Genomic DNA, 144,179 nt, shown 5'->3' on the forward strand with positions numbered 1-144,179 from the left:
CACCATTATTCTGTTAATCAGAATACCATTTTACTTGTAGTAAATTTAGACAAGAATATAAACTAAATACATATAAATGTAACTATATGTTTAAAGTGAAATGTAAAATGCGCATTAATATACTTTTAGTACTGAGCAAAGAGTTTGACAAACTTGTTATTCCAACTGTTGCAGTAGGAGGACAGACAGCATCACTAAGGCATTTAAACTTGGGATTCCATCGCAACGTCTCCTCTAATAAACATGTCACTTGCTTTGTTTGTCTTTTGCCTTTTTTATTTCTGACTGTTAAACTGACTGTGCATAATAGAGTTGTGTATATTTGATTTAACTATTGATGTAAATAATAAAGGACACTTTGTTGATTAAGTTCTGTATATTTGAAATTGTCTGTGTATCTGTTTTTAGCCAATTCGGAGTGGTGGCTCTGAGGATAGGGATCTGCACTGGCAATCGGAAGGTTGCCGGTATAAATGCCACTAGGGACTCTGCTCTGTTGGGCTCTTGAGCAAGGCCCTTAACCTGCACTTGCTGAGCGCTTTGAGCAGTGAGAAAAGCATTATATAAATGCAAAGAATTATTATTATAATTCATGCCATCTGCATTTTTTCTTTAATTTTTATAACCGCATTGTACAGTTTTATTACTTTTTTGAACATTACAAGCAAACATCTCTATCCCCATTACAATGTTCTTTTATTTATATATAATATATAGAAGTGGACATGCTTCAGTATATTCCCCGATCAGTCTGTTTGTTAGAATGCACAAAGAAGATTAATTTATCTTTCAGTTCAACTGATCCATCATTTATTGTTAATTGTAAGTATTTCTTGAAATGGTTGTACAATTTATTCTGAATAATTGCTAATAAAATTTTGTTTTTGGTAGTGACAATACTGAGTGTTTTAATTTGTGCCGGCCCAATCAACTCATGTATTAACACAACTAGAATTGACAGATTTGAGAAGAGCTTCCTCTTGTATCAACGCAGTCTACAAATGGCACGCTGGACTTGCCGGTAATCCCACAGGATAAAACAGCTTGGAAACTGAGCATCCTGATCAAGACTTTGCTGTTTACTTACAAACATAGTCTACAACAATAAGGGTCTTACTTATCATTATTTAGGAGTCACATTTTCAATAAAACTTGCATTGTGTTTAACTGAAAATGCAGCTTTTATATATAGGAACAAAATTAAAGGAAAAGGATTGTATACTCCTGATAAATGGAGAGTCAAAACCTTTGAAGCTCAGTATTCTAAAACCATAAATCACAGCTAGAACCTTGTTATTCTAAGGTCTTGACATTAAGTGTGTGTCTGTGTTTATGTGTGTGTGTGTATATATATATATATATATATATATATATATATATATATATATATATATATATATATATACTGTATATATATATATATATATATATATACTACGGGGCTTTGCCCCCTGCTCGCTTCGCTCGACAACCCCCGTATTTGGTTTTCTGGATACACACTTTTAAGATTGATGCTATTTCATTAGTTTCACTTTTATTTCAGAACTTCTGTAAAAACAATATTTGTAATCTTGCGAGTCCCAATATGCTGTATCTTTTTAATGAGGTCAGCATAGGTTTCTCTGTTTGGAATTTCAGCATAGACAAAACGATCTACATCATCAGCAGTTAATAATTTTTTTTACAAAGTAAAAAAATAAGTAGAGTTCTGCATTGGACTCCTGTCTGTAAAGTCGTGCTATTTTTCTCTCACAGTTCCAAAAGTACATGGGGTTACCAAGGTGATACCCCAGCTTTTGTCTAGGTTTTTGTACAAGGGCTAGACAGAACATTTTTGACTCCTGGGGTAAATTTAGGTTTTTAAATAAGCAGACAGATAAATATATATACATTAACAAAGTAACCACTAAATGCATGTGTGGTAAACTCCGTTTTTGAAATTCTCAAGATTCTTTATTTGTCACATGCATAGTTATACAGGACAACATGCAGTGAAATGCATCCTGATAGTTAAATGAGGCAGTTTGTTTGTTTGCGCTACTGTGATCTTTACTTTTTTAAATTTTCTAATTTTCCTACTTTCATATCCTTTAATGTGTATAGCGCCAACTTTTTTTTTTTTTTTTTTTTTGAGCCTTTCTAATTTCACTGGTTTCATAGTCTCTATCCTGCTCTGCATATGTTTAGCGCCAACGTTTGTAAACATCTTTATGAAGTTCTACTTTGTCTTTTACTCACTGTCATTTAATTCTGAGCCGGATGGATTGGACGTGCTTTTTTTTCAATTCCACTTGTTCCGGGCTGATAATTACTTTCCTTGTTTTCTCAATTTGCACCTCAATTATTCTTTTTTGCTCTTTTTTCTGTCCAACGCATTTGAGTCTCTTTTCTCCGCGCTGCTTTCTTCTTCGCTTATATGTTGACATTTAATTTATAACGTACTGTCCTTATACGCTTTATATGCGCTGAGAGCCCTGGATCTGTGTGTGCTCAAATCCTTCACAAGACTGAATGTTTTGCTGCCTATTGTCCTATTTGATAGATTATAAGTAGGGTGTGTCTTTGGTCTCGCGGGTCTTTAAAATGTCTCCCGAGAAGATCACGTATCGTAGACTTGCTTTTTGCTTTCCAGGACAGGATTTCTTTTTATAATAGATAATATATAAACTGCTCAAAAAATGTAAAGGAACATTTTGAAAACACATGAGATCTCAATGGGAAAAAATCCTGCTGGATATCTCTGCTGCTATGTACTGATATGGTAATGTGTTAGGAATGAAAGGATGGAAATTAAAATAATCAACCTACAGAGAGAGGGCTGAATTCAAAAACAACCTGAAAATCAAAGGGAAAAAATGATGCGTCAGGTACGCAGGCAAGTCCATTTTGCTGAAATTTCATTGCAGCAACTCCAATTCATACTCTGTTTTTATGGTCCCCACGTACTATTCATGCCTGACAACGTCCTAATGGTCCTAGGGGATCTCCTCCCAGATCTGGACCAGGGCATCACTGAGCTCCTGGACAGTCTGAGGTGTCAGATGGACCGAAACATAATGTGACACCCAGAGGTGTTCTATTGGATTGAGGTCAGGTGAGTGAGCGTGGGGGCCAGTCAATGGTATCAATTCCTTCATCCACTTGCCACATGAGGCCGGGCATTGTCGTGCACCAGGAGGAACCAGCATAGGGTCTGACAATGGGTCCAAGGATTTCATCCCGATACCCAATGGCAGTCACGGTGCTGTTGTCTAGCCTGTAGAGGTCTGTGAGTCCCTCCATGGATATGCCTCCCCAGACCATCACTGACCCACCACCAGACTGGTCATGCTGAACAATGTCACAGGCAGCATAACGTTCTCCACGGCTTCTCCAGACCCTTTCACGTCTGTCACATGTGCTCTGGGTGAACCTGCTCTCATCTGTGAAAAGCACAGGGCGCCCACCAGTGGTGGACCTGACAATTCTGGCATTCTATGGCAAATGCCAATCAAGCTCCACGGTGCCCACTAGAGGACATTGGGCCCTCAGGCCACCCTCATGAAATCTGTTTCTGATTATTTGGTCAGAGACATTCACACCAGTGGCCTGCTGGAGGTCATTTTGTAGGCTTTGGCAGTACTCATCCTTTTCCTCCTGGCTCAAAGGAGCAGATACCGGTGGGTCCTGCTGATGGGTTAAGGACCTTCTATGAGGGACCCTTTCCAGCTCTCCTAGAGAAACTGCCTGTCTCCTGGAATCTCCTCCATGCCCTTGAGACTGTGCTGGGAGACACAGCAACCCTTCTGGCAATGTCACATATTGATGTGCCTGCCATCCTGGAAAAGTTGGACTACCTGTGCCAGCTCTGTAGAGTCCAGGCATGGCCTCATGCTACCAGTAGTGACACTGACTGTTGCCAAATGCAAAACAACTGACAAAACACATGAGGATGGAAAAATGCCAGTGGCCTCCCTCCACCTGTTAAACCATTCATTCCTGTTATGGGGGTCATCTCATTGTTGCTACTCTAGTGCGCCAAAGCAGCTGAAACTGATTAACAAGCCCCTCTGCTACTTCACTGACCAGATCAATAGCCCAGAAGTTTCATTGACTTGATACTATACTGTTATTTAAAAGGGTTCCTTTAATTTTTGTTGAGCAGTATATATATATTTTGTGAATTTCAAATCCTTGGGATTACTAAAGTATCTATCTATCTATCTATCTATCTATCTATCTATCTATCTATCTATCTATCTATCTATCTATCTACTGTATATATATATATATATATATATATATATAATATATATATATATATATATATATATATATATATATATATATATATATATATATATATAATAATTCATTACATTTATATAGCGCTTTTCTCAGTACTCAAAGCGCTATCCACACAGGGAGGAACCGGGGAGCGAACCCACAATCTTCCACAGTCTCCTTACTGCAAAGCAGCAGCACTACCACTTTCTAGCTCTTCCGGGAGAATCCCAAGGCGTTCCCAGGCCAGCCGAGAGACATAGTCCCTCCAGCGTGTCACATACCAGATACAACCACTAATTTCAAACTAATTACAATGAATGCAAAGGAGAAACAAAAAAACAAAGAAAAAACAACTGCAGAAAAAAAGACAAAAAAAACACAAAAGATTCAACCCCACACACAAGAAAGAGAAAAAGTAGAGAGACTCATTGAAAATGCAAAAACCAAAACAAAAAAAACCCTCAATACTTTTTTTAAGAAATAAAGGAACAGCTGATGACAATAAATAGTCAATTATAAGCCTAGCATGCTCACTATAAAATACGCTGGACCTTACTCTGTGATTCAGTAGCCTGTCGAGATTGAGAACTTGGAAAATCTACAGCTATAACTAAATATACTTTATCTTTTCTAATTTTTAACACTACAGATACACCTATGTAATTTTTATGTAGGCAGTGGACAAAGACTAGTTAAATGAGACCAGCAGACTTCTGCCACTGTCTGAAGCCAGTGTACAGTAGCCTTATATCATGCAACACTAAGTCAACAAGGTTGTGAATTCAGCAGGAATCTGACACTATTTGCTACAAGGTGTTAGTTCCAGTCATGCCGCCTTCGTGAACACAGAGAGTGCTGTCTGGAGGCGGAAGCTGCTGTCACTGATGCTTTTTCAGTCTAGAGATTACAAAGCCCTTTGAAAAAGGTTTCTTCATTTTTATGGTCATACAATGCAGTATGCTCCGTTTCTTTACATTACAAAGAGCAAGTAAACGTTAGTAGTACTGATGTTTTGCGATATTGTACATAAACTTTCTAAAAGAAGGAGGAGATCCTGATCTTGGCAAGAAAGAGTTATGTTCCACTATACAGACTTCTCATTACAAACCTCATATGCTTTGATTGGTCCACCATGAATCTTTACCTCTTATTCAGTACTCAATATGGACCCCTTCTTTTGTAAGCATAAAGAACTCAGCTTAGGTCAAGACTGGCTGGCCATATTGTTAATGGTGTATTGATGTGGCTGACAGATGGGGGAATGAGGAGATGAGAAATGGTTAACAAGGTGGCTGAGTCACAAAAGAAAGTGGGTGAGGGTGTGGTTCTAAAAGGAAACAGAACTCAATGCAGCAAGAAAACACAGATAAAGCTGCATTCACTATATCAGAGTACAAGGGGCAGGAATATGCTAATAAACAAGATACAAGAGCTGAAGAAAGCATCCAGAGTTAGGTTGAATAACTGGCAGATCTGTAAAATGGCTTCAGGAGATTGCCACCTAATTTTAGATGCTATGAAACCAGTGGCCACATAGATAATGGGCGTAACAACAGAAAAAGAAGCCTGCAGGAAGCAGTGGCAGTGCCAGAATTTCATAATAGGGACTGCCTAAATTTATTACAAGTGGGCCTACTATTACTGTTATTATTGTTAAATACATTGCTTGTTAAGAGTGGAGCAGTGGTAGTGCTGCTGCCTCGCAGTAAGGAATCCTGGGTTAGCTTCCCGGGTCCTCTCTGCGTGGATTTTGCATGTTCTCCCTGTGTCTGCATGGGTTTCCTCCAGGTGCTCTGGTTTCCTCCCACAGTCCAAAGACATGCAGGTTAGGTGTATTGGCGATCCTAAATTGTCCCTAGTGTGTGCTTGGTGTATGGGTGTGTGTGTGTGTGTGCCCTGCTGTGGGCTGGTGTCCTGCCCGGGGTTTGTTCCTGCCTTGCGCCCTGTGCTGGCTGGGATTGGCTCCAGCAGATGCCCGTGACCCTGTGTTAGGATATAGCGGGTTGGATAATGACTAACTGACATTGCCTGTTCATTTAAAAAAACAGTTATTTAAAAACACTTATAAGTAGTAGTAATAAATATGAAATATCAGCCTATCACAGGGCACAAATGCCCACACAATATCTGTTAGAATTTTGACCAGTAATATTATATAACAGCAAACAGATTTTGGCAACTGTAATGGCATTCCTTCTAATTTGTGTATATGGATATGAAAGGAGACAATTGGGGGAATAACAAAAGTGGAAGACTTAGCTGAGAAAGTACGGGAGTGCAGGCTGAAGTGGTATGGACATCTGCTGAGCAGGGACAATGAACGTATGGGCAAAAGATTGCAGGGAATGGATGTCCAGGGGAAGAGAAAGTGAAGAAGGCCAAAGCGGAGGTGGATAGATAAGTAAAAGAAGATCTGAAGGAAGAGGGTCTGACTGAGGAGGAGGTGCAGGGCCGAGCTGTTTGGAGAATGTTGATCAAGCACATTGACCCCACATAGAAGTTGGAAACATAAAGAGGAACAACAAGACAAAGAGCTGTCCCATGTCTTTTACTTGACTCCTGTTTGGAAGTGCACTTCGCATGTGTGTTTCAGTCTCTGAATTTACAAGAGTTGCTGTCCTCTGTTAGGTTGTCACCAAATTGCCAAAATTACATCTTTCAATATCCTGTATTTCAGCTGTATTAATGAGCCACAAAGCTGCATGTCTTATAAACACTGACTGACATGTCACATGTGTTTTTTAAATGGCGGCTTTCTCTTTGAGCTGCTCCTGGTGAAGCACCTGGGCAACAGCTGCTGTCTGCACATTCTTTTTACTCTGAGTAAGTGCAGCTCGTCATTCATTCAGTGTTTTCAGAAGTCTCCTGATGGCCTTCCTCACTTGTCTTCTTCTTGCCCGATCACTCAGTTTTTGTGTCAAGCCTTCTCCATAATGAATTACAGCTGTGTCAGAACTCTTTCCATTTCTTCATGAATGATTTAACTGGACTCCAAGGGATATTTTCTTGTCTCTATCCCCTGAGTTGTTCTTTTCAATAGTCTTTTCATTGAGTTGCTTGGAGTTTTCTTTTGTCTTCAGCACACCATACTGACTCAATACAAGTTGAACCTTCCATCTAAGGTGCATTTAGATTACAATCAATTAAAACTGCAGGCAGGTCATTCCCATTGAAGTAATTGTTTGATTTTTAAACACCATTTGTCTGTAGCAGTGATGATTTAAGGGATGAATACTTATGTCATTAATAATTTTGTGTTTTAAATTCGTGACTAATTTAGAACAATTTGCTGAGAACTGTTTTTAGTTTGGCTAGGGATTGGCTCCAGCAGACCCCCGTGACCCTGTAGTTAGGATATAGCAGGTTGGATAATGGATGGATAGATGTTTTCAGTTTGATATTACAGAGTCTTTTTCTGTTAATCAGGGTTAAAAAAAGCCAAATTAAATCAATTATGATTAACTGAGTGTGGCATCAGCATTATTGACAATCCTGAATATTGGTCTTCTACTTATAAATGGTTAAAATTATACTGTTCCCCCATTTCCCTGGTATTCTCTGCTCTTCATAGATCATTGGCATTAAATTCCACAACACATCTGCTTCCTCTTCCCCTAAACTCTTCCACACTTCTGTTGGTATTTCATCCAATCATGTTGCCTTTCAATGCTTCACTCTTTTTAATGCTTCCTTCACGTCCTCCTTCCTTATTCTTGGTACTAGCCCTTCACTTGGGACTCCATCCCCAAATGGATTTTCTTCATTCAGCTGCTTTTCAAAGTATTCCCTTATTTCTTTTCTTGATCCTATCGTGCTCACTAAAGATCATTAAAATTTGGAAAATGGTTAGAAGGTTTAAGGAAGGGACCTCATTAGGGAAGGAGCAGTTTGATTTTATGCCAGGGAGAGGAACAACTGATGCATTCTTTGCATTGAGACAGCTCATAGAAAAGCTTCAAGATAAAACAGAAAGGTTTGCATATGGTGTTTATTGATTAAGAGAAGGTTTATAATAGAGTACCACATCAAGACATCTGGAAGTGTATGAGAGAGAAAGAAGCACCACAGGAATATGTAAGAAACTTCCACCTGAAGTGGTTTTCTGTTCCTGAGAGACTCTGCATTCCATCATTTTGGTTTAACTACAGTATGTTCATTTGTTTATTGTTGAAAATTGTTTGTTAGGTTGCACAAAATGCAGAATACTAGAATTCACCAGTCTGTCATCTCCAGTCATCTGACCATAACTCCTGCACTCTGCTTTCTGTTGGCTGTGAACTAGCACATTTTCCACAGAGGTACCTGAGAACCCTTTTCTACAGAGTATGTGAGGATTGTCTAGGATATGTATGAGGGAGTGAAGGCTTGGATTAAAAGCAGTATTGGGGTAACTGACAAGATTCCAGTTAGAGTACGTCTGCACCAGGGATCTTCTTTAAGTCCTTACCAGTGTTTCTCAGCCTTTTTGATGTCATGATCCACTTTTCCCTATATAAGTATCTTTGCAAAACTGTCTTTGATAGGGTCACCTCTAGCTAATCAATTGCAACCATCAGAGTATGGAGAGTCCTGATTGGTAAATCAAGTGTGATTGTCAGAACTGGATAGGGATCAGACCCACTTCACAACCTACTTGTGATGCACTGCAACCCACTACTAACAGACAATACTAACTCGCAACCAACCAGCGGCACATTTGTGTTGTGACACAGTGGTTGAAAAACACTGTTCTTCCCACTTTGATCTGGTTAGGGATATGTTGAGTCATCAGGAAAAAAAACAATCCCCCTTGTGCATGCTTTTTGCTGATGACATTGTGTCGTGTAGCACCAAAAGGGATGAAGTAGAGTGGAAATTGGAAGAATGGAGAAGAATTACAGAAGACAGAATATCGAAGATGAATAGGAAAAAGAAAGAATACATGAGGATTAATTGTGATCAGGATTCAGAGGTTAGCCTGCAGGGAGAATGGATAAGTTTAAAAAGAAAAGAGTGGATAAGTTTAAATGCCTAGGATAGGTGGCAGCCCAAGACGGAGAATTAGATGCAGAGATAACCCACAGAGTGTGGTGTGGTTGAACCAATTGGAATAAGGAATGAGGAGTATTGTGTGCTCAAAGAATTAAGGCAAAGGTTAAATGTAAGGTTTTTAAGACTGTGGTAAGACCATGAATGATGTTTGAAGCTAAGACATGGGTAGTAAAGGTAGCACAGGAGAAAAAGTTGGATGTGGCAGAAATGAGAATTTTTAGCTATATGTGTGAATTACAAAAAAAGGACAGAACAAAAAACGAGACAATCAAGAAAGTACATAAAAGAAGGTTGAAGTAGTATGGAAATGTAATGAGGAGGGACAATAAATATGAGGGAATGGGAGTACAGGGGAAGAGAAAGTGAGAGAGGCTGAAGCGGTGGATGGATAAATGAAAAGAAAGTTTGAAGGTAAAGGGTAGGAGGTGCAGAACAGAGCTGTATAGTGAAGGCTGTTAAAGCACATCAATCTATATACGTATATACCATACATAGAACAGTATGTCTGCCGGTGAAGGGAAGCAGGCCACTCATTCACATACACAAAGCTCAGTCTATTTGTATGCTACATACAGCAGGCTTTCTCACACACATGCACAGATTGACGCTGACAAAGGTATCTGGATTTGAAGAGCAGCTGGCCTTTTCGATCATTGACATAAATAAAGGCAGTGTGGACCTGTAGATAACAAGCAGCAAGCTTTTCATTCACATACACATAGTGCACTAGCAAACCTTTTTTCTCACATAAAGAGAGACATCTGAGGTGGACATCTCGTTTACATAAATACCCAGAGTGATCAGTGCAGTGGACTGGTAGATTAAGCACTTACTGATGAATTGGAGCCAGCTACCTTGAGTGACGGCAACTATTCAAGAGATTAATGGAAACACTTTTCACTGCTGCAACCACTGTGATGACCTGATGAAGCAGCAATAGGATGGAGAAAATGCAGCTTGCATTTGAACGGATGATATGTTATAGATACTGTATATGTCTGAAAGGGAATGGATATAAAGGCTGTCAATGGGATACATATCTAAATTGACCAAACCCACTGCTTTATTGATATGGGTCTCCTCACATGAAAGTGTCAAGATTTTCAGGTAACCTGCTATCACTAGTTATCTGCTCAGTACGCACAATGATATATCAAAGGGAAGGCGTTAGGCCAATAGAGCCTAGTTTCAAACTAGTTAGGCCTTTTCAGCCTCATCTATAGCAATAGGTTTGTTACTAGTGACAGAAAATCACCTACACTGAAACCTCCATCTCAGCACTCTTTAATCCAATTCATAGTTACTGGGGTCAGCACCTCCCTAATGAATACAAAGTTGTAAACGATCCCAGTCATAGTATCAGTCTGTCACAGGGACACACACACTAGGTTAATTTTGTTTGCCAATTAATGAAACCTGTATAAATTTTGAATTGTGGAAGGTATACCCATGCAGATAAAGAGAGGACATGCAAATTCCACACAACAAGAAAGCATGCGACTCAAACTCAGAATACAGGATATAACCACTATGCAACCTTAATGTCCATTAGTAATAAAGCACTTTCTTTATCATTTGTAAAGACTACAGTGCCTCTAATAAAGCTTAGCTGGCTTATCCACCAGTGAAACCTATTTTTGTGTTGAGCATGGTTCCTCCTGTTCTCTCTTTGTACTTGCTGGCACAGTCCTGCCTTGTCTGGAGCTGGGCACTGAACACTGATTTAGACTTTTATTGGCAGGCAAACCTTCATACATTTGTTTAATCTTTTTAAGTGATATCACCCTACATGAGTAGCTTAACAGAACATAGGCTGACAAAATTCTCCTAGATGATAACACTTGACAGCTAGCAGTGGCAATGACCTCACTCTACTGAGACACAAATTGCATTTCTGGAATGCCAGCTAACCATTTGCAAGGTGACGCTTTATGCTTGTTTCCTAAGAACAATGCCAGTCACTGTCGATGGCCAGACCTGTGCTGCCCCATGAATAGGTACCTCTGTTTTAAGAGTTCACATTTAACAAGAAATAAAGGACAATTTTGTTAAAAAAGAACCTGAACAATCGCTCAAAGTCTAAATGTAAATGTCTAAAAGTCTGATTCAATGTTGTTAAAGGTTTCAAATACTTTAATAGGAAATGTACATTATGTTACATGTATCAGTCCTTGATCACACATGCATGTTGCACATGAAAACAAAAATTTGCTTCACTCTGTACACATGACACTATGGACCCTATAAACCTATAATCCAGTTCTGGGTCATGGGGAGCCAGAGCCTATCCTGGTAGAATTGGTTCCAAGGCAAAAACCAATGAGGAATGAGGCATCTGCCTGTCACAGGGCACACTCATACATAGGGGACCAGTTTAGAGAATTCAGTTAACTTTACCCAATGGGGCCTGTAGGGAGCATACCATCACCCCAAACTCAAGACACAACAAAAGGTTTAATGCCAGGCTAGGTCAACTGTGCAACATGCATTTTCCCAACACTACTGATGTACTAAAAACAAGAATACAAAATGACTGATTTTGCAGTTGGTATTAGTTTTGTAATGAAAACTGGTTGGGATTACCCTGGGAGTTGTTCTTGTAGCTACATGTTTTGTATACTTGCATCAAGGGATGTAATTAAATTATAGGATTTAAAATAGAGGCTCCATCATGAATGTGTTTAGTAAAACAAGTTATTGTATTAAGATATCTGATATTGTCATCATTTTCACAAAACATGGGTTAGTAATTCATTTATTTCCAAACACATAGGTCACTTGCCTCCTTTTACAATGACATATAATCAAGTTTGTCCTTTTCTTCCATTTTAACCACTCTTGGGCTAATGCATTTCAAACAGAATAATGAAGTGCCCCTCAAACCCCATGGATTTTAGCCATCACTCTAGTTTTGCATAAACAGATGAAAGTTTGTCCTTGTGAACTCCTGATGTATGGTGTCCAGCAGCGTGTCTGAATCTTGTGGGCTTTCCTGAATGACCCTCTGCCTTGGAGTGAAACACTGCTCTGGTGTGTAGGTGAACGAAAAGTTACTGGAATAGATCAGTCCGTCATTCCGGATTAAGGACAGTGGGACATTGATGGGATGCCGAACCCATCTCCACTCACCACTAAACACAGAGATGTCAGGTACAACACACAGGAGTGACCTTGAGCTCCTGTGTTTAAGAAAAAATAGAAATAAAATGGAAAGTGAATCAAGGCAGGCTTGCTTACCTGATGTCAAAATGAAACTCCTGTATATATAACAACTTAAAAGTTAAAAGAACCTCTTTTCCCAACTTGATTATTCAGTAAGTGCCTGTTATTAGATTATTTATATTTTCCTTAACTTAATCTTATTAACACCATTATCCAACAGTAGCAGAAGACACCAAATTGTGAAATATAGCAATGCCCCTTCTTCATTGAACCTGTTTAATGAAGTTCAGAGAGTACAGCCTGCCCTGGAGGAATCTGTATGAGGACAGTAAGTAGCTGTGCTTCACTCCAGACTCAGGGCTTGTACTGTTTGTGATGAAAAATTCCCATAGATACTGGGGAAATTTGCACAACCCACTTAGACAGCTACCAGACTGCTATCTGAAACCAGGACTCTGCAGCTGTCATTCAGTAATGCTGACCTTTACATTACCATGATAAAAACAGCAGCTTTGCTTTTTGAATTCCATTTGAACCATCATTCTTCCCAGCAGCTCCTTTTTGAAAAGATCAACAAATCAAGATAGAGAAACAGATGTGGCTGTTTGACCAAAGCTCCTGGCTTGAAGCTCCAAAGTGCCCTGGCTACTTCCTAAACTTTACCAAAACTAATATTGAATCATACTATACCTGTACATGGTCTCTGCTTCAACATCTCCAAAACAAATCTTCAGGTTTGGGCTGAAATTTTCACCCTGAAATTCCAACATTGCCACGTCACCACCTCCATTAAGCTTTATTCAGAAACAGAGGAAAGGGTCACATTAATAATGAATTGGAAGTAGAGAAAAGAAAATAAGCTTTATTTTGAAATTCTGCAAAAAGACCTGCATCTCCATCCTATATTTTACATCACAAAAATGATAAAATTAGATCTAATTTTTCCTTTACCAAAGATTTGAAGTTGTAAGTTGTCTTAATTACTTATTGTCTCAGGCGGTACTGTCGTAAATTGTGTCATCTTCCCATTCTTCCACAGTTACAAAAGGATACTAAGTGAAGGCATTAAAGTGGTCCAGCCACTATAAATTCTGGGAGACCTAGAAAGGCAAAGTCTATTTGTGGACTGAGTGCACTGCAGGACAGATGAAGCGACCACCTTGTGAGGGCCGTTTGACAGCTGCCAAAAGGCTACTTGTGGTTATATGTTCAAAAAATTTTGTTTTATACACCAATGAGACCCTAGTTTTGTTTACTGTTATGAAAAAAATATTTTTTTTTATTTATTTTTTTTAATTTTATTGATTTTATTGTAATCATTCCATACAAATAGATCAATTTTTACAAAAAATAGGATTGAAAACAAATCAACCCCTACCCCTGAAAAAGAGAGCATGGCCAATGGAGTAAAACTTAAAGCTAGTAAAAATAAATAAATTGATGAGTTTAATGGGAGGATAAAGATAAATGGAGAAGAAAAAGAAACGGGAAGAGAATCTGCTTCCTCGGTGCTTTAAGAACTTATTCTAAAATATTATTGATTAGATCCTGCCAGGTTTTGAAAAAGTTCTGCACAAATCCTCTAAGTGAGAATTTGATTTTTTCCAATTTCAAATAATATAAAACATCAGTTACCCACTGACTTAAAAGAGGAGAGTTAGGATTCTTCCAGTTTAGCAAAATAAGTCTGTGTGCCAATAGTGTAGTAAAGGCAATCACAGTTTGTTTGTCCTTCTCCAGATTGGAAGAACACCAAACACAGCTGTTAGTGGATTAGGAGGGATTGTGACACCAAGGCTGTCTGAAAGGCACTTAAAAATTCTAGTCTAGAATGATATTAATTTGGTGCAGGCCCAAAACATGTGACCCAGTGAGGCTGGAGTTTGATAGCGTTCACAGGTTCGCTGGTTGGATCTTGCCCTGGAAACATTTTGGACATTTTTAAGCAAGACAGATGTGCTCGATATATAATTTTGAGTTGAATAATTGTATGCTTTGAACATATGGAGCTCGAGTGAATTCTCTGCATTGCTACCTTCCACTCCTGTTCTGATATGTTGAGTGAGAGATACTTTTCCCATTGCCCTCTTGGATCTTTGAAAGGGAAGGACTGTAAAATAATTTTATATATTGCAGTAATGCTGTCTGAGTCCTCGAAACTGAGTAATATTTTTTCCAGCATAGGGGAACGTGGGAGATGAGGAAAATCGAGCAGGTTCTGTTTAACAAAGTTTCTAATTTGAAGATAGTGAAAGAAATGTGTTGCTGGAAAGTTACATTTGGAATGTAATTGTTCATAGGATGCAAAGATTTTGTCTATATAAAGATCTCTAAGTAATTAATCCCAAATGTTTTCCAGATATTAAAAACTGCATATGTTTGCGAGGGTTGAAAAAGGTGTTTCTCATGCAGAGGTGCCACAGATAAAAGATTCTGCATCTTAAAATAAAATAGAGTCGTACTTGCAAGATTTAATCATAGGCAAGAAATTATTATCTATAAAGAAATAATCAATTCCTGAGTAGCAATGATGCACTGGTGAGTAGAAGGAATATGTTCTTGAGTTTGTATTTAGAAACCACCAGGGGTCTGATAGGTTGTGGTCAGTAAAAACTATGTAATTGTCTTTTCAGTGTTAGATGTCATCCCCCCTGTGACAGGAGACCTATCTAAGAGTGAATTTAAAACACAATTAAAGTCCCCAACCATTATAATTTTATGAGTGTTCACATTGGGAATGGATGTGAATACATTTTGCATGAATTTCCTATCATTGACATTGGGTGCATAAACATTTATCAAAATCACTTTACAGTTAAATAAGTTGCCCATGACAATCACATATCTCCCTTCAGGATCAGATACTACATCTGATGCTACAAATGAGACTGTTCTATGTATAAGATTTCCCACACCTGTAGTTTTCTTTGTAAAACTGGAATGGAACATTTGGCCAGTCCAGTCTTTTTGCAGCCGGAACTGATCCTTGCACAGTAAGTGGGTCTCCTGCATAAATACTATTTTAGCGTTTAGACCTGTTAGGTGAGAGAATACTTTCTTTCTCTTTAATTCGTGATTCAGGCCTTTAACATTCCAGCTCACAAAGTTAACTGTCCCATCATGGAGACATTGATTCTGAATTTTTGATGTCATTTTGTAGTTTTAAATGGAAGTGAAAAAGCTTTAACCTTAATTACCAATTTTCCCATGATTTATTGCCATGCAGCCTATTGTTACATTGGTAATTATAATTATAAGGATTAAAAGGATACATTAGATATAGCTTGCTCTCTTTCTCTCCCCCCATCCCCCCATTTTGCCCCCCCCCCCATGAGGCTGGACCTCACTTCACAAAGTCCCAGTCCTCTGACATACCTTGAGACAAAGCACATCCAAAACAAAACAAGTCCCCCCCCAGCGGCCTTTGAGGATTAAAAAGTATAGATATCTATTGCCGATAAAGTCTAAATACTATATGCATAAAATATAATCTTCAACAGTCTTGAAATATTAAGATAGTAAACCCAGGGAATGGTGTTAAAAAGTGGCCCTGGATAAGCATAGTAAACCCTAATGCAATAATAACAATACCAATAAATCAAGGGTATGATGTTAAACAGTCGCCTTTAGAGTTGTTAAAAAAAAAAAATCTTTAATTTCTTCCACACATACGCCTATAATTGTAATTAAAACATAAACAGAAAGTGACTAAGATGAAAAAAGGATGTTTAATTATGGTACCCGTATCATTACAAGCGGATCAGACAGCAGGTAATATCTTCTTGCCATGCCATGACAGGACTGCGACTCACTATTGTATTTCAAAAAAGTGTCGGGATCAGCTTTCTTAACTCCTTTTCTGCTTCTTTCATGGTGAAGAAGATGTAATATTTGTCTTGAATATCCACTTTCAGTTTGGCAGGATACAAGAGGCTGTATCTAATATCGGCTTTCTGTTACCGCTGTTTAATGTTGTAAAAAGCAGCATGTTTAGCAGCTGTTGAGGGTGAGAAATCAGGGAAAATATGAATGTGGTTATTTTCAAATATAATCTCTTGTTTCTGTCTAAGAAGTGACATTACATTAAGCTTAAATTGTAATCTCTCGAAGCGAACAATTAGAGTCCTAGTTTTAGAGGTATTTGATCCATGTATGCGATAAGCTGCCTCTATCTCAGTATCTGATTTAAAGTCCTCTCCAATTTTAGAAAATAGTTCATCTACGAGTTTCACTGGGTTTGGTCTTTCACGATTCTCAGGTAGACTTTCGATTCTAATATTATTCCTTCTACATCCATTTTCCAGAGCCGCAAGTCTGTCTCTGAGTTTTTTGCATTCGGAATTCGCAGCTGTAGCTTTTCCATCGGTGGTAGATGCCAAATGTTCAGCTGTTTCAATTTGAGTCGTGAATATTTGCTTAACCTGCGGTGGGTTGGCACCCTGCTCAGGATTGGTTCCTGCCTTGTGCCATATGTTGGCTGGGATTGGCTCCAGCAGACCCCCGTGACCCTGTGTTCAGATTCAGCGGGTTGGAAAATGGATGGATGGATGGATGGATATTTGCTTAACGTCTTCCAGCTGATCAGCAAGTTCTCTCAGTTTGGATGTATTTTCCTGAATGTGTTCCTGAATTTTCCCTAGCACACCTTTAAAGGCTGCATCAAAGCGATTATATATATGTTTTTCCAGGTCTGTATTATCCTGCAGCAGCTCTTGCAGTTCCAGCCGCAGCTTCTCGTTTGTCTTTTCGCTTTCTTTCTTTGTATTTTTCTGAATATCTTTCTTGACCTCATTTATGGTCATGGCCGTGGCCACTGTTGCGATCATTACCTTCAGTTTGGACAGATCGTTTTGGCTTTTGTGCTCCGCGGGTGAGGTGGCAATCCCCATTACAGCCGTTGCTTCCGGCTTGCGAGGAGTAGATGAAAGCGTGGACTGTAAGACCAGTTTCAAGTGATCGTCTGGAATCGGCGAGCTATCATGACCTGCATCACTTGCACCTTCGCTCCCATTTTCACTCTCGACTGGAGATGACCCAGTGGAGCGGGGTCCTGGGAAGTCTGTGCTTTCGCCTGCCTGTTCCAGGTCAGTCTCTGAAAGGCCATACCTTGCACTTGGACTTGATGCCTGTCTAGACTTGGATGTAGCTTTAGGTTTCTTTTCCGTTTCTTTCTGATCCCTTTTCCTGTTACTCATGTTTATATACTGTAGTAGAAACTTCTCGGGTTGGGTAAATACAGGATACCTCGGGATAATAAGAAATAAGAGAAAAAATGAAGCCGCTGCTAATTGAGCTCCACTTCAGACGTCCATTTCCCATAACGCACGAGACCAGCTCTCCTGTTATAATAAAATTAAATGAGACAACCCAACATTTCTTCTGTCTGCAGTGATTCCCTCGATGATGACAGATTTCATATAAACATCAAGCAGAGGGTTGGCCACAGTAGGTTTTAACTACCTGTTCATTTACCACTAAAAAAATAAAAATCTCATAAAAATGAGATTAATTAGTCTTTCTTTTCAAATCTTTGCACATTGTTTCCTTGCTGGCACTTACTCAGTTCTGTCAATGGACAATAATTGGTCAACACACTTTTGAGTAAAGAGAGATAGATCAATCTGCTGTTCAATGACAGCATATTGGTAAAGTACTAACATTTGTTACATGTCTGCTTATGGGACACTTTTTTTTTTTTAAATTTTATTTATTAATTTTATTGTAATCATTCCATACAAATAGATCAATTTATAACAAAAAAAAAAGAAAAATTGAAGACAAATCAAACCCCACCCCTGAGAAGGAGAGCTTAGCCAAAGGAGAATTGCTTAGGGCTTTTTAATAAGGCAACAATAAATAATAGAAAGGTAGAAATATATATAGGTATATAAAAAATTTAGAAGGAAAATAAATGCGGTAATAGTTATTTCTCTTATTCTAAAATAATATTGATTAGATCCTGCCAGGTTTTGAAAAAGTTCTGTACAGATCCTCGAACTAAGAATTTGATTTTTTCCAATTTCAAATAATATAAAACATCGGTTTCCCACTGACTTATCAGAGAAGAGTTAGGATTCTTCCAATTTAACAAAATAAGTCTGCGTGCCAAAAGTGTAGTGAATGCAGTCACCGTTTGCTTGTCCTTCTCCACTTTAAGTCTGTCTGGAAGAACACCAAACACAGGCTGTTAATGGGTTAGGAGGGATTGTGACCCCAAGGCTGTCTGAAAGGCACTTAAAAATTTTGGTCCAAAATGATGTTAGCTTGGTGCAGGCCCAAAACATGTGACCCAGTGAGGCAGGAACTTGGTTGCAGCGTTCGCAGGTTGGATCGTGCCCTGGAAACATTTTGGACAGTTTTAAGCGAGACAGATGAGCTCGATATATAATTTTTAGTTGAATAATTCTATGCTTTGCGCATATGGAGCTCGAGTGAATTCTCTGTTCTTCCATTCCATTTCTGATATATTGATTAAGAGATCTTCTTCCCAAAGTCCTCTTGGGTCTTTGAAATGGAAGGAGTCTAATAAGATTTTATATAAGGGGGAAATGGTGTTTAATTCCTCGAAACTGAGCAGTATTTTTTCCAGCATGGTGGAGGGTACGAGGTGAGGAAAATCGGGCAATTTCTGTTTAACAAAATTTCTAATTTGAAGATAATGAAAGAAATGTGTAGCTGGGAGGTTGAATTTGGAACGTAATTGTTCAAAAGATGCAAATATGTTGTCTATATAAAGATCTCTGAGCAATTTAATACCAAAACTTTTCAAGGTATTAAAAACTGGATGTGTTTGCGAGGGTTGAAAGAGGTGGTTCTCTTGCAGAGGTGCCACGGATAAAAGATTTTCCATCTTAAAATGCTTTCTAAGTTGGTTCCATATTCTGAGTGAGTAAAGTACAATTGGGTTATTAGTATATTTGCGATAACTTGCATTTATTGGAGCGCAGAGCAGGGAGTATAAAGAAGTACTACAGGATTTTACTTCTATTGCGGACCAAGCCTGTGTATGTTCAGTTATTTGTGTCCAGGTTTTTATGGCTTGTATGTTTGCTGCCCAGTAATAAAACTGAAAATTAGGTAAAGCCATGCCACCTTCTGCCTGAGGTCTTTGTAGAGTAGCTCTTTGGATACGTGGGTGTTTTGAGTTCCAAATGAATGAGGTTATTGTTGAATCTAATTGCTTAAAAAACGATTTATTGATATATATTGGAATGTTTTGAAATAAAAAAAGAAGTTTAGGAAGGATATTCATCTTAACAACGTCAATTTTTCCAGCTAGAGTGAGATGAAGGGTTGACCATCTATGCAAGTCTTGCTTAATTTTTTCCATACAGACGGCAAAATTTTGTTGATAAAGAGCTTTATGTTTACTTGTGATATTTACCCCAAGGTATTTAAATTGATCTGCTATGGTAAAAGGTAGGGTGTCCAATCTAATATTATATGCTTGTGAATTCACTGGAAAGAGTAAACTTTTATTCAGATTAATTCTGAGACCGGATATCTTTTGAAATTCTGTTAGTGCTGTTAGAACTGCAGGCACAGTGTTTTCTGGGTCTAATATATACAAAACCATATCATCTGCATATAGAGAAATTTTATGTTCCAGTCCTTCTCTGACAATCCCCTTTATCTGATATGGGACACATTAAAGGCTTAAAGGAGTTTAACCTGAATTTTAATTTGATTATAAATAATTTGATTATAAATAATTAAATTAATGGAATAACTTGGCTGTTTGGGGACATCCTTGTGCTTTAAAAATTTCATAAAATTAATCTGTCAGTGTTACAATGAAGGTTTCACATTTAAACTGCAATTGGACACCATACAAAATATTTCTAAAGAAAAATGTTATTGAATCTTGTCAGCCCGAGGTTGATTACTAAACCTTTTATGCTCAACCAAACCGTAATGCTGTAGACTTGATGAAGTAACAAATGCTGTCAAAAGTGGCCATCCACAGTGAAACATAAAATCAATATGCAATGAACCCAGGTGTCAGCAGACCTCTTACTTTGCTTGGGATATGAAGTAAATACAGTATACCTCATGGGATATGAATGATGCAGTTTGTAGTCATTTGTCATTCTGATCTATTATTGGAAATTGCAACATGGATTTTAATTTTGACTATTGAAACGTTAATTTGACCATGATGAAATTGAGTTTTTTTTGCCATGGGCGCAGCCAGTGGCGTAGCTAGGGGCGGGCGGATGGGGCGGTCCACCCCAGGCGGCACATTTTTGGGGGCAGCATTATTGGCCAAAAGGCTCAGAACACTTCATGTGTAAGCAGCATGGTTCGGAAAAATATCACTCATGAATGAAAAAAAGTCAAATTCTCTGATTTTCATCCACAAATGTTTCAAAAATCATTTTCAGACGGTCCTTCTGTGACGGCATCAGACACAGCAGTTGAAATTTATGAGGCAATAACAAAAATAAACAGAAACATTACACCGATAATAGTTTCTAGGAAGATAAACAACTAATTCACAATGTATAATTTCATTTCGTTATCAATCCGAATGCGTTCTTGCTCATCCCCACCTATCACTTGTACACCATACCGGTTCTGGTTTTTGCAGTGTAATTATATTAAACTAATAATCATAACACAGCTTATCAGTGCGTCTGTACTATATTCTTGTCTACTTGATGCTTATAAATAATTATATGTGAAAAAAATATTGCCGTTTCTCTATATATATTAATAAATCTATGCAAAATGTATCTTAATGTTTCTCAATATGTCATTTTAATTTTCTATTTAAATAAGTCAACATATTCAGATACGTTGGAGGGCAGTAAAATGAAGCCCTGCCCCGAGTGGCGCGAACTCAAGCTATGCCACTGGGCGCAGCTGTGTTGTGTTCATTCTAATGGGCGTAGACATATTTTTTATGGATATGACATCTGTTATGTCTTATCCAATGCTGGAAATGGCAAGAACAAAAAAAAAACTGACCAGAAAATTAAGATACAAAATGTTTCCAAAGAAAGAGCTCAGGCATTTCCCAGGAGGTCAAAAAAGTGCCATCGCAAAATTCACTGCAATATCCAATATCTTTGGATTAACAGAAAGTCTGTGACACTGACCTTTAAACTGTTGCTGTGATGACATCACACATTTTGACTTCTGGTTGTCACACAATAGTTACTTTGGTTTGTTGCTAACAAAAAAACACCTCTGGAACACAAAATGGTAATGCTCGCTATACTGAAAATGATGGTTGTTGTAATTAATGCAGTTTATCTATGTTTTTTGAATTATTTATTGTTGTTTTAACTTTGTAGATTCTGCTTTGAAGATGTTTAAATTGATTTTCAAAAATTTCGTTGTTTTAAGTGATGTGATAGGAGCCATCATGTGACCGCAATTGTCGCAGGACATGATGTTATAAGTATGGTTACAGTCCCATCAAGCTTCATTCCTCAGTTGGATAAAATTCTTTAAAACAATTCTAGTGATCGTTAGTTCTCATACAAGAAGACACTAGTGTCAGTTTCCATTTTGGTTTTGGAACTTCTTTCTGTCTTTGTTGTTTGGTGTACCTGATTATTTCAGCACTGACCCAGTTGCTCTCTTAAGCTCACATAATCTTATTACAATGGGGTGTGAATTATAAAAATACAATGTTAAAAAATAATGACACTTCTAAATGAATACATATTCTCAAAATAAATACAAATTAAAAAAACAAAACATAAATCACTACAATTATGACCGTTTTGCTTTAGTATTTTTGGCTTGCACTAGTTTTGTGCTTTGACTCTGATAATTGGATTGCTTTGCTTCCATTGGCTTTCTGAAGTCTGCCTGTGCCTTGACAATTACACTGGCAACATCTTTTTGTGTTGTCATTTCCCTTGTGCTCTTCATCCCGCTGAACAGCTTTACCTGGCAGGCATTCACAACGGACACTGCTGTCTCCTAAGATGTACATTACACCAAGATCATGCTGGGCAGACATCTGTGGCTTCTGTTGTGTTTTATTTTAATTGCGTTCTTTTCCTGTCTTAGTTTTTTTAGTAAAATTGTATTTGAGATAAATTATATGTGTTCAATATTTAAACAGAATTATTATACTAATTAAAAATTTTGTGTTTAGTTGTGCAGTGTTCTGTATTCATCCTTTTTTAGCCTTTTGGCATGCAGTTTGTGCCTTTATTGGTACTGAAGTTGGCAAACCAAGGTTTTAGATCTTTTAGACTTGTTCAGAGATGTCAAAGAGTCATTGTTGTTTCCTTTTAAACATGGTACTACCTAATTAAATAATTAAATGTACTATATTTAAAGTAATTATTGAGCCGAAGATTTTCAAGACATTTGTTTATCCTTTTGCCTTCCATCAATTTGATACCACTTTGAACTTCTTCACCAATTTGTTATAAACAACTAGATGATGCTCAAAGTGTCTGAAAGAATTTTCATAAAATATCAGTGGAGCTGTACTTTTCAGATGTGTAATATTTCATGTAATATTTCATGGTGGGCATGACAATATTTGTCAGTGCGTGACACTGGCATCATGAGAACAGTCATTTTCATCAGCTTTTATGACTCTAATACAGGTTACCATATAAGTCTCATTCTCATGTTCATATGTTTTTCAAATTAGAAATAAATGAAATAAATAAGTGAAATAAATTCAGGAAATATAAGGGTTCATTGTCATTCATTTACTAAGATTCTCTTTATCTATTATAAACCTTTGTATAATAATATTCAAAATGAACCAGAGGAGAAAACGCAGGAGTATGAGGGTATATATAAAAAGCTTTATCAATAGATAGATAGTAAGAACAGACAAAAAAGGCACTGTAAAATAGAGAGATCATATATTTGATAGAAAGAATAATATATAACAATATTGAATCTGTGACTGTATGAACCAATATGAAATGTACTATACAACAGATAGACAGATAGATAAACACTATTATACACAATAACATTTTTTACTTTAGCAAAAAGGAATGTGTGTTACAAAAATAGAATGAGAGACATACTGCACAGAAAGGTTATGATTTTCCTTATCCCTACATTTATATGCATACACTACATTTCAGTACTGTATAGCTCACCTCCAAGTTACTGATGACTGGGATTGGAGTCACTAAACTCTGGACACATGACAGGCTTTCACTGAAGGTGTATTCCACTGTCTCAGTGCCAATGATTGTCCAACAGGAGCCATCATTAAGAAGTTCTCTGCTGGGGTCCTTCTGACAAAGAGATGCCTGCAAAATTTAAGTCTTTGGTCACATTTCTATAACATATTCTATTTCTCAGAAGTGTTGCCCAGTCAGATATCCAAATCATCACTATTTCCAGAAAGCAAAAATCAGGGTAACTGGCATAGAACTATTTCATAACTAATTCATTCTTTCTTCTTTTATTCTAATGTCTAATGTGAAGTTATTGGTTTAATTTAGATATGTTAAACTTGTCTTGTTTGAATGTGAGGATTTTGACAGTGGCATTGATTTATCTTTTGCCCATACTCAGTTGCAATAGGGCTTCCAAAGAGCTTAAATTCCTCAAAGCTTGAAAACCTCTCTAGGCTGTTTTGTGTTGTTCTTAATATTTTATCATTAACACAGTGTAATTCATGAGCACTTATGGGACACATTCAGGGTTCCAATAAGGTAAACAGTACTGCTTCTTACCAAGAGGGAGCGCAATTGCTAATGACTTCTTCCCTTTTCCACTGCAGTTCTGATGAGTGCTCAGAAGGACTGTGACTGAGATCAATTCCCTCTCTTCTCCTGAAGTCCCACCTCTTCTGCGAGCTACACTTTATAAACCGACCAACCATCAGAGAAGGTTGTTCATTCTTGGACCAAAGACAAGGCTCCTATTTTGTGCACTACACAAGCTTGATATTGTGTGCCAAGCAGCTGAGGCAGATCAGTCCCTTGATTATTGATTTCACTAGTAACTTTTTGCTTTTCTGTCAGTTAAAAGGGGTTTCATGAGTTACCCCAAATATTTTTTTTTGTTTCATTTGTGTTATGACAGTTTATTAACATACAGAGGGCAGATAGGTCCCTAACCAAAGCTCTCTCTTAAAAATGGACAGAGTTATAGGCAAATTTTATTTGTGAAAAAACATGTACAATTTTAAGAAAATTTTCTTATAATACACTCAGTCAAAGTTTTATTTTTCTGGACAGCTGTTTAAAAAATAGCCCAAGTGGGCATAAAACCAATTCAAACCAGTAACAATGGCCTTTACTACACAATTCACAGAACTGGATAAAACAGAAAGAATGGGCCTTACTTTTTACCTTACTATACAATATCTCCTCTCATGGAGAACCTTGAAATCAAAGGCAAGCAAGGGATCCACTAGCAATAAATGACACAGAGAGTTACAAATAGTGTAGGTTAGGAGATGCTGGTCATCTGTGCAAGAGAGCATCATGGATAAAGCATATTTTATGCAGAGGCTTATTCTTGATTTGTTACTAAAAAATTAACAACTTTAAGTTAATAGTTAATTGGTTAATTGGTTAATTGGTTACATGACTCAACAAAGATTATTGCTTGGTGGTTTTAGGGTTAAAAGTACTTTATCATGCTGATTTCAGAAACATATTCAGAATTTCTCTACAATCCATAGTTTTTGAATTATGTCTTTTTTAGTCTGTATATTTAATATATAAACACATATTAAAGTGTAGGGTTTTTTTTAAGTTAAATCCAGGATTAAAATATTTTTAATGCTGTTTGTGAACATTTTATAACTTTCAAGAACAGCATGAAATTATTCTCTTGTGCCACAGTTTGCAGACTGTAACCAGTTTGAACATTTTGAGACAAAAAACTGATCCCTGTCTGATGCACAGATCTATGCCAGTTAGTGATCAGATGTCAAAGTGTAAACACTTATGTAATGTATTTTTGTTTCTCACATGTGCTGTTCTTTGGTTTAGCATATCTTTATAGTAGTTTTTAAACAGCTAGCAGCACAATGCCTAGAAACCGTTTGAATAATCCTAGCTCTTTGTGCTACATTTATGGTGAGTCAATATTTATAATTCATAAACATGGTTTCCCTCTGCTCCAATGCCTCCATCACAGGCTACGTTAGTAATAGAGACGAGTTGGAGTACAGGATGCTTGTAGGGGAATTTGTCTTGTGTTGCAGGGAGAATGATTTTTAGCACGACGAGAGAAGTCTCAAAATCAAATGGAATGTTCAAGCAAATTATAGAAAAAAACCTGATCTAAATCTGTTAAATAGTTCTCTCATTAGCTAGCTAAGTGGAGGTAAGATACACGCCCCGAGGCTGGTGCGTGAGTGAGGAGGTCCCCACCCGCCTCCCCTCAGCCCGCAGCCACTGTCTCAGATTAGTGGGAATATATCATTCCTCCAAGCAAATTATGATACATAGCGCAATGAGAGGAGTTGCAAAATCAACCAGAATGTTGAAGCAAATTATAGAAAAAAACCTGATCAAAATCCTTTAAGTAGTTCTCTCGTGAAAAGTAGACAGACATACAGACAGACAGACAGACAGGCGTTGGATTTTATATACAGGATGAGTCAAAATTATGTTAACATTTGAATGGCGGAAACAATTTATTCACAAAACATACTTCATATGTTCAAGATGATTTGCAGGAATATCTCAACCTGTTTGCCATCATGTTCAACACATGTACCATATGTGGCACATAAATTGTCCACAAAAATGTATATGAGCATATACATAGCAGTACCATTAGTGTTAACATAATTTTGACTCACCCTGTATATAGAGATGTAAATATATGTTTATTGTAAAGTTTAATCATGTGTCACGTAAAATCCATGTCTGACAAGAAAAGCCTGCTCAAACATTGAACTCAGTAAGAAACATATTAAGACACACCTATAGTTAGGTCCATAAATATTTGGACAGAGACTACTTTTTTCTAATTTTGGTTCTGTACATTACCACAATGAATTTTAAATGAAACAACTTTCAGCTTTAATTCAGTGGGGTGAACAAAACGATTGCATAAAAATGTGAGGCAACTAAAGCATTTTTTTAACACAATCCCTTCATTTCAGAGGCTCAAAAGTTATTGGACAATTGACTCAAAGGCTATTTCATGGGCAGATGTGGGCAAGTCCGTCATTATGTCATTATCCATTAAGCAGATAAAAGGCCTGGAGTTGATTTGAGGTTTGGTGCTTACATGTGGAAGATTTTGCTGTGAACAGACAACATGCGGTCAAAGGAGCTCTCCATGCCAGTGAAAGAAGCCATCCTTAAGCTGCGAAAATAGAAAAAACCCATCTGAGAAATTTCTACAATATTACAAGTGGCAAAATCTACAGTTTGGTACATCCTGAGAAAGAAAGCAAGCACTGGTGAACTCAACAACACAAAAAGAAATGGACGTCCACGGAAGACAACAGTGGTGAATGAGCGCAGAATCATTTCCATGGTGAAGAGAAACCCCTTCACAACAGCCAACCAAGTGAACACCATTCTCCAGGGGGTAGGCATATCGATATCCAAGTCTACCATAAAGAGAAGAATGCATGAAAGTAAATACAGAGGGTGCACTGCAAGGTGCAAGCCACTCATAAGCCTCAAGAATAGAAAGGCTAGATTGGACTTTGCTAAAGAACATCTAAAAAAGCCAGCACAGTTCTGGAAAAACATTCTTTGGACAGATGAAACCAAGATCAACCTCTGCCAGAATGATGGCAAGAAAAAAGTATGGAGAAGGCGTGGAACAGCTCATTATCCAAAGCATACCACTTCATCTGTAAAACACGGTGGAGGCAGTGTGATGGCTTGGGCATGCATGGCTGCCAGTGGCACTGGGACACTAGTGTTTATTGATGATGTGACACAGGACAGAAGCAGCCGAATTAATTCTGAGGTGTTCAGGGACATACTGTCTGGTCAAATCCAGCTAAATGCAGTCAAGTTGATTGGGTGGCGTTTCATGATATAGATGGACAATGACCCAAAACGTTCAGCCAAAGCAACCCAGGAGTTTATTAAAGCAAAGAAGTGGAAAATTCTTGAATGGCCAAGTCAGTCACCTGATCTTAACCCAATTGAGCATGCATTTCACTTGTTGAAGACTAAACTTCAGACAGAAAGGCCCACAAACAAACAGCAACCGAAAACCGCTGCAGTAAAGGCCTGGCAGAGCATTAAAAAGGAGGAAACCCAGCATCTGGTGATGTCCATGAGTTCAAGACTTCAGACTGTCATTGCCAGCAAAGGACTTTCAACCAAGTATTAGAAATGAACATTTTATTTCCAGTTACTTAATTTGTCCAATTACTTTTGAGCCCCTGAAATGAAGGGATTGTGTTAAAAAAATGCTTTAGTTGCCTCACATTTTTATGCAATCGTTTTGTTCACCCCACTGAATTAAAGCTGAAAGTCTGCACTTCAACTGCATCTGAGTTTTTTCATTTAAAATTCATTGTAGTAATGTACAGAACCAAAATTAGAAAAAAGTTGTCTCTGTCCAAATATTTATGGACCTAACTGTATATTAATTCATGTGAGAAAAAAGAAGTCAAACTTTTGTTACCCAGTGTTGTTCCATTTTTTTCCGTTACTAATGTGAATGCCCCCAAAGTGCACTATTGGATAACTTGCAGTAATATTTTGTATTAACTAAATCCTGTTTGACACTCTCCCTATAAACGGAAAAAAAAAAATTGAGTACAGGGTTCCTTCAGGAAATGTTTTACTAACACTCATCTAAAGAAATACTCAGTCAACAAAAGAGAAGATACTGAGTAAAAAAGAGTACCAGTTATATATCATATATATCATATATCATATATAAGCAACACCAATGTGTAATGAAAAAGTGTTTACCAAGTCAATATCCCTCTAATTCTTCCATCCATCCATCCATTATCCAACCCACTATATCCTAACTACAGGGTCATGGGGGTCTGCTGGAGCCAATCCCAGCCAACACAGGGCCCAAGGCAGGAAACAAACCCCGGGCAGGGCGCCAGCCTACCGCAGGGCACACACACACACACACACCAAGCACACACTAGGGATAATTTAGAATCGCCAATGCACCTAACCTGCATGTCTTTGGACTGTGGGAGAAAACTGGAGTACCTGGAGGAAACCCACACAGACACGGTGAGAACATGAATACTCCACGCAGGGAGGACCCAGGAAGCGAACCCAGGTCTCCTAACTGCAAGGCAGCAGCGCTACCTACTGCGCCACCGTGCCGCCCTCTAATTCTTCCATCGGGGTAAATTCACACATACTGTATGTCTAGTTTGTGCTTGTTCACATTTAAGTTTTTTTAATAAATTAAGAACACCCAGTTTGTCCTGCAGATGCTATTCTAATATTATGCTTGAAACATGGCAACAGATTAACATTTCCTAAATACTGCCTATGATTTTGATTCAAGAATTTCAGAGGTCTGAACATTTGTCTTCCAAAAATTATGTTTTATTATTATTATTAACTATTTTCCAACATCCTCTACAGAGTGTCTTCGCAAATAAAATTTCAAAACTGCTTTTCAGTTTTTTTTTTTCCCTCTCCCAGTTCTTGGGATTGGCTCACATGAAAAACTTCAGCTGTTTCTACTCCACAAATGAAAAAAGAAAAAAAAAATTGAAAACCGCTAAGTTCAAAAACCTTTCTTTTCCCAGTAAGATCAAAAAACTTCTAAATTCCACAGCAAGTTCTTGCACCCATTATGTGGGATATCCAGTAAATGCAAGCTCCTATTAATATGGCAAGCAGTTATATTTGTAACATTAGCTGAAGAGACAGCCTTTTACTAGTTTTAAGGGAGTAAATGCATCTGGACAACTCAGACTGAAGCCTTAGTTTAAAGAAGATAGGATGCAGTTTCTTGCCCTTCATTTCTAAAAAGTGTTGTTGTCCTTGTGAAGTAGTCATACCATAACCCTTTGCCTATACAAACACTCTCTGTCATGGTCCAAAGCAGTCCTTCTCATACAATCAGTCTTTCTGTAACTCTCTTTGAGAAGCTGGCTCATTGTTTTATTTTTTAGACTGATTGCATGGATCTATCATTTTCTTACAACACACTGATAAAATAGTGACGATAAAGACAATATTTCTGTGAAAATGCCAACTAGCAAGCGTTCATTTCCAAACACAAGTTGTTTTGCTCAAATATAGTTTATATATATTTTTTGTTATATTTTATTTCATGTCATTTTCTAATCTGCTCAATCCAGCAAGGGTTGTTGGCACGGACATGAGACTATCCCAGCAAGCACAGAGCATAAAATAGGAACAAACCCTGGATAGAGTATCAGTCTATTGCAGGGTGAACATTTACACACACACACACACACACACACACACCCACACACCAAACAATCACTAGGGACAACTTAGCATCAGCAAGTCACATAATTTGCATGTCTCTGGACTGAGGGTGGAAAACAAAGCACCCAGAGGAAATTCACACAAACAGGGGGAAAACATGAAAACTTCACAATGGGAAGACCCAGAATGCAAACCCTAGTCTCCTTTGTGTGAGGATGTGATACCAGTTGATTTATTGTTTTGGTCATTATTGAATTATTTTTCATGTGTTTATGTGATTTCTGTTATGGCTGTTTATTTTTTCATATTAATGTATACTGTCTTTAAATGTTCTATGTTTCTTGTGTTTTGTGAGTGGAACCCCCAGGAGGTGGGACCACACTGACATCAAAGCTGCTGGGCCCTCCTTTTGCCTGTATATTGAGGTGGGAGAGGAGGTCATGGCAGTGATTCATTGATTGTTGTTGGAGCCTCATAAGTATAGCTTTTCTTTTATATTTCAGGTTCTAGATTCTTCTCTTCCGTTTTGGGATACTGTTTAATTTATTTTGTATTGGGACCTGTTAGCTTTGATTTATACCTTTTTAAAACTAACCCCCTTTTCCTTATTTTTGCCCTTTTTCTTATTTGCCTGTGCTTTTTTAATAAATCTTTTATTAATAAAAAGACTTTGTTTATTGTCTTACCTAGGCACAGCTCCTCTCCCCAGTGTTGTGTAATTGAGTCACAAACATGGTGAAAGTGTGTGTGAGGCCTCCAAAAGACCCATGAAACTGAACTTAGTCATGTCCCAAACAAAACCAGCTGGCTTGAGCTGAAGCAGGCCCCAAAATAGGGAGCTGGCTTATAAAGTTCAAAATACAAGGAAAGACCCACACTACTGTATATAAAAATGTCTCACAAGGGAGATAAAAGACTGTCAAACTCTGGCTTGTACAGAGATAACTTTCACCAGAATTTTTATAAATAAAGGTTTATTAACAAAAGCAAAGAATAAGGCAAAAATGCTCAACAGAACAAAGAAAGCAAAAGAATTTGCCTAAAAAGGTAATCCACAGCAAACAAGCCCTAATACATGATTCAGTGACAGTAAATCACAAAACATGCAAAAATCCAGAAAACAGAATAAAAATAACAAAAAATGCAATATTCACAAAACACTCCAAATACAAACTCAGTGTTCCACTTCTGAGTCGCTCTTTCCTGGCTGAATATATAGCTAGAAGGTGGACCCAGTAGCAGTGATATCAGGGTGGGCCTGTCTCCTGGGGCTCCAGCCACAAGTACATAGAACAGCCACACATTTAAAGTTACAGAACACAATTACCAAATAACAGACAAACATAATTGAAATTACAGAAAAATATAATACAAAAACAACAAAAAATAACTACAAGCCCCGGGTTGTAGGATAACTCCTAGCAAGGATTTTTTGTATGTTAAACATTTTAAAGTATATTTGGAACTTTTAAAGCCAGGCCCCTATTTTGAGCTTGTGAAGGTCAGAGCCTGCCTGTTGTGTTTGGGGGCTGTCTGTCTGAGGTGAGTCCATATCTGGGCAGGTTAGGAAAGGTTATGGCCTGCTTTGGCCTCATATGGACTTTTAATAGGCCTCATATCCTTTTGTCAGGTCTACCCAGTGCCCAAGCAGTCCTTGATATGTTGTTGACCTTAACAAAGACCTCTTTTGTCAAGGAGAGACATACTCATATAACAGTCCCCCGTTAACCTAATAATCTTATTAGCATGTGAGGCAGTCTTTTTATAAGCCCATTGTACACACATAATTTTATCTTTTCTATGTGCTGGAACATTTTGTTCACCTTCCAAATTTATATGACAATCATAATGTTGATGCCACCATGGTGAATGTTATGCTTATGTGCAGCCAGAAAGCCAGCACAGGTCCTACTATAGAATGCCCAGGAGGCGGTGGACAGCAGTTGGATGAGGTCTCCAGGAATCTGATTATGTTTGATTGTGCCTGTTATAAGTGACTGTGGACACCCAGATAATTATTTTCTTCAGAGATGTTGCTAATTGGAGTTTTTGTTTTCCTCTTCTCCATTGTTAATTGGCCATAGTTCAACAATTAATTAATGAACAGATATTGTAAGTTTCCGTGTATATTAATCAGTTTCTACTTTGTTTTTTGTGTGTTTTAACAAATTTATGTCTTTAAGTGTACTAATTCAGAATGTAGTAATTTGCAAAATTTTACTAGACAACTTGGTATAGCGTTCTGTTTTTGCACTCCATGAAAAGCACTATAAAAAAACTGAAACTGCATTGAACTGTGTGTGCTGCAGGCATTGAATATATGTACACATATGTGCTACCATGTGCTGTAATTATACTCATTTTAGAATAAGAAAGACATGGAAGTTCTGGTAGGTTGTCTGTAAAATTTAAATATACATCTAACATCATTATGGTTCCTAGCTGGTGATTTCCTGTATATGTTGCTTTTTTCTGTGCAAGTTTTCTTTGTGTGTGTTTTCTATTTGTTTTTCAGAATAGTTGTGTTCTATCTGGGCTCAAATGGAGCAATTCTTGGTTGGAAAGTTTGTGCTCTGTCCCTACAAGAACAGATGATTGAGGAAACACTTGCAATTTCATCTTGAGGCTGTTGTTGAATTTATTTCCTTTTTCTTTAGGCTAACACCAAAGTATTGTATGCATTCTAGTCCACATGCTTTTCTTTGATTTATCCCCTTGTCTCTAATAAAATCTCACATGATCCAGTTTCACAGTTTTGCCTCTGTTTGTTTTGAATTAATGCTTACGGTGATGTGACATTTGTCTTTTCATGAACTACATTCCAAGCGTGGCAGTACAGTTCCTTTGTATTTGTTAACCATAGAAATGGTATGAGAAGGAAAGATGTTTTGTTTATTTTCTCACCTGGAACTGTATTATTTTTTCATTGGACAAACAAAGGTACATCCTTGTGCTGTCTTTGAAATGGAAAGCACACTTGTGAAGCTGTGACACTGGCTCATCAACATTTAGGACAGCATGCTGCTTATTCACCTTACGAATGATCTGCAGAAAGACCAAAGACATTGTTTCAGCCTGAAATTGAAAGTAAATCATACAGTTCTCTGAATATTGGACAGTGACAATGTACGTATATACATATGGCGGACTGGTCTTCCCTTCTGATTTTCACAAATCTCAGGATCTTTCATAATCTCTCATTATGGATTCTACTGAGCGTTGGTTGTGGCCTTGTGGTGGGACTCATCTGAGAGTATCAACTCTGCTGTTGATCTAAGTCAATGTGGAAAATGGCAATTCCAGAGAACTAATTAAATAACATAAGAAATAGAATTCATTTTCAAACAATAAGCCAGAAGGAAAGCAAGAATACAAATGAAAATAAATAACTGCATTTTCCTTTTCTCAAGTTTAAAAATCAGGATATATTCTGCTTTTTGTTCAATTAAAAATCATTCTGGGGTATACTAGTTTGTAATCTTATTGCATTAATAATAACACAAAACATGACTGGCCCTTTGCTTCTGCCTGCCTGAGGTAACAGCCTTATGAGAGCTTCATTCCTGATCTCAGTTTCTTTAATTTTAGTTTTGTTTATTTTATTTTTGGTTGTTTATTTTGTAATGCTTGTCTATATAAATGATTTTTCTATTTGCCAATTTCTTTCATTTAATATTTTGTTTTGCATTTAGTATTTTTGTGCTTTCATTTTATAATTACAGGAGCAAGAACACACCCCTGACGAACCCCAGAATCAACTGGGATTCTTGCTCCTACACTGTTCAATGCTTGTATGGACTGGGTGTTGGGCAAGGTCGTGCGGTCCAGCGGCTGTGGGGCATCTGTTGGTGAAGAAAGATTCACAGATCTTGACTTTGCTGACGATGCTGTGATCTTCACTGAGTCAATGGAGGCTCTGATCGGGGTGCCCGAGAGACTGAGCGAGGAGTCTAAGTGTCTGGGCTTGCGAGTGACCTGGATAAAAATCAAGATCCAGGCCTTTAATGACCTCTTGGGTACAGCCCACAAAGAGTGTTGACCTTGTTGAGAGGTTTACTTACCTTGGCAGTGACATTCATGTCTCTGGTGACTCATCCTATGAAGTCAGTAGATGGACTGGGAGAGCATGGGGGGTCATGAGGTCTTGGAAAGGGCTGTGTGGCGCTCCCGATATCTATGCAAAAGGATGAAGGTACAGGTCTTTAGAGTCTTGGTGCTTCCTCTCTTTCTATATGGTTGCGAGACTTGGACGCTATCCAGTGACCTGAGATGAAGACTGGACTCCTTTGGTACTGTGCCTCTCAGGAAAATCCTTGGGTACCACTGGTTTGACTTTGTGTCGAATGAGTGGTTGCTCATGGATCCCCGAATGAGGCACATTACCTGTCATTGAGTCTAGTGATGGCGCTCCCCAGAGGACGACGTTGCGGAGCTCTCCGAGTCAAATTTTTTCTTTTTTTTCTTCTTCTTCTTACTTTTCTGTGCCGAGTTAAAACATACTCTGCAAACGTTTTCTATGATCGGGCGACCTTATTACAAATGAGAGAGCGCAGCCATATCGGACTTTTCGACCCGATCTTGCTGGAATCCCACCCTGAGCTAGCATGCTATGCTGACTCGATGTTGGGTCGACCCCCGGCAGGGACCTCTTCTGAGAACAGGCCGAAGCAGAGGCGCGGCAGACAGGGAGGAACTGACTGAAGGCTCCGGCGCTTGATTAGTAATGAAAGGCTAACCCTCCCTGTCATACTGTTTGCAAACGTTCAGTCTCTGGAAAATAAGATGGACAAGCTCCATGCTCGGATTTCCACGCAGAAGGACCTTCAGGATTGCTCCATGTTGTGTTTCTGTGATACCTGGCTGGGGGAGAGGACACCTGATGAGGCAATAACACCAGATGGCTACACGGTCTTCAGGGAGGACCGAGGTGCTGCAGACAGCGGTAAGTCTCGTGGAGGAGGTACGGCCGTCCTCGTCAAACAATCGTGGTGTACCAACTGTAAGATCATTTCTAAATCCTGTTCTGAAAATGTGGAATATCTGACTTTGAAGTTAAGGCCATTTTATCTGCCCAGAGAACTGCAATGCATCATTGTGAGTGTCGTGTACATCCCCCCCTCCACTAAGGAGGAGGCTGCACTGAAGGAGCTACACAATATGATCAACAAGCATGAAAACACATTTCCAGATGCCACTGTGATCATTTTGGGAGATTTTAACCACTGCAATCTCTGGAAAAAATATGCCTAAAATGCATCAGTTTGTGACCTTCCCCACTAGGGGAAATAAAATACTGGACCACTGCTACAGTAACATCAGAAATGTCTTTTCAGCTGAACCAAAACCTCATTTTGCAAAGTCTGATCACCTGGTGATCCAGCTTAAACCAGTTTATAATAAAAGGCTCAAGACAAAACCAGTCACAACCAGGACCGTCAACATCTGGACTGATGATGCAAAAGCTAGTCTGCAGGGCTGCTTATAGGCCACAGACTGGAGCATTTTTAAAAAGGCCACTAATGATATTCATGAATATACAGAGACTGTGGGTGACTACATTAGCTGGTGCATGTCCATATGCGCCCCTCCCTGGACCGTGCGTATGTTCCCCAACCAAAAACCTTGGTTTAATGGGGATATAAAACAGAAAATCAGGAAGCGGCAGGGGGCCTTCAAGTCAGAAGATCAAGTGGAGTATAAGACAGTCCGATATGAGCTGCAGAAGTCCATCAGAGCAGCAAAAAGGGCTCACTCACAAAAACTTGAAGGCTATTACCTTAACCACAACACGCAAAGCATGTGGCGGGGAATTCAATCTGTCACAAACTACAGGAGAACCACAACAACTATAGATCTCCGAGATGTCACCCTTCCAGACAGCCTAAACACCTTCTATGCCAGGTTCGACAGGCTGAATACAGACACATCCTCAAAGGCCACTTGTGACCCCACAGACACTGTCTTTCAGGTGACACACACACAGGTCCTGAAAGCCCTGAAGAAGGTGAACCCCCACAAGGCGGTGGGACCCGATGGAGTTCTTTCCAGAGTTTTGAGGGACTGTGGAGACCAATTAGCTGGTGTGTATGCTGACATCTTCAACCTGCCATTATCCCAGGCAGTAGTCCCCCGTATTTTTAAATCCTCCACCATTTTACCAGTCCCCAAAAGACCAGACACATCTACTCTAAACGACTTCAGGCCAGTGGCACTCACACCATCACTATGAAATGTCTAGAAAAACTGGTTCTCACGCACATCAACCATATGGTCCCGGACACTGTTGACCCCCTCCAGTTTGCCTACCGCCCCAATCAATCAGTGGATGATACGGTAGCAATAGCCCTACATCACATTCTGCAACACCTGGAAAGTAGCAGAACGTATGCCAGGATGCTTTTCCTGGACTACAGTTCTGCTTTCAATACTATCCGCCTGGGAAAACTGATCAAGAAGCTGACAGACCTCGGCGTCCCAACTCCCACCTGCAACTGGATCCTGGACTTCTTGACAGATAGACCACAGGTGGTGAAAATGGGAGGACGGGTGTCTGCTGAGCTCACAGTTAGCACAGGATCCCCACAGGGCTGTTGCCTTAGCCCCAAACTTTTCTCTCTGTACACTTATGACTGTGTCTCCACCCAGAACAACACCATCGTCATTAAATACGCTGATGATACCACCATCTTGGGGCTCATCAAGGGGGGGACAAGTCAGGGTACAGGACCATGGTAAACAACATTCTTGTCTATGGAGAGGAGAATGACCTCATCCTCAACATAGATAAGACTAAAGAAATAATATTGGACTTCAGGAAGAATCCTTCCCCTCTACAGCCTCTTATCATCAAAGGGACTGAGGTGGAGAGGATTGACAGCCACAAATTCCTGGGATTGAAGGTTACATCAGACCTGAGCTGGACTCTTAACACCATAGCCACAGTGAAAAAAGCCCAGCAAAGGCCTGAACCATCGCCCTCTCACCCAGGCTTACAGAGGACTGATAGAGAGCATTCTCACCACAGGCATCACTGTCTGGTATGGGAATACCACACAGGCAGAGAGGAATGCTTTACAAAGAGTCATAAAAACTGCGGAGCGGATCATAGGGACAAAACTTTCTTCCATGGACTTTATGTACACACATCGTTGTCGGAAAAGAGCAGAGGGAATTATCAGAGACTCACTCCATCCAGCTCACTCTCTGCTCAGACACAAAAACTGTACGTACAATCTGAGACACAGCAGAGCGGACAGCATCATCACTCACAGAACAAGGTTTTTCAATAGCTTTTTCCCCACTACAGTCAGACTGATGGCAAAACAAAATTATTGAATATGTGTAATAACCTCACGCTACCTCACTTCACTTATCATGTAAATAACGAGTGAAAAATGTGCAATATTTTAACTGGGCAATACCTACAATATATTGTACTTTTTTTTGTGTGTAGATATTACCACCTTTCTATATAGTGCTGGTATAATCTACATTATTTATTATTTTGCTTTACTGTTTTTTAATCTTTTTTTAAATGTTTTACTATGACTTGGACAAAGCTCTTCACAAGAATTCCAATGTGCTTTAACTGTTGGTTTTATGCTCAAATGGCAAATAAAAGAACCTTGAACCTTGTGAGGGTGCGTCAGTTACGGCACTATGGCCATGTGGTGTGTTTCCCCGAGGGTGATCCAGCTCATAAGATTCTCATTGTTGGGAACCCGAGTGGCTAGACCAGGCCAAGGGGTCGCCCACGTAACACCTGGCTGCAGCAGGTAGAGGGTCATTTCCTGAGGGTGGGACTGGACCGTGTGTCAGGCCTGGGGGTTGCAAACTGGGATCCCAAGTTGTTTCGTTGTGTAGTGGGTGCGGCAACACACTGTACCAGTGCATGCTCCCCAACGTGACTTGATTTTTTAATTGTTATTCATTGTTTATGCGGAGTCAAGCGGGTCAATTATGGCTTATGTAAGGACCTAGGATGCCTCAGGAAATTTTATTTTTTTTTGCTTTTGATAATGGGTTCTCTTCTTAGTCAGGTTTGGGTTATTTTGCTTATTTTCAGGTTTCCCAGTTTTAAGATTTTTTTACATTCTAAGCATTATGTATTGTGAATTTCAGAGTGTGATCTTTTGCTTTTTTTCGGGATAAAATTTTTATTGATATAATGAAAAAGCAAGTACGGTAAAAGGAACAAAAACAAAAACAACCCCCACCACTACCACCAGCACTCCACCTGTAATGGCTACCTAAACATAAACCCAACAAGAAAAGTTGACAGGTAAACTGGTGCATATACAAATCAGATGCAGGAGCATGTGGCGAAGCAAAAAAAAAAAAAAGAACAAAGAAAGGAGGACAAGAGAAACTGCCTCATGGAGCAACTCCCCAGCCAGCTCTTTACTAACTGAACAGGATAAAGCCAATTATGGACAGTTGAGCTGGAAGAGTTGTTGATCTGTGATGCAGAAAGTTCAAAAAAGGGTGAAACTGTAAAATGGAGACTTCCAGATTACAGGACAGACAAAGGCAGGAGATTTCCTGTGAGAGGCTAAAAGCAACTTAGCTGCAATGGTTGCTGTCATTAAAAGAGATGAAGGTAAAGTGAGGAAAGGTCTAGGAGGGGAAGAACTTGAGGGGACGAAGGAATAGGGAGAGAAAGGATCACCAGACAGAAGGACATTCCCAGAACATGTCGAGGAAGGTACCAGAGACCTTAAGTAGGCAAAAAGGACATAGGGGATCTAATTCTAGTTTCAGTTTTGTGATCTTTTGATATTTATTTCTGAACATCTGTGAGTTTTGAATACTTTTGAATTGTGGACCCTGTTAGAATTTATTTAAAATTTTAAAATTAAAAAATATAATTGAAGGCTTTTTTATTTTAAGCCATGGCTTTTATGATTCCCCTCTCCCTTTTGTTTTCAGTACTCAAGTCTTTTTGGAAGTGTGTAAGCCTCAGGCCTTTTTGGAAGTATTCATTTTTTTCAGCTTTGATTACTCCAATCAAAACTGGAAAGGCCTTATTCATTGTCTCCTTCACTAACATCCTAAAAGCTCATTTTAAAAGAATTACTTCAAACTTTGAAGCTCAGTTTCTCTACTGTGAAGACTCATTACACATAATCACATAAAGCTTATGGTAACTTTGATGAAAGTGTACATAATAATGAATACTAAAAACAGAAAAGTTCTGTTAAACACTTATATCTTATATCTATTTCTAAACAGTCAGAAAACTGTATGCTTATCCCATTTTCATGCTGTAAATGGGTCTTAAAGTCTCTGGTACTGGGACCTATTCTAAACAACAACTGACTCGATTAACACACTGTATTCTTGGTTACAGCAAGAAAGTTCTATCATTTACTAACTTACAGGGGGTAAAAGACTATACCATTGTCTATGACTATGACTAAGCAAACACTATATGAATTTATCTTAAAGCTTTAACTTTCTAAGATCGGCTCTTACAATGACCTTAGTCTCGGAAAGTCTTTCTCCCATGGGATGACTGGGATATTTTCCTGAATAAGGAGTGACTGCAGAGCTTCCTCTGTTTGATCAACACGGGCATGCTCACAAAGTACATGTGTATTGAAGTGACTTTAGCTGCAGGTGGAAGCTCCATGCAACTGTTGTTAAGGTTCTGCATTTGTCCAGAAACGGTTTCATAAGCTTTATGACCTTAGTCTTGGAAAGTCTTTCTCCCGTAGGGCGACTGGGATCTTCTCCTGAACAAGATCAAACACAGATGCTTAGGGTGCAACAGGAGCTTCCAATTGCGCTGGGACAAACAAACCTGGGCTGCCATCATCGTCCCATATTTGTCCGGGGATGCCCTGCTTCTGTTGTGGAACCTTCCCCTCAAGAGGCTTGGTGATTATGATAGAGTAACAAGCTATTCATCATACAGCTACGAGCTTCCTAGCCAAGGGGTGTGCGCTCCTGCTTTGGTGGCTTGACCCTGATCACCCTATCCGAGCTCAGCTGCAGGACCTGCTTCATCTTATTCAAAACTGGTTCTGAGCAGACCCCATCGAGCACATAGTGGAAAAGGTCACAATCAACGTGGTGCTGGCTGGAATGCCAGAAGAGTTCCATGACGAGTTCCTTCATCATGATATTGACTCACTGTACACCTTGGCACAAAGGTTGGAGGGCTCCCAGGCTGCTTGGAGGCAGGGTGGAACCTTTGGAATCAATCTCATCCTGCCAGGCCTTCTGCCCAGGGCAATCATTGCCCCTTGTTGCTTCAACTGTGGGTCCAGGCCCAAGCAAATCATGTTTCCCTGGCCCAGCCACCCAAGGTTCCTGACATTGCTGTTGTGAACCTTTCTGGCGAGGCTCTGTGTAGAAGACGCTGCCAAGGGTATTCCGGCACCGGTGCCAAGCCCAGGTGCTTCTGATGTGATCAGACCAACCATCTCATCATGGAATGTCGCCTCTCTCCTGCTCAGTCCATGGAGGTTGGCATGGCTGAGGTGTGCTGTTCTCAGATCCCCTCAACATCACTGAAGAAGGGTGGTTTCAGGGTCTCTGTGACATTAGTGGGCCGGGAGATCCCCGCCTTATTGGACTTGGGTAATGACCTCTGTGTTGTCAGACGTGACTGGCTCCGAAGGACTCCCCTTCTGACACTGAGCATGTGAGCATATGCTGCATCCATGGAGATGTTAAGGACTATGAGTCAGTGTTGCTTCCTCTGAAATATAAGGGATGGAACTTTAAAGTCTGGACTGCCATTTCAGATTCCTGTCCTTGGCCCTTGCTGCTTGGAATACCCTCTTTCCTTGGGTCTTGGCCAAATTTGGGGCGCCGGGCCTCGGGCCCCCTGACGCCTTGGATGGAGGGGAGGGGCTGGTGGATGTCGGAGTTGGCCTTGAGGTCCGCTTGTAAATTGAACCCGATCTCTCCAGTGGGGGTGGAAGGGTCTCCTTGGATTTCCTTGAGCGACTGGCTTGCCCTTCTACCTCTTCAGAGGCAGTTGCTGAACCAGCCCCCTGGAGCACACCTGCTTGTGAGTAGACAGATTTTGTGCATTTGCAGCATGCCAATAGGTCGCTGGAGTATGCGTTTAAGCAAACTCATGCTGCTATTGACTCCAATTATCAGAAGTGCTAGCATCAAGACCCCGCACTTTCTCCAGAAAATCGGTTTCCTTTATCAGGTGATTTCCGAACGTGTAGGGGGGTGGGCTAGTTGAGCAGCTGGTCGTCCCAGCGGAGTGTAGGGAAATTGTTTTGCAGTTGGCACATGCTCACGTCTTGGGTGGTCACCTTGGCGCCGAAAGAACTAAGGGCCGAATCTCAAAGCGGTTTTATTGGCTGAATATGGGCAGGGATTTCAAGCAGTTCTGCAGGTCCTGCCCTGACTACCAGGTCGCCTCTGCTTATAAACCTCCTCGTGCTCCCCATTCCCCCATGCCTATTTTAGACGTTCCCTTTCATTGGTTTGGGTAAGATATTGTTGGCCCTGTCCCTAAGAGTAAGAATGGGTATCAGTACAACTAAGGGCCGAATCTCAAAGCGGTTTTATTGGCTGAATATGGGCAGGGATGTCAAGCAGTTCTGCAGGTCCTGCCCTGACTACCAGGTCGCCTCTGCTTATAAACCTCCTCGTGCTCCCCATTCCCCCATGCCTATTTTAGACGTTCCCTTTCATCGGTTTGGGTAAGATATTGTTGGCCCTGTCCCTAAGAGTAAGAATGGGTATCAGTACATTCTTGTGCTGGTTGAGTACGTGATGCAATATCCTGAAATGGCTGCTCTCCAGAAAGCCAATTCCTCCTCTGTTGCAAAGGCTCTGTGTGAGATCTTTACTCATATTGGCATCCCTAGTGAAATTTTAACTGACCAGGACATGCCTTTTACTTCCCGCTTAATGAAACAGCTGTGTGATGGCCTTGCCATTAAGAAATTGAGCACTACCATCCACAGTTGAATGGCCTGACAGGGATATTTAATAAGACTTTGACACAGATCATCAGGTGAGTTGCTCATGACGACCCAACGTCCTGGGGCTCTATTCTGCCTTCCCCTATGTTTGCAGTATGGGAATCCCCACAGGTGTCCACCGGCTTGAGTCCCTTTGAGGTGCTGTTTGGTAGGTGTCCACGGGGCGTGTTGGATGTTGTTCGTGAAGAATGGACGGTAATCTGGATGAAGGCTAATAGACCAAACTTTGTGGATTGGGTCGTTTCGCTGCAGGATCAGATTTCTAAACTTTATTTGATCACTGTGGAGCACCAGCAACGTTAACATGAAACCCAGAAGCGCCTTTATGATCGGCGGTGTAAGCTATGTGAATTCAAACCTGGCGATCACGTATTGGTTCTGATCCCTTCTGACCCACATAAGTTTCTAACAAAATGGCAGGGGCCTGCCGTAGTTGAGCAGCATATGGGGCTGGTGAATTACAAGGTCAAGATGCCAGGCTGGTGGAGGACGGTACAGATTTTGCATATTAATCTCTTGAAGGAGTGGTGTGACCCACAGGGGGTTTGCACGTCCTTGGCTGCTGTCTCTCAGACGGATGTTGCCATTGGTGACGATTTCACTGACTCACAGAAAACCAAGTTGTTTTCTTTGATAGGACGGAATACTGATGTTTTTTCTGCCCTGCCGGGCCTCACTCGTCTTTTGGGAAATAAAATCACTACTGATCATGGTGTTAAGGTGCAGATGCACCCGTTTCGGATCCTGGAGGCGTAGCGAAATGTTGTGCGCATCGAGGTTAGGCAGATGCTAGCATTGGCTGTTATTTGAGAAAGTAAAAGTGACTGGTGTAGTCCTATCATATTAGTCCCAAAACTGGATGGTTCAATTTGGTTCTGTATCGATTTCAGACTCTTGAATAAGGTCTCCAATTTTGATGCATATCCAATGCCTCTTGTTTGAATTGTTGGAAAAACTGGGTCAGGCATCCCATATCTCTATGCTAGATCTCAAAAAAGGATACTGGCAGGTGCATCTTGAAGCTTCCAGTTGAGAGAAAATGGCATTTGCCACCCCTGATGGTCTTTACAAATTTAATAGCCTCTACCTTTCCAGAGTTTGATGGATCAGATCTTGCACCCCCATTCCGAATATTCTGGGGCGTATCTTGATGATGTCATGATTTTCAGTAATGATTGGCACACACATTTGGAGCGGCTTAAGGCTGTTCTTGACAGCTTGATGCAGGCTGGTTTGACTGCTATCCCTAAGAAATGTAGGTTGGGTATGTCGGAAACACATTACCTGGGTTATTCTACAGGCAGGGGTTTGGTTTGGCCTCAGCTGAAAAAGGTTGGTGAGGTGCTTGCTTACCCCTGTTCTGAAACACAGAAACAGGTTTGCACATTCCTGGGGCTTGCCAGTTATTATAGGATGTTCATTCCTGATTTTGCGAATAGGGCTTCTCCTCTTTCTGATCTTATGAGGGGCAGGAAGAACCGCTGTGTTTTCCGGTCAGACGATTGTGAATGGTTCTTCTGTGATTTGAAAACTGCTTTGTCTTCATACCCAGTTTTAAGGAATCCTGACTTCTCTACAGACGGATGCTAGTGCGTTTGGTGTAGGGGCTAACCTGTCTTAGGTTTTTGATGGTGCGGAGCGCCCTATCACGTTTTTGAGTAGGAAATTGCATCCAAGTGAGAGTAATTACTCGACAATTGAGAAGGAGTGTTTGGAAATCAACTGGGCTGTGGAGCTCCCTGTTATTATTTATGGGGTCATAAGTTTACCTTGGTGACCAATCACACTCCTCTTCAGTGGCTCTACTGGCAGAAGGATACCAACCCCTGTCTCATGAGATGGTTCTTGAGCTTGCAGCCGTTTAATTTTATTGTCCGTCATTGTCCTGGCCCTGCGTAAATCAATGTGGATGTATTGTCACACCTGTCCAAGCCCAGTTTTGAGGTTTGCTTAATTCACAAAGATGTGAACAAAACTGAGGGAGGGGGTGTAAACGTGGCCTCAAGGGGATGTGGCCACTCCTCAGAAACCCCCTCTTAAGCAGTGAATCAATTGGAAACAAACACAGCTTTTCATCTTCTCTTTGCGGGATCAGCTGCTAGCCTGCTTCTTACTGCAAGATTCGAACATTTAAAAGACCACGCCGCGGCTGTCCTAGTGTGTCACTGCCTTGTCTCTCTTCTCCCACACTCCTTCTGCTCCGGTCAGGGCACCCGTGCTGCCATGTCCGTTTGAAGAGGAAGATTTTGTGTGTTCTTTTGACCAGGAGGTGGAGCTGAAGCAGCCGGTTCGACAGTTGAGATTTGTGTTTGTTTCACCTGTTCTGAAATAAAGTTTTTGTCTTTTGGAAAAACCCTGAGTGCTCCTGTGCAGCTTTGTGACCCAAGCGTGACAGGATGTACTGTATGAATGTTAGAATGGACATGTTAGAAGGAGATCTAGGCTTCAGAGACCCCAAAGTAAGTCAAGGAGATTGGGAAAAGGAAATTACAAAACCTAACTTCTAATTATAATGAGGGCTAAGAGAAGAACCAATGCTGCCTGTAAAATTTCTATATCAATTCAGAAATGGGAAAAACTTATCAAACTTACCATGGTAGGCAAAGCAACTCCTGTGACTGTGCATACCATCTTAACTGCACTGCCATAGCAAATGTAACCATCCCGCAATGGAAACTCTCCAGTGTCAGAAGTATCCTCATTAACTGAAAAAATAAACCATTTAATTGTACTTTAGCCTGAAGATAATATGATCTGTTTCTAAGAGCAAACAATTCAATAGGTTGAGGTGCTATCCGTTTACTTAAAAAATATTAACAGAGCTTCACACACACACTTTTTTAATTCTAGCAATTTATAAGAAGGTTAAAGGCCACAATTGTCTTGCTTCTTACAGTTGATGGTATCCTTTCATTTGCTGTGTGAAAGAAAGAAAAATGTTTTACCAATGGAGTGGACAGATAGTTGAGCTCACTTGATCCGAAAAGTTAATTAATTTGGGATTTCATTTCAGGAGACTAAGGCTGAAATGCAGCAGCACTAATGACTGCACTACCAACAAGCCTGCTTCAAAAAGCCAAGCCTCACAAATACTGTACAAACATGTCCTGAGGGCACATACCCCAACATCATCTTTAGACAAGAATTGAACAGAATCCTCATTTGTAATTTCCATTTTTCTTCTCATTCAGAACCAGGTGAGCACAGGCTCAGTTGTGCTTTGCAGACTTGACTACATCTCAGCTGAAATAGTATTGGGTTTTAGTATAGTAAAAGTATAGTTTAGTATTAGTATTAGTATAGTAAAACTAAATTTCACTCTGCAACCAGAAAACCGATGAGTTGCTACCTCTAGATGAGCTAAGAGCATCTTAACTCTTGTGCCAGAAGGAGTAATGCTTTTCCCTATGGAGATGCAGATGACACAGCAAATAGCCTAACTGAGGAAAGCATTGCACACCACAGGTAAAGGATCACACAGCAAAGAGGAAGAGTGTACTGCAATGCAAGAAGAATCCTCCACTTGAACTAAAGACAGCAATAAAGCAACATCTCCACACAACATCACACGTCACCATTAAAAACTATTTATCTGTGCCAAGATAAATTAGAATGTTAAAAAATTAGTAAACAGCCAGCCTCTCAATGTTATATGTTTGTCTACTCTGTCTGCATTCTGTCTTATATGTCAACATATATATGCAGTTATCATATTTCTATAATCCGTGTGTTTCTCAATAAGTTGTATTAATCTGTTTCTTAAAATGAGTGTGCCTCAGTTACCTTCCAAGAAGTTTAACAGCTGGAGACCTGCTTCCTACAACAGAGAAAGGTAAGGTGTATAAAGTAGGAGCCTTCTGGACCTAAGCTGGATCCTCAGAGTAGGAACAACAAGTCTGTGGTCAGAATTCATAAAGTGGTCACTTCTGTTTTGCAGGCACCTCCAGAATCTGCCCACGAGGATGTGATCACTCTCCTTCAACGCACCACCAGTACTGGAGTACCAAGTCCAACAATGAAGCGCAGGTTGCTGGAACCAGGATCCAGCAATCCACAGCCTCTGACCTTTTACAAAGTCAAGGAACATGGAGCCACTTTCACCACAGTTGCCAGATCCATGGGGACAGACACAATCCTCATAAATAGCATTGTCAGTGGAAGCGGTTGCATTGAAATCACCCATGACCAGAGGAGTGTCACCTCGCAGACATCCACCAACCAATGAGTGAAGCTGCAAATAAAATGTCTCCCTCACCAAGACATCATTTACCGTGGTTGGAACATATGCTGAGACAACAGACAAGGCACCCAGAGAGTGCCATAATCTGAGTTTCATAATACACTTGTTGAAAAGAGTAACATCGGACACCATCGGAAGGAGCCAATCCTCCACAGCAACAGCTACTCCTTAAGTATGACAGCCATCAGAGTGACCAGACCAATAAAAGGTGTACCCACCTACAGAGATCTGGTCAGTCCTAGGTCTGCACACCTCAGAGAGTTCCGCCACTGAGATGCGGAGTTTATGAAGCTCCTCCGACGGCAGAGGAAGATGATCATCATGCTGTAGAGACAAGACGTTCCACGTGCATACTCATATGGGCCACCTCAAATTGGGATCAAAGTGCTGCCGTGCAACAGGCGATGCCACAGCACCACACCAGTTCTAATCCCCAACAGGCCTGACCTCACTGGCTCTCTGATGGTTTTGATTCTTCTGGGGAATGATGATCCAAAGGGCTTTCCCACATACCCTTCATAATGCAAGCAGACAACCTATGGGCGGCTGCAGCACAGCTATTCCCGCAGAGAGCATAAAGGAGTCCTGCCTGTTGTTTCAGAGCTGCATGAAGTTTTTTTTATGGTGGCTGGAGTGCCAATCCTGCCACCAACTCCAAAGATTTCTCTGCAAGCTGGAGGACACATTTGTAGGGTGGAGGCAGTTTAACGTCATACCCAGGACATAATAATAATAATAATAATATAGTATTTTTATATAGTGCCTTTCCCGTACTCAAGGTGCTTACCCAGCCAGACTCCAAGATCAGGCTGTTTCTAATGAGTTTCCTTGCAGTTTGTGTGAGGAACTTATAGATTTGGGTACGACTGCCGATCCTAATGTGATATGGGAGACTTTCCATGACAATGCCCTGAAGCTTGTTGAGGGTTGTGTTGGTGTTGCCAGTGTTCCCAGAAGGAGATGTTTCATCTCACAGGGCACCCTGGATATCATAGAAAGGTGTCACAGTGCACAGCTTGATGGCAACTACAGTCTGTACCGGGAACTAAGAATGACGGCTGTGAGGGCTCTGAGGGTAGAAAAGGACGTATTTGTTAGAGGAATCTGTGAGCAACTGACACACCATCTATAGTCTAATCTCCTGCTTACAGAGGAATCAAAGCATTACAAACATCTAAATCTGTTCCTTGGGGGTTCTCAGTAAGGTAGGATGATGGAACGGTCCTTATGGATGACACTGCAATTGTGACCTGATGGGCTGGCTGCATTTGAGCAGCTGTTTTAAGGATCATTTTGGCTAGGACGTTAGACATCTTTGGTTCCGCGGTTCTTGAGGCTGATACTCTAATTAGCTGTGAACCACCCAATCTCACTAAGATTTCATAGGTGGTGAACCAGCTGAAGTTATTGAAAGCTGAGGGGACCTGTGGTATCCAGGGTGAACTTCTCCAGTTTGGTGATAAGGCTGTCCTCCTTGCATTGCAAGCAATCTTTGCTTCCATTTCAGAGATGAGTGTCATCACAACTAATTTTAAAATGGGACTTGTCATCCCTACTACAGAGTAATAACACTGCCCTGTGGGACATCCTCAGACTTCACAGGAGCCCCCAGAAGTTAACGTAAATCATGGCCGGCCTGTACACTGGTACTGGGAGTGCTGTGCAGAGTGGAGGCACAACCTCTGCGTTTTTCCCAGTTGATTCTGGGGTTTGTCAGGGGTATGTTCTTGCTCCTACTCTGTTCAATGCTTGCATGGACTGGTTGTTGGGCAATGTCATGGGGTCCAGCAGCTGTGGGACATTTGTTGGTGAAGAAAGAATCACTGATCTTGACTTTGCCAACAATGCTGTGATCTTCATGGAGTCAATGGAATCTCTGATCAGGGCTCTCAAGAGACTGAATGAGTAATCTGAGTGTCTAGGCTTGTGAATCTCCTGAATAAAAGCCAAGATCCAGGTCTTAAATTACCTTTTGAGCACAGCCATCAGCAGTGTGTCTGTCTGTGGAGAGAATGTCAACCTTGTCGCGAGATTTACTTACCTAGGCAGCGAAATTCATGTCTCTGGTAAGTCTTCCTATGAAGTCAGTAGATTTGTAGTAGAATTTATAGTAGAATTGGGAGAGCGTGAGGGGTCATGAGGTCACTGGAAAGGGGTGTGTGGCGCTCCTAATATCTCTGCAAAATGATGATGGTACAAGTCTTTAGAATCTTGGTGCTTCCTGTTTTGCTATATGGCTGTGTGACATGGATGCTATCAAGTGACCTGAGACTGGACTATTTGAGGAAGCCTTGGGTACCGCTGGTTTGAATTTGTGTCAAACGTGAGGTTGCTCAGTGAGTCCCGAATGAGGCACTTTAACTGCATTTTGAGGGAGCATCAGTTATGGCATTATAGTTGTGTGGCACAATTCCCTGAAGGTAATGTGGCTCACAGGACCCTCATTGTTAAGAACCTGAGTGGCTGGATCAGGCCAAGGGGTCACCCACATAATACCTGGCTGCGTCAGACAGATGGTCATTTCCGGTGGGTCGGACTGGATCATGTGTAGTGTAGTGGGCGCGGCAACACCCTGTACCAGTGCATGTGCCCCAACCTGAAGTGACCTGACTTTACTGAATTATTTATTTACTACCAGCATGGCCAAAGACAAGACTGATAAATAAATTAACCAGGTTAAATTCCTCCTCTTCCCACATTATTATGAATGCCCCTGGATGGAAAAGTTAAAACTCATCTACAGTATATCTACCTATATCAGTAACAGAAAGTTTGAATAAAATTTGCAGGTTTATGAAGAAGGCATAAATGACAAACAGGAGGCCCATCAGTGGGGGGTTTGGTTTGGGAATTTGAGACAAAACTGATTAGTTGAAAATTCACAGACTTGGTAACTTTCACTAACTCATGCTTGGCAAATCTTGAGTTGACACTTAACCTATCAAGCACTACATCCGCCTGTGGGAGAAATAAATGGAGTACTTATGATAAGCTACACAAACATAAGGAGAAATACTACACAGTCAGGATACAATTTGAAAGCATGATTCTGAAACTGAGGGTGGGGAGGTTTGGACTGTAAATTGTCTCTAAATCCAAGAAGGAGAAAAACTCTGACTTGGATCTAATAAAAACAACTTTATTCTTTCATATTGTTGTGGTATGAAATTTTGTATATAAGTTGATAAATATTTTGTATGTCTTTATTTGTAACTTGGATATTAATGTTATATCATTGATAAGAAAAGCAATGGTTTGATGGTTAAGGACCTCCAGGGTTGGGGGAAGTGCCTAAAACCAGTTTGGTAGGTGATTGTCTGCAGGGCTCTCTCAATCAATCCCGCATGGCGGCCAACTGCCTAGCTGGCAAGCTTCATCTTAACAAATGGTATTGGGGGAGGTGTGAAACCATTGTGTCGCACCAGAATTCTATTGGTCTAAAGTTGCTTGAAACCATTAAGTATCATGACACCCTATTGGCTGTAGGGTTTGAACAGAGAACCTATAAATGTGCTTGCTTTACCCCTCCCTCTCTCTCTTATACAATCTGATGTATCTCAAACACCATGAACTGAAAAGGACAACACAATGAAGAGCACAGCTTGGCAGCCATATTGAGACAGGCATGCGGCCTGTTCTGAAGAAAGCTGACCAAAAATGATGCCTTAACTAGAGACTGTGGCACCCGGCGGGGTTTGTTGCCCGGCTGGGATGCCCAGGAGGAGCGGAGGAGGGCTTGTGCCTCCTCCAGGACACGAGGGGGCATCCTCCCTGGTTGCCTTGGGGACCACGGGTACAGAGCTTTGAAGCTCTACCCTGTAGGGGCCCGTGGTCACCTCCAGGGGGTGCCCCGATGCCTTTGGAGCCCTGGACCGCAGTACTTCCGCCACACCCGGAAGTGCTGGGGGGAAGAGGATTGGGGACACCCGGAGGACTTCCAGATGTACCGTCAGAGCTTCCGCCACACAGGGGTGTGGCTACGGAGCCCCTCAGGATGCACCTGGAGTCCTTCCGGGGTGAATAAAAGGGGCCGCTTCCCTCCAGTCGTGGGCAAGAGTCGGGTGGAAGATGACGAAGCTTGGTGGAGAGGAGTGGAGGCGGACCAGAGACTGTGAAAGGCATTGTGCGTGTGGCTAAGGACTTGAGGGGTGATTAGTGCTGCGGCACTGGGTTTGTGCTCACGATAAGTGTAAATAGTAGTTGTGAATAAACGTGTGTGGTTTAAACATCATGTCTACCTGTCTGTGTCCAGGCTGTTCCCCACAAGACATTTTACGTAACAAGGCTGTGTGCCACCTGAAACTACACACCAGCATTTATCAGGTTGTATGGTTGCCATTATTCACTTATACTTTGCTTATTTTTATTATTTATGAATATTATCAATAATACATTATTTAAAGTATAACAACTCCTACTTGTCTTTTGCTATACCTAATTGCCTGAGGTTATAAATGTAGAAGGAAAGGTGGGGAAAAGTTATATACTATAATATGTTATAAACAGTAGTAAGTCTGTAAGATTTGAGGCATTCTGACAAAGGTTACACATACAAAAGGGGAAAGCAGAGTAATACAGAACTCTACCAAATCAAAACACATATGATTTCCATATTTTTACACAATAAAAAGGTCATATGGCCCACATAGTGCTGTTAAGTGTTCAGATTAGTTACACTTTTCCTTGTCTTCTAACTTAACTAAGGATGCTCTTTATACAATGGCAGGTAAACAAAGACAAATATGTTTCCTTACATATAGTTCCTTATCATACCATCTCACAACAGAAAACAGGCACCATTGCATTTTAAAAAGTGTTTAACTAATAAAAGTATGTTAACTTATAAAAACCAATTCATAAAAAATTTAATAAAAATATCCAAACACATTGACTCAGACCTAGCTGGAGACTTAATTACATGAGTCTAGGTAAATATGAGTATATAAGTTTTCCCTTACAATAGACAATGAAAGACACTATATGACATATAACAGAAAGTGCTATACATATCTTTTACAGTATATAAACGTCTATGCGTGGAATTGTGTGTGTCTGTCCAGCCCGGAAGTGAGAGGTGGAGTCGGGGTAAGGGCTCCACCTCTGAGGGAACAGAAAACTCACTTAGCCACTAATAACACAAGCAGGGCCAGCACATTAGCAAAACGAAACCTTAGAAGAAAGAGAAAGTCGCTTAGCTGCTGACATCGGCAAAACGGTATCCTTTTTACTTTTCCTCCCACCGCTAATATACAAGCAAGGTGAGCACATCTGCAAAACAAAATCTCTGAAAAAAGACAGTCGCTTAGTCACTAATGCACAAATAATGCGAGCACGTCAGCAAAATCAAACTTCCCAGGTGAGATATGCCCAGAGTAGTTCCTTTCAATTACCTGACATCTCTACATTTCAATTTTTTTTCTGATGATTTCAATAGTTTCTAGGAACACATGCTTTTTACTGCATGGGCTTACACAGCAAGTATAGATATGAAAGGCTTTCTGTCATACACATCAATCTCATATCTGAATAATGATGTTAAGATACTCTCCAAAGTTCTAGCTAGAAGGATTGAGAAAGTGCTTCCTTCGGTAATATCACAAGACCAAATCAGATTTATTAAAGGCAGATACTTAGTTTACAATCTTCGATGCCTGCTTAATGTGATATATTTACCCATGAAGTCTAACACCACTGAGATATTATTATCATTGGATGCAGACAAAGAATTTGATTTGGTTGAATGGAACTACCTTTTTACTACATCGGACACATTTAGGTTTGGTCCGAACATATGTGCATGGATCAAACTACTGTATACCAGTCCAGAAGCTTCACTTTGTATTAACAACATTATTTAAGACTACTTCAAACTAGAACATGGTACTAGACAAGGATGCCCCCTGTCACCACTGCTATTTGCAATTGCCATTGAGCCATTGGCAGTTCACTTTCTAAATGCTTCTGAGATAAAGTTGATTATCAGAAGGACTTGAACAGAAAATATCACTATATGCAGATGATATGATACTATATACTGTATTTCAGATCCACAGAATACTGTGCCTGCAGTCCAGATAGCACTAGGAGAATTTCAAAAGATTTCTGGACTCAAAATTAATTTGAATAAAAGTGAACTCTCTGGCACACAATATTAGATTGGACACCTGTCCTTTTATCATTGCAGATCAGTTTAAATACCTAGGGGTAAACATCACAAGTAAATATAAAGCTCTTTATCAACAAAATTTTGCTTTCTGCATGGAAAAACCTAAGCAAGACTTGCATAGATGATCTACATTCCTTCTCACTTTAGCAGGAAGAATTAACATTGTCAAGATGAATATCCTTCCTAAGCTTCTTTTTCTATTTCAAAGCATCCCCATATACATTAACAAATCACTTTTAAGAAGTTAGATTCAATCATAACCTCATTTATTTGGAATTCAAAACATCCACGCATCCAAAGGGTGACCCTACAAAGACCTAAGGCAGAACTTGGCATGGTTCTACCTAACTTTCAATTTTATTACTGGGCTGCAAATATACAAGCTATAAAAACCTGGACATTGACACAAATAGATGAACACACACAGGCTTGGTCACAACAGAAATGAAATCATGCAGTACTTCTTTATATGCCTTGCTTTGTGCCCCAGTAAATACAAGTTATCATCAATACACTAACGACCCAATTGTGCTTCATTCACTCAGAATATGGAACCAATGTAGGAAGTACTTCAAGACAGAGAAGCTTTTATCTGTGGCACCTATGCATGATAGCCACTTTTTTCCATCCTCTGAAATGTACGGAGTTTTTAATGTTTGGAAAACATACAAGATTAAATCACTTAGAGCTTTGTACATAGATAATGTCTTTTCATCCTACAAATGATTACACTCCAAATATAACTTTCGATCAAGACCATTTTTCCACTATTTCCAAATTAGAAACATTTGCTAAGCAAAATCTGCCCAATTTTCCTCACCTCCCGCCTACTTCTATTCCGGAAGAAATATTGATCAGTCTTGAGGACTCATACAGTATTTCTGTAATATATGAAAAAATTTAAAGGCCCTTCCTTTCAAAGATCCCAGAGTACAGTTCGAAAAGGATCTCTTACTCAACATTTCAGAAAAGGAGTGGAAGGCAGCCACGCACAGAATTCACTCTAGCTCCATATGTGCAAAGCATACAATTATTCAACTTAAAACCTTTTATCAAGCACATCTGTCTCATTTAAAATTGATCAAAATGTTTCCAGGGTAAGATCCAACCTGCGAATGTTGCAATCGAGTTCCAGCCTCATTGGGCCATATGTTTTTGGTATGCACTAAATTAACATAATTCAGGACCAAAATCTTTAAATTCCTTTTCTGACAGCCTTGGTATCACAATCTCTCCTAATCCATTAACAGATGGGCTTAAAGTGGAGAAGGACAAACAAACTGCAATTGCCTTTATTTCACTATTGGCACATAGACTTATCTTGCTCAACTATAAGAATCCTAGCCTCTTTTAAGTCAGTGGGTAACTGATGTTATATACTATTTGAAATTGGAAAAAATTAAATTCTCACTTACGTAGAGGATCTGTTCAAAACGTTTTAAAACCTGGCAGGATTTAATGAATAACATTTTAGAATAAGCATTTATATTGGGGAAAAGGATTCTCTCCCCATTTTGTCTATTGTTAAAGTTTTACTCTGGCTGTTATCCTTGCTCTCTTTCTCATTGGTGGGGGCTAATTTGAATTTAGTTTTTCAAGTTTGACATATTTGTATGGAATGTTACTTGCTTTTAATAAATTCAATAAAATGTAAAAAAAAAAGTTTTCTCTCACAATTCCTCGCTTTTTGTTTTTTTAGAAGAACCAATTAGTATTGCAATGCTGAGCGATTATAGAAGGGCATAACGGATAAGGGGTCAGCAGGGGCAGGATTACTGGAACTACAAATGAAGTAAAGATTTCAGGTTGGTTTGAGGAATTACAATGGAATATTCAGACTCAGGGAGGGATGGATGAGATGGTGAGTTAACAAATAAGATGCAAAACAAAGAGAAAGTAGAAAACAAAAAAATCAATGCCCCACTATTGTTCTGCTATAGAACAGCAGGGAAGATTTTAAAAATTGCAATGGAATTGGGAGAAGATACAAAAAAAGTATCAACTAAATTGAATGAAGTTAATACAAAAAGCAAATGACAGCAATGGATTCAGAAACCCAACAAACAATTATAACTAACTAATCAACTGACTATTTAAAAAAGGGAGTACAAATCATAACCAAAGTATATTCATAACACATATTCCTTCTTAGATAGATTAGTATCACTAACTAACTCATGGGTACTACTGACATCCACAAATGTACTCCAAAATGACATTTCTTACCCCTCCCATATCCTTATCACCTTCTCTGACCTTTCTTTCTTCTATCAGCTGAGGTTTTGCCAATATTCCTTCACCCAACTCTAAGCTCTGTGGCCTTATGAGAATCTGGCCTTTTAAAGTCTAAAAAAATAAGCACTTCCAGTCCAGAAGCTTCTCTAATCCTTGACCCAGGACATCAAGTCAGAGCTCCATCTAGTGATATTGCAATCCCACCACACACAGATTAAAGTCTCTAGTGTTTCCTAACAAGGCTGATTCTCACAACTTATAACAAAGCGATTTAATATTTAAATATATGCTGCAGAGAACCAAATTAACTAAGTCAAGTCACAGTCAGTTTTCCAGTTTTAAATGACATAAGCAGATAAAATCCCATCTTACCAAGTGTCATTGTGAAAGCTGCCCACTGCCTGGCACTGGCTACAAAAGCCCCTCCTTCCACAGATAGATAGCGAGTGCTGACTGTTTGGGAGCGCAGACGGTTAAAGAGGGACACCTTTGAACCTGAAGAAATGCACACTGAAATAAAACAGATTTCATTCATATATTGCAGGTTTGGATCTCGCTCAGGCATCATTACAAATCCAATCATGTTTTCTGCTCTTGTCAAAAAGGTTTCTACTATTGTACATGTAGTGAATTCTACATCCAAAATGGATTGGACTTAAATGGTTTCTGGCTTCACACACACAAAACAACTAAGCTCAGAAATCTGCAATTTATAAATATTAAGACCTCATTGAATTGCACATCTCAGCCTACATCCATACTACCCACTTTCATTTAAAAATGGTGTTTTTAAACAAAAACTACTGTATCTCTGTCCTTACTCACATTTACACATCATTTACAAAAGAATCTCCATCCACACTAACTAGAAAACACATATGACTTTGGCATTTTCCTTCACTAAGCATGCATGCATCAGCAGAAAAACCCATGAAGGGATATTAACATGGCTGGCAAACAGGATATATCCAGACACTAAGATAAAAATATTTACCTTTTGCACATGTATGTAACATTCAAACTGTACAAAACACAATTTATATGTATACAGGTTAGCAACCCAACAAATGCCATGGAAAGCAACTCCTCTCTGTTCGCTATGTTAGAATATGGTCAACACTCTTCTGTGAAGGGTGACCAATTAGATGATGCAATCAGATGTTGCAATCCAATCAGATGTTGCAATGAGCAGCATCCAGTCAGGGAAGGGCTAGGTAATAAGCACAAAAAAAAAAAAATTAGAGTATTCGTTTTCTGGGGTTAAAAATGCCGGGGTAGTGTGGACAAAAAGAGACTAATGTCTGAATTTTTAAACAAAAACATAGTAGTGTGGACATAGCCTCAGTCTTAAAGGTCACTTAAAGACAAAAGAAGTATGTATAAGCAATGCTACACTGATTAATGTTTGGGGGTGAGATGCATTACTTGGTATATACCAAGGGGTGTCAAAAAAATATATTTACATCACATTCTCAGTTTTCGTGTTGGGATCTATTAATCTATCACAGAGACCACTCATTCTCACCAGGTCAAATTGGAGTCACCAATTAAACCAACAGACATGGGGAGATCATGTAAAATCTACAAACAAAACAAAACAGCTTGAGGAATTGGATCTGCTAACTACCAGTGATGTAAATTATTTAACTGATTCTGAATTAAAGAATCTGTTTAGATAGTAGTAATTATGTGTTATTTAATCAAACAAAAGAGTAAATATATATGAAGGAAGTGAAGGTTTTACTTGTCCTTTCAAGCTTATAAAATAACTAACTTTAACTCTACTAATCCAAAATTGGCCCGTCTTTCAGGCACTTTTACACCTTTAATACTCCTTATTTTTCCAACAACCAACAGCAACTCTGTGTTATTATGCCAATAAAACCTTCAGGGAATGCAGGGGGATTGCAGGTAAAGGGTGTGAGACAAATTGAATCTGCACTTACAGTCGGCATTTTTCATGGACTGCTTCTTCTGGGAGGGTTTTGAAATCACTTTAATCAGTCTACTGTAAAAAGAGCCAATTTCTTGTCCGTTGCCAAAGAAGAGCTTTAAAACCAAGCTGAAATGTTTACGTTTGTCAGAATCTGATATGTACAATGCCTTGGCACATGCAAATTTCTGAAAAGAAATTAAAAGTGTGATATTTCGGTGAGTACATGTCTTCTGTGTCATTCATTTTTATATAAAAAGATTAGAAATACATTTACTCCAACCATATAGCTTCAGGGAGACTATCTTTTATTAATTTAATTTGCCCTTACCCATTCTCTTTTTAATTTCCAGATAGGCAGGAACATTAATCCTCCTCAGATTCATTGTTTTGCTTACATGCATGGGCATGATATATCTTGGATAAATATTGCAATATTTCCAGGTGCCAAACAAAAGATTATACCATCCTATTTTAGCCATTTGTGCAGCATATGAAAGTTCAGATATTTACCTGCCTTTCCAAAAGGAAACAGTGCCTTCATTAAAGTGAACATGATAAGCTTAATTAATTACTTAAAATATAGATAATAAGAGTGCGAAGAACCCAACAAAGCTGTTAATGGTCACAAGTTGATTATAACCAACCTTAGAATCAGAAACATCTTCAAAGTTCATTTTTAATGCTTCCATCTGGCAGCTGCTTGCAATGTCCAGGCCCATGTAACCAGTGACCTGGCAAGAAGATTCACCCAGACCACTTGCTAGATGTTCAGTAAAATGAGAGGAAATGTAACATATTACCTCATATCTTAGCTTATCAGGGGAAGGTTGGAAAATTACATTCTGAAAACAAGTGCATTCATTTCACCAGCCTAAATATTCAAAACACTTGAGACATTGGTTAATACATAAGAGTGGAATAGACATGCACATGCATTCACTGAAGAGTTCCTAGTTTCAATGTCTAGCCTCATTCACAGTTGTCTCCAACCTTGGATCCATGAGGTCTGAAATATTATTTTTATTACATTACTGGTAGAATTTCAGCCTTCAAAATCAACAATTCCTACAAACATGGTTTCCCTTTATTTAGTATGCAATGCTACTGCTGTGTCTTGGCCCCAGCGTCTCAGCACCTGGATGGAGTTTGCTCATTTTCCCCTTATCTGGATTGGTTTTCCTTTAATTGCCTTAGGTTTCCTTGCATATTATATTGATTGGGTACTCTAAAGATGCACAGTATCACTTGGATTGGTGTCCTTTCCATTGCTAGAAACTTTGTTTCCTGGTATGAAGAGAATTGTCTGCAACTTAACATCAGCAAAACCAAGAAACAGGACATTGATATTTGCTGCACCAAACAGACTTTTTGTCTGGTCACTATTCAGGGAGTGGATGTAGAGGTAGTGCACTCTTACAAGCACTTGGTGGGTCCACATTAATGATAGGTTGGACTGGTCTCACAATACAGATGAACTATATAGGAACGGGCAGATCAGGGTATTTTTTTAATTGAAGACTGTGTTCTGTTAATGTGGATAGTGACATCCTTCACATCTTCTACAACTCTGTGATGGCCAGTGTGATTTATTCACTGTGGTGTGCTGGGCTAGTATCATCAATTCAAGAGAAGGCCAGCGAATCAACAGGCTAATTAAAAGGGCAAGCTCTGTTATGGGGCAAATCTGGATTCTCTAGAGGTAGTAGCAAAGGAGTCAAAACACTGAGTGCAGTTATTAACAATGCTTCACATCCTCTCTCTGACACACTAACACTGAGGACTTAAGTCAACAAATTATTCAGCAGAAGTGTGTCAAGAAACAACACTGGGGGCTGCTTTATACCAACGGCAATACACCTATATAATGCCACACTGTGACTGGGACTGCCAATTCAGAAGTTTTCTTTCTCTTTAATTTTCTTGCTTTTTAGTCATTCTGGCTGATGTTCAGACAATAGTTTGCATGAATGTATATTTATTTATCTGTTTATGGATTTATTTATTTAAAGAGCTTCAGTAAAATGCCAAATTTCAGGACAAATAAACTTCTATCAAGAACCTGCCTTTCACATACTGCTGCTTGGACAGACTCTAACCTCTCTATGCCCATATAAATGATCTTACTGAGTTGACGTCTGATCCTGCTCACAAAAAGCAGCAAACTTCAGACAGATTTGTTATCAGTTTTAGAAGTAAAAGATGGATAAAAAGATAAATGGGAGCAAGCAAATAAATGGACATAAAACAACCTAAAAAACAAAGAAATATTTACAAAATATTGCAGTAAAAACATCCCACCATTTAATTGTTCTTGCTTGAGCTTCCAGCCAATTCCACTAAGGTATACACATGGTGGAGGGCAGAAAAACCTATTAGCAGAGTGACATTTATTAGAAACAACAATATTATTAAGCACTGCATCTGATTAATTAATTTTACAAACTGATTTTCTTTAGCAGTATAAAGTCAACTTGTTTTTTACCGTTAACTAAACATTCTAATATAAGCCAACACTTGGTCAGAACTGCTGTCCTCTCAATGCTACTTTATATATACATATTGTTCGTTTAGTTACTATAAATCAGCAGTACAGAATACATGAGAATGAGCTGAAGGTGGTCACAATGTGATTAAAATTATCACAAAGTGAGGCACTCTTCCAAAAACTGTTGGATCCATAAGCATAAAATAACATTAGACATCACACTCTGAGTGTAGGTAATGTTTTACTGACATGTTTTAAATTAAAGATGTTAAGATCAAACGTATATTATGTTTAGAAATCACAGCTCCTTTTTGTGACTATGTCTGCCTTTGTCTTAGTGGAAACACTTCATCAACCGAAAACATGGTAGTTTTTCTTGAAAGACAAAAAATGTACACACCCAATTTTTTTTCAAGACCTTACCAGCATACAAAGACATGGCAAGATATCAGAAGTAAAGGTATTAACAGTAAATCAATTTGCCTCCTCATTACATGTTCTTAATAAAAATGGACGTTTTCAGAAATAGATTTACTTCATTTTAAATGTGGCACCATTAGTTTTGTGGTGTTATAGCCTTCTAATATATAATTACAATAATTATTAAATAAATTTATGTAGTACTTTTCTAACTTACTGAAAGCATTTTACATAGACAGTGGACAACCACTTCAACCACCACCAATATGTACCCTCCAACTGCATGATGAGACGGCAGCCATTTCTACACCAATGCACTCACCACACATCAGCTATTAGGTGGTGAAGGGGTGAGAGAGATAGTTAGTTAGAGACAGGGGATGATTAGGGACCAGAATGGATGAGGCTATGGTGGGCAATTTACACAGGTCATTGGGAAACACCATACTCTTTTTGAAAGGTTTTACCTCTCATCTGAAGCCAGTTTTATAGCACACTGTCCCTGTCACTGCACGGGGGCATTGGGATCCAAACACAAGCCACAGGGTAAACCAACACCCTCCACATTAACTTCACCTCTTCCAGCAGCAGCCCAAACATTTCCTAGATGGTCTCCCATCCAAGTATTGGCTAGACCCACACATGCTTAGCTTCAGGTGGATTACCTTTGGTGAAGTGCAGGTGGTATGATATGGGGTTTGGTTTGTTCTATTGACTTTAAGATAACTGGTTCTATCTATCTACCTATTGTGAATAGCGATAAGGAAGGACAGTTGACCCGACTGGGTTGGAAAGCACTGTATTACTCGGTCAGGAGGCCATAATGGATGGACAGTATAATGGAAGAAGGAACTAGGCTGGAATAGTTAATGTTTCCTATCCCAGTTGGGGCAGTTGGAGTGCAGTGAATGGACTGGGAGAGTTTATGACCCAGTAACCAGTGCCTCCCTGGTCAGCTCCCAGTTTGGACACCCACAGCGTATCATGGGACGTGTAGTCTCAAAGGGCAATCCTGAGTGTCACCAGAGAGCACTGCTGAAAGGAGCTCTCCCTATTTTGGGGAGCTTCTGTCTGACCCTGAAGTGCTTCCCATGGGCTACACCCTGACACCGGAAGCACTCCAGAGTCTTGTATAAAAGGAGTCACCTCACTTCCATTTAGGGAGTCAGAGTCATGAAGCAGAGGATGAAGCTCACCTGGATGAATGGAAGGAGAGTAAGAAAGAGAAAGAAGAAGCAATTGTGCTTGAGGGAGTGCTTAAAATATAACCTGTGTGAAACTATTTGTCAAAATAAATTATTAATTGAACCCAGGACTTGTGTAGTTGTTGTTGTGTTTGGGCTCAGATGGCTCAGTGATGCCCCCTACAGGTCACACTATCTAGTACTGTGTTGGCTCCTGCCATGTTACCATGGCTGATGGGGCCAGCTCCAGCTTCCCATAACACTAAACTGGAATAAGGAGGTTCATAAGATGGAGAAATCTTCCATAAAATGATTTGAGTCATGATGCATCAATAGGATAGACTAATAACAAAGAATCTATAATGCATACAGACATCCAACCATTAATTGTACAAAAATGCACTATCCAGCACAGGATTTCAGGCACCCAGTGGCTATATTGATACAGACAGGGCTACTAACTTACTCCGTGGCATACTCATTCACATGCCCACGTTTATTTACACTATGCCATCTTAAACTTGCTATTTAACACAGAACACATTCTTTGAAATGTGGAAAGTACCTGGAGATTCTGAGTTAAGTCACACAAATAAGTGTACAGATACTGTATATTCCATGATCTTTAACATACCTTTTTTCATTGCCATATGACTTCTGGGCCACCTTTGCATGCAGAATTAGCACTGTCTGATCTTGGCGGACCTGCAGGTATCGTCTGAGGGCATCCCGGCACACAACAGTAGTGTCCAAAATTGTCCTGGGAGTACAGAAATGTTATGGTTCAATAATATGCCAGTGTTTCAAAGGTATTATAAATCAGTTCATACATTTTTGGAATATGCACTTTTATGACTCAGTCAATAATTCAGTTCTTTTTTTCAATCACAGTCATATAACACAGTATGCATGAATGCTAGAAAAAAATGAAGGTTTCATGAAGAAACAGACAATTTTGTTCTGAAGTCCATGGTTCATAAATGCATTTCATTCAGGCTATAGATGGAGCCCTTCCCTGAAACTTTCTTGGCTTGATCATCTGTGGTCATTAATAATAATAATTTTAATAATAATTTTTTGCATTTATATAGCACTTTTCTCACTACTCAAAGCGCTTAGCAATTGCAGGTTAAGGGCCTTGCTTAAGGGCCCAACAGAGCAGAGTCCATATTGGCATTTACGGGATTCGAACCGGCAACCTTCCAATTGCCAGTGCAGATCCCTAGCCTCAGAGCCACCAATGATTCCATAGTCTGCTCAGCATATGCGTGGACCAATCTATTCATACACCTAGCTATTTTTGTTATTTAGGATGTACAGATATCTAGAACTACGAAATTTACAAAGAGTCATAAAACACAAAGGAAAACAAATTATTACTGATAGGTATTACCACAGGTAAAGGTAAGTGTTACTTTGTTTCATACCAAGACTTAAGTTCAATCTTTAACAAACCAGTAGAATCAGAGACTAGGAAACTAGGAATAACACTTACATAACTCTATCATACATTTTATCAGTCAAAAGTGGGCACTAAACAGTGAGAAGGGTTCAATTGCAGGGAATGAGAAAAGCAGGAAGAAAATCTAAAAAATTCAAAATTGTTGTGTGACTCATCCATTATCTACACTTTTGGGCAAACTACTAGGAACACAAGTACACCTGCTTATTCATGCATGTATCTAATCAGCTAATCATGTGCCAGAAGTACAATGCTAAAACTCATGCAGATACATGTCAAGAGCTTCAGTTAATGTTCACATCAAACACCAGAATGTGGAAAAAATGTGATCTCAGTAATATCAACCATGGCAAGATTGTTGGTACCAGATGTGCTGGTTTGAATATTTCTATACACTGCTGATCTCCTGGGATTTTCACACACAACAGTCTTAAGCTTTTCCCATAATGGTGTGAAAAACAGAACAAATCCAGTGAGTAGTGGTTCTGTGGACGGAAATGCCTTGTTGATAACAGAGGTCACAGGAGGATGGTCAGACTAGTTGAAGCTGTCTGAAAGGCTGTTAACTCAAATAACCACTCTGTACAATTATGGTGAGGAGAAAAGCATCTCAGAATGCACAATATGTTAAACCTTGACTCAGATGGGCTACAACAGCAGAAGACCACATCACATTCCACTCCTTTCAGCCAAGAACAAAATCTGAGTCTGCAATGGGCACAGGCTCACCAAAACTGGATAGTTAAAAGACTATAAAAACATAACCTGGGGCCTCATGTATAACGCCATGCGTAGAACTCACACTATAACATGGCATAAGCACAAAAGCGGGAATGTGCGTACGCACAGAAAAATCCAGATGCAGGAATCTGTACGTACGCAAACTTTCACATTCTTCCACTACATAAATCTCGATCAGCGTGAAAAGTAACGCATGTGCACAAGCCTTCTGTCCCGCCCCAACTCCTCCCAGAATTATGCCTCTTTGAATATGCAAATCGATATAAATAGCCTTCTGTGAAAAAACAATGGGAAAAGCATGGGGGAAAATATAAGAATTTCAGCAAATACCAAGTGGAGGCAAAGGAAAAACATACTATTTGTTGGTTTAAACAGTGGTATAATCAACAAAAGGAAGTTGATCGAGTGACAGAGTGTCGGAGAAACTCGAAAGCTCAAGTTCACAAAGTCGCACAGTGCCCGAAATAAAAAAGAAGTTGTTAGATATCAAAGTCGGTGTGAAAAGGCGACTCGTAGTGGACTGTCTGAGTGTCATATGAAAGCTTATTATGGTAGAGAGAAAAAAAATAGGCACACAGTGGGGAAAAAAGCACGAAATGTCAACTTTAATCTCGAAATTTCCACTTTAATCACGTAGTTTATTTTGTCATTAAAGTAGAACATCATAAACTTCATCTTAAAATCATTTATTTTACTAGTTTCTCAAATCCCATCGTAACTAAAGTAGGACGTTAAATGCTTTGTTCTGTAGTTGATCTTCTATGTGCTCTATGTGTGTGAATCACTACGTGCTTCCGTTCTTTCTCTTCCTCCGACAGGACACAAAATTCATTACATTCGTGATATTACAGCTCCCTGAATAATTAAAATACTGAGATATATACGTGATTATCTTTTTCATGATGATAGGAATGAAAGCATGTTATTAAACATGGGAACACGGTGGCGCAGTGATTGTTCATGTCTCACGCAAGAGGCTTGCTGAGCCATGCGCGACCTTCGATGAAATAATTTATTACGGAAGTACTGTCTCTTTCAAACATACTAACCTCCAATTCCTGTCCTTACTTTTCTTTCTCCAAATACCCAATCACCACACAATCAGCTCTGTAATATACGTTAAGCCATTTGTAAGGTTAGAACGCCGATTCTTCAAAACTTTTAAGGAACATTGAAATATCTTCGTAGTACATGTTTAATTATTCTATCCGTCTATCCTTCCAGTGTTGTGTCAGCACCAGCAATAATACAGCGCAAGGCAGGAGCTATCCGTGAACTAGCTAGCGCTGCGGCACCGTGTCCTCACATGTTTAATTATTAACAATATAGATTATTTAAATGAAGTTAAAGTTTTATCTGTATACTATAAGCAACATATTTTGCTGCATTTCATCTTATAAATGATATCGTCATCATACGCGCTTTATAAAGTGGCACAGGTTGTCCAATATTATAACTGTAGTGCAAGTTTACAGTGGGGTAATTGTACTTATAAGTACAAACAGTTCTACAAGGAGCACTTGATGGACTGATTGAGTGCGTTTATAGTTCTTGGGATGAAACTGTTTCTGAACCGCAAGGTCCGTACAGGAAAGACTTTGACGCATTTTGCCATGGCTCGGGCAGCATCTGCTTCATGCTGTATCCCGATAATTCTCTTTCCGATCAGCTGCTGCTGTGATTCCCCACTCAGATACAGTGATATAAATACTCCGAGCGGTGCAGTGAGAGTAATATGGAAGAAGATGATCTGCTGTGGCAACCCTTAACGGGAGCAGCTGAAAGAAGAAGATGCAGTGAGAGTAACAACGCTAAAGCAGTTATGGTATTTGGAATACTATGGCTATTCCCTGGACCATTATATTGCTGCAGGTTAATTACAATCAGATGCATTACACTAATAAACAATATGCAGTTAATTTCAGTGTATTTATAAAGCCGCGTCAGGAATGTGGGTCTAAGAAAGAAAGGGTGACCACACAGGAACAGTAGCACTGCTTTGACGCTGGGTGCCGCCAGTCTGCAAAACCGAGCGGAGAAATTGCGTATGCCAGGGTATGAGGTAGCGTGGAAATGTGTGTGGCAAGTTTAGGTTTTTTACATCGCGATTTGAGCGTGGAAACATTTGTACGCAACATTTCTGTGCATACGCACCGTTTATACATGAGGCCCCTGGTCTGTTGAATCAAAATTTCTGCTGAGACACACAGTATTTGCACCAACACTGTGATTCCATACATACAACCTGCCTTGTATTAACATGCCAGGCTGATGATGGTTGCATAATGGAGTGGGGAATGTTTTTTGTAACACTTTAATACCAATCAATCATCACTTGAATGCACAGCCTATTTGAGATGTGTTGCTGACCCCTTCATGGCCACTGTCTATTGGCTACTTCCAGCATAATTAATGGACCATGTCATAAAGCAAAAGTTGTCCCAAACTTTTTTCATGAATATGACAATGAGTTCAGTGTTGTTCAGTTGCCTTCCCAGTCACAGGACCAAAATCCAATAGAAAACTTTTGGGATGTGGTGGAACAGGAGAGTTGCAGCATGACAAATATGCAGATATTTCATGATGTAATCATGTTCACATGGACCAGAATCTCAAAGGAATGTTCCCACCATCTTGTGAATTCCATTCCATGAAGATTTGAAGCTGTTTTGAGAGAAAAAGGAGGCCCTACCCAGTATTAGTATAGTGGTCTAAAGAATTTGCTGGGTGAGTGTATATTTCCTTTACACATCAGCATTAGGACAGAACAAAATTCCACTGCAGCTCACACATGCTCACTTTTATTGGGTCAGTTTAAAGTTAGAAATTAACCACATCTTTAGGGTATGGATGATAAACCTAAATACTCGGAGAAAGACCCATGCCCTGGGGCTGCAAGGTAGCATGAGAAATATTGACCTTCTACACTACCATGTCACTCCATGTCTGATTCAGAATATTAGAAGAATTGGCAGGGCTTTGGGAATTCCTGCTTTTTAAAACTCAATGATAACAGATGAGCCAATAAAACAGATGCCAAACACTCATGTAGTGCTTGTGAATAGGACACACACAACTCTGCAGCAGTCACCACACTTGGAGAGGGAGAAAGCGCCTCTGTGGTGATCAACTGCCTCAATGAATGAAAACCATGTTTTGTTTTTTTGTTTGTTTTTTTTTTTACAAAGACTGGATCGTGCTGTTTCTTGACGTTGTCAAAAACTATTCAGTTAAATTCTAATGGTGACTCTTACTATTATAATTATGTCAGTAATGATGCTTACATCATAATGTTTTTTTCTCTTATTTTCTTATCGTCAAGATTGCTTCTACTTATTTTTTTAGAAAACAATTTGAAGCTGCGCAGTTTCATTAGAAAGATACGGCTGACAAAATCACTTTAATACGTTGCTTGTAGCTGCGGTGGGTTGGCACCCTGCCCGGGATTGGTCCCTGCCTTGTGCCCTGTGTTGGCTGGGTTTGGCTCCAGCAGACCCCCGTGACCCTGTGTTCGGATTCAGCGGGTTGGAAAATGGATGGATGGATGGACGTTGCGTGTAGTTTTAGTAATATTCTTATCTTATTTATTAAGACTTTAAGTTAAATATTTCACTTGTTTTATATCTTATCTGCTTGAATGCGTTGTGATTCACTTAACTGTCTGTACTGCGTACCTTGAATATTGAGGTTTTCTGATTTCAGCATATTCTTCCACCTTAATAGCTTTTCGTGTCAACAGCCCAATTAAATCTTCTCTATTAGTCTTATTAGTCCATCGAAAATCATTTGTTACTTTATCTGCACATCATCCTTGCTCGTTTGACACGTTTACGCCGCACGGAATGGTCTTTTTTATTTGTTCACTCCGTAGGCTTCTAACCTCACTACTCGCCCCCCGTCTCCCCCTTCTCTCTCTCCAATTTCAGGGGAGTGGTTTTACGTTAGTCCTTGTCTTTGTATTAAATACCTGCCCCGCACACCCCCGGACCACTTCCAGAGTCACTTTAAACATAGCTTAATACTGACAACGTTACAAGTGACCCATTGACTTCGTGTGCGTGTGTCTACTCATTTCCTATTGTTTTATTCATTTTATCATTATTATAATCACCATCATCACTTTTTTGGCGACAAAGGAACTTTGCATCTTGCTGGCATCACTGTAGTGGATATTCCGCCTCCTCCTGTTGGATACCATAGCCCGTGCTTACACTCGCACACACACCCAGTAACGATACTGAATCCCAAGCAATACCGAACCTGTACCAGCAGCTGATCGGCGGTTCTCCGTGGGGCTCCAGGTGAGTGTGGGGTTCGGAAGGGGTCCTCGGGATCGCCGGTGTAAAGTCTTCAAAGTTGTCTGTGCTGTTCGATGCTGCGGGAGGGAAACACAAAAGCCCACATAAGCTAAAAAAGTTAAACAGATACACTGTGTGCTGTTGTCCTTTCGAGCGTTTTTATTTAACAAGGATATGCAGCATACTTTTTTATCCTAACAACATGAACACATCCTTCAGCCTAGTCCAGTTTCAGGGTGGCGGGGAGCCGGACCCTGTACCGGCAAGGGCAAGGCAGAAGCCGGTCTTGAACTGGGTGTACTAATGCAACAAGCATAGGAATTTTATCAACTCACCGCGACAGACGCGATGCGATATACAATAAACGCAGAGCGTACATCGGAGTGTCTTCGTCGTCTGAAATGTTTGCCACAATGAGCTACTTGAAGTGACATCTTAGAAAAACGTAACACGTGAAAATATCAGGCTCGACGGTTTGATTATTTTAAAAGTGCTGCCTTGAATTAATTTATTTAGATTTGTATTCGTTTCTCTCCTGTATGTGGACTGCATTGAATCACGCTGAGGATGTCGTTTCATTTTTATTTTATTTTTCGTCATTTATAGATACCTATGTTCCCCTGTAATGAATAGGTGGTAAATACAAGTCATTTACACACGGAATATTTCATTTTTCCTAAATTTGGAATTCGTTAAAAATGATACACAATGTATATTTTTAAATCTTTTAAAATACTTGTATGGGCATGTCTTCAGCACTTGGTCAAATTACTTATCATAAACAGATATGAGAGGCGCTATATTAGATAGCGAGATACTTGTATTGTTTTATATGCATTAATTGTATTTTTTTTTCTAGAGTACTAAATCTTCTTTCATATTATTATTTACAAGTAACATTTCTTTCCCAAAAGAATTGCCTGGCAGACACTTCAACAACCTTTAGCTAAATTAAATTAGGCAGTAATAACCCATGTGGAACTGGCTGACAAAACAAATTAAAATATACTTTTTCTAATTGGCCTGGGAGGTTTGAAGCCGCCGAGAAAAGCCATTCAGAGCTAAAACTGTTGAGTCAAAGCCTAAGTATCTGAAAAGGGACCTGCTGTCAGAGGGGAATATAAATCAGTAATGGTGGGAATACAGTAGCTGTCAGCTAACATTATGAGAAATAAATGCATATTCACATAAGGGTTTAATAGTTATAAATATATGTAAAAGGTTGTTTAACTCATGATAGACAAGATTATAACTATTATATTTGAAATTTGTTTAAATAATGTGTTTAAACATGTTACATGTTCTTGATTATGAAATATGAAAATATTGAACTTGTTTATTGAGTGGAAAGAGTAGAAATGACAAACGTATTATCAGACAGGTTATTCTGAATCTTTCAATTCTTGGACATTGTTGCTTCAGAGTCCATGAATAGCGAGGACTGAAAGATTGCTCAAAGCGCAAAGTGAAGGAGTTTTCATTAACATGAAACAAAGCAGCATCATTTCTTAAACTGTGTGCCTTATTGATTGATGATAGGATGAACTTTCCCTAAGTAAGAATTTGATTTAATGAGTACAAAAATGTAATTTAATGAATTAAAGTTTATTAACTAACATATGTAAGAGAAGAATGTGCATTTATATTTTTTGTGTTCAATAATCAAGTTTGTTTTTTCACCTTTTTGTCAAGGGTCACTGGCAGTACTTAACTGTGTCTATGCTTTTGGCTATATGATGGGCAGCCTACCACTTGCTGAATCTCACCAAAATAGCACTCATTCCTTGAACCTGGGCTTTTATTTTTAATACAGCAATCTCCCATCAAACCTGATACAATATCAGATAAAGCATAAATGAAAAAACAATTTAATGTTATCCATCCATCCATTTTCCATCCCACTGAATCCGAACACAGGGTCATGGGAGCCAATCCCAGCCAACACAGGGCACAAGGCAGGAACCAATCCCGGGCAGGGTGCCAACCCACCGCAGGACACACACAAACACCAAGCACACACTAGGGCCAATTTAGAATCACCAGTCCACCTAACCTGCATGTCTTTGGACTGTGGGAGGAAACCAGAGTACCTGGAGGAAACCCACACAGACACGGGGAGAACATGCAAACTCCAAAAAGGGTGGACCCGGGAAGCGAACCCAGGTCTCCTAACTGCGAGGCAGCAGCACTACCCACTGCACCACCATGTCGCCCAATTTAATGTTATACCAGATTAAAATTTTCAGAAATTTCACATGTAACCTGTTTGTATGAGTAAATTTCAGCATTGCAATATACAACTTCAGTTTCAAATAATCATATTAAATTATAAGAAAAGAAATAAGTGCACAGCTATATTTTTGAACAGTTATGAAACTTTCTTTGAAGAATTTCTCTCTTTTACAGTGCATTGATTATGCTTTCTTTCTAGATCAGCCAGCTTTGGTGGAGGTTCGGTAATGGGACTTGGGCTGGAGTAGGGTTGTAAGAAAAGTCACAATTAGGATATAATGATATTTTAATTTGTTGCACCTCTCTGAAACAACAGTAGCCATTCGAACATGTGTTTTCAATCTATTTACATGGAATCCCAAGTTCCAGATTTCATCTGCTGCCCTTAAATGGTTTTGTTCACAGGTGAATCAGGCCACCTGGTTTTCAATATCTCAATAATATAACCCATAGTCAAACTGCATTTCATCTTATTATCTATTATGTTTCTGTTATACACTGGAAATCTCCAAAATACTATATGGCCTTTCTAGCAAAAAAAAAAGTTTCCCAGGTCTAATACCTAGTAATTTATTTTAAAAATCAACATATTTCATTTTAATCATCCATCCAATTAAAAAGTAACATGTTTAATTCTAATTATCCATTGGTTTTCTGAAATTATTAACAAGTAAACGTCTTTTATTCTAATCATCCATCAATTGTTTGAATATGGCCTTTCATAGGACAGTTTTACAGGAGCCTAGAGGCTAACTCTGGCAGCACCCAAACCCTATGTACGCTCTCGAGCTCAAGCTTTTGTAGTGGTCTCATTCTAGCCCTCTTGCTCCACTGTATGGGATACCAATCCATTGCAGGGCATACTCAATCATAAAAAATCCACTTAGAGCTTCCAAATTAACTGAAGTTTCCCCTCATTGTGATGTGCCTGTCTGCACACAGTCATATAACAGTGGAATTCACAGTTTCTTTCTCAATCCTTTAGAATATATAAACTGAGGGTCAAGTTGAATATACTATGTCTGTCATATGTACTTACTGATAGTATTGTGACATTTTTACACAAAAATGGCAGATTATGAGTTATCTAATATTGAGATACCAGTAAAATCAATGTGCGCAATCAACACATTTGTCGGAGATTATATACTGTATATGTAACAATTACCAAAAACAGCCAGTGTATATTTCAAACAAGTAACTGAAACAGATTTGTCACAAAACCAAAAAAAAAAAACAAAACATTACATTTGAACTATTGAGATCTCAGGCTTCTCAGTGTGTTTTGAGGTCATAATAGTGCAATGACAGTTATATACAAATATATATATAAATTAATATTAACATTTGAAGCTAGATAATAACAGGCAACTGAGTCTCAAAAATGGTTCAGTCATTAACATCCAATAAAGTCTCCTTTGGCCAATGGGGTTTGGAATATGCTTTCCTTCTTCTGGGCCAGTTAGACAAACATTCTCTAAAAACACTAAATAATTTAAGCACCTTGTTGACACTATTATATACAGATTTAAATTACAGCCGATACCTATTATAGAGGTGTGTAATGGAACAGGGAAATCAATAAACAGAGTAGAAAAATTGATTCTGCTTTATTTCAGTTTCATATGTTCATTTTTAATTTTATGTAATGGTTACTTTGTTATTTTTTTGTGCTTATTTTGTATGTTTTGTGCTTTGGGGTATCCCAATTGCTCCAGATTTAATTCTATGTACTTCATGAAAACATTTAGGGTTGGCACAGCCTATATTAATGCTGCCTTATGGCTTTAGATTTCTGAGTTTGAATCCCAGTCCAGACACAACATGCGTGTCCTTCAAGTTTGTGGATGACTTAGTTTGACTGATGTGCCCTGTGATGCTATGATGCCCCATCCAGAGTTGGTTCCTACCTTATACCCAGTGCTGCTGGAATAGGCTTTCGGCTCTGCAACCTGAAAACGTGAGTTAAAAATAGATACATTGTGCCTTTAACATATTTAATAAAAAAAAAAATCATCTTACCTAACATGGGCATCTTTGTGAGTAGAAGAACTTACACAGAAAACAAACAGAACACTAAATCATGAACCACTGTATTAGTAATAAATAATAATGTAATACAAACAGCATAAATTAGATGACAGGGTTGTCTTTTCTTAGTAAATCTCTCTGATGTTTTAGGCAAAAAGAAAATCTTTTGCATCAATAAAGCCTCTTTGGATCAGTATTTCTTTCCTTATGAGTCAGGGCAGAACAGAATCCTTTGATGTCTTGAACTCTCAATTTGCACTAATTTAGCAAATGCAGCCAAAACTGAATTAAAAATGAACTGCAGGGTAGGAATTAATGAGTTATCCATTATTCTGGCAAAGTTAGCCCCAGTGTGATGTTTGATTGACATGGAAAGTATCATTAGATGAAACAAGCATTTTAAGATCAACCAACTGAAACAAAGAGGATAACGATAAGTCATATCAGACGATTAAACCATTTAGTCTGCATTTAGGGATTAGGTGTGTAGTGATGACCTGGCTTTCAAGAAATATGAAAGCATTTTGGTTGTATTTTAATCTAATTTAGCTTTTTTGTCTTTTGAGAAACCATTAGAAATTATACTTATTCAGATAAAACCTACATATCAAGATGGAAAGAAAGCATGCTACTTACTACAAGTCCTGTCTCCCTCTTTATCCTGGTGGTCCATAATCTGGTCAGACATGCCATGTACTTTGTAGTCCATAGATTAAGTAGAATGGGCCGTCTTTTTAAAATCAGATTAGTGTTTCTCTTCCCCCTGAAACTTGAATTCTTGTGTCTAACATTCTCAGTTATTGGTTCTTCACTGGCACCTGAACAGCATTATTCCCGAAACCCAGGGCGACTTCTTTCTCTGAGTTGCTGTTGGTAACTGTTGTATGCATCTGGTGACAAGCTAGTCTTTGGCACTGTTATGCATGAGGAATGTTTGCTTTGCTGGCTTTCACCTGCTTCACAGATGTGTAATTCTCAACCCTCACCTCCAAAAACAAACAGGGTGAAGATAAGGTGGATGGGCAGACAAGTCTAAAAGACAAGCATACTGTAGGAGTCATTTGAATGTGCTTGTAATGCAAACACTTACAGAAGGTGGGCAAAATCTTTAAATAAGTGCATTATATAGTGTTAACATGTTTGCCTACTTTTAAAACCACAACATTTAAGGCAGTCTTTGAGTGTGCCAGGTCAGGTTTGAGACTGCAGGGCAGAGGGAATGTCACAAGACAGGCGTATGACCTCTGATAATAAGAAAGTATTAGGCTGTGGTGTCAGTGGCAACCCTGATATACATTGACAAGGATTGAATAACTGTGGGTAAACTACTGCTATGAGACTTCAGCACCCACAACCACTTGAGGGAGCTCTAAGAAGATGGCTTCAGTATTTTCAGAACAGGTCACTGACCCTATCAGTAGTCCTAACCTGGAGTATAAAGCCACTTCATCCTTAATGGCCAGGTGAGCTTTGAGTTGGGAAGTCAGTCAAGACAGGATATGGAGTGGCCAAAGATGGAGGAGGGCTTGGGCAATTTGGGATTGAATAGGTGAGACATAGTATCTGTCCTGTTCAGCTAGACCTAAAGAGACAGGATGTGTTTACTTTTTCTCCTTGTTTATTTTTGTCTTGTCCTGTGGCTGTAGATTTTCATTCTAACCCTTTTCTTAGTGGCCAGTTTTTGCTACCAATTAACTCTCCAAATTATATTATGTAATATCATCTACTGTTGAAGTCTGCTCTGTGCTTGTAATATTTCTATTGCACTATTATACTGTATTGAGGATTACTTGTGTTCTATTCTGTGTATTGTATTGTATTTACCCCCTTTTTTGACACCCACTGCATGCCCAACCTACCTGGAAAGCAGTCTCTCTTTGAACTTCCTTTCCCAAGGTTTCTTCCATTTTTTTCTCTACAAGAGTTTTTTTGGGAATTTTTCCTTGTCTTCTTAGAGAGTCAAGGCTGGGGGGCTATCAAAAGGCAGGGCCTATTAAGCCCATTGCAGCACTTCTTGTGTGATTTTGGGTTATACAAAAATAACTTGTATTGTATTGTATTGCATTGTATTTGCCTTAATTTTAATTGACTTGCTATTTAAGATTCAGACCCCTTAACTGTTTCTTGTTTCCTTAATTATCAGCTAAACAATAATGAGATTCAGAATTAGCCAACGCGTGACCAGCAACCTGTGTCCGTCATAAAATATCTGAAAATAAAGAAGGATGAAGGTCTCAGTAATGTTGATCCATTCAGGTCCACAAAACATTGTATGGTGTTCTTAGAAAAAAGAAAATCAACAGTTTTGGAAATGTCTGCTGTGGCAGAATGAGAGCAACAACAGGCCATGGAATTAAACAACTGGTTTAATTGACAAGAACAATCAACTTTTACTTAACAAATTGGTTGGAGTTTGATGCCCCAAGTAAGCTGGTCATCTGTTAGCTCACTTCACACCTCATTTTAGTTTGGATGATGTTTAAGAAAAAAAGTAAGCAGTTCAAAGGTCAAAAATCGGTCACTAATTAAGAAAAGAGTTAGATTGAAAATCTGCAGCCACAGCAGTGTTCATAACCAGAGTTGGAGATCCCTGCGTTACATTATCTTTTCTGCTGTTCTTCTTCAAACAAATAATTATTGTTGGATATATACCCTTAATACATTAAAAAGATGTGACATAATTTCTTACTTTAATGTTGACTACATGCAGTAGACATGTTCAACGAAGTCAGTTGTAGACATAGGTAATCAGTATGTGCTTTCTTTTCTGTTGGCTCATCTAGACATATTAGTTTTAGATTCTTGTGGCATTAGGATAAGTATGTGTCCTTATGGCCATCTTCCTGAAACCAACAATGTGTTAAGTGTCTTTATTCATTTAAATCATTAATGTTCGATTTAGGTCAAATAAGTTGGTACTTACAAAGTACACATCCACTTTAAACTTATTAGAAGTACATAATAATTGTTTTTCTTAATTAAAGTATAAAGGCTATAGTTTGTTTAAAAGCACAAATATGAATCTTATACTAAGAGGGAAGCCTTTAAGGTAGCCCTCCACACCCCAGAGTATTGCTGAGGAGGCCAAAAGTAAACAAAAAAAACTGCTCTTATTAAAAAAGACACACGAGTATTAAATAAATAGGACAACACATGGAATCAAGCCGTTTCTGTGGTGATATGCAGCTCTACCTTTTATGTAGTTATACCAGATTAGAACTTCCTCTAGTAAACTTTACTGTACTGTACCCTTAAAGGTCTGAGTCTCTTCTCCCAAGACATTGCTTGCTTCACCCATTAAAAGGACGTTGTATACAGGTGGCCAGGAGGTATAATGCTGAGTTCATGTGCTCTTGGACTATTCAGAACCTCAAGATGTGACTTCTCAGTTTCCCACTTCAATGCATTCACATGGGTTTCCGGTTGGACTGTTCCTAAAAATGTGAGTTCACTATTGATTTGTTAATTGGTGTGCCAAAAAAACATAAGATAATTGCCATTTTTTGTGGACATAAAGAGCAAAATAAACATTTTGAATATGTATCACTTCACTCGAAATGTATTTCAACTGAAAAGTGGCATTTCTGGCTGACAAGGTTATAAGTTTTGTTTTAAACAATTGACTAAGATGAATGTTCAGTGTTAAGATACAACTTGGACAATTCAGATATCTTTATTTTGTCTGATTGTTTGAGTTGTAATTTCCGAGTTCATCAAGCATTTATATGGTATTTACAACTCAACAACTCAGATTTACCATCTGTCCTAGAGAATGTGAATGCAAAATGACAGCCTTTTACATCTCCCTGCCATCTCTCTTTTCATAGAGGGTTATATGTTAAATGTTATATTATATGTTAAATGAGGGTTATATGTTAAATCCCTGTCATCTCTGGGTCACCTGACCTCTAGCTTCTTTGGGGAATACTGCATATGTCTGCCTAGAATGCATCTTCCTCTCTCTCTCCCTTTATGGGTGCCCACCCTGCTACCCCACTTGGATAACCTGCACACATACATGTCTTCACCTGCTGCTTTGGTAGAACTTTTTCTCAATCCTGAGTGCTTTTGTTGGGCTTCCTACATCCTGTGTCAGCCTGTTCGTGCTTTTCCCCTTTGTAGCCTCTTGCTTGCTTTATACACATCCGTTATTAGTAGTAATTATTTTTCAGCATTCTGAGAAGTTTTTAAATATAAAAGGGTAAAGGAGAACTTATCAAGTATAATAATTCCAAGTACAGAATAGGGCAAGTGCCACTTTGCAGAAAATGCAAGCCCTTGTTTGAACAATATCTTCTTGTTTACCAAACTGAGGCCTATGACCCCTGCTACAGTCCATATGCTCCTCTCACCTTTCTATGGAAGATGCATATTTTTAACTATCCTACATATAAAGGATATACCTTCAAGTAATCCACCTGCTACAACAATGTCTGTGTGATACATGATGGTGGCAATTTTAAGTTTTACACAAAAAGCAATGTGTAAGAGCTTCTCTTATCAGTTTGATGGAAAAAGGTTGGAAGTCCACATATTTATAGGCTCCCTCCCATGTGAAGAGAGGAACTGCCTGCAGCCACCCTGTGAGTGAGTATATTCAGCACTGCTTATTGCTTATAGGTAAAGTAGGTAATATGGCTTTTTTTACAAAGTAAACAGATGAAGCAATGTCAAAATAAACTAATCCCTACCAAACTGCTGACATTCATGGGATGATTCTGAATATCTCTTGAAATGTTTATCTGCCAATATGTCTGTGTACCAGTAATTAATAAAACTGAAAAAAGTATTCAAAAGAATCCTGACGGTACCTAATCATCCACTCCATCACCCAGACTTTCTTTTAACTCTTTGAGGGATATATTTTTTTCCTTTTTGGCCCAAGACTGAATATTTTTTCCAAAGAAAACATTTTTTTTATGAAAAGCACACAAAGCAATGGTTTCACACATAAATCCACATAAAATATTTATTAATGAAAAATGTCACTGTGTTTTATGTTCTATGAACCTCTACACTATGTGAATTCACATACTTATATAGCTTAGTCCTACAAGGTACAGTAATGTTCAAGCAGCCATTGGCGTGTATTGCCACATTACACTGCTTATAGTATGTGTTACACTGGTACCACTATTTCAAACATCTGTTGCTGCATGCTGTGGCCACTGCTACCACCTGTTCCAACAGCTTGGCAACCAGCAGGAATGTGTAGCTGACCAGCTACTAAGCTGTTTTCACGCAGCTGCCACCGTCAACAGCTGGCTGTCTTTGCACAGTATGTGTTACACTGGTGCAGCTATTTCAGGCATCTGTTGCTGCATGCTGTGGCCATTGTCACTGCCATTTCACTGTCTCTTTGTAACTCACGCACCCGCAAGGATTTTAGGTCAAACCAACAGAGCTAACTTTCCTTCTAGTAAAGGGAGTTAAACTTTAATATAATGATGAGTTTTGATGATGTTTACAGCTGATTCCTGCCCTCTACCCTGGATGTTGAGAAAAGTCAACATTCATCTTCATCCCCTTGTGTCGGCAGCCAGGGTCTTTGTTTTGACTACATGACTCTGTATTTTGTTTTAGATTACAGCAGCCCTTTGTGTAAAGAAGGTCTTGATTACAAAGGTATGATTAATTCATGATTCACTGTTTAAGGAAGAGTTCTGTTAGAGTACTATGAGGTCTTTGTCAAAACATAACAATCTTTTCTTGAGGTTAAATTAACTTAGCTAGCCTGAGTAAGACAGGCTATTTAACCTACTGAGGTGCTTCTGCGCAAAGCCTGTATTGCAGCTAAGTCTTCAGTTGTAGTGTGGGATGCATAATTGCAGAATACATACAGTCTCTGTGGTTTCACTGCTGGACAACAACCCTGTTGTTGAAACCATATGGAAGAGTGCCAAAGGGAATAGACTGCAAGACAGATTTAAGTCAGGAAATGGACAGAATGAGGTGCTTTGAAGCTGAAATTTTGAATAGAGAAGTCTTTTTAATTCCTGTTTTTGACAATATTACTTATAGCATCTGTCCTTTACAATGTGAATGTATTTCCTTTAAGATGGCTGAGATGATGTTTAATGCTGCTGTATCCTTTTAAAGATTCAAATCACATAATGTCTTTGCGTATTTATGATACACTCACATTCTATGCAAAAACTTGGAGATTTTCAGATGAACAAACATTCCAAGTGGTAAATCTCAGTGAGACAATTCAGAGGTTTCCTAAATGTGCAGAGCTCTGATATAACACTGACCTATCACCTCAGTAAACAGTAATTAGCTTAGCCAACTGTGATTTGTGATTGGTCATATTTGGTGCAATGTGCTACCCACTTAATGTATTTGATTTTATTTTTATTTTTATAAATGAATTAGAACTACAGTAATGTTTAATTGCATTTTTTTGCAAACTGAGCAATAAATTTACCTTTTAGTTTTCCAAAAACATGACCAAAGATGCACGAGAACAGAATGAAATTAGAAGTTTTGACATTGTAAACAGTAAGTCTGAAAATCTCCATAGGATGTAATTGCAGGATCAGTAATAAAAATGAGACTATGAAGAGAAAAGTTGATATCATGAAAGAGTGCCAATAAGACATGTAAAATAAACATAGGGATAAAAATGTTAGAACAATAAATTGATTAGAGAATAGTATAAATGATGATAACTACATATCCAACCTGATATACTTCCACAATTTCTAATGCGTGTATTATATGTACGGTTACATTATTATTATGCACCCATCTCCTGAACAGTAACATGTGTCCACTGCTTATGATTCTGCTGTGTTCAACAGACAGGTCTTCAATCTAATGATGGGAATTGCCAGAATCCTCATAATATGATATCCAGTATATACAGAAATACATTAAGCACTGCAGTTTAACTCTGGTATAGTTTCCAAATCACTGACTTTCTTTTCACTGAAGTTAAAGTTGAAATCATATTATCCGTATAGACAAAAATGTCAATGTCAATAAATCAGAGAAACCTTTGACTCACTCCACCCTTCTTAAACTTTTCAATAGATGACATCTCATTGGTCTACACAAAAAGATCTGTAATTGTTCAGTTACAGTACGTAACACACACTTTGGCCTATAATCTGACCAGTGCGTCCTTGTGAGTTTAGCCCACACCTCAATTACTAACATCCTAGCAACTGTTATCTTCACTCTACTGTATAAAAAGATGGGTGATAAAGTTTATGAACTTTTCAGTGTTGGTTATGGAAGAAATCAGGAGATATCAGCATTAACCACTGTGCCACCAAGCTACCTCTCACACCACCAAATACTGCAGAATGATAACATTTCAATGATTTCTAAATGATCTTGTCTGTATGAAGAATATTATTTACATTTTAAGAAGTCTAAAAGGCTGATGGATATGTATTTTTCAAAAAAACATTCTACATTTAATGCTCTGATAAAGGGCTTCAGACAGATTTCACATTTTAGTCAACCCTTCTTTATCCAATTAAACAACCAAATGCTTCAGACTGTAATGAGTTAAATTCAATTGAGAACAGACCTTTCCCTGGAAGACCACACAGAGAGACATCTCAAGAATACAATTCACCACAAACATTATTAGAGTATTAACAGTGTTGAATGTGTGCAGGCAAAATAGTATGTAGCAACAACACTGTGAACTCTGCAAATGGCAGTTATGCTACTCATACTTAGTCTCCAAAGGACTTTTTTAATCTTCACTCAATTTAGTCATTTGTCTTAGTGCTTGAGAGCATTAATCCATTAAGTGTCTGCACTTATCAATATTAAAAACCACAGTGGTGCATTAAGTAAGACGCTCAAGGAAACCATGGAGTTTCATCAGTGTGACATTTGGGCAAATCCTTTGAATCAGAGAAATAAGCTTGTAATGTGTGTAATATAATAACAACATTTTTATTGTCATGTCTAAAGTCAGGGCTCCTCCCTTGGCTGGGATTCAAATTCATGTTTGATCTATCTTTTGTTTATTTTTGACTCTTTTTTATGTTGATTTATGCATCTTTCTTTATTTTTGATTTTGCCTCTGTTTACATGGTCCCTGTGCTATGTTTCATGGTCCTCCAAGAGGCTGGCCACCCAGAGGGTCTCCCACAATTCCCAGCTTTTCATTTCAAAGATGTCCTGTGTCAGCCTGTTCGTGCTTTTCCCCTTTGTCGCCTCTTGCTTGTTTTATACACATCCGTTATTAGTAGTAATTATTTTTCAGCATTCTGAGAAGCTTTTAAATATAAAAGGGTAAAGGAGAACTTATCAAGTATAATAATTCCAAGTACAGAATAGGGCAAGTGCCACTTTGCAGAAAATGCAAGCCCTTGTTTGAACAATATCTTCTTGTATACCAAACTGAGGCCCATGACCCCTGCTACAGTCCATATGCTCCTCTCACCTTTCTATGGAAGATGCATATTTTTAACTATCCTACATATAAAGGATATACCTTCAAGTAATCCACCTGCTGCAACCATGTCTGTGTGATACATGATGGTGGCACTTTTAAGTTTTACACAAAAAGCAATGTGTAAGAGCTTCTCTTATCAGTTTGATGGAAAAAGGTTGGAAGTCCACAAATTTATAGGCTCCCTCCCATGTGAAGAGAGGAACTGCCTGCAGCCACCCTGTGAGTGAGTATAATAAAGTTGTATATGTGCAAAGACCAACAGCACAAGGACTTTCTTTGTGCTTAAAATACTGAGGAAGGTTTCTAGTTTCAATGTGAAAATCTTAAAACGAAGATCAAATTAATGCACAAAAGTTTTCTAGAAAGACTGAGCTAAAGCAACTACATAAGGATTTTTTTTCTTGTGTAGCCAAATGAACTCTTCTGATCTTGTAATATGAAAAGACACACTGGTCTGATGGTCTGCAACACGGCTGAACCTCAGATGGAATCTATTAGATGTTATTGGAATAAAAGAACAGAAAGGCCTTTGACATTTTGATACATACTGCATGTGAACTAATTGCCCATGGACACAAAGGAGTATTCTGTGCTGAGCTCTAAGAAAAGAACTAAGTGTGAATTTCCCCACCTCATTGTGTCCTTAAAGGTAGATGAAACAGTCTGTAGTCTCTATTAAGCCAGCGATCACTCGTTTTAGCTGCTCATTTCCAGATAGATCGTGAGCAGTTCTGCTTGACTTCATCATTCATAATATGGGTGTTATAATGGAAATATAAGGTCTACAGTAATTTATAGGAATTACATTTATTTGAGTTTTTTTTAATGGAAAATTTGCCATATATACTTTGAGGCCTTTACATTAAAAAAGAAATTTGTTAAAAATAAGTAGTAAGTGTCACGAGTCTAACAGATCTAAACTTACTAATACAGAAATAGTCTTTGATTCTAGATGCTTATTTTATAGCAACCATTTAATAAAGTACTTTAGAAAGCAAACATGACTGCAATTCATAGAAATGTTTAATCATGAACATTTATTGTAAAGTTTTAGTGCTGCCAGTTGCAGCATAGGTTGATGATGCATTGTCTCACAGGTACAATGAGTATGGAACGGAAAGAGCAGCGACAGAAATTAAAATTAATTTAAAAAAATAAGTTAAGGGTAGTGGTTTATTTATCCATTGCCTTGAATCTAAGATTTTGGTAAAATTTTTAAGTGAAGTTTAGATGTAATCAATTATTCTGTGCTTTTGTGATATCCTCTGCAGAGACTCTGCAAGCATCTAAAAATCCTGACTCTGCATTCATGATGAAGGCAGTCTTGACCAGTGGGTGTTTCCTGCTCATCCTCATGACTAGTCTGACAGCCATTAATGGTAAGGATCATTTGTGAAAATAAAATATTTATATATATCCTGCTGCATGATCAATACAAACACACATGCACACGCACACACACACACAAGGGCCAATTTAGCATCACCAATCCACCTAACCTGCATGTCTTTGGTGTCTGGAAAGAAAATGAAGCACTCAAAGGAAACCCACACAGACATGGGGAGAACATGCATACTCTACGCAGGGAGGACCTAGGATAAGAATCCCAGCTTCCATATTGTGAGGCTGCAACATTACCACTGTGCTGCACAAATTATGATAGAAATGTATTATGAATGTTATTATAATATAAGTTATTTTGTAATTGTAAATTGGCTCTGTATCAGAAGTGCTCCTTCCAACAGTAGTTTCCAGCTTTCGCTCAGCACTGCCAGGACAGGCTTAGATAAACCAAGACCTTGAACTGAATAACTTTTTTTGAAAACAGATTTAAGGAAAGATTAATAATAATAATAATCTGCATATGTAAAATGCTAAGGTCTTTTCATCAGTTAACGGGTTACTCGTGTACGACTAAGACTAGAACTTTGATCTTGGTTTTAATTGAAAGCTTATTCTGTGATATCTTTTGAAAATTTTAAAAAAATAGGTAGCAGCTACTTTGGCAAAATGACCTGTGATTTTGTGTGTATTACGGCAAAGTGATTACAGAAGCACGTGACATAGCAGAAAGAGAAAAAAAAGAGCAGCAACATCATCTGTCAAGCAAATCACAGAACTCGTGATCGTGATGAAGAACACCATAATATAAACTTCAGACAACAAAATTAATTTATATGTGCCTGCAGTTTTACTATAATTGAGAACTTTTCATTTTTTTATTTTTTAATGCATATGCAATAAATTCAGAAAAATGCTGTGTGTAAACTGTCACTGTAAATTTTTGAATTTGTGCCAGTGATCTATCAGTTGTGGTTCCTTACTATCTAGGCTGCCATGTGCTTTTACTCTGCAGCATCTTGATTTATAGAAGAACAGGTTTTCACTTATTATTATCCCTGGTTTGCCCCCTGCTCACTTTGCTTAGTAATAATTTCCATTTGTTTGTGCTAATGCGATCTTTACTATCATTTTTTTAGTACTTTCATTATCTCTAACCTGCTCTGCATGTGTATCACGCCATTTTTGAATTCTTTACGACTTTCTACTTTGTCATCTACTCTTTGTATTTATTTTCCGGCCCCGGGCGTGGTTAAATCTTTTGGCACAAAGTCTTGTGACATGAAAATGTCTCTCTGAGAAAGTCACGTCTCATCTTGTCGGCAACTTACTTATTGCTGAGTAACTATTGGTGTGAAGATTTAACTGCACATTGTCAACAGTAATTCGATATTCCATTTATATTAAGTGAAGTGATTTAGGGTTTTTAGTCCCACCAGCAGTCACTCTATTTATTATTATTTTCTTCATAAATTAAGATCAAGTGTTTTATTGAAAAATGTGACTCCAATAACATTCTTTGTCACACACACACTCACAATGTTTAATTAATCTCCTTAACTGTACTCAATCCTACACAGACTGATATAAAACCCTTGAAATACGTAAGTGCACTTGTCACTAATTATGACTGTAAAACATTACATATTTTTTGTCTCATTACAGCTCAGAAATGTAAGACAGGTCCTCTTGATCTGGTCTTCATCATTGATAGCTCCAGGAGTGTACGGCCATTTGAATTTGAAACGATGAGAAAGTTCATGATTGATATCATCCATGCTGTGGACGTTGGGCATGAAGCAGCTCGAATAGGAGTCGTCCAGTATTCCAGTCAAGTCCAAAATATATTCTCACTGAAGAGTTACACCAAGAAGGCTGACATGGTGAAAGCTATTAATGAGATTATTCCCTTAGCCCAAGGAACAATGACAGGGCTTGCTATCCAGTATGCCATGAATGTGGCCTTTACTGCCCAAGAGGGTGCTCGTCCCAACATTCCAAAGGTTGCAGTGATTGTGACTGATGGACGGCCACAGGATCGTGTAGCAGAAGTCTCTACTCAAGCACGAGGAATGGGCATTGAAATTTATGCTGTGGGTGTACAAAGGGCTGATATGAACTCCCTGAGGGCCATGGCATCTCCTCCTCTGGAAGATCATGTTTTTCTCGTTGAATCCTTTGATCTCATTCAGCAGTTTGGAAAACAGTTCCAAGACAAACTCTGTGGTAAGCCACAAAACAAATAGGAGAAAGTCAAGTACTGTTTACTAATCTTGGCAAGTGCAGTGATTCATGGTTATTAGTCCTGGCTGGAAAGATCAAGAGAAGCAGAGAGTAACTATATCTCTGCTTGATAAGATTAATTTATTTATTATCAAGCACTGAAAGTTATGGAAAAATGTAACATCCAGTAAAGCAGGGGGAAATTATTTTGAATGACAAACCAAGTATATTACACAACAAGTAGTTATAATGATGGGTTGTGTTTGCATTTTGTATTAACTATGGTACTGGAGAGTAGTGACATGTTGCAAGTTGATTAGCAACTGGAAGTTTACTGTACTCTGCACCTGTGACAATAATGACCTTATAAATCTATAAGTTGTGTAATAATATATCTATACCACATTTATTTTGAGTATTTTATGTCAAGGAGGCCAGTACTGGTAGCTAATACCCTATGGAGGTACTGATTCTATCAATTTCAGAGTACTGGGCTATTCTCCATATGTTTTATTTTAGATATGGTTTTTGAGGTACAGTGCTTTGTAAGGAATTGTGAGGTATATTCAAATAGTAAAAAGTGATTTTGTTGTAGTCAATCATTTACAATATTGTCTTGCTACAAGCTTATTTAGAGAATGTTTATGAAGAGAATATGAAGGTACTGTATACTATTAAGGTGGTACATTGATCAGTATCACATTTTCTAAGCCTTGGGTCTAAATAATAATAATAATTCTTTGCATTTATGTAGCACTGTTTTCACTACTCAAAGCACTCAGCAATTGCAGGTTAAGGGCCTTGCTCAAGGGCCCAACAGAGCAGAGTCCCTATTGGCATTTACGGGATTCGAACCGGCAACCTTCCGATTGCCAGTGCAGATCCCTAGCCTCAGAGCCACCAAAATAAATACTAATAATGAATACAAGCCTGGACACTGCCTATGAGGAGTTTGCATGGCCTTTCCTCCATGTCCTCTTTTTATTAATTTATGTATTGATTCCAACATGTTAATTCAAACTGGGGAGCATGGGTGTTTGTGAGTGTTCCCTGCAATTGATTGGCACCTCTTTTAGGAATAGAATTGGAATTGGCCTCCTACACCACTGAACTTAATAATTGGGTTTGAAAATTGAGATATGGATAAATAGATAGGATTTTATTAATAAAAATAATTTTGTTACTTCCATAGAAACATATAAGACAAAAATGTACTTTATTAACCTGAAATACTAACAAATGTTAATTTAAATGGGAAAATCACAAATCACTGATCTTTAATATATTAAAATCTGATATTCTATTTCAATAGGACTTGATTTGTGCACTGAGATGGATCATGGCTGCCAGCACATCTGTGTGAGCACTCCTGGCTCTTATCACTGCGAATGCAATCCAGGATACAAACTGAATGAAGATGGAAAGACTTGCTCAGGTATGCTGGTTTCACATGATAGTAAGGATGCCACAAAGGTAGCCTTTGATTGTGAGTGCCCAATTATTAAGGAATATAAACAGTTATTAGAATCTTACAATAACATTTAAAAGCCTTAGTAACAATTCAGTTCTAGCATACAGAGATAAATAATCATAAATAAATTGTGCAGCTAAAAAGCTTGTGAAGGATATATAAACTGGATTGGTTTAGTCTGAAATGTATTTTCAGGGATAATAAGGAAATAAAGACGGTTATGAGTATCTTTAAGCCATTTGAGAATGAATATGGGAACTGTTCTACTGAATTGCCAACCCTTTAACTGTATATACAGTATATGTATTGTCACGCTTGGGTCACAGATTTGCACAGAGACACAGGAGGTTGTAGAACAAAAACAGGAACTTTATTGAAAGCACTGCAAACAAACATTTGTCTCTTTTCAAAAGTTTAAACATGCTCCATGACAAGTCAGAGGTGACAGTTCCGCCAGGAGCAGAGAATGTGAGAGAGAGAGAGAGAAAGAAGCAAAACAATCAATTCCACAACTGACAGGCGCTGTACAAGGCTTTTAAGTAAGCGGAGTACCACGTGAGAGGTTTATCGCGCGTTATAGCACAAGTAAGAAGGGTAAGGAGCAATGTGAAGGTAGACTGTCAGCTGTTTCAGGGGTTTTCCCAGGGGCGTCTGTGTCCTCTGAGGGTGCGATCAGCCCTCCAGCTTACAGTATACATAAACCGTTTAATACTGTGAGAGTAATTATAAAATGACTCAATAATTTTTTAGGTGTATGTTAAACAGCTGCTCTGTCTCTTTGCAGCTATTGACCTGTGTGCAGAAGGCAAGCACGACTGTGAACAAATCTGCATCAGCTCTCCAGGCTCTTACTCTTGCCGCTGTCGAGCTGGCTACCAGCTCAACCAGGACCAAAAGACATGCTCAAGTGAGTTGCAATACAATGCTTAAGATGTTCTTACTGTATATGGCAGGTCTCTGAGATAGTGCAGTGCAAAATGTGTTTATTGTAATGGTGAGAAATTTTGTTTTTATGATATCTGTTTTGGAGAAAGCTGTTTGAAAAACTAAGATTATCAGCAGACTTCTGTCTTCCTTTTGAGTGAATACAAGATAAGCATAAAAGCTCAAAGCAGTTTTCCAACATATTTACATCTATTTGTTTTTGATGTTTTATAACAAAATGTAATTTAATTATATTAGATAAATTATATATAAGAAAGGATTGAATAATAACACAGGAGGCTGGATTTGAATGCCATTCTAGTAGCTATATACATGGAGTTGCATGTTCTCTATTAAACTGTATGTGATTCCTTCAGGTACTCCAATTTTCTCTCATATCACAAAGGTGGGCTGGTTACGTTGATTGGAGCCTCTAAATTAGTCCTGAATAAATGATTGTGTGCTTACATCACATGAATGTGCCCTGTAATGGATTTGTGCCTCATTTAATATTGGTTTCTGCTTTGCAATCTTGACACTACTGCAACAGACTCTTGCCCTCGTGACTCTCTATTACAATATGCTGGTCCAGGAGACTAGTTAATGAATTATGAAGTTAGATACAAACTTAACAAAAAAAAGTTTGGAGTCTCTGAATCCCCAAAGTTTTAACATCATCAGAAAAACATACTTAACAAAATTGCATGTGGAGCAAGAACTCATAAAAGGCCCAGACACTAACCTCTAATATGAGCTTACAAATGCCTGCCTCACTTCCCTCTGTGAATGTAAGCACCTGTCTACTTAAAATTAGCTCCCAATGAACACAAAAACAAGGTCTGAAGAGAATTGATGAATAAATAAATCATTAAAGTATGTGCAGTAAGGAACAAATATAATGTACCATATGCCCAAATGAAAAAGAAGGAAAATGTTGAGAAATTGTCTTGCTCTATAAAAAAAATAGAAGAACCATCAGTCTTATCATGTTTTCAAGCCTGAATGTTTGTGTTATGATCATAACAAACAAAAAACTCAAATAAAGGACAGAGGCCAAAAAAATAAACAATCCAGATCTGTCCTTTTTACAGGTCTGGTTTTACAAGTAGCCCTACCCCTAACAGCCTAACTCCAAACTGAAATGGGCACAGGCCCATAAGCAGTGCAAGAACCAATGAGCAAAAAATACATGAACGCAATCCTATAAGTATTAGCAATATTAGCAAATGCAATAAACAGCAAACAATAAAATAGTGCCTTACAAGTGATGCCTAGGTCAATACCAGGAAATTGACCTAAAAAAGAAACACAAATTGAAAATGTGGAAGTAAAAAAGCAAAACAATTCCAAAGCTAAAGTTCTCATTTGCGGCTTCAATCTGAAATTCAGTATTTCAGCTGCCTGAATAGGTTTTACACATTGGAGACAAGGAAGATAACACATGTACTTAAAAACATCAAAATAGCAAAATAGTTAATAAAATAACACAATATTTTATAAATACAACACAGACAGAATAATGCCAAAAACAGAATTAACAACATAGTATTTAATATTTGAAAAACAACAAAAAGATTAAATAAACTAAAAAGAAACACTGGCTGAAACATAACAATATGTGGAGGAAACTTCCACCATTGTTGTGGTGTGAGAGCAATAGCATGAACCAGGGGATACGTGGCAGTACAGTAGATCCCAGAAAGAAAACATAAAAAACAACAAAACTCAAAATGTAATCCAAACACAAAATCAAAATTTCAGAAGACAGACTAAAGTCCAACATTTAAATCACACAAAATTTTTGTTTTCTTTGTCAAATCCATAAACTTGGATGATCAAGTGACCCCAGAAACTAACATAACTCTGTTTGAGAAACCTAGCAACTGCATAGCAACATATAAACAAAACTACACAAACTGGCAATTCTCATGCCTATACAAAATGCTGTTGCAGGAGAACACAAATAAATAATAAATATTATAAAGTGACCACAAATTCTAAAACATATCAAAAACAAATTAAATGACATAATGTAAAGTGCATTCCATGCAAAGAATACAAAAAACAGAATAAAAGACCCAGTTATGACAACTACAATGCCACACATTACTTTATGCATCATGCTGCCGCAGTTATCTTGGTTTAAAAAGAAAATGGTAATGTGGCAATCATAAAGGTCCATAACCAAAAGTAAAAATAAATAGAAAATGGAAAACAAAGAGCAAAATGCACCAAAAAGCATAAAAATCTGTTCAGCGGGCTGACCCATCTCATAGTATAAGTAGTTCAGAGAAATGTTTAAATATATTTGTTTGTTAATTTGTTTAGTTTTGTTGCATTTTACTAACTGTCATTTCAAAATATATTTGATTGGGAAGTTTATGGACACATATTTTCTTTAGGTTTTCAGAATTGAATTGTTTTTCTGCATCATTCTTCTATTTGTTTTTGTGAGTTTGCTTTTATTATTTATTGCTTTTATGATATTATTACAGGTTCATTTTGTTGCTGATTTTTTGTGGTTACCATTATTTTAGGGTCAGCTTCTCATGGTGACAACATCCATTGCTGTTCACATAGTTGAGCACTTTCATAAAGTATTGTTGTGTGATGATGTCCCAAACATGGCAAAATGGTTGTGAGGCCTCCAAAATATAGTCACACAGAAGGCCAGGATCTTCACAGGCTAGTACACAAGAGGCACACAACAGTCTAGCTACACCTTACTGTTAACTGCTGACTTCTAGCCCATCAGGCCCAAAACAAGGATGGCTGAGCTGACAAAATAACTAGAAAAATCCCAAAATAAAACGAAAAATCCCATGAGTAAGGGGATGAATGTAAATCCCTGGCTTGTGCACAAAAGGGGAAACAATATTTATAAATAAGGACTTATTCCACAAAAAAGAAAAGTACAGGAAAATACTGAAAAGAGCCTAAAGGAGTTACCTAAATGGCAATCATAAGTGAACAATCCAAAAGAAAGTCCATGTACAAGAGCAGAAAGTCAGAAAAAACAGTATATCAACAATAAAAACAATACTTTCAATGCTACAAATAATACTCAATAATATGCTACAGCAGGGCCTCAGTGGTTGTAGGTATTTATTCCAACCTTAATTTGAATTAATTAATTTTGTCAATAACAGGTTTTAATTAATTTAGTGGCTTGTTGGTGTTTTTATTCTCCCATGTCAGATCATTCTTACTGTATATTCTAGATTTTATGTCCTTTCCAATGATATCATCCAAATGATCTGAAGCCTAAAACAGATGAATAATTCTCAGTCTTTCACTCTTTCCTCTTCAGTTTTCTTCTTAATACTTTATTAAAGCAGATAGTTCATGATAGACATACACAGGTGTAAATGGAAACAAGTTAGATGGAGAGCTTCTGATTCCTTTGTTGTTTGCATGTCATTATTAGTAAGGAGTAATTAAAACAGTAAATGCAGTTGTTTAAGAGAAAATAAGCAATTAAAGTTAGGAAATTTTAACCAGCAAGATGACTAAAATGAACCAGGAAAGTGAGACTTAAGCAATAAGTGCTTCATCAGTAATAATTTACTTCTTGTTAAATAATTAGTTTGGAACAAAATCCTGCAACCATGGCAGCAGTTCAACATCAACCTTGCTCACCCCTGCACTACTGGGATCTCTCATGTTCTTTGCCATTTATAGTGAGAGGGAAAGTCTAGCCTTAGTAATGTCAGTGTAGCCCTGACTACTGATGCTCCACCTACAAAGCACACAGAATGTCAGAACATTTAAGGAGACAATTCCTTATTACAATTGTAACATAAAACACACAAAAATATGAAAAGTAATAATATAATAAAACATAACATACATATAAATACAGACCCATGCAATGTCATTGTGTGGTGCCAATTTATCACTAGAATCCCTGAAGCCTACGAAAAAACTTGTAATCCGCGGCCACCTTAAATTCCTTTGCACCTCTCCATTACCGTCTTTTGTTTTGTAAATGTGTCGATCAGCACAAGCAGCAAGCAGCCTGCTATCCCATTCCCCCCACCACTGAAGCTCAAAGCTATTTATCTGTGAGCGATGGTATCGTTATTTGGAACACATGCATTTCATGTGTGTTCTGTGTCTATAACAATCTATGTAAATGTAGGATGACAGGAAATGTGATGCAAGAAATGTTGAACACATAACTAAAACAGAAACTTTTTTCATGTTATATTACTAATGACAAAATTTGACATGAAGTACAGTAATCCCTCGCTATATCGCGCTTCGCCTTTCGCGGCTTCACTCCATCGCGGATTTTATATGTAAGCATATTTAAACATATATCGCGGATTTTTCGCTGCTTCGCGGGTTTCTGAGGACAATGGGTCTTTTAATTTCTGGTACATGCTTCCTCAGTTGGTTTGCCCAGTTGATTTCATACAAGGGACGCTATTGGCAGATGGCTGAGAAGCTACCAGGCTTACTTTTCTGTCTCTCTTGCACTGACTTTCTCTGATCCTGACGTAGGGGGATTGAGCAGGGGGGCTGTTTGCACACCTAGACGATACGGATGCTCGTCTAAAAATGCTGAAAGATTATCTTCACGTTGGCTACCTTCTGTGCAGCTGCTTAGTGAAGTGACATGCTTCACGGTGCTTCGCATACTTAAAAGCACCAAGGGCACGTATTGATTTTTTTATCTGTCTCTCTCTCTCTCTCTCTCTCTCTCTCTCTGCTCCTGACGGAGGGGGTGTGAGCTGCCGCCTTCAACAGCTTTGTGCCGCGGTGCTTCGCATACTTAAAAGCAGCCCTATTGATTTGTTTGCTCCTTTGAAGAGGAAGATATGTTTGCATTCTTTTAATTGTGAGACTGAACTGTCATCTCTGTCTTGTCATGGAGCACAGTTTAAACTTTTGAAAAAGAGACAAATGTTTGTTTGCAGTGTTTGAATAACGTTCCTGTCTCTCTACAACCTCCTGTGTTTCTGCGCAAATCTGTGACCCAAGCATGACAATATAAAAATAACCATATAAACATATGGTTTCTACTTCGCGGATTTTCTAATTTTGCGGGTGGCTCTGGAACGCAACCCCCGCGATGGAGGAGGGATTACTGTATATAATGTGTGAAGACTGAAGTCCAAATATCAAATAAACACTTTCACAAAATGTACATGTATAACAAAGCAACTGCACTTTTATTCAAGAATATAACCGAAAAAAAAGAAATCGGGTTAGGGTACGATGCTGACGTGACCGCTTGGGTGTCGCAGCGGTAAGAACTGCTAACTCTTAATCAAGAGGTCGTGGGTTTGATTCCCAGCATTACCATTTTGAGTAGTGAGCTGCTCTTATTGTTCCTCTTGTACAATGAAAACATACATTTGATTTGAGTCTGTAACAGTCATTTGTAAATTTATGGTACTTGTAAAGGTTAGTATTTTTTTTTATTCAGTTTTATTCTTTCAGTCATGCTCACGCTACCCCTGATCTGACACTGCTGTTTTCAAATAAAGACATGCTGTAACAGAGGTGAACTCAGATAAGGATGAGGGTTCTACATTGGAGAACCGAAAGTGATGTCATCAGAACGGAACGGGGTTGCGCTTGTAAACACGGAAGGGAAGTTGAGAGTGTGTCTTCTTACGGGTTTGTTTGTTTGTCAGTTTTCCTGCTGAATAAAAGAGAGAGGTGTTAGCGCTCTGTTCCAAGCCCATTTCCTGGGAAGTATCACGCTCCATTGAGCCGATCGTTTGCTCCCTACTCGCGTGTGTGTGACAATATATACAGTACTTCAAATCTCCATGGAGGAGTCCCCACTTTGTACTCATATAATTATACGAGCAAAATACCCGCGCTTCGCAGCGGAGAAGTAGTGTGTTAAAGAGGTTATGAAAAAGTAAAGGAAACATTTTAAAAATAACGTAACATGATTGTCAATGTAATTGTGTTGTCATTGTTATGAGTGTTGCTGTCATATATATATACATATACACATATACACACACATATACACACATATACAGATATATTATATATACATATAGACATATATTTTTTATATATATATTTTTTATATATATATATATATATATATATATATATATATATATATATATATATATACACATACATACATACATATACACACATAGATGCACTTACAATAACATAGAAATCAATATAAACAACATTAACATCATTATCATATGAGAATATGAAGTAATATATAAGAAGCACATTTCATATAAATATAAATTATTAAACAGTAAAATCTTCTTCTATAATTTGCTACCGTGGCTTTTCGTTGGTCTGTCCAGGATTTTAAATCACATGTAGCTTGCAAACCGTTTCACGTATTGACTTGAAATGTGGTACACATATAATACGTCACGTCTGCTATCCGCTTTATGGGTGATGAATGTATTACTCTTTTTATGTTTATTTTATTTTAGAATCAACTCCTATCTGCGCACACCAGGGCGGCCGTGGGCAGATGCGTATGGTGTATTCACTCCATGTTATCGTGCATTGCGCTGTCACTGGTATTTTGATAAAAGAATTTGAACAATATATAAGAAGCGTATGAATTATTAAACAGTAAAACATTAACATTTAAGAAGTAAAGTTACATTGAGTACTACTGCAGTGCCTTCGGGTATACCTAATTTTTTCTTTGCCCATTACATGCTTAAATGTATACATTTTTTGGTGTACCTACCCGAGAACACGCGACATATAACCGACCGTGGGAGAAGCATGGATTTTAAACACGCGTTGAGTTCATCTGCTGGTCTCCCTCGTGGAATAACTGGTAATGTTTGACTAAAATCTACAGCGAGTAAAACGACATTACCTCCTTTTTTTTTTTACGATCTCTGAGATCTTGCTTTTTTCGGTTCAAGGCTTCATAAGCTCTTTTATGTTCAATGTTGTACTTAATAAGTACTAATTATCCCAAACCATCATCTTTGAATGTTGCAAGACTTTCGCCTTGTATGTAGATCGGGGTAATTACATTCATTGCATTCCTAGTCTGAATCACAATCTGATTGTATGGGTGGTTACCTGGCACTGTAGGGTTGCCACCCGTCCTTTAAAATACGGAATCGTGCCGCGTTTGAGAATGAAATTGCGCGTCCCGTTTTGAATCAATACTGGACGGGATTTATCCCGTATTTTTTTTATCATTTTTTTTTTAAAGCAGCGTCTCATGCAAATCATCCCACACGCATTTTATGAAGATGCCTCCTTTCCTACTTTTGATTGGGTAATACTTGATGTCATCGTTAGTTTGATTGGTGTTTTTAACTGTCCAGTGAGGAGGGCGTGTCTTTTAAGTACAGTCTGCAAAGTGTTGGCACTGAGATGTTGCGTCAGCGCCATAGTTGAAGCCCCTAACGTTGCGGTCAGCAAGTCGGCTAACATCCGCCATGTGCCGTCTTTCAGTTGCGAGAAGCAGATCATAGAATGGTTGAAACTGTTGCCCCTAACGTTGCGCCACGGCGTGTGCTTCGTTTATACCTCGTGTCTTCTCATTAAAGTTTTATCTCGCGAATATGTTATTGCAATCCGCAGCGGGAGCGTTTCTATAAACTTAATTTAAACTTACGTTTTACACCGTGCTTTGTTTCCCTTATGAACATGCTTGTATGCTTAACTCGCTCCGTTCTCAATTGTTTAATTAATTTTTTGCTCTTCGCTGTTTGCGGCTGTTCCTCCATTTCCCCCTACTTCGTTCTTTTATCTCGCGAATATGTTATTGCAATCCTTAACGGTAGCATTTCAATAAACTGATTGAAAATAGTTTTGCATTTACCTTTTTAGTAAAAGGCGAGCTTTTAAGCCTGAGAAATCACCCTGTAAATGCACACGTTTAATTGGACATGTGTTAATATGTATGGTTACACAGTATTAAAAGACAGTGAACAACGTCAGTTACCTTTCTTCCCGCGTTTGATAAAAGGTGAGCTTTTAAGCCTCAGAAATCACCCCGTAAATGCACACGTTTAATTGCACATGTGTTAATATGTATGCTCACACAGTATTAAAAGACAGTCAAAAATTAACATCATTTACCTTCGTTCCCGCGTGTGACTCGTGCTGTAAATGTCTTCCTTGTTTTTAGTTCACGTGATTACGTAGGAGGCGTGATGACGCGATACGTGACTCCGCCTCCTCCATTACAGTGTATGGACAAAAAATATGTTCCAGTTATGACCATTACGCTTTGAATTTCGAAATGAAACCTGCCTAACTTTTGTAAGTAAGCTGTAAGGAATGAGCCTGCCAAATTTCAGCCTTCCACCTACACGGGAAGTTGGAGAATTAGTGATGAGTGAGTCAGTCAGTGAGTGAGTGAGTCAGTCAGTCAGTGAGGGCTTTGCCTTTTATTATTATAGATTTGAATGTGCTGGAAACTACAAAGTGTGAATGTCAGAGCAGAGAGACGCACATATGTACGGGCTGAGGGAACAGAGCAGCTGAGAGGCTGGGGATTCGGTATTGTTTTGGTACGGGTACTGAGATGCAAAAACTGGTATCAGTACCAAACTTAAAATTTTAGAACCAATCCAACATTATTCTGTACACAAACCTTACTAGCTCTTTAAACACTTCTTTTACAAGCATCTTAGTATGCTTTATTATGGTATCACATGCCCCTTTTAACTCTTTTTTTATCACATTGATCTAAACTTCAAGCATGGTATTTCATGTCAGTTTCAATGGTTTCTTATTGTCGCTCTTCCTTTCTTGGCTTAAAAAAAAATCTTCATTTCATACCTTTCATTTCATTATCATCTTGTCAGAATCACTTAATAATGCTGTACCCTTAACATGCATAGAGTTTTTAGGTCCATTTTGAGTTTCCCTTTATGTTAATATTTATTGCCAGTAGTTTGCCTTGTTTCTCTAATGACATTTTTCCAGATTTTTCACTGTGTTTCTTAACTTGCTCTTTAATGAATGATGCTTCCGCATACTTCCTTCTGGGCTTATTCTCTTCCCCCTTCATTCTTTGCACCTTCATTCTTAACCTGTAAAACCCACTGTTAGGTTTCAGTGTAATGGAGCTATCTGGATCATTATTAAAAAATAAAAGGAATTGTCAACATTAAGTGAAGTAACATGGAGTGAAGTGTGAGTAATAAGTATATGGAGATATCGGAATGTTACTGGCACAGGCATTAGAATGCCTGTTAAAAAGGAGAGTAAATAAATGGGTAGATATCAAACAATTTAAACAAAAGTATGTGTCATTATGAATAATGCTGCACATCCTGTCTCTGACACACTAACACCAAGGACTTTCTTCCAACAAATCATTCATCAGAAGTGTGTGAAGAGATGCTACTGGAGCTCCTTTTTACCAATGGTAATATGGCTGCATAATGCCTCACTGTGACTGTGACAACCAAATCAAAACTTCAGTTTTTTTTTAATTTTATTGCTTTATAGTCATTCGGGTGTGTGTGTGTGTATGTATATATATATATATATATATATATATATATATATATATATATATACACACAGTGAATTAGACCCGGCACAGACTGACACAGAGGCACATGTAAAAAACACAGAGACTTTTATTTTCTTCACCTGTGGGGCACGTCTTCCCCGTAAACCCCACAGTCAATACACAGTCCAAACAAGCACATTCAAAGCACCACAACACTCCCGTTTTGCACCACCACTCCTCCTTGGCAACCTCATCCTCTTCCTCCCGATTCTGGCCACTGAGTGGTGGTGGCTGGCCCCTTTTATAGCCCACCCGGAAGTGTTCCAGGTGCTTAACCACCTGGTCCCAATCGCACCTCCGGGTGGGGCTGAAGAGTTGTCCAGCCAGGCTGTGGAATCCAGGCAGCACCCCCTAGCAGCCACACCAGTTCCCAACCAGGCTGTGGAGGACTCCAACTCCCGTGGAGCCCTGCGGGAGGTTGGGGAATTACCGTCAGCCAGGGAGGCTGCCACCAAGCATCCCTGGGGAGGTATTGAGCTGCCCATGGTTGCTCCCATATGCAACATATGCAGCAGGGGCAACCTGGACAGGCATGGACTGCCTATCACAATATATATATATATATATATATATATATATATATATATATATATATATATATATATATATATATATATATATATATATTTATAAAAGGCAAAGCCCTCACTGACTCACTGACTGACTGACTGACTCATCACTAATTCTCGAACTTCCTGTGTAGGTGGAAGGCTGAAATTTGGCAGGCTCATTCCTTACAGCTTACTTACAAAAGTTAGGCAGGTTTCATTTTGAAATTCGCGTAATGGTCATAACTGGAACATGTTTTTTGTCCATATACTCTAATGGAGGAGGCGGAGTCACGTATCGCGTCATCACGCCTCCTACGTAATCACGTGAACTAAAAACAAGGAAGAGATTTACAGCACGAGTCAAACGCGGAAACGAAGGTAAATGACGTTAATTTTTGAGTGTCTTTTAATACTGTGTAAGCATACATATTAACACATGTGCAATTAAACGTGTGCATTTACAGGGTGATTTCTCAGGCTTAAAAGCTCGCCTTTTATCAAACGCGGGAACAAAGGTAAATGACGTTGTTCACTGTCTTTTAATACTGTGTACGCATACATATTAACACATGTGCAATTATAACGTGTGCATTTACGGGGTGATTTCTCAGGCTTAAAAGCTCGCCTTTTACTAAAAAGGTAAATGCAAAACTATTTTCAATCATTCTATGATCTGCTTCTCACAACTGAAGGCACCGTGGCTGATGTTACGTCACTTGATGGCCAACCATAAGCGTTACCTGGTAGGTAACCAGCCACTCACTTCACTCCCTTACGGGAATCGAACCTCTGAGGTTTTCTTTTGTTCTTAATTAAAATTTAAAAGCAATACTTCACCGCTGCTAAGCCCCTCTAGCGCTGACGTCCGAGGTTCAATTACCGTAAGCAAGTGCAGTGAGTGTGTACGCCTGATGAGCCAAGAATAAGGGGGAAAGACGTGTCGCGTACTCTTTGCATTATTTGACAGTAAACTATTTTCAACCATTCTGTGATCTGCTTCTCACAACTGAAGGCACCGTGGCTGATGTTACCTCAGTTGCTGGCCAACCATAAGCGTTACCTGGTAGGTAACCAGCCACTCACTTCACTCCCTTACGGGAATCGAACCTTGGACGTCAGCGCTACAGGCAAAGCCCCTAAAATTGCGCCACGGCGTGTGGTTCGTTTATTTGACAACATGTCGATCGGGGTAATTACATTCCGCGCCACGGCGTGTGGTTCGTTTATTTGACAACATGTAGATCGGGGTAATTACATTCACGGCATTCGTAGTCTGATTCACAATCTGATTGTATGGGTGGTTACCTACCAGGTAACGCTTATAGTTGGCCACCAAGTCAGGTCGAAGTGATCACTCGAGTGAAGGCAGCTTCACAAAAAAACAGATCCTTAACAAACTGTTATTAGTATATTTTCCCTCAATTTAAAAAGGCTTTCTTTTCTTCTTAATAAAAATTTAAAAGCGGTACTTCGCCGGTGCGAAGCGCGTGGATTTGACCGACTGACACATACAGACATATTCATGAGTGCAGGTACTTCGGAAAGAAAGCACCGTGTAAACCTAAAGTTTAAATTAAGTTCATAGACCTACAAAAGGTTGCCATTCATTTGAGGCAAGATTGCTTTTCTTCTGTACAACTATACGTTGCATTCTCAAGAGTGTGCTTGCACGGCTTCGGATATAGATATATATATATATATATATATATATATATATATATATATATATATATATATATATATATATATATATATATATATGTATGTATATCTATATATAAATATATGTATGTATATCTATATATAAATATGTAAGCTTATAAGTACTGCCTTACTTCTCTTTAAGAAAGGAAGATGTAATGATACTTGATTTAAACGATTCCACGTCTTCCTGGGTTTGCTTAGCTTATTGTCAATATCTTTACACCTTTTTTTAAGACTTATTGACTGAAACGGGCTTTCACGAAAAAAGTTAGGGCTTTGCTACAGGATACACCCTCCACAAGTTAAGCAAGTAAAAATAAAATATATATTTCCGTTTTATTTAAACCTTTTAAGTTCGTATGCATAGCCCCATTTGGCTGTTTAATTTTTTTTTTCTTTCTTCAGTAATATTTAATCTCCTTAAAGAAAAAGAACATATGCATTTTACTTTTTTTGTATCTCTTTAGTAATATTTTAGTGTAAAAGGATAACCAGTATTTAAACCTTTTATGTTACTTTATAAAGTTATTTTACACAATGTTGAAAAATTAATAAGAAAGCTACATATTTTGGCAGCTGCTGCTTTAATTTTCAATGAAATGAAAAAAGCTCTCCAAGAGAAAACGTCAATGAAGAAGAAACAGTTTGCACTATCTAAAAATGAGAAACCCTCATTTATAAAAGTTTGCTGCAGATGACTTAACTGAAAATAAATGAATAGTTCCTATGTGTATAATACATATTTATCTATTTTACTTATGCCTTTATTCCAGCAACTTGCAACATCTGAGGTACAATTTGTTACATTACTTTTGTTTTTTGCAGCACAGGCAGGTGAAGTGACTTCCTCAGGGTCACACAGTGGTGTCAGTACCAGGATTTGAACTGACAAGCTCCGGGTTTACTGAAATATTACTGAAGAAAGAAAAAAAACGAAAACGGGCAAATAGGGCTATGCATACAGATGTCCATCCATCCATTATCCAACCCACTATATCCTAAATACAGGAGCCAATAAGTAGATATGTATATATACAGTATATATATATATATATATATATATATATATATATATATATATATACATATATGTGAATGTATGTATGTATGTCTATATTTATATCTATATATATATATATATATATATATATGTAGATATGTAAATTTGTATATGTATATATATATGTATATGTGGATGTGTATATGTATATATATGTATATGTAGATATGTGTATATGTAGATATGTATATATATGTATATATGTTTATGTATATATATAGTTACATAACCTCTTTAACACACTACTTCGCTGCGAAGCGCGGGTATTTTGCTATATGTAGATATCTGTATATGTAGATATGTATATATATGTATATACAGTATGTATATGTATATATATATATATATGTTTACATAACCTCTTCAACACACTACTTCTCCGCTGCGAAGCGCGGGTATTTTGCTATATATATATATATATATATATATATATGACAGCAACACTCATAACAATGACAACACAATTACATATATATATATATGTAGATATGTATATATATATATGTGTCAATCTATCTATGTATGTATGTCTAGATATATATATATATATATATATGTAGATGTGTATGTATATGTAGATGTGTATATATGTAGATATGTAAATATTTATGTATATATACTGTATGTGTCTGTGTGTGTATATATATATATATATGTATATATATATATATATGTATATATATATATATGTATATATATATATATATGTATATATATGTGGATGTGTATATGTATATATATATGCAGATATGTGTATATGTAGATATGTATATATATGTATATGTATATATATGTTTATGTGTGTGTGTGTGTATATTATATATATAAAAGACAGCAACACTCATAACAATGACAACACAATTACATTGACAATCATGTTACGTTATTTTTATATATATATATATATTTGCAGCTGGAGATCCACAAAGGGAGAAAAAATGAATCACATATCATAAAGTACTTTTTATTCCTGAGCTTTCAACCCCTGCCAGGGGTCTTCATCAGAGGACAATGCTTAGACTTACAAGAATCAAAGGCAACATTACGTGGAGGGAGTGGGGGGGGTGGCTAAGTCAGTGTGATGGGGGGGTATTGGGTGTACAGTTTATTTATTATGAACATGTTCTTCTTAAGTTTGCATATGCTGAATTTATGTCCAAGTGTCTGTTGATGGCGTTCTCATTTGATAGCCAGCTCTCTGCCACTTTTAGTACTGGCCTTAAATTTTACTTGTACATTGTCCCAGTTAAATGTATGCCCAGTTGATTTAGTATGCGTGTAGATCAATGAAGTGAGTCCTTTTTTCTGACGGCGTTGCAATGTTCCTGTATACGTGTTGCGATTCTTTTTGAAGTTTGTCCTATGTATACTGCTGAGCAAGAACTGCATGGAATGCTATAAACTGCGTTTCGTGTTTCTTCTATTAATTTCTTGTTTTTAGCATTAAAGAGGACCGTGCGCAAATTGTTTGTGGGTTTGTGTGCTATTTTGACGTCTGACTTGGCCAGGATGTGCGCTGTACCTTCAGACACCTTGTGGTGATAAGGGAGTGAGTGCCAGGTGTGGTGGGGGTTCTGAATCAAGTCGATTGTTTGCTGAGTTTTTTGGCGTCTTCTGTGTAAGCTCCGATTAATGAATGTTTTTGAGTATCCGTTTGAAGTGAAAAGATGGAAGAGATAGCGTCTCTCATTCATTTTTGTTTCCTTCGTATTACAATGGGTGTGGACTCTTCTGAATAGAGTTTTAACACAGCTCCGTTTATGAGATACTGGGTGGTTGCTGGTGAAGTGTAATATCTTGTCTGTGTAGCATTCTTTATGGTAAACACTTGTGGTCAGGGTGTCGTCATTATTTCTTTTGATGTAGATGTCCAGGAAGCTGATGTGTCGGTTAATTTCTTTTTCCATTGTGAATTGGATTGCAGGGAATATTGTGTTGGTGTGATTGTAGAATTCAATCAGCTGGTCATTTTTTAGTAAAACGAATGTGTTGTCTACATAGCGTATCCAAATTTTGGGTGTGAACTGGGATAGAGCCATGTTTTCAATTTGCTGCATTACCAGTTCCGCTAGAAGTCCTGATAACGGCGATCCCATTGGCATGCCTTCTTTCTCAGTGTAGTATTTGCCATTGAAATGAAAGTTTTTTGGCAAAGTGATATTAGGTGCATTATGTCTTTAATGGACAGTTTAGTCCTTGTCTCTATGGTGGGGTCGCTTTCCAGTCTCATCAATAGTGTTTCTGTGGCCAGATGAATCGGAATCATGGTGTATAGCGACACAACGTCTTGTTTTTAGTATGAACAGAAGCTTCATTGACTGTTTGAATTTGGATCATCTCTGATATATCTTTTAGTGTGCTGCATGGATTTGCAAAAGCCTCATAAGCACACATTTCCATTTTTGCCACAGTGATGGCATTTTATTCTATAGAGATAGATAGATAGATAGATAGATAGATAGATAGATAGATAGATAGATAGATAGATAGATAGATAGATAGATAGATAGATAGATAGATAGATAGATAGATAGATAGATAGATAGATAGATAATCCAAATTCAAACAGTCAGTGAAGCTTCTGTTCATACTAAAAACAAATATCACAATATTATATTTAAAATGACTGACTGATAACTACTTTACTCAAATGGTGTGCTCTTGATTCTGAGCCTCTTACATCGAGTCATATGTAACATGCTGTGTTTTTTTCCTTTATTCCCTAAGTGATTGACTACTGTTCATTTGGGAACCACAGTTGTGAACATGAGTGTGTCACCGTGCTGAATGGTTATTTCTGTCGCTGCCACGAAGGCTATGTCTTGCAAAGTGATGGCAAGACCTGCCAAGGTAAGTGCAAAATATAATAGCTCACTTAACATACTGTTGTTGCATTGTAAAATATAGAAGATTAATACTCAGAGCAACTTAAGTTTAAGGAGTACCAGTACCTCATCCATTAAGGGGTTTTCGCGATTAAAGCGTTTAACTATCTAACAACCTGAAGTCTGATAATTGAATCTTTACTGGCTTAAATGAGTTAAAAAAACTTGCATGTGTTTTCTATCTTTAAAAAATGTTAATTTAATTCAGTCTGTGAGACACATTTACAAGGATTGAAAGAATGCCTACATATTCATCCTTCAAAAAAGAGTTACTCAGATTAGGGACTAAATTCTGGCATTCACAGCCACAATGTGGACTAAACACTCACTGTTAACTGATGCACCAAAAAAGATCCATGGGGTTGACCATCAGGTTTAAAATAATCATCAGTGGAATGCATGTACTTACATGGTAACGGCCTGGTTATGGAGGTTCTAGTGTTGCTTCAATATCATTATTTTTGTATTCTGTCATATAGTTATTAATAAAATAATTTATTTTTAGTGTATGCATCTTTGATGATGTTAATTATTACTGGGTTTGACTGGGTTGTTACTAGGTGCTCTGCTGTCACTGATGGTATATTACTCTAGGTAGTACCATCTTAAAAATAGAGCTTGTGTGTGTTTCTTATCTGTACTGTACTTTAAAATAACCAAAAGGAAGACTAGAGTTTATTTAATAAGGTATTTAATGATCTAATACCGTTTTAAGACTTAAGGTTTGTTTTGTCATTTCAGTGTGCTACCGATGTTATATTACCTTACTGGTTTCTGATTATTGACTCTGAAAGTGAATGAAGCCATTATAAACAAAAGAACCAAAATGAATCTTCTTGTTTGCAGCCATATTTATTCAATCACATTATAATAGATAGATAGATAGATAGATAGATAGATAGATAGATAGATAGATAGATAGATAGATAGATAGATAGATAGATAGATAGATAGATAGATAGATAGATACTTTATTAATCCCAAGGGGAAATTCACATACTATCTGTAACTGACTGATATAATATCAGTCAGTTTTGACCTTAGAACTCTCCATGGTTTGTCTCACACCTGGGATCAGGCCTCAGATTACCCACAGTGACCTCTAACTGGCTATTCTGAATAAAGATTACAGTAGCCTGAGAGAACAACCTTGGTTTTATTTATCAGACTCGCACACTGAACATGATTACAAAACGTAAGCACACAAAACCTATTCTATTGAAAAGCACTGCCTATGAGTTTTATCTTTAGCTAACAGAAAATGGCTACATGAAATATTTTTAACACACAACTAAAAAGCTGCTGTTTACTTTCTAATCTTTAATTTATAGCCCAAACCATAGTAGTTGATGTCATTTTATTTCTGAAATAAACAGATATTTCGTTTACTTACAGCTAAAGACCTGTGCAATTCTGTGGACCATGGATGTGAGTTCAAATGTGTCAGCACTGTTGGATCATACTATTGTGTCTGCCCTGAGGGCCAGCTTCTCCAGAGTGATGGCAAGAGTTGTGGCAGTAAGTACCTTTTCTATATCTATGTAAATTAATTTGTCTTGCTCCAGTGCAATTTATTAGAACATTTGAACAATCTAGATGAGAACAGGCCATCCAGCCTAATAAAGCTTAGCAGTCCTATCTAGTTAATTCTTCCAAAATAACATCAAGTCCAGTTTTGAAAGTCACTAACATCTACTGCCTACCACACTACTTGGTGACTCATTTCATATGTCTATTGGAATCTGCTTATGCTTGTGTGAAATTTGCCGTTAACAAGTTTCCAACTGTGTCCTTGTGTTGTTGAACTAATTTCAAAGTATCAATCTTTGTCCACTGTGCTAATTCCCTTCATAATTTTAAACAGTTCAGTCATGTCGCCTCTTAATCTCATTTTGCTCAAACTAAAAATGTTCAGCTCTTTTTATGGTTCCTCATAATTCCTCATAGCCCTCGAATCAGGCCAGTCACTGTTCTCTGCACTTTTTTCCAGCACTGCTTTGTGTTTTTTGAAGCCTGAACTGCATAGAGTACCTCAGATGAGGCCTTACCAGTGTATTATAAAGCTTGAGCATAACCTCCTTGGACTTGTACTCTGCACATTGTGCTATATAGCCTAACATTCTGTTAGCCTTCTTAATGGCTTCTGAACACTGTCTGACAGTTGATAATAATGAGTGCACTACTACTACTAATTCACTCTCATATGGTATACATTCGATTTTCAGACCTCCCATTGTGTATCCAGAACCAAAATTTTTAATTCCTATGCGTAATGCTATATATTTACTTACTTTAAATTTCATTTGCCACAAATCCACCCAAACATATATGCTGTCCAAATGACTTTGTAAGGATTCAACTGATTCTAGATTATCTGCTAATCTATCAGCCAATTCACCTATCTATGGTTTCATCTGTAAAGTCAACCAACATTTTATTTATATTCCTATCGAAATCATTTATTTATATATATATATATATATATATATATATATATATATATATATATATATATATATATATATATATATATATATAAAATAGCAGCAGCACTAGCACTGACCCCTGTTGGACACCACTCTTAACATCAGCCAATTCTGATACTTTTCCTTACACTATCATGCTTGTTTTCCTATGTTTTAGCCAATTTTGCACCCATCTACATACCACTCTTTTTTTAGCTTGGTACCTAACCTCTCATGTGGGATCTTATCAAATGCTTTCTGAAAGTCAAGATAAATAATATATGCACCACTCTGGTCATATCCTTTTGTTACTTCTTCATATAATTCTATCATGTAAAAGTAAACTGTGACTTCCCTCTTCTGAACCCATGCTGACTGTTTAGTAAAAACCTTATTCTTGACATCTGCTGCCCAATCTTTTCCTAAATAATTAATTCCTTTAATTTGCCTGTGATGCATGTTGCACTTACTTACATTGCTTGGTTCTGCCTGCTCATCTTTTTATAGAATAAGCTAATATTTCCCATTTTCCAGTCCTTTATAATTTCCCCAGTGCACAGCGACATCCTAAAAGTATGCATCAAGGTCTTGTATATGTATTCACTAATCTCCTTAAGCAATTGAGGATAAACATTATCTGGTCCTGGTGATTTGTTTTATTTCAGCCTATTTAATCTAAGCAACACTTCTCCCTCTACAATTTCCAAATCATTCAGTACCTCCTTAGTTGTCCGTGTCACCTCTAGTAGGGATGGGAGGATCAGTATTAAATTATTGATGCTTCTGATCCTGATCTTTTAATTTAATTTATACATCAATGTTCACATTAAAAGAATCAATATTTCACATTTTCAATAATGTCCAAGATTATTAGATATTATTTTTAAAAAGCATTTGATGGTGAGAGCATGATTATTAAATTAAATGTGTAAAATGGGAACTTTTCATAATCCTACGTTCACATTGGCAATGCTGCAGTCCACCAGGCAAAGCAGTGGGATTGTGTGAGTCAAAGGCAGAAAGAAAGCGAAGCACTTTTTGGAGTTATTTTACTCCACTGCAAAATAATGAAGCAAAATGTGATACATGTCTGAAGATGATATGTTATTGTGGCAACACCATAAACCTGGTATAACACATGGAAGTCGGTCATATTACTGAACACAAGGAGTTAGAATGTGATCAGAGGCAATCAGAAGATAGCACAGACACTTGAGCTAAAAAGCCTAGCACTGTAATCTATTCTTAAAGAAGCCTTCCAGAAAGGCAGGCAGTACCCAGGTAAAGCTAGTACTGCAAAACTGACATAGGGTTGTTGTGATTGTTTAAATAGAGAAAAATTCATGTTTGTTTTTAGTGAGGAGTAAAGAACAAGATACAGAGGACAGAAAGATATGGAAGAAGATGATACGCTGTGGCGACCCCTAATGGGCGCAGCCAAAAGAAGAAGAAGAAAAAGGTTTTAGTGAGGAGTACAGTTATAGCTTGATGAATGGACATACTTAGAACACATTTTCAAACTTTATGTATTTATTATATCCATTTTGTAAAAAAAAAAAAAAGTATTACTCAATATTAGCTTTACCTAACTCAGGCTGTAAAAACAGTGCTAAAAGCAGTAGTCCCGAGTGTTACTTGGGCAATGAAACAATAAAATATAATTTATTTTTGTATAGCACAAAATCACACAAGGAATGCCATAATGGGCTCGAATAAGCCCTGCCTTTTGACAGACCCCCAGTCTTGACTCTCTAAGAAGACAAGGAAAAACTCCCAAAAAAAAACCTTGTAGGGAAAAAAACGGAAGAAACCATAGGAAAGGCAGTTCAAAGAGAGACCCCTTTCCAGGTAGGTTGGGCATGCAGTGGGTGTCAAAAAGGGGGTAAATACAATACAATACAATACAATACAATACACAGAACAGAACACAACTAATCCTAAATACAATACAATAGTTCAATAGAAATATTACAAGTACAAAGTACTTACAATGGTATAGGTGTGTCTTCTTCTCTCAACTGTAGGCATGCCTAGTAATAATGGCTTCTTGTAAAAAAAGTTTTTCAACAGCCCAAGTGTTGCATGTTCTTGACAGTAATATGAGCAGTGATGTTGAGGAGCCTCTCATCAGCTGTGATGAAGAATTGAATCTGTTTTCAGGCAGTGCAATTGAAACGGACAGTCAAACTGAAAGTGATTCTAATGAATCTGAAATTGACGTGCGTTTTTTATTTGCATCATTATTATACTTTTTACACTTTTTATACTTTTAATGTTTTCCATGTTTTAAAGTAAAAAAAAAAAGAATTTTTTGAGCTAAAAAATGTAACGTTAATGCTTGTTGTTGTTCCATTGTTCGTTTGCAAGAACTGAACATGTTTAATAATTTATGTTAATAAACAAGCAAGGAAGTCTTTGACACTATATGTAGTAGTCTACTAATGCAAAGTCTTTAAAATGTGACTTTTTGATGTCCACACATACTGTAAGTTTTTATAGAAGATTAACCATTCTTGCAAGATGACACTCTGGCTACATGAGTATAGGTATTGGTATTGGTATTGTTATTGGTATCAGTAATACAGGCCTCAGTATCACCTGGTATCAGATCAAAAAGAAAATCAACAGTATCACCTATTACTAACCTCTAGGAGGTTATCCAACTCCTCTCAATTTATATTTTTCCAGTGCCTGTACATTTTCTTCTCTGAGTACATAGTCCTCTCACATTTCAAAGATGTGAACATATGTGAGTGTGGCTATGTCTGTGCAAGACTACATTAAACTGGTATTCAGTTTAGATTTGGTTACTGCCTTGTACCCAAAGCTGCTGTAAAAAGCATCACTCTTCCATACTGCTGATTTGGAGTATGGAAATAAAGATTGTTATAGCATCGCAGTTTTATTTTTTGAGAAAGCTGTTTCAGTTCATGCTCTTCAGCATAGATAGAAAATGGATTAAAATAATATAGTTAGTCTTGTTTTGAAATATATAAGCAGTACTTTAGATATGATGCCACATAAATTTAGACCTTAAGGTTTGATTCTCAGCTTGTACACTACATCCTATCCACAGATATAACCAAGTCTTCTTGTACAAACTAGGCCAATTTTCATGTGAATATCTTACATTTGTCCCCATTACAACTAGTTTAGAATCAGATTTTCTGTCATTCTCAAAAAACAGTGATTTGAAATAGTACCTACAGTAGATACTTTTTCCATTCATCTATCATTTTTTAAACTTACTTAACTCCATGCAGAGTCACTTTAAATGAGGGTATAGTCCATTTTATCAGCATCTGGTACAAGGCATGTACCCTTATTTGGGGGATCTATTTAGAGTTTACTATTGACCACTCCATATAAATAACTACTGTTTTAACACCTCATTGAAGACTCTGTTAAAAGAATACAATATTGTGTTTGAAAATGTACATTTTAAATTGTTTATCATCAAATTAAAAAGAAAGCTTACAAGAAAATTATACCTTCAAGAAGATAAGGATGTAAAGGGAATTATCAATCATTTAGTTTTCATTTCTTCTCTAGATAACTCACTTTAGCAATATTAAAGATTTATAAAATACTAAATGATGGTTAGATACATGAGACATATACAGTACCTTATGTACAGTGCTAAGAATAAAACATTCAACAACCAAGTTGCACACATGGTATTTATTGTGACAGCTGTTACTACTTTTCAAAATAACTGGCATACTCAGCTATAGTTATTGATATTTTTGTTAAGTTTCCAGACTATACAGTAATGTTCAACGTATAAATCTGAAGTATACCATTGAGCTTTTGCTGTTTTGTTATATTCATTTTTTCTGTGTTCCTTCTGATCCAGCATGTAAGTCTGCAAATATCGATTTGGTCCTTGTCATTGATGGCTCCAAAAGTGTAAGGCCCCAAAATTTTGAGCTGGTTAAGCAGTTTGTGAACCAGATAGTGGACAGTCTTGATGTGTCAGCCCATGGCACCCGCATCGGCCTTGTGCAGTACTCTAGCCGAGTACGTACCGAGTTCCCCCTGAACCAGTATCAAACTCCGGAGGACATCAAAAATGCAGTACTAAAAGTGGAATACATGGAGAAAGGAACCATGACAGGACTGGCACTAAAGCATATGGTGGAAAACAGTTTCTCTGAGGCAGATGGTGCCAGGCCACTGGGCAGAAACATCCCTAGAATTGGACTGGTCTTCACAGATGGACGCTCCCAAGATGACATTACTGAATGGGCAAAGAAAGCTAAAGATGCCGGTATGTTTTTTTTCAATACTTTAAATTATTTGACTTTTGCAGTCACCATTACAGGAAAAACAACAGAATGATTAAAGTGTATTTTATGGCAGCACAACAAGGCATTCAGGTCAATCAAGCTTGGTGGAATTTGTTTGAGTGGCATGGCTCTGCATCGGTTAGCATTGAGGTCTCTCAGTGCCTGCATGTAGTACCTATATCTCACAATGATTCCAGGTTTGAGTGGAAAGTTTGATTGATTGTTCATATTATATTTTCATTTTAGAGTGTAGAGAAAAGCCAAGCAAAATGACACCTTTTATTGGCTAACTAGAAAGATTACAATATGCAAGCTTTCGAGGCAACTCAGGCCCCTTCTTCAGGCAAGATGTAATCTGAAGAAGGGGCCTGAGTTGCCTCGAAAGCTTGCATATTGTAATCTTTCTAGTTAGCCAATAAAAGGTGTCATTTTGCTTGGCTTTTCTCTACATTCATAATGGCTAACACGGTACAACACCCTAGTACTACATTTTAGAGTGCAAATTTAGGAATATGAAACTGAATGTAAGTACTAACCTGATCATATGAGAAAACTAAGCATATTTATTAGATAACTATAAGAAAACAAATTTACCTCTGTAGTTTATACAATTGTCAGATAATAAATCAATCTTCAGTGTATGCCATGTGCATGATCTTGTGTGAGTAGCCTAAAAACACATCAATGAAAGTGTTTATACAGGTAGGACATGCCTTTGAACTTCCATTCATCCATTTTCCAACCCGCTGAATCCGAACACAGGGTCACGGGGGTCTGCTGGAGCCAATCCCAGCCAACACAGGGCACAAGGCAGGAACCAATCCTGGGCAGGGTGCCAACCCACCGCAGGACACACACAAACACACCAGGGCCAATTTAGGATCGCCAATCCACCTAACCTGCATGTCTTTGGAAGGAAACCGGAGCGCCTGGAGGAAACCCACGCAGACACAGGGAGAACATGCAAACTCCACGCAGGGAGGACCCGGGAAGCAAACCCAGGTCCCCAGGTCTCCCAACTGCGAGGCAGCAGCGCTACCCACTGCGCCACCCTGAACTTCCATGTTTGTGCAATTAATATACAGAAAAATCCTGAAAATATTGTCGGTGTTTAACATTGTCTACAGCAATACATTTAAAAGGGCAAATGGTAACAAGTAAGGTTTAAGGTTTCTTTATTTAGTCATGTTTACACAAGAAAACATGAAATTTGCCTTCTCAATTGCATCTAATAGCAGACAGAATGAAATAAAACAGACAAATAGAAACAAGAAAGGTTAAGGTAAAGCAGTTAGATAATACATATTTACACCAAAAAAAAGGTTACAGGATATATATCAAAAGCAAATATCCTTCCTGATTTACTTAACTTTAGTTCTACATGTAATGGATGACTGTCATCAGTTGAGATGATTTCCAGTGTCTTTAACATTGCCCTCTGACACACACTAGTCAACACACTAGTCAAATCATCTACATCAGCCCCAATAACAAGTAGAATAAGTAGAATTACAATGTGCACTCTGGTAACAAAGAACCTCTCTTGCAATAAGTCAGACTTTCTGCACATGTACATTCCGTTTTTACCATTTTTGCACATATTAATGATAAAGTATGTAAAAGTGTTCAAACAGACCAGGAGACACTAACTAGAAACTAGTGAACTAAAACTAGAAAGTCACAATAACATTTGCTAAAGTCAAAATACTAACCAAAACTTGAACTTGACAAGGATTTTTAGTACCAGAATTCCCTAAAATACCTTGCACAAAGTTGCATGAGTTTGTGTTATCCAGAGTTGCAGATGGTAATGGGTCCATGGCGTCAACTTATAAAGTGTTGTGCCAGTGATGTCACATAGCATAACTTCCTGAACCAAGCTCCCCAGACATCAGAAATAGCATCTTAACAATTGCACACCCATACAAAAAACAAATTAAAATACATCTAATAATAAAATATAACTAACCCATGAGATTTGTTCGTGAGTGCTTTCTTGTCTGGGAGCTGATATTTTGTGGTACAAACTCATGGCTGGTCATTTGGGCCTGGCGTGTGATGCTATCATATCATTGGTATTTAAAATGGTTACATAATCATCTTAGTGTCCTAGTGTTGAAATCCTTTCTTTCTACCAAACCTTTCATAGCATTAGTTGAAGCTATAGGGTACTCCTCAGGAGATGTGATAATTAGCACCATTGTTTGCTCGGTTTTTGAGTTTAAATTCATATTTTTTCTATCTGAAGTCTTTGATGATTGTTTGTTGTAGTCTTTCTGGTTTTTGACTTTTTGCCTGTTTTTGACAACATCTCTACCTAATTCCATTTGTTTTCTTCATCTCCTTGTCATTTTTTTCTTCTTTCCCCTCTAAAACATTTCATACATGTAAATAATGTCATGTCACTTTATAATCCATTTAACCAAGACCAGGGTCGCAGGGGTGTGGATCCTATCCCAGCTAGCACAGGGTTCAAGGTAGGAACAAACCCTGGACAGGGCACCAGTCCATAGCAGGGCAATTTTTTTATATATTGAGAATGTAAAACATTTAATACATTTACGCTACAAGAAAGACAATAATAGTTCAACAAAAATATAACAGCATTTGCAACTGTGCAGAGAAGATTAACCATGTGCATCCCAGAACCTAAGGACTTGTCGTACTTTGACAGACCAGAGAACTACACTTGTTTCGTCTCGAGTAGAGGAGACTGCTTGGGAACTTAATCCAGGTCTTCAAAATTATTTGAAGTATTGGTAAAGCAAATCCAGCAGAATTCTTTCAACTAACAGTGAATCGTGTAGTCGAGGACATTAGTGGTAGTTAAAGGGAAGTGCATTTAAGACTGAAGCCAGGAGCACTTACTTTTTGAGTTGTGTGAATCTTGAGCGACCTAGCACTTACATACAGCTGAAGCATAAAGCCTGATGACGTTTAAGATGTATCTGGATACAATATTGGGACAGCTTACCTATTAGTTAAACAAGCTTCATGAACTGAATTGTTTCCTCTTGTTTGTCAAATTTCCTATGTTCTTATTTGTGTACCTAATATGCTCTTAAAATTTCTTATTTTATAAAATTCTGAATGTTCTGAATTGAGATACACATTAGAATATTAGAGAAAACAGTTTGTTTAAGTTCTGTCTGACCATTATGCAAAAGATTTAAAAATCAAAAGAATACCACTGAAGTCTTGCAGTTAATCAAAGATTTTCTTTTTTTTTTTGTGGACCCATAAAACAGCATAACTGGAAATTTTCTTCAGCATTAATCAATCAAAAGGAAAAAAGAAAATAATATTTACTGTATATTAATCCTGCACTGAAAGACAAAATGAAACTATATATATATATAGTTTATATATATATATATATATATATATATATATATATATATATATATATATATATATATATATATATATACATATATATATATATATATATATATATATACATATATATATATATATATATACATATATATATATATATATACATATATATATATAGTATATATATATACTAGGGGGCTTTTCCCTCTGGTGCTTCACTCACCAACCCCCGGGCCCTACGTGTTAGTCATTTCCTGGATCTGCTGCTTGTGACAAATCGTGCTGTGCCTGCTTTTGGATTAACATGAATGTCAGCTATGTCCTTGATATCTGTATTTTTCAAAACTATTATCGCTGACAATTCGTCACATGTTGGTTTATTATATATGCGAGCGTGATCTTTCGGATTCATGTAGAAATCCAAGAAAACTTCTTTGTCCATGTTTTTCAGATAAATTTCACGTAAAGTGCGATACTTTTGGATGTATGGATTTGTATCCATTATTGGCTGTAGAATTTCTAATACGTCCTATCGTTTAACTCTTTCAATACTATGTTGCATTTCTTCTCTGTGATCATAAATATAAACCTGACCGAATTGTGGTTTCTTTGAAATTAAACTTGTTGTAGCTTTAACTGTTGTGGGACCACAGATTTTCATAGCATATGGTCCTGAATCGTGTAAATCTACATTTTGAGCATTGCTTGATGTGAACGCGACCAGATTATTGTAGATACAGATATTTTGCCTGTAGTGTTTGTGGATTTCATTTTCTTCAAATAACAAATATTTTATTTCTCACGGATATGCCTGTTCATTGGGAAGAAACACTACTTTTTCTTGATAGCAACACGAATTAGACAATCTACAAGTCTCTGACTTAAATTTTAAAGCCGAACAATGTCTACATTCTTCTGTCATATCACCTATGTCCATATATTCGATCTCTTTTCGCTGTTCCGTTATTTGACTGAGTAATAATTTCCATTTGTTTGCACTAATGTGATCTTTACTATCAGTTTTTTGAGACTTTCGAATTTTAGTACTTTCATTATCTCTAACCTGCTCTGCATGTGTATCGTGCCAACATTTTTGAACCTCTTTACGACATTCTATTTTGTCTTTTATTTCCAGCCCCGGGCGTGGTTAAATCTCTTGACACAAAGTCTTGTCTTGCGGGACTTGAAAGTCTCATCTTGTCCCAGGATAAAAAGTCTTGTCTCATCCCAAGATTTTTTTTATATAATAGAGAGATAGCTTCTTTCAGTCCTGGCAAAGTTTGTTTAAAACTGGCAGCTTTAATGCATGGTGGCACAGTTATGCCAGCTTAATGGCCATTTTCTGGGTTCATCCAGTTTGGCCAGTTGCCCCGTAAATTTTGGGTATATTGGAGCAGATGTGTTTACAACAGGATGTCCTTCCTGATCACAAGTTCCTTTAGTCACTGTTCATGACATGCAAAAGGAACAGTGACTTTATTCTACAAATATTGGCCTTGTCTCTGTCTGAGTAGACTTTTCATGCATTACTTGTGAATTTTTCTCTGGGTGATCTGTTTGCCCTCAAAGACATGTTTTATTGGTAGTTTGATTGGTAAGTCTTATTTAACCAATATCTGTTTATCTGATAGTGTAGTTATGTTTAATAGTGTAATAGATGGACACTTCTCCGTAAATGACATGGAAAATGAATAAAAGAATAATTTTGATGAATGGCCATTCTCTATGTAGGCCTACTGTTATAAATGGAATGTAGATGCACTATTTTGAGTCACGCTCATTTTACCTGCAATAATAAGTAACATACAATTACAAAAGACACATGTGCACACTTTTTTTTTGCTGTTTTATGCATAAACACATGTTCAAGTGAAATATTTTATTTTATTATAGAAAATACATAATATCCACAATAACTATTTGTGGCATTCAAAATTAAACAAGTATAAAGCACCATTCAGCAGTTTAGTTCTAAATACATTAAACAAATGGATGCCACCATAATGAGGATTTTTGCAAATTATATTTCAGCCACAGAAACACAGAACAATTAGTATTTTTAAATCAAAACAATGACAAAGTTGTTTTCTAGGCATTATGATGACCCAGTGTCTCATGAAGCCACCATCCTGGTTTCAGATCCTACACCTTGATGATATCAGTGTGGATTTACATATTCCTGCACTACTTGGCCAAAATGTCCACCTGTCAATCTGGTTTTCCCTACCAGTTTTCCAAAGCCATGTAAGTTAACAGGCAATTCCAAATTGTCTCTGTGGGTATGTGAGAGCTAGTGGTTTCTGCAATGGATTCTGCTGGCAAGAGCTTGGTTTACCACAGTCCTGAATTGAATGAAACTGGCCTGTGAATGTTATATTATGTTAGGACATTTGCCAGTACAGTTCATTTCTCGTTCAGCCAGTTTTGTTGATGATGAGTGTGCAGTTTTTTAAGATTATTAATTCATTGTTCAAATTGAGAAGCACATAGATAACACCATTTATTTAAATTTAAATGTAAAAAAGATTCACCACCTAATTTCATTTTACCACCTAGTTTGGCAATGTTCAATACTGATTAAAGGATATTACCAATTATTTATTTTCTTTAACTTACGGTATGTATTTGTTTTATTTTGTTCACTGTAAAGGTGCCATGGATACTGTTACTTTTGTAACACTTTCTGCATTGACAAATTTGTTCTGCAAATCCCTGTTATAATCCTTGTATATTAGGGAGACCAAATTCTGCCTGAAAGAATTTGAGATGGCCCTTCTAGGGAAGAGGGGGAAAAAATTGGACGATTTCATTCCTTGACCTCTAAACCCCCCAGAACAACACATCCAGTATATTTGGAGGCCACGGAAAAATATAAAACAAATTTCAGCTCTTGACAACTTGAGACATTTTGACAAAATTCAAGATGAAGTGTTGCTTTAGAAACAGATAATAGGCACACATATCATTGAATATTCATTTTGCTACATGAGAAAATATCAATAAAAAATAACATTCAATCAGTTTATGATGTTTTGAAAGGGTAAAGCCTCAATTACTGTAAGACCTGCATTTAAATGAGTAGACCTGTGCCTAAGCCAAGAACAATGTGTTTAAACATAATCATGATGTTGTTATGATAGTGTTTTAATTTCTTTTATTGAATACTGTTCAGAAATATTGCACTAACAATGTCTATTTCTTTATTACAGGCATTACCATGTATGCTGTTGGTGTGGGAAAAGCTGTGGAGGAAGAGCTCAGGGTGATTGCATCAGATCCAGTGGATAAGCACTTCTTCTACACCACTGACTTCACTGCAATAAATCAAATTGCAGACAACTTGAAACTCAATATTTGTGGAGGTTTGCTCCATTTTCTGCAATTTATGATGTTATTTCAAAGCCATATAGCATATTTGCATAACATAGGCTGGTGAGCCTGAAATAGAGAGAATATGCATAGACAGGGAAGGAAAGATGGGTGGATAAATAATGGAAACATTATAGTCAGAAGAACTTACTTATCTGCATGTTTTACTGGTTAAAAAAGAAAATGAGCTCTCTGTAACTTTGTGGCTGGCACTTCTGTAATTTCAATTAGCACAGCAAGGCTTCTCTACGTGTTCTGTTTTGAATTTTTATTGTTCATGGAAATGATCAAAGGGTCTGTAAACAATTAGCTCTCTGTTCCTTTTTGTTGTAGGCTTTACTCTAATCTGTTCTGCCTGTGTTATTTCAGAGGAGAGTCAAGGGGAAATTGAAGTGAAGGACCCCTGTGCCTGCGAGAGTCTGGTGGAATTTCAGGAGACCACATTGTCCACTTTGGAGCAACTCTCCAAAAAACATATCCTTTTTGAATCCAGGAATAATTTGTTGAAGTGCTTTTGGTTGTGTGTCACTTACAATTTTTTTTTCAACTTTTAAAATTCTCAATTCTTTAGGTTCAATTTACTTCATTCCTCCTTTCCAAACCACTAGATTTGGAACAATTCTGGTGAATAACAGAAAAGTAAAAAAATCCTCATACACACACACACACAATAGCCTGTTTCAATCATTCAGGCTATTCTTGGAATTCCCCAGTAAATTTCAAAGCTGAGGTCATGAATTTATAAAATATACTGGAAATCTCAACCTGACAATTTCCCAGATGGGGCAAGAGTTAGGGTAGTTACTCAAAGAACGCAATACTTTACAAATTACTAATTATATTATATTAGTTATATCATTATTTGCTGGCAAAAGTCATCTACTTACTTTACTTTTATGTTAACTCTTTAAACTCATGCAATTATGTAGTGACTGAAAGGCACAAGGGTGACCCCCAAATATACTTTCATTATTTCAATTAGATGGAAATAGTCAATAACATTGAACGTGAATTCATCTTAAAAAAGAGTAAACAACAGGACTTACATTTTCCCTGTGCCCTTTCAAACATGAACCAGCAAGTAGAGGGTTTTAGTTCACAAACAGAATTCATATTAAAAAAAGATTATTTAAAATAAATTTTAAATCACAGAGCCAGCAAACAGTGTAATTATTGCAAGCATAGCAGCCAGCAGATAAAAGCATTTATTGATTGGAATGGGCCAGCTACCTGCCATGTTGATTGTGTAACACAATCAATACACCCATGTCTCTCAGTCTCTACCTTAGTCTTAATGTTCCTTAAGTAATCAAAATAAAGCATTTACATTTTATAAATAACTATCTTACATTCACTGGCAATTAATGTAAAGATTCAGTTACTTTACCTGTACACACACTTCTCCTCCAGTTTCACAGGAATGTTAAAGAGAAGTGTCAGAAAAAATCGTAATGTATTTTGGGATATACCACTATGTTTTATGACACATGGTGTTTTTAATTTCTTGGATATGAAAGGCTTTTTTTTGCCTCTGTAAATTTAATTCCTTATGCGCTCTTTGATGAAGAGGCTTTACATTTCAATGAACAAAAATGTTGATGCTGCAAACATTTAATTCTTGAAGTTCCCAGATGCACACCTTGGTTCACTTTGGTCCATCTCCCTTAAACTAAAATTAACTTCTCTCTGTTAATTATATCTTTTCAATATGTTGTAAAACTGAAAACTTGCTATCTTATAAAGTAAAGGCCAAAATCTTTATAACTTAATAAAGAGAAAGTCAACCTCAACAACACCCCAAAGTAAAACGAACTGTCATGTAATATCATAAAATATCACAATGTGCAGATCACCCAGCTTTGTAAAAATGAATCATGTTCTATGCTTGTTTGAAAATTTTGTGCAAGAACAATGCAAATTGGGCAGGGGACGCAGATTAGGTAGCCATGTTCACCTCCTGAGACGTTATGTGAGATGGAATGCCCGTCTTTCAAGACATTAATAGTTCATATTATCAGCCCAGAAACAAAAGTAACAAAACTACAGTGAAGTCAGTAACTGTGATGGGATTTGTAGAATTTAAACTGAAAAGAGTTACACTGAATTAAGATCATAGTAACGTGGTACCTTGCACCATATCACCCTCAGCTCTAGGCAGGAAACAAGCTGATTTCTAGGAATGAAACACTTTGGTTTATTTGTCGTAAACATACTGGGCCAAGTATGACAAAAGTTTTACATTAAAAAATATTCAAAAGAAAATGGGGTAAAGAAGTCTTTGCTTAGCATGTTTTCATAATAAGTACAAATGAGGTTGGCTTTAAAAACTAATTGTTAGAATAATATCCGGACACCAGACGGACTAAGATTATGATAAGAACAGACCATTCAGTCCATCAAACTGGCCATCCTATTTACTTAGATTGTCCAAAATCAGATCAAGCCGAGATTTGAAGCTCACTAAAGTCGCACTATCCACCTAACTACTCAATGATTTATTCCATATGTCTATGGTTCATTTGTGTGAAATGTGCCGTTTATAAGATTCTAAAAATTTCCCTGTGTTCCTATTGTAGCATTTATTTTAAAGTAACAGCCCAGATCCAATGTATTAATTCCTGTCATAATTTTAAACATTCGATCATGTCACTTCGTAGTCAGCATTTGCTTAAAATGAAAAGGTTCAACTCCTTCAGTCTCATCTCATAACTAATACCTTGCAGTCCTGATATCAGCCTAGTCTCTCTTCTCTAGATTTTCTATAGCGCTTCTACATCTTATTTTCTAATGTGAACACCAGAAACCTGAGTACTCCAAGGGCAACTTCACAAATACGTTATATAACTCAAGTATAACCTCCCTTGACATGTCCTACACACATTGTGATACACTATTTTACTATTAGAAAAAAAATTTTAGGTCTAGTTTAGCAACATTCTATATATTGAGGGTTGCTTCTAAAGTAGATAAGTAATCATTAAAAATTCCTTTTTTGCAGGTTTCCTTGTAAGTGTTTTGCGATGCTGCCTCACAAGTCCAGGAGCCAGGACTTTTTTCTGTGTCTGTTTTGGTTTTCTCTGGGTACTTTGTTTTACTACCCACATCCCAAACACATTTAAATTATGCTAATAATTCTAATTTAGCCTCATATAATTCTGGGTGTGTATATGATGACTTTATGTCTGTGATTCCCAAACTCGGTCCTGGGGACCCACCGTGGGTGCAGGTTTTTGTTCCAACCAACTTCTGTTTGTCATTGGACTCTTAGCCTAATTAAGTGGGTCATCATTTCCCAGTTTCTGTGTTTTGGAGTCAATGGAATTACAAACTAAGTTTGGTAGATTTTTATTAAAATGTAATAAGCAGTTATATGGAGAATGTGTAAGTTTTTTTTTAAGTCATTAACAGTATTTTCAATGTAATTTTCATTCTGCTTGTCCAGGTATTCAGGTTATTTAATTGATTATTTACTAATTAGCGAGTCTGACACTGAAGTCGTTGCTGCTTTCATCATCCCGGGTGTCTGCTATGCTGGTTGTTAATTGCCACTATTAGGGATAAAGGAAGGGAGCAAACTACACAGGAAAAGAGGAAAATAATAGGAAAACAACAAAAGAGAGTTAAGCATTTATAGCTTTAGAAAAAAAAAAGAAATAAATATATAAATGTCTTATAAATGTAAAAACCACACTGTTTTTCTGAATGCAGAATAAGAGAAGAGTCAAAAAGACCAGCTGATTAAATGAGATCAGTTGTTATCGATTATTATCACTGATTGTGATTATGGTTGGAACAAAAACCTGCAGCCACAGGGGGTCCCCAGGACTGAGTTTTTGAACCACTGCTCTATGTGATAGGCTGACATCCTTTCCAGGGTAGGGTGCTGACATGTGCCCATATTTTCTGAGACAGAGATAGATTAATGTTTAAATGAAGGTTTGCAATTAAAAGAACTTGACATGATGCTATGTGTGTGGTGTGCGTGTGTGTGTGTGTGTAAATAGTTTCCACTGAAACTGCCTACAAAGTAACATCAGTGAACCATAGCATCCTGTAACAACTCTAGCATTTGTTCAACAAAACTAAAAAAATGTTTGGAATTCTAATCTTAGCTGTGTGTGAGGCATTCTTTTCATGGCTATTGTGGGATCATTTAGACCACATGCATTGAAGAATTATCACTCTGTTGAGCAAAGGATGTAGGTTTTGAACTGCTTCTTCTGTTTAAACTCCTTAATGGTCTCTACTTGCTCAGATGACAGCACGACTTGAAGATCTTGAAAATCAGATGGCCACTAGAAAGTAAAGCCTATTAACCCGCCCCAAGAGTGACAGGGCATTTCAGCTGTGTTTTATGGACTAGGGTGAGGGTGGGCACAGGGGTAGGGATCCACACTGGGAGTGAAATAAAATATTCATGTGCAAAGTGGGAAAGTCAGAACACAAGATACTTGATTGGATCCACGAGATGTCAGCCACATGTTAGCTACTTCCTAAATTGAAGAAAAATGTGCAATAGAAGTGTGCTGTGTTTAAGAAGAAGGCAACAATCCTATCTTTTCCAACTTGATGTTAATGTCTGTCTCACAAATTATATATAATTATTGGGTGCTAATTTTTAATATAAACCTTTCCCCTAAGTGCTTTTCTATACTTTTAAAAATTTTAATACATATTTCTCCTGTTTTGTACATTGCTACTATGTAGGTTTTTGTCAGTTGCTTTAAATAATGATGAGCAGAAGCACAAATTACCCCCTGGACTTGGGCACTGGTTTTCTAGTTTAAGCATTCTTTAAAATGGCATGCTGGAATTTGATCAAGCAGGTTTTACTAATTATGCATGGCATAGCACCATTGAAACTACCAGATGGCGCTTTACCGTGCCTCAGTATTTGCTTGAGTGACACAGAGCATTGCCTATGCCAAAGGGCAGGACTCAATACTAAAGGTGCACAAAGTCGATGCTGATTTAATGAGGAACACCAAGAAGGGTAAGAGTGAACTAAGGTCAAAAAGACTACATCCTTTAGGTTTTGAATACTTAAACATGTTAATATTTGGTTTATTTTTCATTAATACATATTAGTGAATTAAAGTATTCCATTCTTCCTAAATAGAAATAAATTGGAAATGAGAACAGGAAATCATTACTCTGAATTAATTATGATGAATGATTATTTTTATGATTATTTTCATGATCAACAATTAGCACTCTTGCTTCACAGCCCCAAAGTCCAAGGTTCAAAATCCAATCTAGCCATTATCATTATGGGGTTTTATCTCCACATACTCCAGTTTCTTTCCATATTCCAAAAAAACAAAAAGGTTACATTGATTGGTGAATCTGAATATTCCCAATGTAAGTGACTGTACAACTGAGGTGGACTTGTGTTCTTGTCCAGGATAAATTTCTGTCTTTTGCCTAATGTAGCCAGATTTGTTCATGGTTTCTTGTGATTTTAAGCTTGAATTAAGGTGGTTCATATAGGAAATGCAGGAATGGATGGAAGAGTGAAGCAATCTAAAATTTCCAACGTGTCATTAAGTGGCACCCAATGCAGTCATTGTGATAATATGTAACAGAGCTAGCCCAAATCATTTGACCAGTTAATGGAAAATTCTATTGTAAGCAAAACCAATATAGCTGTCCATAATGTTGATATTCACTTGGTTTTTCTGCTTCTGGATTATACATTTCTGCAGTTTTGAGCCGTTAGTAATGTGCAGCTGTGAGGATGCTCCTGATGAGAAAGTGACTGTCATGCCAACAGTTCTCATTCCACTCTTTTCCCATTTCCACTGATACAAGCTGTAAGTGGATTTGCCCAAAGCAGTGTCTTACTGTACATGTCATTGGCCGAGGTTGTACGGTCAGATATGTGTTTGTATCCCTTTTAAAAAATACATTTTATAAAATGCAGAATGACTATTTCTTTATGTATTCAAGTGTTGATTCAATAAATAAACATGTATTTTCCACATGTTACAGTATCATGCATTAACAAGTACTAATAGTTGGAATAATAGAATATTCTTAGCATGTCATTGGGTTTTCTTATTTGTGTGCATTTTGATGGAATTACTTTGTTGACTCTGGTTTGATTTCTGCCTTGCCTGCATTCTTTTTTGAATTTACCCTTTATGTCCCATCTCTGATATGGTATTTTTCTGGAACTGTAGCCTCCTCACAAATCAAATAGACTATGGGTCAGATGAATGTAGGTGGCTGTCTTTAGTTGTGACCATGTGAAGTACATCTATTCCTTGTCTCCAGTTATGAATGGTGTCTGAAAATGAATAGCTACATGACAAAGTGCTATTATAACACAGTATGATACACATCATTGTCTGTACAAGATAAACACACCAACATTCCAGCATTTTAGTGGAGTTGTCCCAGTAAGAAAAATGCCTTACTAGACCTATTGGAGTTTTTAAAAAGAATAAAGGGTGGCTTTATAAATAAGGCTGTGTTTACCTAGTAAAGGAACTACTCATTTGAACCCACATCAGGTATGTCTCTTTATAATCCAGTGCTTCTGCTTAAGTTACTCTTGTTTCTTCAGTGGTCACGGCCTCTTTGTTTAGCAGGTCACTTCAATCACTTATATTAAAACTGGAATGACTATAAACAGTAAAAGGGTGATTATAAACATCAAGACAAAATACTTGAGAAGGCGAATAAAGTTATTAGCTCACATGGATGAGTGATTCGGAAACTGTGTTGGACCTTACAAGTAGATAGGAATTCAAATATATTTACCATCCACAGCTGTAAAGCAGAAATATTTTGTCTCTTGAACTCATATACTGTGCACACCTTTATCTCTGCACAGGGAAACTTTCGATATAATGTAATAAAAATATATTACAGTACTGCCTTGCAATCCTTTTACACTGAAAGACAGAAACCATAACAATGTCCAAAGGCTGCCAAGGCCTAACATAGGAGCAGTCAGTCATCTGTCTGTATAGTGTAAGACACTTTGATTCGCAATCTCTTCAGATTGTGTCATCAGCCCCACTGATGGCCCTACTTCCTGTAAAAACAAGGTGAGTGTCAGTCCTGACCTTTTCGGTTTCAGTCTAATGAGCAGTAACAGAGAAAAATAAAGTTGGATTAATTATGTCTTTAGTGAATTGCTAACTGAGCTCATAGGACTTACAAATGTCAGGCAGTCCCATGGCTTTTCAGGAATTGTTGACACAACACTGGCTATCAATTGCACACACACATGCCCAGAGAATTATAAGGGAACAAAAAAAATAGGTTGCAAGCATAATAGTTTAAACAATAAAAATAATAAGCCTGCAGTCTGTTCATCTGCTGTAAGTTAAAGAGCAACTCTTCTCATGTCCAATTTGAGCCATTCATAGGGTAGCCCTGAGCCAGTCTCCTCACATCTCATTTCAATAAATGGCTACCTTTATGACTACAACCTGCCTGATCTTTTACCAATTCACTCATTCTGTACTGTTGTGAATCTCCTCACCTCCTAGTTGGAATCTCCACCAGCATGTGTGATCTCGCCTCCAAGTTTAGCTACCAAACCCATTCTGGTTTATTTCATTTTTAGTCACCTACTATTTTAGGCACTGACACTCTGTTTCACTCTGAAAAAGATTCCTCGCCTCCTACTTATGTGGCAAGTTACCATTGTGATTTTGAGCAGGTCACCCCACTTCCCAGTTAAACCACTTACCCATGGTGCAACTCTGATAATTTCTTATCATCTCCCAGTATAGACACTAACTCCCAGCGTGACTGATCAGGTCTCCTCGCCTCTCAAGTCACGATAGCCAGTGTCACTCGTAGACAACCACACACACCCCTCCTTATTTATCATTTCAGGCAGAGGTTCCCAATGTCATTCGAAGGAGGTATGCTCACATACCAGTTAAGCGATGAATCTCCAGCAGACCATCATTGACCAGCAGAGTTACACTGATCAGGTCTCTTCACCTTCCAGTTAAGTAACCAACACACAGTGTGACTCTGATCATTCCTCTTCATCTCCCATTACAGGCACTGCTACCTAGTGTGACTCTGGGAACACTCACCTCCCAATTAAGCTACAGATTAACAGTTTGACTTAAAGCAGGTATCCTCACTTTGCAATGCAGCCATTGACTCCCAAACTCATTTTGGAAATTATAACCATCCAAAATGGAAAAGCCCATTAAGAAATCACTGTATTGGTCCCTATTAGATGATGAGGCCCTGTAAAGGGATTCTATATTTTCAGTATTTTGTGAAAGTGGTGCTTTTTTCCCAAATGCCAAAGACATGTAATGTATGGTGGAGTGAGTGGCAGTGGCATGCAGTGTTTAAGGCATTGAACCCAGTGATTCTATGATATGTGATTAAATGAGGAAGTACAAGTCCAAAGGAGAAACATTGGGATGCTAACCCAGTAGTCCCCATTTAAATAAAAAGAAAATGAATAAAATATATGTTCTATTCCACAAACTGAAACAAAAATGCTTCCAAAAATTGCCATCCAGGCCTGGAATGACTTTCGTGTTCAGTCACAAAATAGGGGCTCCGTCTTGCAGTGCGCTCTTTTCACAGAGTGTCGCCTCCTTCTCGTGGCCTCAGGATTTATAGCTGGGGGACCAGAAGGGGTGGAGTCAAATGCCCTCACTGGGCATCTTCTCGGCACAGTGGAGGGAACAGAAGGCGATTCACTGACACGCATGCATGACAAAAGCCATTTCCATTAGTGGGTCATGTAGATGGATAAAATAATTAAAGATGACAAATGTTTGACTAGTACATCCTTTGAGTAGCTCCTGCAGTTAATACTGAAATGTATAATCTGAACATCCTAAAACTCTTTTTTAGGACATAAATGTATTAGGTATATTTTAAATATACAGGGTAAAATATTTTCCAAAATATATTTATGTAGCAATCCAGAAGGTTTAAAGAAAAACTTAACATTGTCCAAAAAATGCTGTCACCTATAAGGCTTTGAAGCCTCTGAAAGTGAGAGGAGGTAACACAGAGTAGCTGTGGTTAGCAGATTCAAAATGCTGGGTTTGAATGCCAGGCCAAGCCATTATCTGTGTAAAGTTTTTATGCTTTCTCTGTGTTTGTATGAGTTTTGCTCAGAAAACTTTGATTTTTCTCTCAGAGATATGTGTGTGTTTGTAGATTCTAAACTGACCTAATAGATACTGTATATGAGTATGAAAGTAAACAGACTGTTTTAATGAACTGGTGCCATCCTCTGTCTTAGTTTGTTCCTTGCACACAAAGCTTCAGGGACAGGCTAAGCCCCTACTGTAAACATGAATTGGATTAAGCTAATTTGACTATGTTATGTATATTTGAAATACTTCATAATGCAGAATTGCTCTCATTTCATTCTCATACCAAGAAGAATGCAAGGGCAAAGCAATACCAAAAAGGAGGAACATTACAGTCATATGAAAAAGTTTGGGAACCCTTCTTAATTCTTTGGATTTTTGTTTATCATTGGTTGAGCTTTCAATGTAGCAACTTCCTTTTACTATAAGACATACCTTATGGAAACAGTAGTATTTCAGCAGAGATATTAAGTTTATTGGATTAACAGAAAATATGCAATATGCATCATAACAAAATTAGACAGGTGCATAAATTTGAACACCCCAAAAGACATATTACATCAATACTTAGTTGAGCCTCCTTTTGCAAAGATAACAGCCTCTAGATGCCTCCTATAGCCTTTGATGAGTGTCTGGATTCTGAATGGAGGTATTTTTGACCATTCTTCCATACAAAATTTCTCCAGTTCAGTTAAATTTGATGGCTGCAGAGCATGGACAGCCTGCTTCAAATCATCCCATAGATTTTCGATGATATTCAAGTCAGGAGACTGTGACGGCCATTCCAGAACATTGTACTTCTCCCTCTGCATGAATGCCTTTGTAGATTTCGAACTGTGTTTTGGGTCATTGTCTTGTTGGAATATCCAACCCCTGTGTAACTTCAAATTTGTTACTGATGCTTGAACATTATCCTGAAGAATTTGTTGATATTGGGTTGAATTCATCGGACCCTCGACTTTAACAAGGGCCCCAGTCCCTGAACTAGCCACACAGCCCCACAGTATGATGGAACCTCCACCAAATTTGACAGTAGGTAGCAGGTGTTTTTCTTGGAATGCGGTGTTCTTCTTCTGCCATGCAAAGCGCTTTTTGTTATGACCAAATAACTCAATTTTTGTCTCATTAGTCCAAAGCACTTTGTTCCAAAATGAATCTGGCTTTTCTAAATGAGCATTTGCATACAACAAGCGACTGTTTGTGGAAAACAGAAAGGGCTTCTGTCTCATCACCCTGCCATACAGATGTTCTTTGTGCAAATTGCGTTGAATTGTAGAACGATGTACAGATACATCATCTGCAGCAAGATGCTCTTGCAGGTCTTTGGAGGTGATCTGTGGGTTGTCTGTAATCATTCTCATAATCCTACGCATATGCCGCACCTGTATTTTTCTTGGCCTGCCAGACTAGGGTTTAACAGCAACTGTGCCTGTGGCCTTCCATTTCCTGATTATATTCCTTACAGTTGAAACTGACAGTTTACACCTCTGAGATAGCTTTTTGTAGCCTTCCCATAAACCATGGTACTGAACAATCTTTGTTTTTAGATCTTTTGACAGTTGCTTTGAGGATCTCATGCTGTCACTCTTCAGGGGAGAGTCAAAGGAAAGCACAACTTACAATTGACCACCTTAAATACCTTTTCTCATGATTGGACACACCTGTCTATGAAGTTCAAGGCTTAACGAGCTAATCCAACCAATTTGGTGTTGCAAGTAACCAGTATTGAGCAGTTGCATGCTTTCAAATCAGCAAAATTACAAGGGTACCCAAATTTTTGATTTAATTTCATACAACTAAATACTGCTTCACTAAAAATCTTTGTTCGAAAAACACCCTAGTACTCAGATGTTCCTAGGAAATGAAAGACATACCACTGTTATATTTTTTGTTGAAAGTAGAGTAAATTATTATGCAGGCAGAGAGGGGTTCCCAAACTTTTTCATATGACTGTAATTGTACAAAAATAAACCTCTCGGACATGCTATCCCACAAACTCTGTTCTCTTTTCCTCATTTACGTGACATTCCCTCTTTCAGCTAGTGTGGGCTTATCACTGTTTTCTAGGTCTCAGCCTCTACCTACCTTATGTACAGCACCTTTTTGTGTGCAATTCACCAAACTACCTGTGTTCAGCTCAAACTGCTTATCATCATGGCACACACTTAGGCACAGATTTGGTCATGTCTACTACACACTACTTTCCTGTTGCCCTGACACTCATGTACAGCTTGACATTTGCTCCACTTTTTGTTTTGTGTTCATTAAGAATATGCAGTACTGACCTTTTTTTTGAAGCCTGAGGCATTCTGAATTTAATCAGTCCATTTTCCACAGTTTAGCGGTCTCTAATGAGTCAACACTTAGTTACCATTGCCCTAATTTCAAGCTTGTGACATCAGCCCAACTCACCTGTGAACATGGAATAGCATATAATGGTTATCAATGCCTTTCTCACATCTGATGGCTTTTTTATAGATAGATAGATAGATAGATAGATAGATAGATAGATAGATAGATAGATAGATAGATAGATAGATAGATAGATAGATAGATAGATAGATAGCACTTTATTTATCCCAAAGGCTAAATTTAGCTTTTTGTATAAGCTCACAGGCTACCCATCATCATCATTTGGTTAATTATCAGTTTTCCCTTAGGCAATGGCAGTAACTGATTAAATAATTCGGCAAGGTTCCTATTTTATTTACCTTTATTTACCTACTTTATTACCTGATCAAGGTAACTTAAGCCCACTCATTTTAAGAAACCGAAAACAGAAAAAAAAAATAATAACAATACATTTTGCTCTTAAAAATGCTAAGGAACCGTGTGTGAATTTTTAAAGGTTTTTTTCCCAAGACCAAAAGTAGCTGGGTGTTTGGAGGTGCACTTGGAAAAGTTACTTGTATGTGTATATGTACTTGTTTTTGTTATCTGTATTTGAACTACCATTGAGGAGGCAGGGTAGAAAGCAGGAGTAACTGATATCGGCATCTGTAAGCAAATAAACATGTAGTAACAATGATTCCTTAGTTTAGAAGAGAAAAAAGGCCTAGGCTGACTTCAAAGCAATAAAGGGGAAGGCTGAGCAGTGGGTAGGTAACAGGCTAGCATAAAGACCCCCAATCATGCACAAGGGGCTGTAGCAGCAGATAAGATAGGAAAGTTTGATTTATTTGTTTATTTTAGATTGAACAGTTCAATAATTAATATGGTGGAATATAAACAGTGCGAGTGGAGAGTTTTAAGTAAGAAATAAGAGGAGTACAAAGTTAGGAGAACAGACAGAGAAAAGTAAAGTTAACCTCATAGAAAGACAAACAGCAGGCACCTGAGAGGGAGAACAGTACAGGAGCTTAAGGGGACAGAAGGTGTAAAATAGCTGTAGCAGTTCTTAGTGTTACTATCTATATATATAATTCACTAAGTCCATGGCAAGTAAGACACACGCAAGACAGAGCCACGCCTGCCAACTCACAGAGTCCCGCCCACCAACAATTCACTAAGCAGCCGACCATGGCACGCAAGACAGAGCCCCGCCCGCCAACTCTAACACTCCTCCCACGTCCATTACCTTCACATTGTTTTCCTTTTATTTCTGATCCCGTTCAACATCTACTGTATATGTCGACATTGACTTCTCAACTGTGACTCCGGAACAACTCAGTACGCGAGCTATATTAAGCGTCACCAACGAAGACTCGCTACACCTTAATGAACAAGTACTGAAACTTATCTCTACTGACGTAGTAACTTTCACCAGCGTTGCCTCCATCATCACAGATGATCCCGCAGATCAAGTTTCATTCCCCAAAGAATTTCTTAACAGTCTTACTCCCACTGGCATGCCTCCGCATAAACTCAGAATTAAAATAGGTTCAGTCGTCATGCTTCTCAGAAACCTCATGCCAGCAAGAAGTCTCTGTGATGGCACTAGACTGACTGTTACCAGCATTCAGCGCAATGTTCTGGAGTGTAAAACTATCGCAGCTCCTACCTCACAAACTGTCCTTATTCCCCGGATATACCTGACCCCATCAGATTCAAATTTGCCTTTTACTTTTACACGCAGAAAATTTCCTGTTAGATTGGCCTTTGCAATGACAATTAATAAGACACAGGGACAAACTTTCAAAACGATATGCCTGTATCTGCCAAAACCAGTTTTCAGTCACGGACAATGTATGTTGCTCTCTCCAGAGTTCCATCTTTTCATTCACTCACAGTCGTATCCTCAAACCCACCCCATTTAGACAACTATGTCGTTCAGGAAGTGTTCACTCATCAATAAATAATTATGCGGCATATGCTACGCCGCGGGTTGTCCAGTTTAAGTTAAATCATTTAATTTTAAGACATAAAAAAAGTTAAGGCAGTTTTACTAATCCTAATTCAAATTTTAATAATAAGGCCAGTGCAATGCAAGTCCTGTTGGATGTTGGACTATTTAGAAGATGGCTTGGAGGAGCCAGTTGTCTATGAGGGCTACATCTGCAGCAGATGTCAGCTAATCCAGCACCTTGACCTCAGGGTTGCTGAACTGGAGGAGGAGTTGGCTGGCCTGTGTAGTAGTAGAGAATTGGCGGAACTGGCCAGGTATTCTTTAGTGATACAGTGCACACCCCTAAGATGGCATGCAAGGAGATTCCAGACCAGACAGGTAGAAATAGATGGGTCACGGTCACAAGGCGTAAGGTGAAGGGTGCACACTGTCTGGGGGCATCAACCCCAGAAATAGAAGTGTCAAACGATTATCAGGTCCTTGCAGAGTTGGACGGTGTCTCTGATGATTCTGTGGTGGTGGGTAAGGATGAGGATCCCCAACAGGCCACCTCAAAACCAGTTCCCAGAAAGAGAGGGGTGGTGATAGTTGGGGACTCAATCATTATGGGGATTGAAGTGCAGGTGTGTTCCAGAGACAGAGAGTCTTGCACAGTGTGTTGTCTTCCGGGAGCATGTGGTATAGCGGGTCTACGGCCCAGATGAAAGGCCAGTTCTTAAATAGATAATCGCCAAACTCTTGGCTTATAGAGGGGGCATGGTAGTGTGGCCAGAGCGGATCCCAGGTGCTTCGTGATGTGGGTGGTCCTCGCTTAAGTGCACAGGTGAGGAATCGCCTGCATCTGTAATTGATGCTGGGAACTGCTAATCGCCACACCTGAATCATGTCCCCATTATATATAGTAGGAGCATGAGTGCAGAAAGGGAAGGGAAGGGAAGAAACAGAGTACGGAAAGAGAGAATGGAGGTTAAGGGAGATGAAGGCAGGAGGCGATGCAGCCAGTGTTGGAGTGAGTGAGAGAACGAGTGAGAGCAGGCTCGTTGAAGGTTGCATGCAGATGGTAGGAGAGCCCCGGAGGAGTGTTAAGCCAACTCTTGGGGTGCTGATTGAAGCAGTTGCTCCAGCTGAGCAGTTTGGAGGAGCTGAGGAGACAACTTGCCATTGAAGGAAGCGGCAGTTGTGGAGGCTTGGGAGTGTTGAGCCCCAGCGTAAGCTCCCTGACTGCTGGGGAACTCAAATCTCAGTCCAACTGGAGCCCTACGTAGCCGGGAAATGGAAGGCTACCGGACCAGAATAGAAGGCAGCTGCATTTGCTGGTAGGGCGATTTCCCTGTTGCAGGGCCCATGTGGGAGGAGCAGGGGAGCCGACTGGCAGAAAGAAGAAAGCACCGGATTTTTAAAAAAAGACTGCTTCCAGCCATTATTATTTTAATCTTGTTTTTGAAGGATGTATTTATTGGATTTTAACCTCCACAGTTCACTTGTTTGTAATGGATTATTTATTTAAGGACTGTTTGAGGCACTGCACTATTTATTTGGACACTGTTTTGTTGGATTGTTTTAAATAAATGCACTTTGCACCTTTTTCACCATCCCCTTTCTTCGTTGTTGATGTCTTCACTGTCCAGCACATTTCCGACGGTGTCGGGTTCAAGACCTCCCCAGAAGCCATATGGGAGCATGGAACAGAACCCACATCGTCACAGTGCACAGATCATGGACCCTCCTGTAAGTGTGGATAGACTCTTGGCCAGAGTGGGGGTGGATCTAGTTGTTATTGTCCATGTTGGAACGAATGACATACATAAGGGTAGTCTGTCAGTTCTTCGATCCAGAGTTAGGTGCCAGGCTGAGGAGCACAACTGACAAGGTAGTCTTCTCCAAAGTCCTGCCTGTGCTATGCACCAGTCCAGGTAAGACTGAGGAGATCAGAAGGCTTACATCTTGGAGCAGAGTAGAAGGGTTTCGGATTATGGGGCATTGGGACTCCTTTTGGTAGAGATGGGACCTGTTACGCCATGATGGGTTACATCTGAACCAGAGGGGCACCAATGTATTGGGGAGGCATATGAGTAGGCTAGTCGAAGATTGCTTAAACTAGGGAATGGGGGAGGGGCAGGAATTTTAGGACAGGCCAGGTTTAGATTTATACATGGAGGAACAAACAATGGGGTAGAAATAAAAATGCATAGTAACGTAAATTGTAACACAACATTTATTTAAATATAGAAGGAGTAACACATTAAAAATAACTTGCCTTAATGATAGAAGTATCATAAATAAGGTAAGTGATTTGGAGCTGTATGTAGCAAATCATAATTATGATATTTTAGCAGTAATGGAAACCTGGCTAAATAACAAAGATGGGGATGAGTGTAACATAGAGGGATACACATTTTTAGGAAGGATAGACAGAAAAGAAAAGGAGGTGGGGTTGCTTTTTATGTCAAACAGAATTTAAAAGTAAGTCCTCTTCAGTTGGACAATGAGCCCCATCTTAGTGAGGACATGTGGATTCACCTGGAAAACATTGAGGAAAGAGGTCTTATTTTAGGATTCAACACACCTTTTTAGTAATATCAAAAAGTCAACTTTACAGGGAGATATTATAGTCATGGGGTACTTTAATTATCCAAATATTAACTGGGATAACCTTGCAGATGGAGGAGCACAAGAGCAGGAGCCTAATGCATAACACCATGCATAGAACTCACACTAAAACATGGTGTATGGGCAAAAGTGGAAATGTGTTTATGCACAAAAAAATTTAGATACACCAAACCATGCGTAAGTCAACTTCTACATACTTACGCTCCATAAATCCCAGTCAGCATGAAATAGTAACACATGTGCCTGCTGTCCCACCCCAACTCCTCCAAGAATTTTACATATTTTAATATACAAATCAATATAAATATCACCTTCCACGTTCAGTGTTTGCTTAAAAGACAATGACAAAAGCACATGAAAAAAAGAATTTCAGTGAATGTGAAGTGGAGGCAAGGAAAAACATACTATTTGCTGGCTTAGGCAGTGGTATAAACAACAAAGGAAGTTGGTCGAGTGATGCAGAATGGTGGATAAACTCGGAAGTTCAAGTTCAGAAAGTCGCACAGTGCCCAAAATAATTAAGAAGTGGTCAAATATCAAAGTCGCCATGAAAAGGCGAGTTGTAGCCCACCGTTTGAGTGTCATATGGAAGCGTATTAGGGTACAGAGAAAAGAAAAAAAATAGGGACACAGTGAAAACAAATGTCGAAATGTCCACTTTAATCTTGTAGTTTATTTTGTCATTAAAGTAGAACGTCATAAACTTAATCTTAAATTCAATTTTAATTTACTAGAGTTTTTCCAATCCTATCGTAACTAATGTAGCACGTTAAATGCTTTGTATTGTATGTGTCCTTCTATATGAGTAGTAAATGAGACAGAAACTGTCAAAGGTATGATTGATGACCTTAAGCACCGCTCTCAAAATATGATTTATGAAATAGGATATGTGAAAATATGATTTATTAAAATTACCCCACCCCTATGGGTGGGGAGGGCAAATATGGGTGATTGGACAACTGCCATAATTGATGATCTCTAACACCTCTTAGGCAAGAGGTTTTCATAAACCAAATTCTTATCACGCCCCGTTACCGATTCCCACACCCAGGAGGTATGCCTTTGTCTCTATAACTGCCTAATGGGTTACATGATGGGTGTGTCGCTCCACCCTGCTGCAATGGAATGCAAGAAAGGCCTTGTATAAAACTCTAGCCATTTAGTTAAAGTGCAACAACATTCATAACGCATAGAATGGATGGCCTTGTGAGTGCCCCTAAGAAAATGAAAACAAGCACAGTTTCCAGAATGTTTGAGTTACGGAACCATCGATTCAGCTCAACTTGGTATGATTCTAATTGTAATTTGAGACAAGCAGAAGTTAAAAGAAATGCTCTGGGCTGCCTCACAGTGGTAGTTTCCAAGAAAGAACCTATCTTTCCCAAATATAAAGAGGATAGCCACAAAAAGGAGAAAGAGTATCAAGAAAATTAGATAAAGGAATGAGTGACTGAAATTCATTTTTCTATGAAAGACTGGACTTTTTTTTAAATCACTTATTCCAAATATTGACAAGGCTATTCATAAAGGAAAAATGTCTGGCCAAATGAAAACAATTAAAAGAAAACTGGAAACAATGTTTTCAGAGGAGAAGATTTGCATATTGAGTAATTAAAACTCAGAGGAGAAGGAGGAAGAAAACTGGGAAACACTCACCCATAAGTAAATTGAAATAAATACAGTGGCCTTTTTTCAGAGATTACATTACCATAAAGCAACTTCAAGATGTCTTCAACCAACTACAATAATGAGGCTGAGCTACTAGACGCCTTTGATAGCTTGACTGGTCGTCTCCCGGTTTTCTCGGACTCAGAGATGTCAGAAGTCGTCCACATTTTGATGCGCTCTGAGGAGCCAGTCTACGATATTGTGGGACGGACAGCTTCCGCTAACTACCCAAACCAACTCTGACTACTCTGCTCCAAACCAAATTATGTCCACTGGTAACCTCCAACCCAGCTACTCTGCTCCAGACTAGACAATGACTGCTGATGATGTGCTTTGGCTGGGCAACATCCAGTACCTTTCTGGTTATGCTCCTGATCAGGCGTGTTGGTCTACGGAACAGACAGTGGCTGCCGACTACCTGTTTTGGCCTGAAGATATCCACCCTTGCTCCAGGTACTCTGCTCTAAGCAACTCACCTCCAGACCAGCCATCTTGGCCGGACCTTCTTATGCGTTCGACTGGCCAGATCTATTGGCCTGAGCCTCAGTTTCCTGCCCCTGATGATATCTATTGGGCGGATAGTCTCCTGGAGAACTGTGCAGTATCTGACATCTTTGTGCCTGATAATGATGTTTCAGGGAGTCTAACAGGGGCCGAGGAGATAGTCATTCAGACAACGTGTAAGAAGAGGCTGTGGATGAACTAGTTAAAGCTCTGGCCACTTGGAAAATATTGCCCAAGGAGGGTGATTATGCAGTTATGGACCTTGAACAAATTGATGGACCCATGGGTGAAACATTTCAAAAGGCTCTGAAACTTATTAAGACTTTGATTGCTGCTCTGCTGGATATAATAGTTGATTGGGACCTAAAATGTACCTGCCAGGGTTGTTTAATAGACCATCCAGGAAAAACACAGCATACGTGTTTGTTTGAGCCTGACTCTGTTTATCGGGTTGGATACTTTCAAGAGGTGCTGGCTGTTTTCTGCAAACAGTGGCTTAGGAGCCTGGTCATAAACACTCTGGGTTGCTTTAATATCTTTCTGCCTTTTCACAAAATGCTGTCAATGACTTGAAAAAAGAACATTCTATCAATGAGGCTATTGTACAATAATACACGATATATAGCCAATTATTTCTCCAAATGCCATTTTTCTGAACCTGATATGTCTGATGTACCTTTGGGGTTTATGGGGTATATAATATGGAAAAAGAAGATGAAGTGTCTGAACTGAAAAGTAATGACCATGAGGTGTCAGATTGGTTATCTGGTCAATATTCTTATACAATTCATAAACCTGTTAGAATACATTTTAAGAGAAATAAGGTTTATGTATCCGATATAGCGGACATGACAAATGTGTCTGAGAATAACCAGGGTTATAAATATTTTTTGACCTAAGGACACAGAAACTCATAATGTTTTGGGGTTTCTGGCCCCGTATACTGTACAGATTTGAAAAAATATACACGGTCAGTGATACGACTTTCAGACATTACAACCAACATCTTTGCATGTGATGGAGGGAGCATTTATGAGGTGGGACCGGAAACTGATGAAAGGAATGCTGGGAAGGAACCGAGGTGCTGTATGGGAGCCATGACGCCATCGAGATGGGACCAGAGGAAGGGATGGATTGCGAAAGTGGTAGTGCGTGGATAGGGAATCTGGGCAAAGTTACGCCGGCATTGTTTCTGTCTTTCTGTGGGAATAAAAGAAAGAAAGGTTAGTACCCCACCTTGATCCCCTGGCACGATATGTTACGTTGCTTGTCGGGTCTTTACGTGGCTCCCTATGCGCGCGTGCGTGACAGCATGCATGTGTACAGCCCCTGATAAACAAAATGGGAAAAGAAGTGACAAGAGCCTTCCAAGACATTCTGAGTGGCAGTAGAACTCCAAAGAAGCTCCAGGAAGATAAGGGGAAAGAGTTTTTCAACTGAGATTTTCAAAAACTGCTAAAGAAGAATGGAATAAAACATTTCACCACAGGAAATGAGTTAAAGGCATTCGGGATAGAGAGATTTAACTGCACACTAAAATGTAAAATGTAGAAATATTTCAGCACATGTAATATGAGAACCTACATCGATAAATTGCCGGATCTAGTATATTCTTACAACAAAAGTTATCATTGAAGTATAAAAATGGCTCCTTCTGATGTAAACACATTAAATTCCTGGATAGTTTTCAAAAACTTATATGACATCGCTAACCCCTAGGGTCCTCTGTTGTATAAGTTCAAAGCAGGTGATACAGTTAGGGTTTCTAAAACCAGACATCCTTTTGCAAAAGGTTATGAACAAACATTTTCAGATGAAATCTTCACAGTCTCTGAGCTTGTACCTAGGTCATTGGCTGTTTACAAACTGAAAGAATACGATGGTGAAGAGATCATAGGCTCCTTTTATGCCCGTGAATTGCAAAAAGTTTAAGTCAATTCCACAAATATATACAGGATTGAGAAAATACTGGTTAGGAAAGTTCAGCATAAAAAACAAATCATTTTAGTCAAATGGCTCAGGTGGCCAGAAAAATTTAATAACTGGATACCAGAGAGCCAAGCCCAAGATGTGAAATAAAATCCTTATCGACCTTAATCTGATCATCATTCTCTAACAGTATACGATAGAGCGCAAACTTTTTTTTGTGACTCTGCCTTATAACGCTTCCTCAGCCATTTTCCAATTTCATGACAAAGCTTGCTAAACCCATAGAACTAGAAGGCTCTTGGGAAGATGGTCTAGCACAAATACAATATCCACATACATGGAATACCATTGACAAACTGGATAATGAGTTCTACATTTCTGCTCCTGAGATAAAAAAATATTACTGCATTCCTTGGGGCTATTACAAAGGTAACTTGACAACCTTAAGCCTGTGTCACACACGTGCGATTGTGAGGCAGCTGAACAGCCTGAATAATAGTAGTATCACGCCAGACCAGGGGGTGGTGAGCTGCACTGACTTTCTCTCTCAATCCTCTGCTGACCATCCACAGGAAATCCCGTTCACTTCTGGTGCCTATGATGACATCAGTTCCGGTACCGTCACCATTGCTGACGCTAAAATTTCCTGTCTCAGCCTTTAAAGCTGCCTAATTCCTCATCCCAAATCAGTTCTGTTTTGGATTTAAACCTGTCAAAAACTCAATATGAATTACACATTTGCAACCAGGGCACAATATATGGGTGGCTGCCCCAAACCTTTTTGATGTCTTTGAACTATTCTTGTGACACCTGCCCACTATGACAGACGTTGCCGTGGGAACTGTCCCTTCTGAGAATCCTGTGAAATTCAGTTATAATGCTGTGGCAAGAAGAGTCTACGTGATCCCAGGCAAAAAGGATGAAACTATGCACTTAAAAGGTCAGCTGGGTCGAATATTAGGAGCGCATCCTGATCAGACTCGGGGGCTAACATACAAGGCTCCTTTCCCCGCCGACATGAGGGCTGGCTTTTACACTTTGTACATGTATGGCGACATGGTTTCTCATCAGAAAGTCGAAGACAGCTACGTCCCCCTTTTGTGAAAAAGGATATAAAGATATCAAGAGAATAAAATTACCATCATCACATATGACAAACCTCATTATACACCAGTCAGCAAGAATCATTTTGATACAGTGACTATTGAAATAAAGATGGACCAGAATAAAAATGTTCCACTTCAGTTTGGTAAGGTGATAGTGAAGTTACATTTCAGCCTTGTCAGGCATTCTATGCACAACTGAAGCAATGCGGTCTTACCAGGATCCAACACCCTATATCCAATATTACCAGACCCAAGCGGGTACAGGCTTACCAGGACCTCTTGAAAAAAGGTTTTGACATAGCAAAACCATGTATCAAATCAGCTGCTAAAAATATTGCAAAAGATGTGTTCACCAGGGCGATATCAAGCGTGGCTAGTGGCAGCCAAGAAAAGCAGGAGGGTGCGGGGTTGATTGTGATAAGAAAGACAAAACACAAGGGTCGTGTGAGGGCCCGCCAGTCAAAAAGGCAAGGCGCACTATTTTTGTAACATTTTTTTAAAGAAAAAGAAAAAAGAAGAAGAAAAATTTTTTAAGAGAAGATAACTTTTGTACACAGAATGTCCAAAGAGTGTGTCAAATCTGAACTGGATCTGTTCACAGTGCCTTTCACTCAAACGAGTGTAGATAAAAGTATATACACTGAAGTCCCACCTTTCTCAGCCCTCTCTGAAGTAGCGCCATTAGAATTTCTCATAGCTGGAAATGGGGAGGATTACCTTGACTTGAATAACAGCAGCCTCCGTATTTGCGAAAAAAGTCAAAGTTTCACCAGGAGTGAAATTAATGCAAGCTCATGCCCTTACATCAGCCAATGCTAAATATCCTGTGGAAACAGTGAATATGAAAGTATTCAGCATGCCAGTGGGTATCCGAGTATGTAATCAAGAAAACCTGTTTCTGGGTCAACTACCAAAGTATGTAGTGGATAATGAAGCTTTTTCAGGATCTTGTACAAGGAATCCATTCAATTTCAAACATAACGATGTAGAGTTCCTGGCTCTGTACTTGGACGGTGAACAGATTCCTGCCAAACCTTTTCAACCAGATTTTGCAAACAGCAACAGTGGTAGGGAATACTATAACCTGGTTTTGGCCACTGGAAAGCATTTGAAGGATCAAGCTCTGTCTATCACCCATTCAGAGTAATCGTAAGGATATACTCTTTTTGCTTTTGATCTAACCCCTGATGAAAAATGCGGTGATCATTTTTCCTTGGTTAAAACTGGAAACATGAGATTTGAATTACGCTTCCGCGTGCCACTCCCACGGACCATCATTCTAATAATATACGCCATCTTTGATAGCATCATCATAATCAACCAGAGACATAATGTGCTGTATGACTCTCATAAACACCATGAATACAAAACTATTAACAGAGCTGCTGTCCCAAGATCCCTACACTGAAAGATATTTCCGTGGGGTGCTGGCATGTGATCAACTACCGAAAAAAAATATCAGACTGCCAGCCATGTCCGTAGTGAATACTCACTGTCAAACCCAACCTAGAGAACACTGGCTGGGGATTTACCTCACTGAAGACAGAAATGGAGAGTTTTGTGATTCCTATGTTAATCCTTTGGACTTTATTTACTTCCTGAATGACATTTACCATTTCTTAAACAAAACCTGTAAGTAAATCATTTATAGCAACAGGTAGCATCAAAGTTGGTTTTCGGACACATGCGGCCAACACTGCCTCTTCTTTCTGCATCAGCGAGGAAAAGGACTTTTGTATGCCTCTGTAATAAAAAAGTATTCTGATGATGTAAACAATAACGATGCTATGGTCTCTAAATTTGTTAGTTCCTGGCTTCCTTCACCGGGATGATGTTTTTATCGTTACCCTTGCATGCAAAGATTAGAGACCTATAAATATTTCAATAGACAGTTAAAGAATGACAACACTCTATAATGACATACAATTGTTATTAATGAACAAACAATTTTTACAATTTAATAAGCAATCTATTCCAGTCTTTTTTTTCTCGGTTTGCATCAGTAGGGACTGTCGTCAGGATGATGAGCAGGGTGGGGGGTAGCGGGCGGTTTAAAACGTTCAAGGAGTTCTCTCGTTTCACCATTAGGCACAACAGAAAATGGAATGTTCAAACCAGCCATGGCTTTTACAAATTCCTTCCAACCACGCAGCCTCCTATGCTCAGGTATTGTATGAGATGCTGTCAGATTACATACTAAATCCACCATATTGGATCCAACCAAAGGTTTACCTTCTAACATCAGCTCTTCATGGTTATTCCAAAATGTAATACTGGGACTGACAGACATTTTATGCAAAACAGATACAACTTTTTTTTTTTTCTTTTGCAGGAGCGCTTCTCAATACCTCTTGCCAAACCCGATCCTCAGACACGTTAACTGTACTAACTGCCCCCTTTGCATTTTCTTCTTTTGGTAACATGAGTGTCAGACTGTTACTTTCTTTATCAACCTTTTTAACTAAAATTAGGTATCTCTATAAGATAGAAGTGTAAAGCTTCACCTTCTCATCAGCCCCTATATCACAGTGATGCAGGATGTTTCTCATTTCCTTGTCCAGTTCAGTTTCAATGGCACTCAAGAGATTTGGATTAGCGCTCTTTTGCTTAAAAACAGACATTTGATGCTGTGGTACCAAATACAATTTCTGAGCGTATTCCATGTTTATGCTCTAGATGCTAATAAACTGGAGATGAAGGGTACAGTGACACTTAAAAGAGCCCACAAAAAGCCTCCTTTCTGGTTCAAAATAGCTTTCTTTTTTTAAGGTTAGTTTTCTGTCACTTATTTTTCTAACAGATGTTTTATGCTTCTTGAGTTGTTTAAACTGCTTGGATGAAAGAGGTATATTGCCTTTTAAAGTATTACAGGCTATTTCGGACAAAGCTTTACTTAAATCGTCAGAAGACACATTTATAAGATATTTTCTGCAACGACAAGAACAACAGACTAAGGCCTTGAGAGGCTGTAGGTTATTGCGTATTCTGGCCGACATGCTGACAGAATATGGAACTTTGAACCAGAATAGATTCTTTTATCTTTTCATGGTGTACACGACTGGCCAGTCAGGCAGAAACAGACCGGTTCTTAATCGCAGTTCATCAGGTGTCTGAGCTTTCAGATCCACTAAGAGATTACCACAAAGTAATTTTGTAGCATCTTCGAAAGCTTCCAGAAAGAATTTAACAGCCACCCATATATTCTCCCTTACTTCAAATGGGTTATGATAGAATCACACAAATGTGCACAAGTCCTTCATAGGTTCGGGACAGGAAGTGACACTATCAAAGGGACCGGAAACCAGAAGTAGTGTACTCAAAAGGGCTGGAACCGGAAATTATGTCATCAGGGCCAGGCGGAATTTCCCGTGAACCATCTGCAAGAAAGTGAGAAAATGAGACAGTGCACTCCGCCACCCCCTGATCAGGCATGGGATTACTCTCTTTCAGGCCCTTTAGCTGCCTCCAATGTGCATGTGTGACAAAAGCGAACATCAAAATCTCTTTTAGTATTCATATGGACTTGTAGTGTAGACTTTTAGGAGAACCCTCTTGTTATACACCACTCTGAATTTGTTTTCAAGTGGTCTGTTTGCTAAAGTGAAAGTGAGCTTCATGAGACGTCACAAAAGTCTGATCTAGTTTGGATAGTGACAAGAGGTTTACAATTTTACCGGTTTCATGGTTTATGGTAATGCCATTTACCTTCATACATGTTCTGCCTTGAGCTGTTTTATACCGGTACGTCTTGGACCTCCTGAAGCAAATTCTATAATATAATCACCAGGGGCCTCATGCCTAACGCCGTGCATAGAATTCACATTTAAACATGGAGTATGGACAAAAGACAAAATGTGAGTACACACAAAAAAATCCAGATGCATAAATCTGTGTGTACGCCAACTTCCTCATTCTTCTGCTCCATAAATCACAGTCAGCATGAAAAGTAACGCTCGCGCATGCGCCTGTTGCTCCACCCCAACTCCACCCAGAATTACACATCTTTGAATATGTAAATCAATATAAATACAGTGGAACCTCTAGATACGAGTTTAATTCGTTCCAGCACTGAGCTTGTATAGCGAATTTCTCGTATCTAGAACAAACTTCCCCATTGAAAATAATGGAAATCCAGTTAATCCGTTCTGCACCCCAAATATATTAACATAAAAATCAATTTTCCTAACAAATAACACTGATAAATTATATATACTGTAGTCTACCTTTAATAAATAACACTGGTAAATAATATAACTGATTATTAAAAGAATCAAAACAGGTGTCCAAAGTGCAGTAGGGCATTCAATAAATCTTTAAATAAATAATCCTTAAAACAGTTGTGAAGTGGCGGTTTAAAATACACAAGAATAACAATCCTTTAACACGAATTTAAAACGTCAAAAGGATGCCGTCTTTAAAAAACAGATGACAATCCCCGGTGCTTCTTCTCTGTTAGCGTCTCACCTGCGGGCTCTGCAACAGGCGAGACACTCTTAATGCAGCTGACCTTCTCTACACCGTCCTGCTTCAGCTGTTTGGCTCGCCTGTTCAGCTCACTGTTCAGCTACACGCGAGCCTGCACTCACTCGCCCGCCCGCCTGCCTGCTTGCTTGCTTGTGCTTGCGCGCGCGCTCTCTCTCTCTCTCTCTCTCACTTTTTCTCCCCCTTAACCGGCTCGCGCTTCTCTATATATGCGGGGAGGACATGGCAGCTGCAGCCCATCAGCCACAGGAACAATCATGGATGTGGGCAGTTTCCCACCTGTGCACTTAAGTGAGAAACGCAGACACCGCAGATCGCGGCTCGCAACTGCTACCACGCCCCCTTGCTAAGCCGCGAGCTATACCCACAGCCTGGCTCGTGGCTCGTTACGCGAGCCAATGCTTGTATTTAGATCTGAATTTTTCGCTCATACTTTCCTCGTATTTTGAATTTCTCGTATACAGAGGTGATCGTATCTCGAGGTTCCACTGTACCCCATTATGTTTTGAGGGAAAAAAAGAATTTCAGTGAATACCAAGTAGAGAGTTTAAGAAGTGATATAAACAACAAAAGAAAGTTGATCAAGTAACAGAGTGGCAGAGAAACTCGAAAGTTCAAGTTCAGAAAGTCACACAGTGCCCAAAATAAAAAAGAAGTGGTCAGATATCAAAGTGGCCGTGAAAAGGCAAGTCGAAACCCACCGTCTAAGTGTCATATGGAAGTGTATTAGGGTACAGAGAAAAGAAAAAACACTGGGACACAGTGTGAAAAAAAGGTTGAAATTTCTACTTTAATCACGTAGTTTATTTTGTCATTAAAGTAGAACGTCATAAACTTCATCTCAAAATCGTTTAATTTAATAGTTTCTTACATCCCATTATAACTAAAGTAGCACATTAAATGCTTCATAGTCTATGTACTCTTATGTGTGTGAATCAGTACAGTACGTGTTTCTTAAACTAGCTTTCTCTTATGCCGACATGACACAGAATACATTACATTCATGATGTTACAGCTCTCTGAACAATTTAAATACTAAGATGTATATTTTATATCATTTTCATGATGATAGAAATTAAAGCATGTATAAAAAATTGAGGCACTTTGGTGCAGTGGTAGCGATGAGCTGGTTCCCCTTCCAGAGACTGTTCATGCCTCCCGCAATATGCTTGCTGCCCCGTGCACAACCCTCGTAAAATAATTTATTGCAGCAGTACTGTCTCTTTCAAACGTACTAAACCCTGGTTCCTGTTCCTCCTTTTCTTTCTCCAAATAACCAATCGCCAAACAATCATCTGTTTTTTTTGTTATAATTTTATTGATTTTATTGAAATCACACAACATTCCATACAAATGGATCAATTTTTACAAAAATAGGATTGAAAACAAATCAACCTCCACCCTTGAGAAAGAGAGCATGGCCAGCAGAGTAAAACTTAAAGCTAGTAAAATAAGTAAATAGATGATTTAATAAGTTACCCTAAGTTCTTGTCTATAGGAAAAAAGTTGTGAAAATGAAAAAATAGAATATCGGCTTATACATAAGTCCGGCTTATACAGTAATCCCTCCTCCATCGCGGGGGTTGCGTTCCAGAGCCACCCGCGAAATAAGAAAATCCGCGAAGTAGAAACCATATGTTTATATGGTTATTTTTATATTGTCATGCTTGGGTCACAGATTTGCGCAGAAACACAGGAGGTTGTAAAGAGACAGGAACGTTATTCAAACACTGCAAACAAACATTTGTCTCTTTTTCAAAAGTTTAAACTGTGCTCCATGACAAGACAGAGATGACAGTTCCATCTCACAATTAAAAGAATGCAAACATATCTTCCTCTTCAAAGGAGTGCCTGTCAGGAGCACAGAATGTCACATAGATAGAGAAAACAATCTCTAGCAAACAAATCAATGGTACTGTTTGGCTTTTAAGTATGCGAAGCACCGCGGCACAAAGCTGTTGAAGGCGGCATCTCACACCTCCTCCGTCAGGAGCAGGGAGAGAGAGAGAGAGAGAGAGAGAGAGAGAGAGAGAGAGAGAGAGAGAGAGAGAGAGTGAGTTTGTTTTTCAGTCAAAAATCAATACGTGCCCTTTGAGCTTTTAAGTATGTGAAGCACTGTGCAGCATGTCGTTTTCAGGAAGCAGCGTCCGTATCGTCTAGGTGTGCGAACAGCCCCCCTGCTCAATCCCCATACGTCAGGATCACAGATAGTCAGCGCAAGAGAGAGAGAAAAGTAAGCAATCTAGCTTCTCAGCCATCTGCCAATAGCGTCCCTTGTATGAAATCAACTGGGCAAACCAACTGAGGAAGCATGTACCAGAAATTAAAAGACCCATTGTCCTCAGAAATCCGCAAACCAGCAAAAAATCTGTGATATATATTTAAATATGCTTACATATAAAATCACAATTTAAATGACCGCTACGCGCGCGTGTTGACTCAGCGACGCCCAGAGCAGAAAGAACGCGCTCCGGCCGCTCCAACTGCACCATGCAGGGAGTGAGAGAGACGCCAATATCTCACACTCTCTCCCCCCTTAAAGAAATTAAATGGGTGCGAGTGAGACCACTGACCTCCCTCCCTTCTATTAGTTATAGGTTATAGTACGTTCGGCTTATCCATGAGTCCGGCTTATCTATGATAAGATTTTATTTTAAAAATTTGTATGATTTTTGGTCTCCGGCTTATACACGAGTCCGGCTTATAGACAAGAACCTAGGGTAATAAAGATTAATGGAGAAGAAAAAGAAGTGGGGAGAGAATCTGCTTCCTCAGTGCTTTAAAAGCTTATTCTAAAATGTAATTAGTTAGATTCTGCCAGGTTTTGAAAAAGTTCTGCACGGATACTCTAAGTGAGAATTTGATTTTTTCCAAATTTAAATAGTATATAATGTCAGTTACACACTGACTTAAAAGAGGAGAGTTAGGATTCTTACAGTTGAGCAAGATAAGTCTACGTGCCAATAGTGTAGTAAAGGCAATTACAGTTTGTTTGTCCTTCTCCACTTTAAGCCTGTCTCGGAGTACACCAAAGATAGCTGTTATTGGGTTAGGAGGGATTGTGAAACCAAGGCTGTCTGAAAGGCATTTAAATATTTTGGTCCAGAATGATGTTAATTTGGTGCAGGCCCAAAACATTTGACCCAGTAAGGCTGGAACTTGATTGCAGCATTCACAGGTTGGATCTTGCCCTGGGAACATTTTACACAATTTTAAATAAGACAGATGTGCTCGATATATAATTTTCAGTTGAATAATTATATGCTTTGCACATATGGAGCTCACGTGAATTCTCTGCATTGCTACCTTCCACTCCTTTTCTGAGATATTGAGTGAGATATCCTTTCCCCACTATCCTCTTGGATCTTTGAAAGGGAGGGACTGTAAAATGGTTTTTTATATTGCAAAAATGCTGTCTGAGTCCTCGAGACTGAGCAATATTTTTTCCAGCATAGAGGGAGGTGGGGGGTGGGGAAAATTGGGTAGGTTTTGTTTATCAAAGTTTCTAATTTGAAGGTAATGAAAGAAATATGTTGCTGGAAAGTTAAATTTGGAATGTAATTGTTTGTAGGATGCAAATATATTGTCTATATACAGATCTCTGTGATTTAATCACAAATGTTTTCCAGATATTAAAAACTGCATATGTTTGAGAGGGTGAAAAAAGGTGGTTCTCGTGCAGATGTGCCACAGATAAAAGCTTCTCTATCTCAAAATACTTCCTAAATTGGTTCCATATTCTGAGTGAGTGAACCACAATTGGGATGTTAGTATATTGGTGATAACTT

The 144,179-nt window shown here is 38.4% G+C and overlaps 2 protein-coding genes across 2 annotated transcripts; one reads left to right on the forward strand and one right to left on the reverse strand.

Moving 5' to 3' along the window:
• Positions 1-11,770: 11,770 nt before the first annotated feature.
• On the reverse strand, positions 11,771-61,912 carry rbpjl (recombination signal binding protein for immunoglobulin kappa J region-like). Its single transcript, XM_051932461.1, has 11 exons — positions 61,896-61,912; positions 61,035-61,160; positions 58,610-58,680; positions 56,956-57,071; positions 56,322-56,496; positions 54,748-54,885; positions 44,327-44,439; positions 32,682-32,822; positions 23,550-23,705; positions 13,150-13,253; positions 11,771-12,476 (listed from the first exon to the last, which is right to left on the reverse strand). The coding sequence occupies exons 1-11, from the start codon at positions 61,910-61,912 to the stop codon at positions 12,203-12,205; spliced, it is 1,431 nt and encodes a 476-aa protein (XP_051788421.1). The 3' UTR covers positions 11,771-12,202.
• A 4,660-nt stretch (positions 61,913-66,572) lies between these two features.
• matn4 (matrilin 4) lies at positions 66,573-120,705 on the forward strand. Its single transcript, XM_051932997.1, has 11 exons — positions 66,573-66,904; positions 80,860-80,965; positions 82,593-83,153; positions 84,463-84,585; positions 85,406-85,528; positions 101,093-101,215; positions 102,646-102,768; positions 107,572-107,985; positions 114,553-114,705; positions 115,082-115,184; positions 118,958-120,705. The coding sequence occupies exons 2-11, from the start codon at positions 80,896-80,898 to the stop codon at positions 119,016-119,018; spliced, it is 1,854 nt and encodes a 617-aa protein (XP_051788957.1). The 5' UTR covers positions 66,573-66,904; positions 80,860-80,895; the 3' UTR covers positions 119,019-120,705.
• The last annotated feature ends 23,474 nt before the right edge of the window (positions 120,706-144,179 follow it).

Source organism: Erpetoichthys calabaricus, chromosome 10 (assembly GCF_900747795.2).
Source record: "Erpetoichthys calabaricus chromosome 10, fErpCal1.3, whole genome shotgun sequence".
Classification (NCBI taxonomy): Eukaryota; Metazoa; Chordata; class Cladistia; order Polypteriformes; family Polypteridae; genus Erpetoichthys; species Erpetoichthys calabaricus.

Bases quoted from the DNA above. Each gene is read 5' to 3' on its own strand.
- rbpjl (XM_051932461.1), bottom strand. The intron at 44,440-54,747 runs GTAAGATGGGAT...TTATTTTTTCAG, and splicing joins AGCTTTCACAATGACACTTG to TTAATGAGGATACTTCTGAC. The intron at 32,823-44,326 runs GTAAGTTTGATA...GTCTTTCTGCAG, and splicing joins GAGTTGCTTTGCCTACCATG to ATCATTCGTAAGGTGAATAA.
- matn4 (XM_051932997.1), top strand. From the start codon at position 80,896: ATGATGAAGGCAGTCTTGACCAGTGGGTGTTTCCTGCTCATCCTCATG. The intron at 85,529-101,092 runs GTGAGTTGCAAT...TTATTCCCTAAG, and splicing joins GGACCAAAAGACATGCTCAA to TGATTGACTACTGTTCATTT. The intron at 115,185-118,957 runs ACATATCCTTTT...TTAATGGTCTCT, and splicing joins TTGGAGCAACTCTCCAAAAA to ACTTGCTCAGATGACAGCAC.